Source organism: Carex rostrata, chromosome 31 (assembly GCF_964058835.1).
Source record: "Carex rostrata chromosome 31, lpCarRost1.2, whole genome shotgun sequence".
In the NCBI taxonomy this organism is placed as follows: domain Eukaryota; kingdom Viridiplantae; phylum Streptophyta; class Magnoliopsida; order Poales; family Cyperaceae; genus Carex; species Carex rostrata.
Window position 1 is genome coordinate 3,604,076 of NC_135948.1, and position 144,179 is coordinate 3,748,254.

At 33.6% G+C, this 144,179-nt stretch overlaps 5 protein-coding genes and 4 long non-coding RNA genes across 16 annotated transcripts; 6 read left to right on the top strand and 3 right to left on the bottom strand.

Moving 5' to 3' along the window:
* Positions 1 to 21,353: 21,353 nt before the first annotated feature.
* LOC144547273 (uncharacterized) lies at positions 21,354 to 21,755 on the bottom strand. The gene is made up of 2 exons (XR_013509062.1): positions 21,589 to 21,755; positions 21,354 to 21,505 (listed from the first exon to the last, which is right to left on the bottom strand). It is a non-coding gene; the product is annotated as an uncharacterized LOC144547273 (long non-coding RNA).
* Positions 21,756 to 21,854: 99 nt separating this feature from the next.
* Positions 21,855 to 23,220, bottom strand: LOC144547196 (uncharacterized). The gene is made up of 3 exons (XM_078295782.1): positions 22,188 to 23,220; positions 21,990 to 22,117; positions 21,855 to 21,876 (listed from the first exon to the last, which is right to left on the bottom strand). Exons 1-3 carry the CDS (start codon positions 23,208 to 23,210, stop codon positions 21,855 to 21,857), a joined length of 1,173 nt encoding a protein of 390 aa, XP_078151908.1. The 5' UTR covers positions 23,211 to 23,220.
* A 12,440-nt stretch (positions 23,221 to 35,660) lies between these two features.
* Positions 35,661 to 37,429, top strand: LOC144547667 (uncharacterized). The gene is made up of 3 exons (XR_013509129.1): positions 35,661 to 35,948; positions 36,054 to 36,113; positions 37,157 to 37,429. It is a non-coding gene; the product is annotated as an uncharacterized LOC144547667 (long non-coding RNA).
* An 18,198-nt stretch (positions 37,430 to 55,627) lies between these two features.
* Positions 55,628 to 59,380, top strand: LOC144547449 (P-loop containing nucleoside triphosphate hydrolases superfamily protein). Its single transcript, XM_078296101.1, has 11 exons — positions 55,628 to 55,935; positions 56,023 to 56,106; positions 56,191 to 56,358; positions 56,437 to 56,543; positions 56,991 to 57,166; positions 57,250 to 57,411; positions 57,511 to 57,726; positions 57,822 to 57,859; positions 57,948 to 58,078; positions 58,154 to 59,057; positions 59,134 to 59,380. The coding sequence occupies exons 1-11, from the start codon at positions 55,686 to 55,688 to the stop codon at positions 59,244 to 59,246; spliced, it is 2,349 nt and encodes a 782-aa protein (XP_078152227.1). The 5' UTR covers positions 55,628 to 55,685; the 3' UTR covers positions 59,247 to 59,380.
* A 2,153-nt stretch (positions 59,381 to 61,533) lies between these two features.
* LOC144547313 (purin-rich alpha 1) lies at positions 61,534 to 65,167 on the top strand. The gene is made up of 5 exons (XM_078295926.1): positions 61,534 to 62,204; positions 62,519 to 62,566; positions 63,412 to 63,558; positions 64,296 to 64,538; positions 64,659 to 65,167. The coding sequence occupies exons 1-5, from the start codon at positions 61,920 to 61,922 to the stop codon at positions 64,809 to 64,811; spliced, it is 876 nt and encodes a 291-aa protein (XP_078152052.1). The 5' UTR covers positions 61,534 to 61,919; the 3' UTR covers positions 64,812 to 65,167.
* Positions 65,168 to 81,279: 16,112 nt separating this feature from the next.
* LOC144547551 (uncharacterized) lies at positions 81,280 to 84,069 on the top strand. 2 transcript variants are annotated; one of them, XR_013509100.1, is made up of 3 exons: positions 81,281 to 82,991; positions 83,267 to 83,720; positions 83,846 to 84,069. XR_013509100.1 is itself a non-coding variant. In XM_078296229.1 (2 exons), the coding sequence occupies exons 1-2, from the start codon at positions 82,952 to 82,954 to the stop codon at positions 83,656 to 83,658; spliced, it is 432 nt and encodes a 143-aa protein (XP_078152355.1). In that variant the 5' UTR covers positions 81,280 to 82,951; the 3' UTR covers positions 83,659 to 84,069. The 2 variants fall into 2 exon arrangements, 1 of the variants encoding a protein (XP_078152355.1); XM_078296229.1 differs by having other exon boundaries at positions 81,280 to 82,991; positions 83,267 to 84,069.
* Positions 84,070 to 98,440: 14,371 nt separating this feature from the next.
* On the bottom strand, positions 98,441 to 107,483 carry LOC144547314 (structural maintenance of chromosomes protein 1-like). 2 transcript variants are annotated; one of them, XM_078295928.1, is made up of 20 exons: positions 106,737 to 107,483; positions 106,398 to 106,634; positions 106,067 to 106,300; positions 105,723 to 105,964; positions 105,129 to 105,399; positions 104,781 to 105,035; positions 104,179 to 104,307; positions 103,551 to 103,656; positions 103,359 to 103,466; positions 103,112 to 103,251; positions 102,853 to 102,942; positions 102,553 to 102,761; positions 102,280 to 102,449; positions 101,947 to 102,056; positions 101,454 to 101,821; positions 101,104 to 101,355; positions 100,149 to 100,382; positions 100,003 to 100,061; positions 99,761 to 99,873; positions 98,441 to 98,500 (listed from the first exon to the last, which is right to left on the bottom strand). In XM_078295928.1, exons 1-18 carry the CDS (start codon positions 107,181 to 107,183, stop codon positions 100,016 to 100,018), a joined length of 3,648 nt encoding a protein of 1,215 aa, XP_078152054.1. In that variant the 5' UTR covers positions 107,184 to 107,483; the 3' UTR covers positions 98,441 to 98,500; positions 99,761 to 99,873; positions 100,003 to 100,015. The 2 variants fall into 2 exon arrangements, with proteins under 2 accessions (XP_078152054.1, XP_078152053.1); XM_078295927.1 differs by lacking the exon at positions 99,761 to 99,873 and having other exon boundaries at positions 98,441 to 98,509; positions 99,898 to 100,061.
* Positions 107,484 to 108,033: 550 nt separating this feature from the next.
* LOC144547614 (uncharacterized) lies at positions 108,034 to 109,406 on the top strand. 2 transcript variants are annotated; one of them, XR_013509117.1, is made up of 2 exons: positions 108,034 to 108,710; positions 109,140 to 109,406. It is a non-coding gene; the product is annotated as an uncharacterized LOC144547614 (long non-coding RNA). The 2 variants fall into 2 exon arrangements; XR_013509118.1 differs by having other exon boundaries at positions 109,143 to 109,406.
* Positions 109,407 to 115,685: 6,279 nt separating this feature from the next.
* On the top strand, positions 115,686 to 119,767 carry LOC144547157 (uncharacterized). 5 transcript variants are annotated; one of them, XR_013509022.1, is made up of 7 exons: positions 115,686 to 115,983; positions 116,694 to 116,871; positions 117,304 to 117,602; positions 117,694 to 117,762; positions 117,923 to 118,000; positions 118,318 to 119,267; positions 119,346 to 119,767. It is a non-coding gene; the product is annotated as an uncharacterized LOC144547157 (long non-coding RNA). The 5 variants fall into 5 exon arrangements; XR_013509019.1 differs by having other exon boundaries at positions 117,304 to 117,405; positions 117,495 to 117,602; positions 118,318 to 119,767; XR_013509020.1 differs by having other exon boundaries at positions 117,923 to 118,010; positions 118,318 to 119,767.
* The last annotated feature ends 24,412 nt before the right edge of the window (positions 119,768 to 144,179 follow it).

Genomic DNA, 144,179 nt, shown 5'->3' on the forward strand with positions numbered 1-144,179 from the left:
GCACCAGTTCTCTTACAAACTTGATTCCAAGAGGTGGAGATCTCTTCAAATCTAAATGGGGCCTCAATTCATCCAAAATCTACAGATGTTTATTTTGTCATTTTCTTATAGGAACTGAACAACAAATATCGATCAATCATATGGAAGTTGACCTATTTTTCTATCATTTTCCAACTTTTAGCAGATATTCTTGGGTGCCAAAGGCGCAGAAAGGAGCAAAAGACAAACTATGCGTCAATGTTATTTAATATAAATATTAAAAATAAAAATAAAAACCAAACTAGCTAGAGAATATGTTTCTTTAAGATTTTATTCCAAAAGAATAGTATATATTTAGCTATGACGTGGAAATTTAATTTTTCCCGAATCTGGCCAATATATTGGGCCCATGATATTTATTTTTAATTTAGAATAAGGGTACCATGCTACCTATATCACAGTGACTTACCATACTACTTCCTAAAATAATATTAAATACACTTGAATAAATTCAAATTGTTGAAATTAATTTACTTTACGAGTGATACATTTACATACAAAGATTATATATTTTTAAATTTAATTTAGTATATATAAAGACAAGCTATTAAAAATGAAGATTTATAAGTTAATTTTAATACATTAATATTTTATTATATTTGAACCGCTTGACTTTATATTAATGAATGCAAAAAAAAATATAAATTTTAACATTACTCGTAAAGTAGAATTATTTAAATAGTTTAAGTTTATCATTTGAAATTTATTTAATATATTTAAAAAAAAAATAACACAACTTGTTATTATACTAGTGGTAGCGCGCTAACTTATTTCTTTAATTATACAATATGATACTCTACTTCGAAAGTTATGAAGTAATTTGTGGAGAACAAATTCAACCGTCCAACTCAGAATCAATCAATTTTACCTTTTGAGGCGATATATATTCTAGTCTTTTATATTTTGAATAAAAGATGTATTCAAGCGGTTTGTGAAGCGAAAAATAAATCATTCACTCTTTCGGGCAGACAATAAGATAAGAGTGATTATAATATTAATGGTTAAATTAAAGACATGGCAAGAAAATCAGTTTTGATCTATCAATAAGACAATGCTCTTTTCAAAAGTCGCAAGTTCAAATCTTAAAAAAAAAAAAAAATCCATATTTAATATTCTTATGAAGAATATTTTATAAATATTAAATAGTTGGGAATTTTAAATCTTTATTCTTAATATTAATCTTTGCTAAAATGGAAGAAGAAGACAAGATAGATACTACTAATATCGATCAGGCATGTTGTTGAAAAACATATATAATTATAATTATGAATATATAAAATTTTATATGATTCAATAATTTACTACATAATAATATTATTAGATGAGGGATCTACTTATAACATTTGTAAGTTACAACATCTTACAACAATTTGGTTTTACAATTTTATAAGTTCAAACAGTTGATCCAAACCGTTCAACATGATCTATATATTAAAATGTGCTTAGAGATCAAATTTTATATTTTTTACTATTTATTAATACAAAACTGCTATTTTTTTGACAATTCTGGACCACTGAAAACAACAATTTTGTAAAGATACTTAATAAATAGTAAATGGATTAAAAAAAATGATCTCCAAGCAAATTTTAATATAGAGATCATATTGAATGGTTTGAATCGACTATTTGGATTTTGAAAATTATAAAACCAGATTATTGTAAGATGTTATAACTTACAAATGTTATAAGTGGCACCCTCTTCATATTACTATTGCTATAAGATAATTTATATTCAAAGCATTAATTTATAATAATTTCATGAAATGCCACTTTTTTTGAAGGTCAGTCAGCAAGGTTGACGATGAAATATATTGATAAAAACGTTGTTTACAAAATTTTCCTGTCAATCGCTCTCCCTTGTGGGAGAGCCGTCCTGGCCCTATCCTCCTTACCCTAACTAGCTCCTATTGCCACTACTAGTTTGTAAAATTTACTCACCGCGAAGTCCCTACTCCTTTCACCACTATTGTTGTGCCCATAAAGTAATATCCAATGTTGTCTCATTTATCAATTAGTACACCAGTTTTCTCTTACCCGAGAACAATCTTCTATTCCTTTCTCTCCATAAGGCCCAGACCGCTGCCCCGACTCTATCCCAACTATTCGCCGCCCATGGAGATAGGTTTGCTCTACCCTGGTTTCAAGCTTGAATGATATCTGTCGTCGTTGACAATAATATATTGTGGCTGTTAGGCATTCATGGTACTTGAGGCAGCGAAATTTCAAAAATTTTGACAAGAAAGTACCAAAAGAGATCATCATGTGCGACTAAAATCAAACCAAAATCAAATTTCCAAATCAATAAACATCATACCTTTAGTTTCTTGTCTTCAAACAAGAAAGGAAGGTCCTTGAGATGTAGGGTTGAAGATCCTTCATCTCTTGATCGATGCTAATGGTGGTTGATGCCTTGCAGTGCCTTGCACCAAGTTGAGACTTCAAGGTAGAAGCCCTTCACGGTATCCACCAAGAAATTAATTAGAAATCAAATATTCCTCTTGCTAGAGAGTACTAATTTGATTGCTCCTTAATCTCTATCCTCCAAGAGAACTTGATCTTGATTCTAGGGTTTGTGGATTCTCAACACATGAGAGAAATCAAAATGGGAGAGAGACAAAGTTTCGGCTCTCTAAGAAAGAAGAGTAATGAAAAGTGATGATTCTCTAGGCAATAGGGGCTTTTTTATATAGCCTACTTATTGTCTAGAAGAGCCCCATTGACCTAAACATGTTTTCCACATTCTGCCATGTTCTCCACTGACTTTCATATTTAGTTATGGGCCAAAATTAGCCAATTTTGGCCCAACAACGCACTGCGCGATACCATATGCGACATGGGCATACCGTATGTGCCAAGATCCTCATTTTCACTAAGACAAGCCAGCGTCGGTATGAAACTTGATATTAGCTATCTTAGATAAGCAACCCCTTGCTAATCACATTTTATTTGACTCTTCATTTACTTAAACATCTTAAGTTTAAATAAACTATTCCCCAAGGCCCAAAACTGTTATGGATTATCCTTGTCAAGTAAACCTCTCTCTATTTGGTTCGACATGACCGTCATGCCCCACATCTCCTAAAGCTAAAATGTGATGCCTACTGAGTAGGTCCCATCAACTAACGATCGATAGTTTGATCTGGATAGAGAAGGAAGGAAATTAGACTTAATTTTTTCAGACTCGTTATTTAGTTTAAGGTAGTCGTGTGATTCATACTGTTAGTTTGTAATAATCTAGAAGTCAATAATACGATAAATTATCATAAAGCTTTGTTCATGAATTGAATGTTTATTTATATATCATTTTGTTGCCTTGAGTATTATTGAATTTATGGATCATTTCGAGTTCATGACTGAAATTGTGAAACTCTATAATATAAATGATATATACTCTTAAAAAGTCACTGACTAAGGTAATTAGCAGGGACACTAATTACCGCGATAAGGTTAGTATGTGGATTAAAAGATGGTTAAGTTTTACAAACCACCTGACACGAGATGTCATTTTAATCACATAGATACATGTTCTAGGAACATGGTATTTGACAAACCCCGAATGAAACATTAAATAGAATTGTGTTCGTGTCATTTATGTTTTCATTCAGTGTCAGGTTCTACAGTATGAGGTATTTATCGTTCTCACTGAGAAATATGTATGTGTCATTGTTATCTAACGCTGTCCGTAAAAAGCAGTCATAACGGTAGCTTTTCCATATGTATAGCTTAGCTGAGGAAGTGATAGTTTACCAAGAATACTATTTGTCCCTCGTATTTTATACGAGCTATAGCATCACTGGGCCCCTTGATAGAGTAAGATTATCTGCTAGCGGTATAATTACAAGAGTAATTATATTTGATAATCTGCTCAAGATCAAGAAAAGATTCAGTTAGCAACGATGACACACATCTACCTTGAAACTAATCTAATAGCTATGAGACAGAAGAACAGACACAAGTAAATAGTTTACTGGATCGTGATATTGTACAGTACAGCATCATCTGTGTAATTGGATGGTCATGATGTATACTGCCAGATACCGCTCATGATTATAGAAGTTAAAACAGTTTTAACTCTATTTACCAACATAACACAGATCCTATTGGGTCACACCATATAGGAGTTAATCGGAGAATCTTATTGTGATTGATTATAAATTGGTTATGATCAATAGTAAGATGGTTATAATTAATTATACGTGTTATAATTAAATTATAAATCTCATATAAGATGACAAACAAAAACAACGGTTAATTTATAAACGTACACGGTACGTTGTATAAAAGTTACTGAAACAACAACCACAAGAAATATAATTGTTCAGAATAATTATACGAATATTATTAGTATTCGGGCCGAGGGCATTCGGATTTTTTCAGATTCGTCCTTATCCGCATGACATGTCATCGATCCTATCCAGATGACACGTCATCAATCTTATCCACATAACACCTCACCCCCTAGGTGGCATGCCTTGTCATAGGGGTATTTTGGTCTTTTCACATCATTTTAGAGGCTATAAATAGAGGGGTGCATGAAGAGATTAAAATAATAATTCACTTGTATCGTTTCGTGTCGAAACGAATCGGTATTTTCTCTCTTTCTCGGTTTCTCTCCCAAATAGTGTTTCGGTTGAGAAAAGAAAGTTATACGTAGTTGACGTATAATCTTGCGGGTTGTTGTGAAGTATATTTACGGGATCGATGAATAGTGTTTTTCCAAATTTCGCGGTATTTCAGTTTTCCTCAATGATGAAACTGAGTAATCGAAAATTCGCGTTTACAGGTTTTCGTCCTTTTCTCCATGAATAGTGTTTTTGCAGAATTCCACAGTTTATAATATTTCTGGCAAAAGAAATAAACCGCTCTCCGGTTAGTCCTGGTGGATAACCGATAGAGGCATCAGGCGTCTGATGCTCCGAGGAGAATCATTCCCGTGATGTAGCTCTACTCGCTCGGTCTGCATTCCAACTAAGATTTGGAAACAAGGTATAAATATGTTATATTAATCTATTTAATTGGTAAGTAGATTAAAGTTTTAGAAATCAATCATGGAGTAGATATGTAAAAAGGATTAAATTGGGTTTTGATGCCAAAGGAATACTGAAGGTGGACCGCCTTGGAAAGTTTCCTGACATACCCCGTTTAATCCTGAGCTTAAGTTGGCTGTAGAAATTTTTGTTCTACGGTCATTTCGCAGCTTAAGCCTAAACGGGTTTTGGTTATCCCGAAACCCAACACATACACCCATACCTATCATGACTCTCATAGAATTTATGCAAACAATAAATATAAAACATATCATATATGCTTTGTGAGTTTGTATGGCTCTTGCAAAAACATTTTTCGCAATCGATGCTCCTTCCATCATCTCCATGGCTGAAGTCTCCTTTTGAGCAACTCAATTACTAAGGCCCACCCAAAATCTACTTAGAACTATTCTAATAGAAATTGAAATTACATTTAAAATTTCCAACTCTAAATGTAATAGACATGCAAGCTTTGAATGAATTACATGAGAAGCAAGTTAACATCCTTGCTTATTTAATTAATCAAATTAATTAATATCATAGGGCACCAAAGGCTGCGTTACAAGCATTCATTACATCACACAAGGCATTGAAATTATGAGCCACACAAACCCACTCTTCGCTGCAAAACAAAATTAGCTTTTGTGCAATAATTGCACACATGCATCAATACTTTATGCACTATATTAATCAACAAATTCCCAACATTATAATTATAGAGAAAAATTATCTGACAGTTCGTAAAACTCTTTTTACAACATATAGTATTTTGTTTTAGAATTTATGCCGCATACGACATAGACCTTTATGCCGCATACGGTGTTGTACATAAATCAAGATCGCACAGAAATTCTAATTTTCGCATGCCGCACGCAAATTAGAGTCGCACAAAAATCCTAATTTGTTTATGTTGCACGCCACATGGCTGAGGCTGCGCGCCATATACCTGAGGTCGCCCGCCAAATGACAGAGGTCGCACGCTACATGGCCGAGACCGCACGCCACATCAGAATTACCCAAAAATCCTAAATTTCTTTTGAACCATAATATTAGGATTCAATTGACTAATATACATTTGAAAATTTGGCCAAAATCAGTCACACATAGACCTTAGGCTCTGATACCACTGTTGGACATTCATGGTACTTGGGGCAGCGAAATTTCAAAAATTTTGACAAGAAAATACCAAAAGAGATCATCATTTGTGACTAAAATCAAATTTACAAATCAATAAACATCATACCTTTAGTTTCTTGTCTCCAAATAAGAAATGAAGGTCCTTGAGATGTAGGGTTGAAGATCATTCACCTCTTGATCAATGCTAATGGTGGTTGATGCCTTGTAGTGCCCTGCACCAAGTTGAGACTTTAAGGTAGAAGCCCTCCATGGTATCCACTAAGAAATTAATTTGATATCAAATATTCCTCTTGCTAGAAAGTACTAACTTGTTTGTTCCTTAATCCCTATCCTCCAAGAGAACTTGATCTTGATTCTAGGGTTTGTGGATTCTCAACACATGAGAGAGATCAAAATGGAAGAGAGACAAAGTTCCTTAATCCCTATTTATTATGATTTATGAAAGATGGCCAAAAATGAATAGGAAAATAAAAGAAAATTTAGTTCATTTTTGGCCATCTTTCATAAATCATAATAAATAGTAAAAGAATTCCAAAAATAGTATTCTACAATTTTATTAGATAACCAATTTATTGAGCTATTTAAATCGAAGTTTGAAGGTTATACGATAAGTTTTTGATGCTGTAGCACATAATGACCTTATGCTATCCATAGCACCCAAGCCTTGCTCTAGATAATATTATAAATTTTGATATTTTTTTAATAAATATCTCATTCGATTTGTATCTATATCCAAAAAATAAAAGCGAATATAGATATGATTTTACTAATATCTGCTCCATATCTGATCCGTTTTTGTCTCTAGGTGCATCTCTACAGCCGAAATTTTTAAAAATAGCATTTTCTAAAAAAAACAATTATTTATGTACAATTCCAAATCTATCACGGTTGCATCTAGGGGATGTGACCCCATTTACTGAGGGCCGCATCCCCTAAATAAGGCCCCAGAAAGGAGTCCTCATCCTCTAGATGCAACCCCATTACTTTTTATTTTCAAACTTCAGAATTTGAAAGATAATTAAAGGATACGAATTGCTATTTTAAGATATTATAAATTAAATAGATTATTTTATTTTATCATTATTTTTCACCGAAGATCTTAGAAGTTTAATCACAGATAGCCTTAATTTAATTTTTATTACAAAGAAGTCCAATTAGATATATATTATATTATTTTATGGTTATTTTTCACCGAAGACCCTAGAGGTTTAATTTAGGGCTATTAGCAATTAAACTCTAGTGAAAAGCAATCACAAAATAAAATAAAATAATATATATGTTATTGGACTTCTTTGTAATAAAAATAAATTTAGGGATATCAACAAATAAACTTTTAGGGTCTTCGGTGAAAAATAATAACAAAATAAAATAAAATAATATATATGTTATTGGACTTCTTTATAATAAAAAATAATTTAGGGCTATTGGAGAATAAACTTTTAGGATCTTCGGTGAAAAATAACTATAAAATAAAATAATATATATGTTATTGGACTTCTTTGTAATAAAAATAAATTTAGGGATATCGGCCAATAAACTTCTAGGGTCTTTGGTGAAAAATATGTTGGGTTTTCGATGGTTCAAACCCATTGATTTAGCTTAAGGTGCAGAAAGAGTAAAACAAATATTTTTTACATCTACCTTAAGCTACAGATTAAATGAATCAAGAAGATCCATTTAATCCTATTTACAGATCTACTCCATAATTGATTTTCTAAAGCTTTAAATCTATTTACCAATTAAATAGATTAATATAACAATTTATACCTTGTTTCCAAATCACAGTTGGAATGCAGACCGAGCAAGAAGAGCTACACCAGGGAAGGAATCGACTCGGAGTATCACACGTGTGATACCTCTATCGGTTATCCACCAGGACTAACCGGAGAGCGGTTTATTTCTTCTGCCAGAAATACCGTAAATCGCGGAATTCTGCAGACACACTATTCACCAAAAAAGGGACAGATTAAATATATTTAAGACTCCAAGTCATTCCGTTTCACTTAAAAAGCAAAACAAGAAATACCGCAGAGTTTGCAAAAATATATTTTTCTGAATCTCGTAATAACCGAAATCAGGGAAGAGAGGAAAAACCGATTAACGAAGTAATCAGATTAACACGTGAATTAGTAAGTTTTCTCTCTACCCTCACCCCTTTATTTATAGTGTTTTGAGGAGGTTCGCAAAAGACCGAAATACCCCTCAAAACAAATCTATTTACCAAAAACCCTTGACACCTCATCCTTTAATATGTGAAAAGACCAAAATACCCCTTCCACACCCTTCCACACCCTTCCACACTCTTCTCCATGCTTCTACACCCTAAGGTGTCATGCAAGGTGGCATAGGTGTGAAATGACCATTTTGCCCTTGGCCCATTAAGGCATGAATAGTAAAAGGCTTTGATTTTGGGCTTTGATTTGGGCTTTTAATTTTAATTAAGGCTTCGATTATTTTGGGCTTTTAAACCCATAATTCAAATCCATAATTAACAAATTAAAATCCAAATCAAATATATATAATTGTCATATACAATTATATTTCTTTTCGGTTGTTGTTCGGTAACTTTTATACAACGTAACGTGTACGTTTATAAATTAACCGTTGTTTCTGCTTGTCATTCTAAATGACATTTATAATTTAATTATATCACGTATAATTAATTATAACCATCTTAATATTAATTATAATCAATTTATAATTAATCAGTAAGATTCTCCGAGTAGCTCCTATATGGTGTGACCCAATAGGATCTGTGTTATGTTGGTAAACAAAGTTAAAACTGTTTTAACTTCTATAATCATGAGTGGTATCTGGCAACACATCATGACCATCCAATTACACAGATGATGCTGCACTGTACAATATCACGATCCAGTAAACTCTTTACTTGTGTCGGTTCTTCTGTCTCATAGCTATCAGATCAGTTTCAAGGTAGATGTGTGTCATCCTTGCTAACTGAATCTTTTCTTGATCTTGAGTAGATTATCAAATATAATTACTCTTGTAATTATACCGCATGCAGATAATCTAACTCTACCAAGGGGCCCAGTGATGCTATAGCTTGTATAGAGATACGAGGGACAAATAGTATTCTTGGCAGACTATCACTTCCTCAGCTAAGCTATACATATGGAAATGCTACCGTTATGACTGCTTTTTACGGACAGCGGTGGATAACAATCACACATACACATTTCTCAGTGGGAACGATAAATACCTCATACTGTAGAACGTGACACTGAATGAAAACATAAATGACACGAACACAATTCTATTTAATGTCTCATTCGGGGTCTGTCAAATACCATGTTCCTAGAACATGTATCTATGTGATTAAAATGACATCTCGTGTCAAGTGGTTTGTAAAACTTAACCATCTTTTAATCCACATACTAACCTTATAGCGGTAATTAGTGTTCCTGCTAATTACCTTGGTCAATGACCTTTTAAGAGTATATATCATCTATATTATGGAGTTTCACAATTTCAGTCATGAACTCGAAATGATCCATAAATGCAATAATACTCAAGGCAACAAAATGATATAAACATTCAATTCATGAACAAAGCTTTATGATAATTTATTGTATTATTGACTTCTAGATTATTACAAACTAACAAAATAACCATAAAATAGAATAATATATATGTAATTGGACTTCTTTGTAATAAAACATAATTTAGGGCTATCGGCGAAAAAACTTCTAGGGTCTTTAATGAAAAATGATCAAAAAAATAAAATATAATAATATATATGTTATTAGACTTTTTTGTAATAAAAATAAATTTAGGAATATCGACAAATAAATTTCTAAGGTCTTCAGTGAAAAATAATAATAAAATAAAATAAAATATATGTAATTGGAATTTCTTGTAATAAAAAATAATTTAGGACTATCGACGAATAAACTTCTAGGATCTTCGGTAAAATTGATCAAAACATAAAATACAATAATATATATGTTTTAGATTTCTTTGTAATAAAAATAAATTTAGAGATATTGATGAATAAATTTTTAAAGTCTTCAGTGAAAAATAACTATAAAAAAATAATATATATATAATTGAACTTATTTATAATAAAATTTAATTTTCCAAATAAATTTTTAAAATAAATAACAATAAAATAAAATAATCCATTTAATTTATAAGATATGAAAACAACAATAATCATTCCAATTCCGAAGTTTGAAAAAAAAATGGAGTCACATCTAGTGGATGCGGACCCCATTCTAAGACCGCATTCTCTAGATGGGGTCTTCAGTAAATGAGGTCGCATCTTCTAGATGCGGCCGTGGTAGATTTGAAATTGTACAAAAACGATGGCTTTTTTTTTTTTTAAATGTTATTTTTTAAAATTTCGGTCTCTACAGCAAGGAATGCAAGGATTCAAGTAAAATTAATTCTACGTCATAATTAATGATTATGACGGATACCTCTTTAATCTCATTTGATATCCAATAATTAATATCAATCTTCAAAAGGCAAATATATATAGTGTGTTGAGATTAGTGTATTAATTATACCCGTTAAGGGTATACCCTACCCTACCCGCCCGTGCCCGAGCCCGGGTATGGATCGGGTACTTGGGTACGCGGGTACGGACAAAAAACGGACCGGACCGGTTTTTTTGGACAAATACCCGACCATACCCTACCCGACCATACCCATACCCGACCTTATCCGTACCCGACTTTACCCTACCCGGGTACCCGTCTACCCTTAGCCGTACCCGTACCCTTATACCCGACCCAATAATTCAAACCCCAAATTCAAATCCCCCCCCAAATTCAATTTAATTTCTGTTTTTAAAATTCTATTTTTTAATTTCTGTTTTTAAAATTCTGTTTTTATTTCTGTTTTTTAATTTCTGTTTTTTAATTTCTGTTTTTATAGCATAGTAAGGAAAAGATATCCCTTGATAAGTTGGACTCGAGTGTGTAGAAGCAAAGATTTAGGGGGATTGGGTGTACTTGATTTGAAAGTAATGAATGATGCTCTTTTAGCCAAATGGCTTATGAGATTTTTAGATGATAACGTTGTAGGAAATTGGAAGTATATCCTTATTCACAAATATAGTGTTCTAGGTACTTATGGAATACATTCTCCTTTTTGGAAGAATATAATGAAAAGTAAGAATATTATAGATGTTAGTACGGATTGGCAGGTAGGAAATGGGCATTCGATACGTTTCTGGCTGGATAGATGGGCGGGTAACAGTGCTTTGGCTACTGTTTATCCAAATTTGTTTGATATTGCATGTGATAAACAGATTTTGGTTTCACAGGTATTCAGTCCTGCAGGTTTACATATTGACTTTTGTCGACAATTAGTTAGTACATATCATACAGAATGGTGTACTTTATTAACTCAATTTCAGAATTTTCAATTAGGTACCATTAACGACCACATTGTATGGCGGTGGTCTAGTACTGGTAGATTTAGTGTCCATTCCTTGTATACTTGGCTTATATTTGGTGGAATACCTAATTCTACATTCACTAAAATTTGGAAGGCTCATATACCCCTCAAAATTAGAATCTTTCTTTGGTTGGCTAAACAAAATAGAATTCTAACTAGGGATAATCTTAGTAAGAGGGGATGGCAGGGTGACCAATCATGTATTTTCTGTCATGAGCAAGAAACAGTGTCTCATTTGTTTCTAACTTGTTCCATGGTAAGTCAGATATGGTACTGGATAGCTAGATACAATAATTTTGTGTTTACGTGTGTAAGTTTAGATGACTTGTGGGATATAGGTACGTGCATACCTATGAAGGATGATAATTTGGTTATGATGATTATAGGTGCAGTCTTATGGACTGTGGCTCGAGAGAAATAGGTTAATTTTTAAAGGGGGGGTTGCAAAAGGTCCCCACACTCTAGGTACACAAATTATTGCGTGTGTTAAATTTTGGTGTTCCCATCAGAAATATGAGGCTTTAGAGAAACTAATCTATATCTTACCTCCTGATGCAAAGGACCTATTAGGGGGTTTACTTGCTACCCATATGGAGGATACTCAGGCTACAATCCTTATGCTTGGGACAGGAAGCATAATGGAGGATGAGGCTATATATGGAGGGTGAAGATATTGAAGCTGCTATATGTGTTTTTGTTATGTTAGTATCTGTTTTGCATATTTTGCTTTGATGAACTATTTTGAGATTTCTTAGCTTGCAGGGTCTATTATGCGTATGCTGGTCTATTGGTGATATGATGGCTTTTCAGGGGGCTGTTTTGCTTATTTTCTTAGGTATATGAGTGCTATGCAGGCTGTAATAGGTTTTAAGTGTTCTGTTTTTCCTTTTGGCATATTTTGTTTGTTAGTTTAGTTTACCAGTATGCTTATATTGTACTTGGTTGGTACCACTGGTACCAATTAAACTTTGTAATGGTTTCTTGTAATGGTTTCTTGCAATGGAAATCGGTGGCATAGCCCACTTCTTTCAAAAAAAAAAATTTCTGTTTTTAAAATTCTGTTTTTATTTCTGTTTTTATTTCTGTTTTTTAATTTCTATTTTTTAATTTCTGTTTTTTAATTTCTGTTTTTAAAATTCTGTTTTTAAAATTCTGTTTTTATTTCTGTTTTTAAAATTCTGTTTTTAATTTCTGTTTTGTAATTTCTGTTTTTAAAATTCTGTTTTAATTTCTGTTTTTTAATTTCTGTTTTTTTTATTTATATTTATATTTTATTGTTTTAAATTAAAAAAAATAACAAAAACAGAAAAAAAATAACAGGAAAAAAAACAGAAAAAAAAACGAAAACAAAAAAACCAGAAAAAAACAGCAAAAAAAAAAAAAACCGTACCCGCCCTACCCGTACCCGGACAGCCCTACCCATCAAGGGTACACGGGTACGGGTATAGGACGGGTAGGGTATAATTTTTGAAAAAAATATCCGACATACCCGTACCCGTCATACCCGTACCCGAGACGTACCCGTGCCCGGGTATACCCGGGGTATCCGTACCCGCCCAACCATTAATACACTAGTTGAGATACATTCCTTCAGAAAAAAATAATACAAAATTAATTAATACCTGGATCTATATATGATCGCGTGGGGTTAATTACTGCATGTTATCTGGACCTTGTGTCAGAAGTCAGAACGACATAACTCATGAATGGCCACATCTTGGTCAGAAGTCAGAACCCATGAAAGGGCCCATCCATGTTTTGCCACATTGTTTTTTAGTGGTCCTGGAGGACCATGTTTTGCAACTTGTTGTGTGTCGAGTGTACTTTTTAAAATTTTGTTTTTGTAACTGTAGTAGAAATCCAAAAGACAGATTGAGCCTGGATAATAATTTGAGAAAAGTCTGGATCCGATGTCTATCAGAAACATATTTAGGTTCGATGAGCATCGGAACCATCCGACGCGGTTCAAGATTTATACGTGCTTTGTTTTAAGATTTGTGTGCATGAATTTTAAAGCACATCGGACGGCTCCGATATTCATCAGACCCAAATTTGCTCATAATTATTGTCACACCTCAAACCATCGGATTATAGCAATTATCATTAACTTTTTTTTTTTTTTGATTTAAATCTGCCTCGATTTTAACATTATAAATAAAAGGAATCATGTGAAGGTACTTAAGTATGGTTGTACAGAATCTAAATCTTCACGAGTTAATGGTGATTTTTTAAGCCCATGAGGTATGCCCAGTTAAAAAAAAAAAAAAGGCTCAGAGCATCAATACACTTTCCATTTTAGGAAAGTGGACAACGTGCTGGGCCCCACCATGTAGAATTCTGATTTAATTATGGGAACAGATATGTTGAGATTAGTGAGGATGGCTCTGAAAGAAACTCGATCTGCGTATATATATAATATATATGATTGACTTAGCTTTTTATTGATTTATAATTTAATTTTTCTGAGGTCTACACCGAATAAAGACTATTATATATTTGATAGGACCACAAGTGCAATCCATCGTTTCGTTACTTGTTCTAACGCAGTAAAAAGGAGAACATAATAATTTGAAATGGCACATGCACATGCTTACCTTTATTTTACTTTTAAGCAAAACTTGGTAATAGTACGTACCTTGTATGTGAAATTTCTAATATCATATATACATATATATAGAGAGAGGAGGGATCCACTTACACTTTTTTTTTTGACACCGAATTACACTCTACATTTTCAAAATTTTCAAAGTCCAAATAGTCGATTCAAACCGTTCAACATAGGGCTGCACAAAATATTTGTAGTTCGTGATTCGATTCGAGTTTGATTCAAAAAAATTCATAAAAAATTCGATTCGAGTTTGATTCAAAAAAATTCATAAAAAATTCGATTCGAAATAGTTCAAAATTAATTCAAACCAAATTTAAATTGGACCTGGTTCATTCGAAATAGGTTCGCAAACTATCTTAGTTCGAAATTCAAAGTAAGATGAACCGTTGATTTTCACTGATGACTTAGAAATTAAAACATAAGGCCGCCCAGCCATAAGTCATAACTCGTAAGTTGTAACCCTCGCTCTCAGTTCTAAAACCTTAGACGACTCTCACCTCTCACTTTCAATGACTACGATCACTCTTCCTTGTCGTAAAAAAGTTCGTAAAAATTTCGAAATCGAGTTCGTAAAAAAATTGATTCGAAATTAATTCAAACCAAACTCAATTGGGGTAAGTTCGATTCGGTTTGATTCGATTCGTTTGCAGCCCTAGTTCAACATGATAGATATATTAAAATATACTTGCAGATCAAATTTTATATTTTTTGGAAGAGGAGGGTTCAAATGCCTCCATTTTTTTTGTGCCTACATCATGCCTCTATTTTTAAAAACTTAAATAACTCAAAGTTTAAAACTTAAACGTCAAAATAAAACCGTTAGATATGATCTATGTTATTTTCTCTATGTGTCCATAAAAAATTATCACATTTTGATTTTGCTTTTATATGAATCAAGAAGGTGAAAAATCAACGTCTAGAAGGTATCCACATTAGTATACATTTTTACAAATTCAAGATGACAATCAAAACGAAGTTTAAATGCCATAATTTTTTACACGTGCATAGATAAAATGATGTAGTTCATATCCAACTGTTTTATTTTGAATTTTCAGATTTAAATTTTGAGTTATTAAAGTTTTTAAAAATGGAGGCATGATGGAGGCACACAAAATGGAGGCATTTGAACCCTCCTCTTTTTGGAATTTGTTTACTATTTATTAAGTATATTACAAAATTGTTGCTTTCAGACCATTGAATTTTTGTACCTATTTTAATAAATAGTAAAAAAATTCAAAAAAATGTAAAATATTATCTGCAAGCACATTTTAACATATCCATCATGTTGGAAGGTTTGGATCGACTGTTTGGACTTTGAAAATATAGTGTGTAATTCAGTGTTACCGAAAAATAGTGTAATTGGATCCCTCCTCATATATATATAAGCATATACCCTGATATGCTATGCAAGTAGAAGAGCCAATCTCTCTCTTTCTCTCTCTCTATATATATAATTATGTATAGAGTTGGACTACGATACTTTGTGAAGTAAAGCGAATGTTTTAATTACTTCACGTCTATATCTTTATTTTCAAAGTTCAAAATGTCGATCCAAATCATTCAAATTGATCACCATATTAAGTTGTGCTTAGAGACCAAATTTTATAATTTTTAGATATTTTTTAAAATCTTTTTGGAAAATTTTAAAATAACTGTTTTTCAGAAAATTTTTTTTTGCATGTATCGATATTTTTCAACTTCTCATATAAAATAAAACACTACACTAAATTATTCGAATTCTCAATCTCAAATTTCCGTCTTTGTCCCGAATTAACACAAGTTTTGTGGTTTTGAAATCTCGAAGAACTGTCGCTCATCATGTATAGTGGGAATACGTTTTAGTGTATATGTTTTATTCAACTTGTATTTGCTAATAATAAGATGTACACTAAAGCGTATTCCCAGTATATATGTGATGAATGATAGTTCTTCAAGATTTGAAAACCGCAACACTTATTTTAATTAGGACTAAGGTATAAACTTGAGATCCGCAATACTTTTTTTTTAATCTATATTTGTTAATAATAAGATGTACACTAAATCGTATTCCCTGCAGTATTAAAATTGTGTATATCTTTTTTCCGGCTCTCTCTCTAATAGATTTATGTAGAATTTAATTATATGTTTATGTTTATTATGTATTTGTTTTTTTAGTAAAAGTTGGAGGTTTTAAGCCATCCAACTATTTAATACTTTTGTAATACGACAAAGGATTTTTCCCATCTTGATTTTATTATGTATTTGTTAATAATGAATATAGTTATACACTACAACAAAGTAGACACTTTTTGCGAGGGAAAAAAACGCATTTATGACGGCCGTCCGTCGCAAAAAGAAAAAGCTGAACAATGAGAGTAGTCCGTTGCAAAAAGTCACTTTTTTATCCTCGCGAAAAGTGTCTTATTCTTGTTGTGATATTAAACTCTACATAATTCTATACATAGAAAATTATGTTTAATAGATAATTAATCGTCAATAACTACATAGTTTCATTTAACATATGGAGAACTATTTTCAACAGATAAAATAGCTAGGAGGTGAAAAAAGATGAACATAATATGTACTATATGGAATGTACTCTAAAGACAGCGTTTTTTTAAGTGTGCTTAAATTTGTAGGCATCTGCACTCCATTCATATATACCTTCTCAAACCAAGTTTTAACTCAACTTTTGCTAGACTTTCATTCCTACATTATTAATATTAAAGCCTATATATAACACTTATAGTCTATAGTTAGGTCGTAATAGTAATATATATGTTGCAGAATTTTCAATAATGAGAAAATATATACTTTTTCTCGTTCGGTAGCGATCACGTACAAATCCCAAACAAACCACATGCTTTTTGATGCCCCGGAAATGGTTATCCATGTAGATTTGTAAAGAGTTCATCTTTTTGGGCACATTAAAAACAAATTTAAATTTGTTCATGATTTAATCTTTCTGACGCATCAAAATTCATATATATGAATTCTTTAATTTATTTCGTATTGGCGTCGAGATGACCGTTAGACAATATTCGCTCTCCGTACGATAAACAACGTATTTTATTTAATAAATGGTGTGCCCATCCAAACCTGTACTCTAATAATTCATGGTATAGTTACTTGCAACTGGATGCAATCAAACAGCTGCTAAAATACAAGATGATGAACATCGATTAAGAAAAAAGTAACTTTTATATTTTCGACCGTACAAAACCTTTTATCTGATGGATGTGTGCAATATTAGCAAGATCGATCCAATCAGCTTGCACTGTCGGATACACATCTAGTTGCACCATGCCATGTTTCTATTAACTCTCTCTCTCTCTCTCTCTCTCTCTCTTTCTAACTTCTCTCCAAAATACAAATCCATAAAAGGAAGATTTCCTTTGGAGCATCTGAATCCATTTTCTCTGTTGTGAGTCCCACACACACTTTAGAGATAAGGTGTGCAATTATAACACACTCCATCCCTTTCATGTATATCGGACAGACACATACATAAAATATAAAAAAAAAGATGCTCTTGCTGTGCATAGCCTCACAATGGGATGCTATCCGGATGCAATTGTTGTGATATATTTCGGAAAATGACACCGGTGACAATTAAAGGCGTTGCATCTTTATATATTCTTTTGGCATTACGAGAGACATGGGCATTTTGATGAACTTTAAGAGAGAGAGAGAGAAAGAAAGAGGAACCATGGGGCGTATGTACTAGGGAAGAGGGGGCTGTCCGATGGCCATCGGACCACTTTTGTGTCCGATGGCCATCGGACCACTTTTGTGTCCGATGGCCATCGGACCACTTTTGTGTTCGATGGGATCTCTCATTGTCAGATCTGCTTTAGGATTCGTGTATACGGATTTTAAAGCAGACACGAAATTGCGGGCGCGAATCGTAAAGCAGATCCGACGGTGAGAGAACCCATCGAACACAAAAAGTGGTCCGATGGGCGTCGGACGCCCCCCTCACTCATGTACTAGAGAGCAACCAATAAACTAGCTATATATATTATAAATTATTTTCTGTTGGTAAAATTGTGCTGTACTAAAAAATAAGAATATAATTCTGAAATTTCAATCAAATGGAGGCAACAATTAAATTTTACGTACTATGTATGGGCACTAAGAATGTATTTAGGAAATTAATAATGTGTGTATGTCTCTCTATTACTTTATATGAATTTTGAAACAGTAAAGTTCCAGCTGTAATCGGTAATACATATATACATGAGCTATTTGTACTGTTTGATACCTTGTGTGAACGTATTGTACGTACTGGGATATTTTGATGGAATCAATTATTTTTTCTTCTCTGTGAGGAAAAATGTCATCGGTAAAAGTAAGAGTTAAGTTTTTTATATCACCATATTTGATCTATTGTTCTGACTAATTTTCGTATCAAAATTTGCGTTTTAAACAATTAAATAACGTCTATTACATTGAATATCTATATATAGAATGTGGTACTGCTGCGCTTTCATTCTTATTTTTGCAGAAAATTGGCAAAATCAGGGAAGTTACTGACATTTTGAGACTCTGCATGCGACCCTCATCATTGCCAACGCGAGTCGCATCACACTCTGGCGCTACCACTGACGCGGGTCGCATCATTGCCATTGCGAGTCGCATCACATCCTGACGCTACCACAGATGCGAGACGCATCAGATAAACCCTGATGCGGGTCGCATCACTGCTGACGCGGCTCGCATCAGAGTTTCCCAGAGCAGAAGGCGAAGGCCCAATGAAGGCCCAATTAAGGCCCAAAGTAGGAAGGGTCGTATGGGAAGGCTATAAAAGGACAGTCTCTGCCACTAACTGAGGGGGGGAAAACAGATTCAATCTACCTTGTTCTTGGAGTGGAGATCAAGAAAGAGAGCTGAGAAGTGAAGATTGGAAGTTCTTGAGATCTACTTTCTTCTTCAGGTTTTATCATGATTTGTTCGTTCTTTACTTGTTTTACTTCTTTCTTGATCATGATTGAGTAGATCTCTTAGTTTCTAGGGTTAAGATGTAGTCTAAAACTCTGTTTTGTACGTAATGCATGATGTTTGAAATTGTTTGAATGAATCTTGTTGTCTACTGTTGAATGTCTATAGCATTTCTTCTAGTACTTAGGCCTTGATGTTTCTTACAAGTAGATCAAGTATTTGAGGTAGATCTTTGATCAGAGAGGTGAGATCAATAGTAACTGAGAGGTGAAATTTTCATTTATTGAGAGATAGTAGATACCTTTAGCAAACCAGACAAATAACTTAGGTTGAATGCCAGTAAATGAGAGTTTGAGGTTGGAGATCTAAGAAGGTGAAATTGTATTTCCTTACCAAGTTCATTAAGCCAATAAATGAGAGTTGAGGTTCAGGAATATTAGGTACGATCAATAGATCCTTACACAAATCAATAGCTCAGAAACAGACACATGCTGCATCCACTCGAGGACCACGTGAGTCGCGTGTGAGAGCACACGGGTCGCGTCACACGAGTCGCATATGAAAGTATGCGAGTCGCGTGAAGGTCCAGAGAGGCAGAGTTGAGGATGAAATCTGAAACCCTGGAAACTTCTTTTTATAATCAAGTAAAACCAAAGTTTTAATTGTTGTCATTTACTGTTATCAAATTTAGGAAACATAAACAAATCAAATCAACCTTTTCTCACTTCTAGTATCTAACTGAGCAAAGTAAGAGTCCAGAGTTGAACCGTCCATGTGGATCGATACCAGATTATACCATTCGATAAGGATTGTGTACTTGCAATCTAATTCGGGAGCTAAATCAATGTTTAAAAGGTACAGCTTGCTGTATTGAAACTTTGTGTATACGCTTTGCGTTGAACAATTTTCTAACTTTAATATCTACCAAATATTTTTGGTTGAATTTTAAACTTGCAAACTTCTGTACGGAGATCTTTATATACAATTAATCGTCTTGAGAGAAAGATGTGTATATATAGGTGCACATGCGTACACACAACAATACAATTTGCTGTATACATGCATCTCCATTTTTATGTGTGTGCATCGCATAATAATATTTTCATTCTTTCTTTTATTCATTAATTTATTCTATTATTTAAAATAGAGGTACTAAAAAAATAATTTGTACTCACAGAATTATATTATTTTATTTATAGATGGTAGCTAGCCGATTAGATGTCTCCATGAGAAATAGTATTTGATCTTAACGAAGGGCCAAAGGAATAACATTACTTAGCATAACCCATAAAATAATGTAATTTAATTATTAGAGCATTTAAGTGCTAACATGCATAGGTGGCGTTGGAAGAGTTGGTTGGCTTATATAATATAAGCGATGTTGCAATACAAATATGCCATTTTATCTTACAAGAATGAAAAAAAGTTGGATTTTCGTTTTTATATATGCATCAAACTACCACAAAAGAAGTTCAAAAATTTTATGTCCATATATACTTTTGCCATGAAAATATTAATTATAATTACATTTAGGCCAAAAATTATGTATATCCTTCCAAAAAGTTTAAACTGCGCATGTGTCACACTTCTGAGTTCTGAAACTAAAAATATAAAATTTACCATTTCAATGCAAAACCCTCTAGCGCTCTGCTGGACTATCAGACAAAAAGTGTTCTATACCTATGAAATTATCATTCTTCCCCAAAATTGTCCTCTTACATGTGTTCTCTTTTTCTCCCGATATTTTTAAATATACCATTTTATAAAAAATGTTAAACCAAAACACCATTTTCGGCTGGATTTTCCAAATTTCGCATGGCCGCTTCTGAGGGAAGCGGCCACCAGGAGCTGGGCCGCTTCTGAGCGAAGCGGCCAATATATTGGGCCGGATTGAGGCCCAGCGGGGTGGCCGCTTTGGGGGGTAGCGGCCAGGGCCGCTTCCTGGGGTAGAGGGCACCCTGAATACATAAAAAACGCACCGTTCATAGTATCATTCCAGCCGGCGCACCGTTTGCTTTTGTATTTTTTTTACTCTAGTGTTGTCATATACTATGATTTGTTATATCAGGATGCTTATCTTTCTTTTATGTTGTTATTTATTGTATTATTTTGCTTTTATCTTTCATTATTTTTCGTCATAGTAAATCCGAACGTAACGATTTGTAAAACAAACAATAAAACAACAAATAAATCACAAATAAATCAAAACAAACAATAATAGTGCGCCTAAATAGGTGTCTGCATGTTAATACAATAAACGAGTAATGCTTGCCTAAATAGGTGTCTGCATGTTAATACAAATCTAAACTTGACCGTCGGATAAAAATACATTGCTTGCCTCTTTCTCAACCTGAAAATTTAATAACAAAAATGTATTGTTACTCCTATTTCTCAACTTGAAAATTGAATAACAAAAATGTATGAGTTAACTACCTCGTGCATCTCGAGCAGCTCTGTTTTGTTGTTCTTGTGTATCCCGGCGAGTCTGATGTCCTCTCCTTCTATTATGAAGTAAATCAAGCCACATCGGAATCCTATTAACTCTCCTTCGACCCAAGGTAATATTTTTGTCATTTGGAACAAGGATCGGGCCTTCACTTTCCGGCCAATCAGACTGATTGTCATACACATGCCATTCACCCAGCCATGTGTTGATAAGTATTTGTATGTGGTAGTAGTAATGTACAAACCTTCCAGGGTCAATGCCTCGGAGACGACACACTGCCAGAACATGAGAACACGGTATTCTGTTTAATTGCGGCTTCTGGCATGTGCATGTAACCGTGTTCTCATCCATGATTACCACCGTGTATTTATAATTCGCTTTGGTAAACCGGCCAGAAGCGTCTTTCATGTATGCATTAACTTTCTCTTGTGTGGATGTTATCTCAAACTCGTTCCAGTTGCCAAATCCACCGAGCGTCGTCATAGATTGTGACCTCCCGCACCGTTTGTTAATCAACTAGGAAAAATACATTGCTTGAAATTAATAAAAATTACAAAAATAAAATAATTTAATGAAAATAACATACCTCGTGCACACGGCATGAGAACTGTTGACCCTGGCTTGCTTCAAATTGCGCTTTTGCCCTCCTTTGAGCAAACCATTGCTGATATTTGTAAAACGTGTCCTCAATTATTGCTGCTACCGGCAACCTACGAGAAGATCTAAAAACATTATTGAGCGACTCGGACCCGTTCGTCGTCATAATTCCCCAACGGAAACCCCCATCCAACGCCTGGAATATCTTCCATGGTTTAGGACATTCGTTATCATCTTGATCTAGATACTTACCCACACCATCCAACCAATTCAGAGCCCGATCACATACATCTCCCATTGCTTGCATTCCTTGCTCATATCTCCTCATCTTTCTCTTCGCCACACATATCCTGAAGTACTTGATTGCTTCTTCATTGCAATGATTCTTTTTCATATTTTCTGCTATGTGAGTAGCACAAAGACGGTGAACGCACTCATCCTCATCTTCCTCATTCCATCCCAGATCATCCTGTCGAAACACCTTTTTTATGCCCTTACCCCTATCAGTGATGACACACACAAACCTGGAGCGAATTACATTGCGCCTCAACCATTGCATGAACCATGCACAATCTTCAAAATTCTCTGTATCTACCAATGAAAAAGCCAACGGGAGGAGCTGATTTTCTGCATCGTACCCGGTTGCAATCAACATTTTACCTTTGTACCGGCCTGCTAAGAAACAAGCATCAACAGTGATGACAGGTCTCAGGTGTTGGAAAGCCTCTATGCATGGTCCAAATGCCCAAGCCGCCCTATTAAAGTACCTGTAAGGTCCAGGCTCACCAGTTGGATATGAGGTAACATCAAACAATGTACCTGGATTTTTTCGCTTAATTGCCTCCAATAAGGGGACTATAAGTGCATATGACCCCTCCCAACTACCAAATTGGCGGGCAATTGCCAACTCCCTTCCACGCCACAATTTATTGTACGCTGGTACCTGACCGTTGTACGTTTGTGCACAAGCTATTCTAACAGAAGTGATACTTAAATCTACGTCATTTCTCATGTGCGCCGAGATGCAATCGGCAACCATAGCAGCGGTCAACTATGCATGATCTATTCTTGTGGCATCCGCATGACAAACATGTTTTGTTGGGCACTTGGATACTTTCCATTGTGTACCAAAACCAGTGACCCTTGCATTAATGTACCAACCACATCTGGGGTCCTTGCACTTGAACCTAATCCGTTGTTTGTCACTGTGCGTATTCTTAATCTCTTTATTACAAAGAATGTGAAACTTGTAAATTGCAGCTTTTATTTCCTCCTTTGAATCATAGGTTTGTCCTTCTGACAATTCATTTTCAAACTCTGCATGTCTACCAAATAACCCCACATTTGCTTCCTGAAAACCTGACAGGTCATTGAAAGCTGCAATCGGGTGCTCAACCCCCCGACCCATTATCCGAAACCCTTTATCAACCTTGAATTTTTTTGTCTGCCCGAGCACAGGCCTCGTATCTGCTGTGTCACTGTGATCGCTCATGCAATCAGGATCAACATCCCCCCAATTTTCCTCTGCCTCTTGTATTTCCGGATCCACCGTCTCCTCAATTTCCTCCGGATCACAAGGCTGGGCTCGGGATCGATGGGAGTGCTGACTATTAGACGGTCGGTCCCTCTGAACTGGGGCTTGACTACTCTCAGGCATGTCAATCGGCAAAGGGATTCGGGACCGACGGGAGGGCCGACTAGTAGACCGTCGGCCCTCCTGAACTGGGGCATTACTACTTTCAGGCATGTCAATCTGGAAAGGGGGTTGGGACACTGGACTTGAGGAGGTTGAGGCATTAGCCCGAATAGCACCCCGGATTAACCTTGCAAGGGGGTTAGGACGCTGGACTCGGTTAATCTCCACAAAGAGTTCAATTATCTTGTATCCACCCCCAGAAAAACTAATTGTCTGGTTGTACAGTACCTACCAGACTCCATCATTCTGAACAGGAAAAAGTTGGAACCAAGTTTGGCCTGAACCAGTGGGCATGCTAATTTTGCCCTGAATATCAAGGTCATATCGATCCTGATTCAATCCGAGGTTCTGAGAAATAATCGATTTCAGAACCAACAAATCAGTACCCGAGATTACAGGTATCACAGAAACAGGCCCGATACTGTAATAAACCCCATTAGGGCCTGTTAAAATCTCACCACCAGTGTAAATAGATACCATAACAGCCATTTGGTATGAGTATAAGAAAACCTAAATTTAAAAATTAATTAAATTAATTATAAATACTAAATTTTTTTTTAAAAAGAAAGAAAATAAAATACTTACAGCTGAAGCGGCACTAGTGGCATATGATCTCTGTGCGTCAAATGAATCTCTCTCCGTCAAATGTCAAATGAATCTGTCTGTCCTTTTTATGTATTCAAGGTGCCCTCTACCCCAGGAAGCGGCCCTGGCCGCTACCCCCCAAAGCGGCCACCCCGCTGGGCCTCAATCCGGCCCAATATATTGGCCGCTTCGCTCAGAAGCGGCCCAGCTCCTGGTGGCCGCTTCCCTCAGAAGCGGCCATGCGAAATTTGGAAAATCCAGCCGAAAATGGTGTTTTGGTTTAACATTTTTTATAAAATGGTATATTTAAAAATTTCGGCTTTTTCTCCATTTGTTTTCTCCTTGAAGATTATGATCAATTTAAGATGAAAAAAAGAGTGCGATGTAATGAAAACAGTAACAAAAAAAGGAGGTTGCATATTTGCATGAATTAAAGCTAATTTGAATTAGAGTTGTATAATACACCGGGGAGACGGAACAATATATATACATACATATATCATATATGAAAGAAAGTGTGAAAAAATTATTATACGTGAAAGAGAAAAATGAAAGTTCTTTAGACTTGGAAAATGGCAATAGAGGTGAAATTGGTCATGCAAAGATTACTTTCAACTCTTAATTTGATTTTTTTTTTATTTCATGTACAGTAAATACTTTCAACATTGGGTAATTCAAAGTTCTCTTTTGATTTAGGGTAATTTTTATCTTGTTGAAAATTGGAAGGGGGTAAAAGCTTATTATATATAAATATATGTACATTAAGTATATCTGTGAAACTAAATATATTAATCGAAGTTTTAGAATTAGGACAAATATTAATAATACATTTTTTGTAGGATACACATGAAATTCCACCTTGAAATATTTATTTTATAATGAATTGTTTTCCATTGCTTGCAGAGTTATGTTATGCTCGAGAACCAAGTCAATGAAGGAAAACAAGAAAGGAAAACAATCAGGAAAGGGAGGAAGCAATATATATGATAGGAAGGAGAAATAATATATATAATTATACACGTTTTAAGTAAATACATTGTAATTGAATTGAGAGAGAAGATAATATTATGACCAAACATTAAATATTAGTCCTTTGATTATGGGGTAAAGATATGTACAGAATAGTTTTTGCTTCATGCAGAGCCCGTATCATATGCAGTGATGTTTTGGATCTGTTATCCTTGCACTGCATGAAGCAAAAACTACTCTGTCAATATCTTAACCCTAATTATATATGATGTATTTTTGGAGTTTACTAGAAGTGGATGATTAGAGATAGAAAAAATGAGAGATACCATGCGATCACCTTTCCTCGTATAAATGTTATGAAGCAAGATTGGAAGCATTGCAACTTCTTTCCTCCCATTTTGCATAGTGCTATGGAGAGCAATCTTAATTAATTTCTAATACTATCAGTCATATATATGTTTCCGTAAGCATGCGGTGACTTTTGAATGGTAACATTTTTCAATTAATTATTGGTTTAATTTTTAATTTGAATGTGTAGCACAAATTAATTAGTTAGCATGCAGACTATATGTCATTCTTGGACAAAAATGCTTTCACTGATTTTGGCCAATATCAAATTTGGTTGCATTTCTTCAAACAATTTCAGTTTATAAAGGCCAGAAAAGTGCCCCAAATTAATGGCCTGGTAGATACAAGAGCCTCTAGTTGCACATATCGTGCAAATTGTCAACTATAATGTTTATATTTTCCACCTCAGAGAAAGACACTTTAAACTGAAATGAGTGACTCTTGTACTAGAATTGGTTCCGAAAACCTTTATTTTTAGTACTAGTTATAACTAAATATACTCTATAGGACCGAAAGGAAAAACAATTATGTCATAGCATAACCCAAAAACCATTCATGATGTCTTGGCTATACGCTTTTCTTTATCTTTTGGGCCATTCTTTGATTCTAATTATACCACCTTGGGAAACCGGAAGGGTTACAACTATCTACTCATCTCCATTTTGAGAAGTCAATGGAGATGACCATACATCTTTTCTGAGCTTAATTATATTAATTTAGAAAGAGAGAGTCATAAAACATATAATTTATTTGCACCAGCCTTTTCAATTAGTCATTTAGAAAAATACTCTATAAAAATAAATTGAAGCCTATGGAACTCATATTCATCACTTTTAAGATCCAAATGTCCAATGTATTTGTTGGCAATTAAAATATAGCAACAAGAAGAAATTAAGAACCGTTCTTGCAATAGTTGATGCCAAATTCATTAATCAATCAACTAGCTTTTTATTATTATTTTTTTTGTAAAACATCAGATTTAAATCACATATGAAAGACCATTTATTTATGAGGAGGGTTCATATGCCTCCATTTTTTGTGCCTCCATCATGCCTTCATTTTTAAAAACTTAAATAACTCAAAATTTAAATTATAAATGTCAAAATAAAACCGTTGGATGTGATCTATGTTATTTTCTCTATAAGCTCATAAAATATTATCACATTTCAATTTTGTTTTTATGTGAATTAATAAGTTGAAAAATCAACGTCTAGAAATTATCCACATTAGTACATTTTTTTACAATCTCTTGATGACAACCAAAACAAAGTTGAAACATCGTAATATTTTACATATGCATAGATAAAACGATGTAGATCATATATCCAACGGTTTTATTTTGACTGTTAAGTTTCAAATTTTTAATTATTAAAGTTTTTAAAAATGGAGACATGATGGAGGCACCAAAAATGGAGGCATTTGAACCCTCCTCTTTATTTATTACCAAAGTAGTGCTCCAATTAATACTATTTGCTTCTTCTAGCTCGTTGCTAACATCAACATATTTATCATATGAAATAATACAAAGTTAAATAAATGATGGCTGATACTATTTATAAAAGGCATATGCTTGACCTCTAATTTTAATAAAAGAAAATAATGATTGATATTATCGCGTAGCCTTAATTAGCTATCGAAAAAAGGATGATATATTGCCCTTCCTTTAAAAATGGAGGGTACCTACCTAATAATTTTAATTTTGTTAAAAAAAATAGTTTATTTAAATCTGTACAACTTTATATATATAAATCCCCCATCCACTCGTTTAATTTATTAATTAGTCATTAATAATGTCCTTCTCTTCGTATCACCCTATGCATTGACTTCTACTAAGAAGACTCAAGAGGTCGCCGAAGTACAACTAATATGATATCACAAAATTCCTTCTGGATCGATATTATTAAAAAAAAAATATTTGCATTTGGGTCCTAATGTAGTTAATTTAATAGATTTCCAATTTAAGCATGCCTAGCTAGTGCTACTCTCTAATGAGGATTTGATAATGATATTGATATCAGAAAAGTACTATTAAATTGATGATACTAAAATGTTACTAGTTAATTAGTTCATATAGTCTGATCTTCGGTGGGAACAAATTAAAAGTTAATTAACGTCTGCACAGTGCACTAGTATACTGAATTAAAATATATTCCAAACAAAATAAAAACATATATTATATTATACATGTATATATAAAGTTAAAGAAAAAAAGAGGATATAATAGTATTATAGTGAGATAACTTTTTGTGGGGAGAAGACATTTTCTCTTGAGGAGGTTTAAATTATTTCTCTCTCAAGTCCAATCTAATAAACACAAAATATGGGGTGAACGGGAGAGACCTTATCGTGTTCCTCTTTATTCTGTTGGGCCAGCCTAAGATCCTTCCAGCGCTGTCTCCATCTAACATTAAATAATTCAACAAAAGTAAATTTCCTATAGAAAAAAATTAAAGAAAAGGAACACCAAGTCATTTACAAAAAATAGTTTTTATATATCTAGTTACTATAAATTACCACCTCACAACTCTATATAAGGCATTGGGGACCTCCTCTCCTTCTCCATCCTCTCTTCTCTTCAAATAAACTCACTGTTAGCTTTATGCATTCCTTTTCATCAATCTTTCAGATATCATTTCCAATTTTAATGCAAGGTCTAATCTCACACACCGGTAGCTCAACATTTGGACCAGGCAGTATGGTGCAGCCAAGGATGACTTGCCGATCCTTTCAACAAGAGATTTGTGTTTTCTTTGGAGTTTGAATTCAAAAGATTTCTCTTGAGAAAGAGAAATTGGCAAGTTTGTCCTTGGCTACGTCTTGCTTCTTGTTCCTTATGTTGGGCTTGCGGTGATAAAAATGCACATTCATGGGGCACTACTCTTGCATAACCTATATATCCATTGGTGGGTTAATTTCATAATTACTTCTTTTGTAAACTATGGTGGATAAGCAATAAGGTTGAATTTCATTCCTTATTCGGCGTTTATATCTATTGAAAGGTTTTACCATTGATGTCACATCTTTGAGAACTTTTGAATTAAGAGCTTGATTTATAGTTTTCATTTTGTTCTGGGTACGCAATTCATTTGTATCTCATTTAATTAGTAAGCGACATTTGCTATATCTAAGACGTATGGATCATGCATATTGCAATTTGCAGATTTATGTAGAGGGAGAATTAAACTGTCTATATTGAAGGTATGGTCTCTCCATATACTTACTTTTTTTGCAACTTTTCAGACGTCTCAAAAGCTCTTGAGTTTCAAGTTTCGGAGAAACAAATTTTTTCTCAAATGTCAATTTCATTTTATAGAATTCCTTTTTCTTAGACTACTATTTAGCCGAGACAATTCATCATTGCTGTTTATCTTCAGGTAATATATATAGGACATGTAATTTTTGACCGGCCATGTTGTGTGTGGTTTTCTTAGGAGAGACCGTCTTAATTTTATTTATTTGCTGGCATACCTTATTACGCTGTGATCTTTAATTAGTAGTTTAGTACGATCACAAATCTTTCACTATGTACTTAATTGATTTTCTAATCTACACAATTCTGGAAAATTCCAGCAGTTTTATATATGTTAATTGAACCCTACATCACATGTGCTTCGTTTCATTTTACATGTCGCACCCACAAATTCACACAGACACACATTAAGTGAGAGAGAGAGAGAGAGAGAGAGAGAGAGAGAGAGATCCAGGGGAAAGAGAGGGAGGGAGGATGTTGAATTAACTTTATTTGTTTCTGACATTGCCTTACTTTTATTTCAAGACAGAGGGAGCGAGAGAGGGAGAATGAGAGAGGATGTTGAATTAACTTTATTTGTTGCTGACATTGCCTTTTATTTCAAGACAGAGAGAAAGAGAGAGGGAGAATGAGAGAGGATGTTGAATTAACTTTTTTTTTTGCTGCCATTTGTATCTTAAATGTTTGCGCCGTGTGAGAGTCTGAATGAGCAGGTTCCCTGTTATAGATCGGGTTTGCAGAAATAGTTTTTAATTAGTGACCAGTTCATGTTTGAATTTAAATTTTATTATGAGATTTTCTTATAACAGTTCGAGCTCAAGTTCAAAATCAAAATTTTATTATAAAATCTTCTTTTAACAGCTCGAGCTTAAGTTGAAAATAATTTGAGTTAGATAAGTTCGAACCTGACTCAAAATAACTTGATTTCTAATAATTTATATATGTTATTTAATTTAACATATATATATAGACATTAATACATCATATAAGATTCTCACTTTTGTAATATTGTCTTGTTTTTCAAAAAATTTAATATGAACAATAATATATATATTGTGTACATAATGAAAAAATACAATTAAGAAAAGAATGATCATTATTTATTTTATATATTAGTATATTAAGATAACATTAAAACAATTGCAAATTAAAAGAGCCAACAATTGACTTTGTCTAGAGCTGGAGCTCATTTAAAGTTTAAATTAGTTTCAGCTATAAATAGCTCGATTGCGTCTATGGAACAAATAATCAAATCAAACTATCGCTATATTTAGCTCGTTCGAGCTTGATTAATCTGGAATCTTATTATTATAGATGTGTTACAAAACGTATCCATTTTGAATAGAATAAGTTGGCAGTCTCATTAACCTTCTTTCAGAGAGAGAGGGAGGGAGGGAGGGAGGGAAGCAGGGGGTGGGGGTGGTTTACTGGAATTATATTAACATCTTCCACCAGTTTTTTTAAAAGTAATAGGAGAGCTAATACAATTTTAGCCATCTCTTAACAATTGAAAAGATATATAAAATTGTATCACGATTTAACAGTAAACAAACCAGAGAGGTTTCTTCTCCAAAATGTATCATCAGGTACAGAATTTGAAAAAGTTTGGTTGTCCAAACATCAACTGTGTAGCAAGAGAAGCATAGCACCTAATGTTGTTTATGAAAAGGATGGAGATTGACCCCTCTCTTTTTCTCAGAAGGACAAAAATTAAAGACAAAAGACAAAAGCATCATGGATCGATGCTGAAAGGTGCTTAGCTAACACTCGACCTTAGTATGATCTTCTTTGGACAGGTCTTGGCCTTCTTTGTTTTTAGTGCAAGTAGTATCTGACTAATTATAATATTATTTATTATTTAATTTGTACTACTGTTGTATATTTAGATAGATAAATTGATGTTGTGTGTTGTTGATATTTGTTTAATTAATTAAGATGTGTTTTTTATGCTGTATGTTCATAATGAACTTGATGTAATTTTTATTAGCAATTGCTCCAAAACATCAAACTTTTGCTAAATGATTCATATTTATCTGATTGGATAATTATGTATGGTATTGAGATTTTATAAATCAAATGTTAATGAATAGAATTAATCTTGTTACCATCCATATCTAGTAATAATTAATATTTTTATTAAAATTAGGTATTAGTTTTAAAAACAAACAAGCATTCCTTATTTATCCTTGTTCAAATAGACAAACATTACTGAAGAATAGTTCATTTTTACTTTGATTTAATATATAAATTGATATTCTCTGCCAAATGAGAATTGAATCAAACAAAAAAAGAAAAGAAAAGAAAAGAAAAGTAGAAGAGTACGTGGAAGAAAGCATCTTCTCTGTATAAAATCAAATTCCAGTCGGAAAATGGGTAATGCGACCTATAAAGAGCAATAACTTGTGTAACGTGCCCCAACAAAATTATGTATCCTCTTTTTAAATGTTGGTACAATTTTTCTTCAATTTTTTTTTTTTAACATTACTAGAATGACTAATACTTGCCAAATGAGCTAGCTATATCACTTTGGTTCTCCACTGAAATAATGTTGAATGGAATCAACTTCAAATTTTGACATGAGAACATAGTAATAGTTCTCGGTGTCATAGATCTGGACCTTGCGTTTAGAGAAACTTGTTCCACTATTACGAATACAAGTACTTCTGATCAAAAGAATGAAAAGGAAATGTGGAATAGATCTAATCGCATATGTCTTATGATAATGAAGAGGTTCATGAAGAGACATTAAGGGGCGCGATTTCATATTTGATTGTTACCATCAAGGAATTTTTGGATGACATTGAGAAGAAATTCGTTGAAAATGAAAACAAATTTCAGATAAAAATGACCCATGTTGGTACAACCTCCAAAATTAAGGTTTTAAAAAAGAGAAAACAATCAAATAAAATAAGGGATAATAAAGAAGCTGCAGCGTACACTCAAAAGAAACTGGAAAAAGGGCAAGATAATTGTCATGTCGGATGATACCGATTATTTCTTTTGTTGTGGAGTTGGACACAGGAAAGAACATAGTCATAAGTTTATGCCTGGCATGTTTAGAATGGTATGTCTTTTTTTTTGGTTTGTAAGGAGGTTAATTAACTTCTATATCTGGATACAATTAGTAAATAGATTGAAATTGTTCACATAAGTGTATTTTTTTGCAAGGCTACATAAACTATCGAAGCCAAGTGATGATGAAAGACTCATCTTTGTGGGCAATCGTAATAAAATTAATGTGAGAGCTATTGACAATTATATAGATTATTTTTTAGAAAACTAGATTTTTAATTGAATTTATATGAAATATTTATTAACTTATGATAAAATTTATATTTTAAACAAATATGAACTTATGATAAATTGGTTTATGTAATTTTATTTACAAAAATTTGGTTTATTTCAAAATTCAAAACAAGTTAATACTGATTTTCATTTGGATTATAATAATCTATATTTTTTTGATGTCAATAGCTCTTATTTAGAAGCCTTGCATATAGATAAAAAGAAGTATTTGGTAAAATTGACAAATGAGAATTCGGTCACATTATGACACAAGACATTAAGTAATTTTAGACATAGAATTAAACATCTTGTGTCTAATGAAATTCTCAAACTCTTAAATTTTCAGATCTTAATGATTGTGTTAATTGCATAAAAGAAAAGCAAACCAATTTAAGAAAATATGAAGCCAGAAAGTGTTCGAAAGTCTTAGAATTGATACATACAGATATCTGTGGTCCGTTTCCAATGGACACCGTTATTTCATTTCTTTCATAGACGATCATTCAAGATATGACTATGTATATTTATTTAAGGTAAAGGCTCCAGACCTTGACATGTTCAAAAGGTTCAAAGTGAAAGTTGAGTTACAACTTAACATACACATTAAGGTCATTAAATCTGATCATTTAATAAAAAATATGGCAGATTTGATGGATTAGATTAACAATGTCAATCACAATTCGTAGATAAATGCGACTTTCTGCCTCAGTATACATTTTCTATGATATGAAACCTTAAGGAATGCATCATATATCCTAATTAGAATACCTACTAAAGTGACTAACATAAACCCCTTTGAGGTTTGAATCAGGTGAAGGCCTAGTTTGAAACATATATTTGTATGGGGATGTCTAGATGATGAAAGGTCTTATAAGGCCGTATGACATGAAACTAGACAAAAGGAATGTTAGTTGCTATTTTGTTGGGTATGTCGAGTACTAAAGATGTTATAAGTTTTATAATCCTATAGAACATCCAATATTTGAGACAGAAAATGTAATTTTTTTTTAGGATGTTGAGTTTGTGGGGGATGATAAAATAATTGATTTTGAAGAGGAATATGCAAATATTCCATCAGGTATTGCGAGTTTTGTAGATATAGATTCGAGTTTTACTAAAAACACCATTACAGATGAAATCATTATTGAAACTCAAACTCAACAAGATGAAACATCACAAAATGAAAATCTAGAGACAGGTGTAGGCCACTCAGGGCCACACCAAGTTTTGGAAGATGTTGTTGTAGGCCAGATTATTTCAGACAATACTTAAAGCCCTCAAGAAAATGCAAAAGTGCCAATAAAAAAATATAAAGCTCGTCTTGTTGCTAAAGATTTAAGAAACTTTCTATTTGATTTTAATTAATGAATGCAAGCATTAACCGGCTCAAAGGAAGGTTAATGATTATTAAAATTATGTGCACATAAAGTATAGTGATGATTATTATGTTTACATATCATCAATATTGTCAACCCAAAGGAAAGCATATTGATTGATGTTATTTGAATCATCAATACTCTATTTTTTGAAGTCTCTTTAAAGATCATATTGGCATTGGTTACGCATTTTAATTTGGAACTTTAGTAGATGGATATTAAGACAACATTTCTAAAGGATGACATTAACGAAACAATCTATATGTTCCAACTAGAAGACTATGTGTCACGAGACGCAAAGTCTATAGTGTGCAAATTTAAGAAATCCATCTATGAACTAAAGAAAGTGTCTCAACAATGGTATTGCAAAATCATAGTGAGATTATCTCGTTTGGTTTTGAAATAATTTATTGAATGATTTTATATACCTTAAGTTATGTGGGAGTGAGTTTGTATTTCTGGTTTTATATGTGGATATCATATTGCTTGTCAATATCGATATAAATATGTTGCAAGTAACTATGAACTTTCTCATAAATAATTCAGAGATGGAAAATCTTAGTGATGCATCATTTAACCTAGGAATTGAAATACTAAGGGAGAAGATCCAAAAATATTGCAAATTTATCCCAAAGAAATTATATCGATAAGGTTCTCCTTAAGTATGACAAGCAAAACAGTAACCAAAAAACAAATCTCAATAGCGAAAGAAAATAAATCTAGTCTCAACAAGTGCTCCAAGTATTACTCAGTTAATGAAACAATGTTAAAGTAAAGTAAAAGAAAAAAAGTATATAATGGTGAATTGAAAATAGAACATGTAAAAACAAACTCTATATTAGCATATCATTTTACTAAGAGATTGACACTGGCTAAGTTTGAAGAGCATGTTGCTCACATTGGTGTAATTTCTATTGAGAATATTCAGTTTCAGTGGGAGTCTGTTATTTGTAATTTAATATTCTATTTTTCATGTAATCTTGGATATGTAACTTGTGACATGTAACAAGTATTATATATATTATGAAGTTTTGATATTGTAACGCCACAAAATTTATGTAATAAAATTCTATAGACAAATTAAAATTTCATAAGCACAATAGAATAAAACTTAGGAGACTTCTAAATTTCAGACATATAGCTGTTAGTATTTTAATCATTTATCATTCATACTAATTCGGATATAAATGAAATTTAATACCTGAAAACCTAACCTCAAGATCTACAACATTCGTTTAGAAACTTATCCCAAATTATGAACGTAAAATTCTCCATAGATTTCCAAAGTCAGTAAAATTCGTTTAGACCCTTGTCGACTATTTTATTAATTCCTCTTCACTCAAAATTCCTATTAAGGTGAAACTAGTTGTGTTAGAACCGTAACAGAAAAACCTACGACTCTTATGTTTGAACCTTTTCCAAATTCCGAATCTATAATTCCAGTTATTTCAATTTTTGAAGACAAATATTAAAACAAAATTCTGTCATGGACCCAAATCCGAATTTACAATATGTTGGCCTACTAAACCCAAGCCCAAAAATCACAAATCCTCTTCTAAACCTAACCCTACCCTATATAAAACCCCCCTTTCTTTTCCCTTGCCCTAGCCGCCACTCCCTCTTTCTCTCTTTCGGCCGCCGCAATCCCCCGCTCCTTCCTCAACCTCTAGGTTGTCACCCCCTCGGCCACCACTGCAGCCCGGCCCCTTCCCCAAACCGAGACCCCTTCTTCTCTACTCCCAAGTCGTCACAGCAGCCTCCACCTTAGATCCGAGCCCTACCCTCTCCTAGACCTGAAAACTCAAAGGTCCGAATCTCCTGCTAGATCCAAACCGACCAGTTGGCTTCCGCATAGAACTGCCACCTGTACGTTTCGAATATGAATGAGATTTCCACATGAGAATTGAGTGCTCGAAGATACGGATGATTGAGCGCTGGATTCACCTCGATCTGGCCAAAACAGTAACTTCTGTCCGTACTCAAACCAGAAAAACCGAGCTGAACCAGTCAGCCGAGTTCCATAGGGAACTGCACTCTGTACGTCTGGAATTTCAAGGAGCTTTCAAGACGAAAGTTGTAGTGCTCGCAGATACGGATCTGTGAGAGCTGGATTCAGCCCGATCGGAGTCTCCATCCCTGAGAACAGTCCAAAACAGTGACTGTTGTGCCTACCGCTAGCTGCTGATCCGAAAATCCTCATTCTTCTTTCGTTTCGCATTATAGAGAATCCGTAAACTCAAGGTAACTCAAAGATTTAGAACAAATAAATTACATTCGGATTTATTACATTATATTCAAATAAAATAAGTACTTTAGGAAATTAGAAGAAGTATGTTTAAAACCTAGGTTCGACTGTTGAAGAATTTAGAGGTGTGAGAAACGATCAAGGAATCGCTAAGCTAATAGGTGCGGGTTCCTAGGCTTTTTGTAAAATACTTATTTTCTTGATATTTTATTTCATGATGCATACGTGTGAATTGATTGCATGTTGTGAATCGAACCTTCCGTAAATATTTTGGGTTAGGCATCATTGGAAATCATAAATGGATAGGGTATTGTCTTGTTAACCAAAGATTTGCATATGGTTAATTGAACATAGTAGATACCTTGGGATTGTTGCATATCATGAAGTAAATGTGAATTGATGTTGAGTGATTAATTATGAGGTAACGCATCTACGGGTGATGGATGGTCAGTGAATTAATAATAAGATAACGCATCCACAGTTGATGGATGGTCAGTGAATTAACACATCACAAATAAAGTGATGGTCAGTGAATTAAGATAAGATAACGCATCCACAGTTGATGGATGGTCAGTGAATTAACGCATCACAAACAAAGTGGTGGTTAGTGAATTAAGATAAGATAACGTATCCACGGTTGATGGATGGTCAGTGAATTAACGCATCACAAACAAAGTGATGGTCAGTGATAACTACTAGCAGGATAAAAGTGCAAGATAACGCATCCACAGTTGATAGGTGGTCAGTGAATTAACGCATCACAAGCAAAGTGGTGGTCAGTGAATTAAGATAAAATAACGCATCCACGGTTGATGGATGGTTAGTGAACTAACACATCACAAGCAAAGTGGTGGTCAGTGAATTAATGCATCACAAAGCAAAGTGATGGTCAGTGAGTTACTAGTTATGAAAGTGGAAATGGTTTTATATTATGATGTATGGTGCATTTGTGAGCATGATTGCATGAGGATAGTATAGTTGCATTATGATTGTCAAATATGCATACTGGATTAGTATGATGGTTTTTAAATTTATAAATGTTGCATTCATGATAGAATTGCATAGTATGATATATTTTTATTGTTGTTGAATGATTAAAGTAGCTTAGTAAAAGGTTGATTTTACAAATTCCCAGGCTGGAACTAAATCCTGCATTGAGAGAAGGTTCGATCTCTCACCCGTTCCACTTTTATGTGGGTTCCAGGTAATGAAGAAGAAGGGCTCGAGCAAGGTCGCGAGTGAGGTCAAGCGAAAGAATACAAATAGCCACTATTTGTTTTTACTTTTGTACTTGGAAAATTGATACATTGAACATGCATAACAGTAGTTGGTTTACTAGCCATGTCCATTCTGATCATTTCTATGTTATAAACTCGTTTTGATATTCAATTAAGTGGCTTGTTTGATTTTGTTATTGATAATGTATGTGATGCAAATACTCCTTACATAGAAATACGTGGCGGGTTGTCTCGGGGTGTGACAGATATTCTGTTTTTTCTCGTTTATGTTTGAATATTCAGTTAATTTATGAAATTCAGTTTCAAGATTTAAGTGGGAGACCAAATTAGAAATAGGCATGTGAAGATCACAATTGCATGTAATTTCTATGCTACACATCCACATCATGATTCATGTCATTCAGCTTTATTAGTGATGTGATTATTGAGGATTTAGTTGCGAATAAATGCGACGAATACCGCTTTAGTCCTTTGCTGATATAGTTGATGGACCAAATTAGTTTAAAAATATATAAGAAAGACAGTAAAGAAATGTGCGCACATAAGGAAGACAATGCATAATTAAAATGCCATAACATATTGCTCAAGTGGGAGATTGTTGGATTTATTACCAACCTCGTTAGATTTAATGCCAACATTGAGCATATATGTAATCTAATTATGTATTGTTTACTGTCATATATGGTTGTCAATTAAAGTAATCAAACAAGGTAATAGAGAATTAATATATTCATTAGGATATAATCCATAAATGTGTGGAACAATATAGGCAAAGATCAAATCATTGATGGACTGATTTAGAAATTTGAAATTAAGAAAAATATCTTTTCAGAGGTCACAAAACTGTCTTTATGGAGGGTTGTGCAGTTTGCACGGATATTGATGCAGTTGCACAGCTTTTGATGCGTCAGCACGATTTTTGATGCATAACACATTATACCTTTTTCAAATTGGTAGGTAACCATAAATGTTATGATATATAAGGATTAGTCTCCAAGGCACAAGGTAACTAAAAAATGTACAAAAACTGAATATACGTTTTTCTCTTAATAAAAACACAGTTCTGTGTGTCTTCTTTTCTTCTTCCATCATCAAATAATAGAGAAGAGAAATCTATTATAAAATATGGAGATGATTTCTCAAGGGCCACATCTTGCTGTTTTGGAAGACTTATTCCTCGATCCAACGACAAAAGACGAGAAGGACTTCTTGCCATTAAATACTGTCTCGTGCTCACGGAGACGGCTTGCTCTACTATGGCTTTGGTTATTCCATGACAAACGATATGGAATTAGGTATTATGTTCTGCACTTATGATTTATATTTTTGGTCTCTTTGACATAGGACGGTTTTTAGGTTAAGGTGGGGAATTGTTTCTCCTTCTTCGAGGTGTAAGTATTTGACTCCTAGATGAGATGTAATTATTTGATCTCTAGATAAGGTGTGATTGTTTGACCTTTATGATTCCCCAACAAGACATGCAATAAAATCATAAGGATTAATTTAAAAATTTAGGAAGAATTAACAGTCCAAACTTGTTGTCTAAGTGAGAGGATTTTGAGTACTATCATGCACTTACGTATATATATTAGCATAATATAGAGGGCTCAATTAATTAGCTTGTATAATTATAAACATTAATTCTCTTCGTAAATTGTACAAAGAACGACTTTAACATGTAAAAAGTAGAAGATAATGCATAAAATGTATTAATTAAGTCGTCGATATATTTTATGTTGTCCGTAGTCGCGGGTTTATATGGTTCCAAGTTCCAACAATTTTGAAACAACCTCACACAAAACCTACTATTTTGATTGTATAATTGTTTATTATATGCTAGATGCTTAATTTTTTAAATAATCAAGCACTAAGTTGGTATATGCTCTCGAAAAGAGAGAGAAAATAATAATAATAATAATAATAATAATAATAATAATAATAATAATAATAATAATAATAATAATAATAATAATAATAATAATAATAATAATAATAATAATAATAATAATAATAATAATAATAATAATAATAATAATAATAATAATAATAATAATAATAATAATAATAATAATAATAATAATAATAATAATAATAATAATAATAATAATAATAATAATAATAATAATAATAATAATAATAATAATAATAATAATAATAATTTGTCTTTCATATTATCAATTAGATTTTGAAACGTGAACCATGCGTTTTGACGTGGTTGGTCGGTTAAGGTACACACGTATATTGTAATAATGTAAATCGATGCGTATTTGTTTTTAAAATATCTGTTAACAAGTTCAATTTGTACTTCCCTGGTAATATTTGTAGCCTAGAAGGTTAATTAGCGCTATACTGAGACACCGCCGTACTAACTCATAGCATGAACTTGATGTTATATAGAACATCGGCCTACAAAAATTGGGAATTGGAAGGAGATGTATAAAAGAGGAATGAAGCTTAAAATAATAATTAACAAAAGTTGGGAGGATGTGTCCGAATACTTTAGATTTATGGGCCTGGAGGCCTAATTTGAGCTCCTTTGCCTGTCCTAAATACTGCACCTGGCAAAACTAAATATTGCTGGGAGAGCCTACAATAAGATTAAAAAAGTAAAATAGTCTAAAAAAAAAACACTCATTTGAGGACCCAGGGATGTAGACTTTTGCTAAACCCGGAACGGGTAGAACCCGTTTTGCCTGGCCCGTACCCGTTACCCGTGGTACCCGTATCCGTTGCCCGGGTACAAACGGGTAGACGGGTAGACGGGTACGGGTAATAAACGGACCGGAGAACGTGATTTAAAAAATAACCCGTTGTACCCGTACCCGTCTACCCGCCAACCTGTACCCGCCTACCCGTACCCCTATACCCGCCTACCCGCCTACCCGTACCCGTTACCCGTACCCTTTACCCGGTTGCCCGTACCCGTTACCCGTACCCGTTACCCGTACCCGCCAACTTTACCCGTACCCACTTTTGAAATTCAAATTTTGAATTGTACCGCCGGTTCAAGAGGGGCCCGGTCCGGGTCAAATCAAACCCGGCCGGACCCACCCGGGTCACGTCGGGTTTTTTTTTTTTTTTTTTTTTCAAATTTTATTCCCTCTCCAATTTTTTCTTTAAATACACCCCTCTAATCCTCTTCCTCTCCACATTCTAACTCAAATTCTCAAATTCTCAATCCCTCAAACTCAATCTCAAATTCTCATTTTTCATTATTCTCAATTTTTAAATTTATTTTTTAAAAAATATATGGTTGTAATTTAATTCATTTTACCAATACGCAAACGGAATTAGAGGTTCGCTAAACCCGTTACGGAATTACGAAGGTATCAAAATTACAAAGTTCGGCACCTCCCGCAAGATTTTTCCGCGAAATTTAAAGGTTAGATTTATTTTATGTTAGATTAATTTATTTTTGTAGAGTAATTTAAAATTTGATATTAGATTTATTGTTGTAGATAAATGTATAATTTAAATTGAATGTTAGATTTAGTTTATGATAGATTTGTTAGATTTATTTAATTTATGTTAGATTTGTTAGATTTATTGAATGTTACAATTATTTAATTTATGTTAGATTTGTTAGATGTGATTATGTGAACTTGTGAAATAATTAGATTTATTTTGAATATGTTAGATTTTATTTTTGAAATTCGGATTTATTTTTAATAGGTTAAAAAAATATGTTAGATTCATTTTTGTTAGATTCATTTATTTTTGTAGAGTAATTTAAAATTTGATATTAGATTTATTGTTGTAGATAAATGTATAATTTAAATTGAATGTTAGATTTAGTTTATGATAGAGTTGTTAGATTTATTTAATTTATGTTAGATTTGTTAGATTTATTGAATGTTACATTTATTTAATTTATGTTAGATTTGTTAGATGTGATTATGTGAACTTGTGAAATAATTAGATTTATTTTGAATATGTTAGATTTTATTTTTGAAATTCGGATTTATTTTTAATAGGTTAAAAAAATATGTTAGATTCATTTTTGTGAATATGTGAAATATTTTGAATATGTTAGATTTATTTTTGAAAATGATAAATTTATTTTGAATAAGTTATATTTATTTCGAATATGATAGATTTATTATGTGAACTTGTGAAATAATTAGATTTATTTTGAATATGTTAGATTTATTTTTGAATAGGTTAGATTTTATCTTTGTTTTTTCAAATTCTTTTTTTTTTTTCTGTTTTTCCTATTTTTTCTGTTTTTTTCCAGATTTTTTTAATTTTATTTTTTTCTGTTTTTTTTAAATAAAGTTGTATTTGAAATTCATTATATAATTAGGTTAGATATATTTGTTGAATATGTTAAGTAATTGTATTTATTTTTGAATATGTTAGATTTATTTTTCAATAGGTTAGATTTTATCATTGGTTTTTCAAATTCTTTATTTTTCTGTTTTTCCTATTTTTTCTGTTTTTTCCAGATTTTTTTAATTTTATTTTTTTTCTGTTTTTTTAAATAAAGTTGTATTTGAAATTCATTATATAACTAGATTAGATTTATTTGTTGAATATGGTAAGTAATTGTATTTATTTTTTAATATGTTAGATTTATTTTTCAATAGGTTAGATTTTATCTTTGTTTTTTCAAATTCTTTTTTTTTCTGTTTTTCCTATTTTTTCTGTTTTTTCCAGATTTTTTTAATTTTATTTTTTTCTGTTTTTTTTTAAATAAAGTTGTATTTGAAATTCATTATATAACTAGGTTAGATTTATTTGTTGAATATGGTAAGTAACTGTATTTATTTTTGAATATGTTAGATTTATTTTTCAATAGGTTAGATTTTATCTTTGTTTTTTCAAATTCTTTTTTTTTCTGTTTTTCCTATTTTTTCTGTTTTTTCCAGATTTTTTTAATTTTTTTTTTCTGTTTTTTTTAAATAAAGTTGTATTTGAAATTCATTATATAACTAGGTTAGATTTATTTGTTGAATATGTTAAGTAATTGTATTTATTTTTGAATATGTTAGTTTATTTTTAAATAGATTAGATTTTAATCATTTTATTTTTGTTTTTTCAAATTCTTTTTTTCTTCTTCTGTTTTTTCCGGATTTTTTAAGATTTATTTTTTTCTGTTTTTTTTTTAAAGAAGTTGTATTTGAAATTCATTATATAACTAGGTTAGATTTATTTGTTGAATATGGTAAGTAATTGTATTTATTTTTGAATATAGGTTTACATTTTTTAAAAACGAACAATGGTATATGAATCCAAACTACTAGATAGGTATATGAATCCAAACTACTAGATAGGTATATGAATCCAAACTACTAGATAGGTAGTGTCGGTATAATTTTCTAACCTCTTTTAATATTTATGGTTATTTTAAAAATTATAATTTCTAAACATTTCAATTAGTTTTTAAATTATTCATTTTAAAGAACAATTACTAACAAAAAAAAAGTTAGAACTCCGCCTATGTTATTTTACATAGCCGGTCCCAAGCCCGGAATAAAGGAGGAGGGTAACTTTTATTTTTTAATCTATTGTTTTCAAATTATTCATAATTATTTTTAATGTAATAAATTAATTTAAGATATTATTATTTATAATTTATTGTTTTAATTATAATGAGAATTTGAAAATAAAATAAAATGACTTGCTTAAAGAAATAAATAAATAGATTTGTACTTAGCCGTATAAATATACAAATTTTCGTACGAATAATTTTTATATATAAGGTACAAATTTTATTCATTTATAAATTATAAAGACGCGACTTGATAATTTCATGTATATATATACTCTATTTGATATCGAACTATTCATATTATAAAAATCGAATTATAAACACGTAATAATATTTATACGACACTGTAAAAAAAACAGAAAAAAAAATATTAAACAAAACAGGAAAAAAAAACAGAAACAAAGACAGAAAAAATAAAAAAACGGAAATACAAAACTGAAAAAAAAAAAATGAAAAAAAAAAACTGAAAAAAAACAGAAAGAAAAACAGAAAAAAAAACGGAAAGAAAAACAGAAAAAAAAATAAGGAAAAAACAGAAAAAAAAAAAAAAAAAAAATGGGCGGACCGGACCCGTACCCGGATACCCGGACCCGTACCCGCGGTACCCGTACCCGTCAACCCGCAACGGGTACGGGTAATAAACGGACCGGATATACATTTTTGGAAATTTACCCGTCTACCCGTTACGGGTTTTACCCGTACCCGACCTACCCCTTTACCCGTCCTACCCGTTACCCGTAACGGGCAACCCGGAACGGGTCACGGGTTACCCGTTAGCAAATGTCTACAGGGATGACACTTAGCATTAATTACCCGTAGGTAATATGTCAAGTCTATGTATAATATGTCTGTCAAAATACTATGCTTGGTGTGTCTGGCTCAACAAGATGGACCTGAAAGTAATGTTATGTTAACCGTGGACATTTCCTCCATATCTGCGCAAGCCCAGCCCGACCCATCAATATCACGAGAAATATAAGAGGAAAAATTGCCCCACACATGATTGAACTTCAGACGTTCAGTTTACAAGACTGAAATTGCACAATATAGTTATAGGCAGTTTATTGCTTTTTATAAACTAAAAAATTTACATATTCGGAAAATAAGCTTTATATACTATAGATCTGCAAGCTACACTCTAAATCTTGTGTCTGACTTAATCTCATTACTACAAAAAAACATATTTATCATCGTCCATTTACTATCGTATGTGCTTTCGCATAGATGGTATACGTCACTAGTGGCAGCGCTGTAATTACGTTGAACTTTTTACCATCGGTTAGCGTTTAACAAACTGATGACGCTGATGGCCCCCCTCCCTTTGCTATCGGTTTTTTATACCCAACCATTGGTTTTGAGTGACTCTATAACATCGGTTGGGCTATTGCACTAATGGTGTAGATGTAATGTGGTGATTTTTACTATCCATGATGTAGATAAGCCGTCAGCATTAGTTTGATCAATACCAACTGTGTTCCTTGTTGAACGGATGGCGATGTTCTCAAGTGGCAACTATGTAAATACTTGAAAATAAATTGGAGCTATACTTATGATGTATTGTGTCATTAAGTTTGAAGCTATACTATGCAATTATAATGAGATAATTATTTAATAACATACATATATAATACCAACTCAATCATGTCTAATTAAATAATAAGGATTAACGAACGGGCTCCTGAAATTTTTGTGTTATATTTTTTTAACATAAAAAGTTCATAATTAAATTACCAAGATTAAAATATCACTAGCTAAATTAAAAACAATAAATACTCATTGTTATCATAAGTTCATAATTAAGATTAAATTAAATACCAAGGTTAAAGTAGCAAGATTAAAAACAAAAACAGAACTATATAAAAAAGTTAAAATAAAACATATTCAATTAAGGAATGCACCTAGTGGTATTATCATTAATATTACCAAAATAACATCAAAAATAGATCCCAGTATGAACTACAAAATATCCAAAACAACTATACATGCTCAAAACATAAACTAGTATAACTCCAAATTAGTGTTCAGGCAGAAACATTCATATCGATCAAACATCACATTTATAAATAGCCAAAATCTTCGGACATCCAAATTAAACAACATGCATGGTAATCCTTCAGGCATCCAAAACAACATGCCAATAAGTCTGATCAAATATCCAAAACAACCATCTAGTTAGTATAACTCCAAAGTCCTCAGACAACGAATTTTACCTAATCGCTCAAACATCACATTTAAAAATATCCATTCCATTCCCAATGGATATAACCCGAAACATCCAATGCTGGAAACGTCATTCTACAATAGTATTTAGAACAAACGGTGGTTGTAGTAAAGTTCCTAAAATTTCTTAATTTTCTTTTACGAAACATGAGATACTGTACCACTCGTTGTACCATGGTATCAAACCTCCAAAATTGAACCTCAACCATCTCAAAATTTCTTCTGTCCGATGCTTTATCATATCTCGAGCACAAAACTGCAACAAATAATTGATCAATTGATAACTAGATATCTGTACTTTAATCTTTCTTAAAAAAAAAACCACTTTAAACAGCAAATTAAAAATGAAGACAAGCTATGTATTTAGATCTAGCTAGTGGTATTAATTATTTTTTCCAAATTAACATCCAAATTAAATAGATCCAAATTTATTTTACTAATCCCGGTCAATAATACCCACTATCAAATGCTTCAAACAACTGGACTGGAACTATAGTGTTTTGCCTTGATGGTTCATGATAATGATGATGACAAAACTGCAACAAATAATTGACCGATTGACCACTATGTCTTTACTTCAAATTTTCTTAAAAAAAAACCTTTGAACATTACATTAAAAATGAAGAGAAGTTATGTATTTAGAAAAAAATTCTGCACCATTAAAAAACAACGATTTTCAAACCATATTAATAAATAGTAAAAAAAGTTCCACAAAATGTCAAGTTTGGATCGGAAGGATGAATTAATACACTGCAATATAACATCATGGATGTGGCCATGAAGGCACAAGATACTGGATAGCTAAAGCATTAACTCAAGATTAAGGATAACGTATATGTAAGATTGGTAAAATAAGCTTGAGATTGACCTAAGTGAGGCCTACCGTTGTAACGGTCTAGTGACTATTACAACAGAATAAATAAATCTTGTACAAATCCTATGACGCATCAAATAAGTTTCAGCGTCACCGAACGCTAATCCTTCCAGAGGATTTCCATGGTGGGAACCGTTGTAACAGTCATCTACTGTTATCAACAGTGACCATCGTTACACTCCAAACCACTCCAATTGACCTACCATTGTGACAGTTCCCCGTACCGTTACAACAGTTAGCACCACTTACTTCCTTTTTATCAGCTCTCTATAAATAGAAGCTATACCAAGGTTTGGAGTATCACTCTAGCCGTCTCCAACTTCAATATTCCGTATTTACAGATCTAGAGAAAGCCATTGTTGCTTGTGCACTCCAACTTCAATATACACAATCAATATCAAGCTTATTCAATCAATCAACCAACTCTTAGAGTGATCCTGCGTGATTGAATCATTTACTACTTCGAGCCTTGTGCTCACCTTGCAATCCTTGTAGTCCTTGAGACTCGGATTGTCTTGTTAGGGCCGTGTGACTTCCCAGAAGAATTGTAAGGGCTCACCGGTTCTACGTTGTGCTCATTTCTCATTGGGTAAAGAAAGGCGCGTCATCTAGAAAGTCGCAAGCCCCGGAGACATAAGCATTAGTGTCAAACTACTACATAAACAACTCTCGTGTCAAGTGTCTTTAAACTCTATTATTTACTTTACTTACTTTACATTTAGTTTAGGACCAAGTTATTATAGTTTCCGCTAAGAATAACTTATAAACACGTTAGAATATTATTACTTAGACCAAAAATATAAAAATGCCTATTCACCCCCCCCCCCCCCTCTAGGTGTCTTTGGGACCAACAATTTGGACTTTAAATCCGGTGATTTGTAGTCCAATGTACAAAATCTATATACATTGCAATGTATGGTAGCCTTACTCTCTCTTTCTCTCTCTCTATATATATAATTAACTAACAATTAATGATGGACATCGATTTTGAAACAAATAACTAATAATCTAACAGTGACTAATTATAATAACCTTAGTAGAAGTTTTCCGAGCAATAGAAGCTATGCCAAAGAATTAAGCCAGTGGGCTCGATGGCTTCCCCACAAATTTTTTTCAAAAATTTTGGGGGACCATAGCTCCGGATTTCATGCCCATCGTTCAAGACATCCACACAGGGCGGATAAATATCGCGTGTATTAATAAAGCGGCAATAACACTAGTTCCAAAGAAAGCCAACCCAATACATATGATTGACTACATACCGATAAGTGTTATCAATATAGCGGTCAAAATTATTACTAAAATATTGACTAATAGACTGCAACATTTTCTACATTCATTGATTTCGAATAGACAGATGGCCCTTGTCAAAGGCAGGTCAATCATGGAGTCATACCTAGTTGCAAGAGAGTTTCTCAGTTCATGTGCCAAAAAGAAAATACCGTTCATTTTATACAAAGTTGATTTTGAGAAGGCATTTGATACGGTATCCTAGTGTTTTCTCACCAATCTGCTTATTAAGAGAGGTTTCCCTTCCCATATGGACTGCTTGTGTCCTACACATCCTAAAGTCATCCGCATCAACGATTCGGTTCAATGGAAGTCAATCAAACTACTTCCAACACACTAGGGGCCTACAACAAAGTGACCCACTATCTCCGCTTCTCTTCATCATTGTCGCAGACTCACTGAGCTGGCTCATAACCAACTCCATCCCTGTCATGCACGCACTCATCCACATATTGCCTCAGCCGATTTAATATGAGGACTACACAATCATAATAGCAGAGGCCCACCCAACAACACTAAAGGTAATCTCCCTCATCCTGTCTATCTATGAAAACCTAACGAGGCTGCAAATCAACAGGGCCAAAAGCTCCATCGTCCCCATTTCAATCTCCTAAGAACTCGTGCTGGTAATCCAGGCCATCTTGGGCAGCTCCCCTCACAACTACCAATTAAGTACTTGGGCCTCCCGCTGTCAATCCGCAAATCGAGGAAAATCGACTACCTTCTACTCATCGAGTCGGTTCAAGAAAAAGTTTCGTCATGGAAATTGTCACTCCTATCCTTCAACAGAATACTACTTCTCATTAAATCGACCTTATCTGTGATGCCGCTTCACTTTATGCAAGCCTTTCAGATACCCAAATGGGTGATTAAACACATAAACAGAATCAGGCATAACTTTCTTTGGAAAGGCCAGGTACCATGCAAAGCGTTAAATTGCTTGGTTAATTGGGAAAAAAATGCGTGCTTAAGCAGAATGGAGGTCTTAGAATAATTGACCTCCAAATGCAAAATGAAGCTCTCCTCGTCAAATGGATCTGGATCCTCCATACAAACATGTAGAGCAATTGGTCCCACACAGTTCGGTCACTCTACAACACCACGGACGTCGATCAACTATGTTTGATCAGTCACACTTCTTTCTTTCTCAAAGATTTACAAAGGCTCATTCCCTTCTACAAAATTTCAACTCAAACAGACTCTTCTGCGGATACGACCGCTTGGGCATGGGAACCATCAGGTCGATTCTCAACCTCCTCTGCTTACAAAGTTCTACATAACAGGGGCATCATCTGTCCCTTCTCCAACAGATTGTGGAAAATCAAAGCACCACCTAAGGTCCAAGTCTTTATCTGGGTTATGTTACAAAACAAGTTGTTAACTAGAGAGGTTTTGTCCAAAAGGGGCTGTGGAATGATTATGGGATGCACACTCTGCGACCGGTGTTCGCACAGAATATATGCTACAAAGTTTCAGTATAGCAAGCTATACCTTTTAAACCTTTGTTATACTCTGTCAAATCAGATAGCAAGTGTACTATCCTATCGATGAGTATTCTCAGGTATCGATCCACAGGGACGGAAGAAAATGACCAGACTTATCCTAAAATCACTTGAGATTCTAGAAGTGAGAGAAATTGGTTTGGTTTAGTTCTAACAATTCTAATGATTTATGACAAGTTTAAAAAGCAATAAAAGAGAATTAAAGTTGTTTTCAATTGATAAAAATGCGTTTCCAGGGTTCAGATTTCATTTCTGTTCAGCCCCGAGGCATACGGCCCGTACGGATTCCCGTACGGCCCGTAGGGGACCCCGAGTTAATGCTGCAGCTACTGTTTTCTGTGTTGATACTAATGTTTAGGGTTTCTATCGACCAGATCTAGATACCTAACCTCAACTTTCGCATTTTGGCCTAGTACCCGATTACCGGACTCAAATACTTCCCTCTTAGATGCGTTAAACCTCAACTTTCGCATGTTGGCCTAATTTATCTAAGTTACTTGTTGGTTTACTAAAAGTATCCAAGAACTTTCGCCTCAAGGAAAGTTTCACCTTTCGGGTACTCCTTGGTTTAACCCTACTTCATATACTTTATTCGGTTGGATTAAATGTCATAGACTTGGCTCCTAACACTTAGATGTGCGCATTCATCTAACGGGATGACTAATCAATTCAAGCAAGCACAAATAAAGCAATTAAAATACTACTCAACAAGGTAAAAACAAAGCATTCAACACAAAATCCAAGTAGCATGCAAACAAAACCAAACTAGAAACTACATCTTAGCCCTAGAAACAAAGTAAATTAGCTACTCATGTTCATAAGATAACACAAATAACAGCAAATAAAAGAGTTTATGACAAAACAGTGGAAAATCCGAAGATCCGTTGCAAACTCGCGTTTTTTACTTCTCTTCCTCCTCTCCTCCTCTTGTCTTTTTGCTCCCAGAAAGCTTGTCCAAGTTCCAGTAGTGAATCCCCCTTTTTTGGTGAGGAAATATCTCAATTAATGCTCCAGATCGGGCCCCAAAAGGCTTCCTTTTCGGCCTCCTTAAATTATGCTCATTTCAGATTCCAGCTGGATTTTCCGAATTAGCGTCCTACGGGCCGTAGGGGAGCCCGTAGGGCTGTGCTTTGTCTTGGAGACTTTGTGCCTCTGTTGTGGAAACCTTCTGTGGTTGGGTAGATCTTGTACAGCCCGTAGGGAATGTCATACGGGCCGTATGAAAAATTGTCAGATCCAGTTTTTCGCCCTTTTTCCTGCAAAATACCAAACAAAGCATAGCAGTACCACATTTCATCGAAATATAAGTAAAAGTCCACACTTATAGGCTTTAAAACACAGGTTTTAGTGTAAATCAGGGCCGTAATTAAGATATAATATGGAGATATCAACCGGCAAATTATGGAAGATGCTACCCATTTGTTATGGGGATGCCCCTACGTGCAGGCACTCTGGGGAGCGTTATTCATTCTGCTCCAACTCTCTTCCATTCCATCAGCCACATTAGATCATATTCAGTTATGGCTCTCTCGACTGCATCGCGCGATTAGGATATTGCTTGGGTATGGCAAGAACGGAATCGGAGGATTTTCAGCCATACTTCCAAGTCGGCATTAACGCTGGCTCGAGAAACCGCCATTGAGGTCAGACAATGGAGTGTTCATTGCAATGGATAGCATAAGATTGCAAAGTCATTTGCTAAGGACTAATTGAGTTGTATATACTTTTCTTCTTCTTCTTTTGGATTTTTTTGCTTTTTCTGTGGTTATTATCATCATCATCTCTTCAGTATTCGGTGATTAAATACGGCCCGTTGAGGTCATGTAAATACGTTTTTTTATCAATGAAAAATCGTAGGATAGTTTATTGTCACCTTACCCTAAAAAAAATATCCGAAAAGCAACCTTGTTCGATTTAAAATAAATACATTATGGATAAATTAAACGTCAGACTCAAATACTATCAAATAAAAATTAAAATATGATAGTTTATCCGAATTTTATGTCGCACCTATATATGCTGATAGCACATCAAAGCCATCATCACCCGATTATAGTGGCAACTGGTGAGTATATTTTCAAAGAAGCTTAACTCAATTTTTAGATTTTGAATCAGGATTGTTCAATTCGAATTTGTCATTCAGAATCATATTAAAATTTAACTCTCATTTTACCTATGGATACAACTTATTTGAATCAGGCAGGTCCTCTGATGATACTCTCGGATACGAGCACTCACGAAAGGGGAAGCTCCATGGGGGATTCAGACGAGGACGCTTTTCTTGGTTTAGAGGAGCCGGCCCTCTCTAACTATTTGCGTGATAGGGCCGAGTATGGCTATTGATGGTCTCCTCAATGATTCTCCTAATTGCGTTTTCTAGTTCTATGAGTGCTGTGGTTCGAAGTGATGCGTCTTAATTGCTTTAGTTGACTTAGCTGTTATTGGTTGTATTTTGTCTTAGCTGTTTTTATTTTCAGTTTAGTTGTTCTTAGTTTTGTATATTTTGAACTATGCATTTGTACGAACTTGAGCGTTTTGTAATGAAACCGGTGGTATTCCCACTTTTTAAAAAAAAAAAAAAAATTTAAATCCGTCCCTCAGAATATGTGCGCTCCACATTAGAAATAGATTGTCACAGACCAAAAACCCAATTTTTGGTTACTTCTCTAGATCTGAATTCCAATCAAACCGCCGATGGAATTATTCTCTTTAAAACAAAAGGGTACTTTAAACATTAAACAATGAAAAGTTGCTGTGGTGGCACACCTGGCCACATGCTTAAAAACAAAGGAAACAAAAAATTTCAGTTGGAAAAGAGAGTATCCTAAAGCGCATTTTGCCCGCAAGTTAATTTGAGCCACCCTCTTGTGGTCCACATGTATCTCAAATTATTTTTATAATATATTAAATATAAGGATATATTCTTATTATATGGAGCCATGTAAGTGATTGATTAGTATCTCCGAAAGTCACAACACCAAACACATCCTTAGAAAACCGAACTAACTCATGCACCGGAAAACCTAGTGTGGCAATAACAATTCGCAAACCGCTCATTCCATTATTCCTCGTGCACAGATAGCAAATATTCTTTGGGCCATTGGTTATTTAATGATATGCTTGCCTAATGCATGCCTAGTAGTAGTGACTAAATAGAATCTATACATTTTACTAATGCCTCCATATATAATTATCTCCTTAGAAATATTAAGTTGAGCTATATATGTTGTAAGTTGAACAATTATAAATTTTGATATAGCCAAATACTTATGTGTTTATTTTTTTCTAAATGATGCATTAATCAATCTATAATTGTGATACTAAAAATAGTTGTTAGAAGTGAATACATGGTACAAAACATGTGGTACCATGACTAAGTATCCGACCTCCTTACAAATCTATAAACTTACAACAATTCATAATACATTATGCACATTTAGTCTATAAGTAAGGCCGGATTCAGACCTTCAAACTATAAAGATTAAATGTGGATCAATTTTACAATATTCATAACATTTTATTCTTTTTTATATTGAAAATCAAATATAACAATTTAGAAAAAAAAAATAGAAGTCAATTGACTCCCATATATTGTTAGTACCTTTGCGCTTGTCTATAAGCATCCAACCCGCAAAAAACAAAAAGGTATCATACCATGTATTAATTACTTAAAACTCAAGAAATAACGCAATAATACATGAACTAACAAAACTAACACACATCAAAGCAAATTACATCTTCATTAAGTTGGAACCATCATAACATCATCATCACACCTGGCGCCTCCAAATTCAATCATGAGCTGATCTATCTTGCTAGCTTATATATAATAATGTACTTTCTCTTTTCTTTTAAATTGTCTTTTGTCAGTCTATACTCTGACAGTCTGACAGCACTTTGATTTACACATAAATGCTAGCTAGTGAGCTATTATCCTGATTAGTAAGAAGTCGTGGACCAAATTCTTACTCAATGAATATAGATTTGGAATTTTTTTTTCATTTATTTTTTTTCCTTACAAGAATTACTTGGTACAGACTACAATATTTAGATAAAAGAAAAGAAAAAAGGCTTTAAATATTTAGATAATAATTGAAGTAACTAAATCTCATTCTAAATTTTTGTCTCACCCTTACTGCATAACACTTGTCTCCGTGTCACAACAGTTCATAAATTGCTATCAATAATGTAACCAATCTTGCGACATTAAAGTTGCAACAGTAAAATTACCTTTTGTTTTTCTTCTTAATTTGGTTATAAATCTGCACAAAAAAAAAACTCCAAATTAAAATTCGAATTAATATTCTGTTATAATCTGATTTTAAATCTATATGACTGGAAACTATTTGCCACTAGTATTAATTGGGCCGTATAGCAGCGATAGTTATTTATTAACATATATATTAATGAAAAAGAATTCGGGGCCATACGGAACGAGATCCAAAGATTCACACCCACCTTCAATTCAATTCAATCCATGTTACTACCGACCGAGTTCCAAATTTAAGGCACCGGTAAATGAATATATATTTCGCTCCATGCTTCACAGTACTGTCAAGATAATTAAGGTATGTATCAGCTAAACTTACGGAAAGGTGGTGGCTATTAAAATTTTTTAAATATGTATATCGATTTTTTTTAATGTTTTTATATAGTTTAGTTTTTTTATATAGTAATAAATATTTGTTTGGATCTTTTAGTGGTTAGAATTTTACTTTGTGATTGAAAAATATTTGAGTTCAAATTCTAACTATTACACATTGCCTTTTTCATTTCAGTCTCTAGAATTTAAATTTTATAATTCTGTCCTTGCAACCAGGTTCATCATTAAATTATCATTAACTTATTTTCATTGGCAATTAGCAAACTAAAACACCATGAATTTTGTTTTTTTTTTTTTAATTTAGTAGGCGAACGACCTATGAATTAAATTAATTTTAAAAAAAATTGATGGTACGAACTTTGAGCAGAAAGTAGAAGATGCTACAAAAATATACACAGATGAATATTCTGATGGCCTTAATTCAAACAAAACCAAAGTAAAACACCATGAATTCTTATATTTTCTTTACACTAGACGGATTCAAATCTGCTCTTTTTCTTAAGAAAAGGAGCATCCTCCTATTCTTCCATCCGAACCGTTCAAAATTGATCACACGGCTTCAGTTAAATCTGATTTGTTTTAATATATTATATTAATATAAAAGAAAAAAAAAGTAATTGAAGCCGTTTAATCAATTTTCAACGGTTTGAATGAAAAAATAGAAAAGTGCTCATTTTCTTAAGAAAAGAAGCAGATTTGAATCCACACTAGACCATCCTCGTGTGACAATGATAGGTGGCAACAGCATGTTATGAATAATGAAGTTTAAAAAGAGAAATATCAATATCTGTATGAGCATAGAAACATGGATATCATTCTCGAATTAAGCCATATATGCATTAATTGTCATATTTACTAGTTTGCAAAACATAGCTGGAAACTTGGATTGATAGATTTGTTCACGCATGCAGCTTATTAGTTGAGCTATCAAACTTCAAATGGTAGTGTTAGGTGAGGCTGTTCTATAGTGATTTTTTGCTTAACTAGGAGTATGATATGATTGATATCACATCAAAAAGGGACGTCATGATACCATCATATAATATCTCCCATCATATGAACCCCCACTTACTTCAATCATTCTATTTCCGTTGCACTTTCTCTGTGACTTTTTGTGTAAATAGCAGTTGCCACATGGGTCTGCACATTTTCTAAAAGGCAAATGTTTTACGCGTGCACACGTGTATCAGCTCACTAATTGAAATTTTATCTACTATTTTTTTTTTATGATTTAAAATTTGAGATGAGGAATTGAGGATTATAATCCACAAATAACCTAATGGCTAATTTAGATTTTGACTTCAAAACTTTTTTTTTTTACTTTCATAATGTTCATAGTATTTCAAATTATTGCATGTCCATATTATCTTTTAAAAAAAAAAAAAAAAAACTGATAGTGACTATCAGCTACACACATCTGTTACAACAAAATTCAGCAGCACCTGCCTCCTCCTCTAAGAACTATACTACAGAATACAATAAGTTGCAACTTACCAATAAAGAAAATTAAAGAGAAGTTGCATATTCCGAACTCAAAACTCAAAACACAAAAAAAAAAAAAAAACATAATTGCATGTCCATATTATCACTAGATCAGCTTATCTCTTAAAATTGGAGAAAGCTCCACCTAAAATTCATCAACATGCCCTTGACTCGCAGCACATTTTACAACAAAGAAAGTGATACAGAAATCCAGGACCTCCTTTTCTGACTCTCTCTCGCTCTCTCTGTACCCTTTGAACTGATCAACGATCATTTAGATTTCAGAGTGATCTCTCTCGTTCCCATTCAATTCTTCTGGGAGAATGGGATGGTAATTTTTCGTTGGTTTTACTGTCAATTCCAGAGGTACTGCAACTGCAAGTAATTAAAACTGTTCCTGATGCAGAAACTAGAAAGGCACAATTTTGGTCTTGTTTGGTGCATTTCCTTTGGTTGGAGGCCTCTATCTTTTTGCTGTTCTTGACGTAACCTTTTGTCTTCAAGTGCATTGTTTTTCTGTATCATTACTTCTCTCCCTTCTTTAAGATTTTGACGAAGTACTAGCTGGATTGGAGTAGTAGACATGGCTAGACCTAAGAAAGAGATTGTGGAATTAACTTGAAGGCAAGTTTTTGTGTGTGTGTGTGTTTATTTATTTATTTATTTTCTGGCATTGCTACTTAATTAGTATATATAATCATCTCTTCCTCTTAATTTGCTAATTTGTATTTTCGTCATGCATTGATTCCTACTACTTCCTTGTATTCTCTCTTTTTATTTCTTATCCCCTGAATTCTCAGTTGGATTTTTTCCCTTTATGCATTATTGTTTTGGTTGCAGTAAAATATTCTATCACATGAAATTCTTTGACCGTAAATTCAAACAAGTACTTCAGTATTTAATAAATACTAACGTGTCAATTCAAATAAGTACCTTATTCAGATTACAGTCTTCTTCTAATAACATTGTTTTCTCAATTTATGCAGTGCCAGTCAATTCAAACAGAGCAGGTTGGTTGTAACCTGGGGAAGAAATGGATACCAATTTTGAAATTTATACAAGAAATAAATCCATTCAAAGCCTACCTCAGGCTTTACTATCTCTTATTGGGTCAAAAAACAACCTGACTCCTTGTTGGGTAGAATCTGTTTCGGATATAATCAATGATCTGCAATCAGCACAAAAAGTTGGCTATCCAGTCTTAAAGGAAGAAATTCAAGAAAAAAGGGAGATGTTAAGTGGTGTTGATGGAGAAGTAGAGGCATCTGTTTCAAAGATAGAAGGTTCAAATTAGCTCTAATCTTTGTAAGGTGTTAATTCAAACTTCAAGTATCATTTTTACAAAACTTATATTTTATATGTTGTTGTAGATGAGCTTTCTTCACTAAATGCCCAGTTAGATGAACTCATGGTACAGAGGAGAGATGTATTAAATGAATACTTAGATTTGAAAGGTAATAATTAACTCATAGATTTACTGAAAATTATCTGTAGCTTTATGTTTGTAAAATGTACTAAATGGTAGTTTACTTTTGCAGGGAATATTCGGGTGTTTTGCCGCATAAGACCTTTTCTCCCCCAAGAATCTTTTGGATTTCAAAAGTCAATTTTTGATTTGGATTCCAGTAATGTGTTTATGAGAATTGCTGAGACAAAGTGCAAAAAGTACAATTTTGACAAAGTTTTTTCCCCAAGCTCGACTCAAGGTATTAAATTTGTTATCCCAATTTTTTATTAACTATCATATGAATCAGTGATGAAGCTTTTATTTTGGATTATTTCAGAGGAAGTGTTTTCTGAAATTCAACCTGTGATAAAATCTGCACTTGATGGGTATAATGTTTGCATATTTGCATATGGCCAGACTGGAACTGGTAAAACCTATACCATGGTAAGTTTTTCATATGACATAATAACCCACCTTTTCTATTTAAATTCTGAAACTGAATTCAAAGAACTCACTACCATGAAATTCTGCCAATATTCAATTTAAGTCATTTTTTGTATTCAAATATGACACAAAATACCAGAACTTGGTTTTTTTGTTTTTTGAGTAAAGGTTGGAGGTCAAGCCATCCAACTATTTAATACTCTTGTTATTACAACAAATGATTTTCCCCATCCGGGTTTTGAACCCATGACCTGTACTAATTTTCGGTGCCATGCTGTCCAAATCCATGCAGGGTGGTATATATCAAAGTGTAGCCATTTACAATATTGACTGGATTAATTTAAAATCAGAAGAGAAACAGAAAATTGTATAATTTGACTTATAAGCCAACATATTAACATTTCTCTCATCTTTATACTAGAAAGTATAATACACATTCTTTGGCAGGACGGAACACTGCATAACCCTGGAATGGTACCACGTGGAATTAAATCGATGTTTAATCAAGCAGAGGAGAGAAATTGTGAATTCATATTCAATTTTAGCATGCTTGAGATATACATGGGCAACCTAAAAGACCTTTTAGCCCCTGCTAAAAAGTCAAATTTTCAAAAACCACCTAGGTAACTGTTTGTATAAGTTTTAAACTTTAAACAAGGCCAAGCCAAAAAAATAGTTCTTGTAACTCTTTTCCCCTTTATTTCAGTCTATTAATTAAGACAGATTCAGATGGAGACATAGACATAGCGAACCTGGTTGCAATTCAAGTGAACAATTTTGGTCAAGTCAAGAAATTGTACAATATCGGGACCCGCTTAAGGTCAACAGGCTCCACCATGGCCAATTCCACCTCTAGCCGATCTCACTGGTAAAATTAATAGAGAAACCAAAAAACACTGGGAATAATTTCCAGCAACATAGAAAAAAAAAAAAACTTTTGATACTTTTATTTTTGTTGGAAATGCAGCTTGATTAGAATAACACTGACTAGTATTGGTGCAAGAGAAAGAATAAGAGCGAAGAATAAATTATGGATGGTTGATTTGGGGGGCAGTGAACGGTTATTAAAGACACAAGCAAGTGGAAAGAGGCTTGAAGAAGGGAAGGCAATAAATCTTTCCCTTTCTGCCCTTGCTGATGTCATCGATGCACTTCAGACTAAAAAAGCACATGTTCCTTTTAGGTAAAGTCATCCGGTATCCATTAAGAATTCTAAACATTTTATTGAATTTCTTCTGCATTGTTAATAATTAATATATCTTTCTTACCTTCTGACAGGAATAGCAAACTTACACAAGTTCTAAGAGATTCACTGGGTAAACCAATTTGTTTTTTCTGGAAACTTAAAAAATATTCTTCCCCTAAGATCTATCTTGTAGCTAATTTACTTTCAAATCATCACAGGATCAGATTCTAAAACATTGATGCTTGTACATGCCAGCCCAAATGAAGATGACTTATGTGAGACTATCTGTACCTTTGGTTTTGCTATGCGGGTCAGAAGTATTCGGTTTGAGAAAGAAGAAGAACCAATTGTAAGCATGTGAATTTTCTTGAACTTCTAATTTCAGTATGGAAAAAAGAATGCTGATCTCTTAAATATATAACAGGAAGTGAGAGCAAAAAAGGAACAAATAATTGCTGACGTAGAACAGGAGATGAAGCAATTAGAAAAGGAATCACAAGAACTTCAAATGAAGATAAAAGATCTGAATGAGAAACTCCAAGAACTGAAAGGAGTCCAAATTAGTGATGCTGATTCCAATTTCTCCTACACCTGCAGTGAAGGAATTGGGATTTCACAAAATTTTACCAAAACCTCATCAAGAGTGCCTGGATTTATGAAACCAACCGCTTGTAGTCAGAGAAAAATTGAAAGCCACCAAATATCTCTTAATCATAGAAGGAAGAAACCTCCATTACCAACAAATAAGCGACCAGCATCTGTTTATGCAGAGTCAATAATTTATCCAGTAAAGGAATTTACATGCAAGTCAGATTGTGTCTCAGAGTGTAGTATCTCCACATTGGAGTATGAGGTCAAAGAAGTAATTTTCCCCCAAGAAGAGAAATCATCAAGAAATGGCAACTCTATGGAAGAGAAAGGAATTGAAAAATGGTTAAGTGTACAAGTGGCTGAGTCGTCTAGTAATTATAACCAGTGGAATAAAAGGGTGATGCCTATTCCAGTTGAAAGTTGGAACAAAAATAATGTGGATGAGAATAGCAAGGATGTTATTGAAGAACCTAATGAGAAGCAGGATATGGTTTATCAAGCAGATAAAAGTAAACAAGGAATAAATAAAAAGGCGTGTTTTGAGGAAAATGATATGGATATTACATTGCCTGTACCAGTTAATTCCAAGTATTACCAAGAGGAGAATTCTGACAAAGAAAGTGGAACAGATATGAGTGTGACTAAAATATTTCTTGAATACAAGGAAGAAATGCTACCAGGAGAAAGAAAAGATACGGAAGTTGAAATGGAAGAAACTAAATTAGAAAATGAAATAGGTAACATATCTAATGCTTAGTTTGTAGTTCACCTATCAATTAAATGTAATTTTAAATGGTTTTTGCTTTTCTTCAGGTAAATACAAGATTTTACGGCATTTTCAGACAATATGGGGAAGTGCTATACTTGGATCAGGAATCGGGAGTATTGGAATTGGGAATGATTTCTTTACTGCATTAATTTTATAGAAAAAAGTTTGAGGTTTTGTTGATTCTTTTGCTAATTTGGGTAAAAGTTTTCTTCAAAATAACAATTTCATCTAGGTAGAAGGAAGTCCACTATACTATTTGTGTTTTTTGTAAAGTAAATAAAATTTTGGATAATTTTCCCCTATTTAATAACAAAAAGGGTTGAAAATTGTCACTTATTTTGAACCTTTGTTGGTACAACATATAAGATTGCATGTACCAGTACATGCACAAAGAACAGTATTGTAAGGTTGATATTTAATTCTCCTTGAATTAATCATACTGACCTTCTAGAAAGTTTATTCTTTCAATTGTTAAGAGTTGGCATCCTCTTAGAAAGTCTTCCCAAGTTTTAGGTACATAACCACACCCTTTAAAGTGCTCACTGAGACATTAACTGACTTAAATAATCTCCTTCAAGCATGGGTGGAATCCATTCCTAGATGTAAGCCCATGTACCATACCGTCAATTTCAATCAAGCTTGCTCTCGGTACACTTATGAGTTATATGATGTAGTTCTCTTTCTTGATTTTTCTCATTTTTTTTACCTCATCCCACCTACATTCTGAAGCATAAAAGTTAGATTGTTGTATTTAATTTACCGCTATTCTCGGGCTCCAAGTCAATTGAATTCATCGATGCCATCTCTCCAAGTTAAGCATCACCATGGATCCAAGCCGAAGATAAGAGGGAGCCTTGAATTGCCACAAAAGGCAGACAAAGTGCTAAAATATAGTTTTAATTTTGTAATAAAATATCATATGATCAAAGTACCATCTTCCCAATTCAGTTCGACCAATGTGTAAACATGCAGACAAAATGCGCCAAAAATGTAACCTATTTTCTGTCTCTGGTCTGTTTAACATGGCATTGTCTGTTGACCAGAGCCCACTAACGGAGATATCATGGTAGTAATGCTTCTCTGAGTCATTTTATCATCTCCTCGAGGGTTAAATTGATCCGATTTAAATTCGTATGAATATTAAAAGCTCCCTACATTACAGACGTCTGTAGGCCAGATTAGTTCAAATTCTGATCGGACAATCCGGTGTTAAACTCAAACTTAGAGATAAATTTTTGCGACGCAAATATGGACTTCAAAAGATACATTTAAGGAGTTTTATTAATAAAGATTTATTTGTGGATGGGGTTTTTGTCCAACATCATTGGTATGAAGAAAAGAGGACCGCAATAATTGTTATGAAGAAGTTTAGCTTTAACTCTCAAAAGGAGGTTGTAAATAACTTTTTCTTATTAATAAATATTAGTCCTTGCCAACTAACCTTTAAAAAAATTGTTATTAAAATCTCTTTTACATGATGAGACAAGTAGACAATTACCTACCCCAAATAATAATAATAATAATAACAACAACAATAATAATAAATAATAAACAAATAAATAAATAAAAAGGAAATGGCTAGATTCTATTACATTGGAATTTTTGAAAAGACAAATAGGGACAATCCTAAGTTCACAAAGAACTATCGTTGTTTTTTGCATTCACTTTTTAATTCCTTCTTCATTTTCTTTTGATATTGAGGTTTTCTCTAAAAAAAAGTAAAATTTTAGAATTTTTGGTATTCCATTTTACACGTTTTATCTCACTGTGAAAAATAGAATTTTTTAAATGATAATTTTTTAGATTTTCTCAAAATATGAAAATTTTGAACCTGAATTTCACTTAATTAATGATTTATTAAAGTTCAGTACCCAATTAGTTTTTCAATATCATAACTATAATGTGCATAATTTCCTTAATCCGATGCAACTAAACAAGATAGATTATATGAAGACTGATCTCTTTTGTAGTGACAAATGAATTATTCGGGTTCGGTTCGGCGAGGTTAAAAAATTCGTGATTTGGGAATAATTCGGGTATAATTCGGAAATGATTCGGAATTATTCAGACTAGAGATCTCAATTCTGCAAGAGAGAAAAAAGAACCAAAGAAAATGTTCTAGGAAAAATTCGGAAAAATCCGCGAATAATTCGTAAAATTCATAAATAATTCATAACATTTGCGAATTATTTGGGTTTAATTCTATCAAAGTTTAGTCAACCAAATGATTTGACGTTCAGTTCAGCATTACAAAGAAAACAAATTATTCAGATTTAATTCGCGAATAATTCACAAATCTTGTGACTATTTTGTCCACAACTCCAAGCTGAGAGAATCCATCTGCAGTCTTAGTTACACGTAAGCACCACTTGTAGGTGTTACAAAAGATCCAGCACAGTACGCCTAGCTGGCTAGCGGCTTGGCTACCCGCTACCCGCACACATTTGGCAGCCGCTGCGAAGGATTTCGAAAAAGTAGATCCATTACTCTCTCTCTCTCACACACACACGCACACTGTTCTCGGATCGTAACCCTTTCAGCCTTTCAGCAATGCGCACGGGGGGACAGTTAAAGGTAAAAAGGTTAAAAGCAGAAACAAATGTTAATAAAAGACTGGAAATATAGGTAGCTCCTCCCGCGCGAGAAAACCTCGCGTGTTGTTCGCTGTTAACTTTGAAAATTCACCGGAGGACCTAATTTTAATAGGGTCTATTTTTCGTCTCTCCTGGAAAAATTTCCCTCTCGTCGCAGTCAACCCCTCCCAAACCCTAAACCTAACCCTAGTTTGTCACGCTTTCAGATCGATCCTAATTCCATCTTCTCCCCATCGATGGACGGCGGCGGCGGCGGTGGTGGCGCAACTGGAGCAGGTGGTGGGGGTGCAGATGTGGAGTTGGTGTGTAAGACGCTCCAGTTTGAACACAAGTTGTTCTATTTCGATCTCAAAGAGAATCCGAGAGGGAAATACTTGAAGATTTCAGAGAAAACGGCTGCAAACAGGTCGACAATTATTGTACCTTCTGGCGGTGTTGGTTGGTTTTTGGAACTGTTCACTTATTATATTGAGACAGATGAGAGAGAGATTGTCAGCAAGGAGCTCAGGCTTGACTCTAAAGTAGGTTTCTTCTTCCTTTTCTAATTTGGTTTTGTTTTTTTTTTTGTGTGTAAAACCTCGTTTTTGCAAAAGAGCCCTCAAAAAATTCAGAGAACTTTTCGGAGTTCAATGGGATACTTTGCCAAAGGAAAGTTCTTCCTGTGGTTTCATACCCGAAGGAATTAAGAAATCATATGGGTAGAAAGCTGTTCGTATTTGTTTCAATGATTTTTTTTTTCTTCTGCAACTTTTTTAAGCTTTTGGTTCTAGATCTTGATTTCTTGCCAGCTTTGTTAATGGATAATGCCAATTTATTGTTTAATTAATAATATCAGGTGTTTTTCTTTGATGCTGGAGTGAATAAAAGAGGACGCTTTTTAAAGGTATGTTTTTATTTTTTTTTCTATGTGAATTTTAACATTTTGATTCTAATTTTTGTTCTAGCATTTGCCTACTTAAGGTAGTATGGTGGTTTGTTGGTAATTATTGTCGGGTTCATCCCTTTATTAAAATTATAATAATCATTGTTCATGTTCTGAAATTTCTTATGAGATGAGTGATGACGCATCAAGTTGCATAGATTTTAGAGTATCATTGCTGTCATGATAACCTTTTTTTTTCATTAAGAACAATATTGTTTATTTGAAGATCCATATAAGAGTAGTAATTCATGATAGACTCAGTGGAGGTTATTATGGCACTCAATTTGCATATTTGAAGTAAAGAAGGTACGAACGTAATATTGTAGGACCCTTGCAAAGTAGATGAATGTGGTTATCCTTTGGATAATGAGAAATATGCCATGCTTTCTTTAAAACAGTGTTACTGAAGTTATATGGGAATTACCTATATATCTCTTTTCTGCATTTACTACAAAGAAGCAGAAATTATCTGTCTTTACCTGCTACTTACCTTTAACACTGAAAAAGTTAAAAAGTGGCAATTGGAGTATTTATGTTTGCCTAATAAAGGGGTAACAGGAGCCGTTTATTATTCTTTTAGGTGTATATTTGATTTTTCCTATTTGAATATTTAATGTTTTTAATATTTCCCCTTACATTATGTTTGAAGTTTTCTGAGTTTTCTTTTTTCCAACTATAAAAATGTTAATAAGGTTTATTGGAGCTCAAACTTCATAACAAGTCTGGTATATAAACCATGTCATCACATTCACCATACCTGATATATTTATGTTTTTGAGTAGTATATTAATACATTAAACTTATAGGTGTCAGAGGCGTCAGTGAACAGAAACCGTAGTACGATAATAGTCCCAGCTGGTAGCTCAGGTGAAGAGGGATGGGAATTATTCAGAAATTTATTGGCGGAGATCAATGAAGCGGTTACCCCCTCGTTTTACCCTGTGCCTAATCAAGTATTGCTTACAAATCTTCTTTTAGTTGGATCTTTTTTGTCAATTGTATTTTACTCTGCAAACAGCAACCCATTGCACTTGTTCACAGCTAACAACCTACTGTCAAAACAAGGTTAAGTCTAAGCACAAAAATTCTAATTTGCCTTTTGTTTAAATCAACACGATTATAGCACATAATATTATTCTTCTACCTTCCCAACTAAATCTTTATGGATTGATGACAATTAAATGTGGACATGCAACAAGATTTTCTTAGACTTTAAACAGGGATCTGTTACCGAAGGTGTAAATTTGCCATCAATTATTTTAGGGAAGGGATATATAGACAACCACACTTGAAAACTGTAACAACTGACAAAAAACAATTATCAAAATTAAAATTTCAGATATATCTTCTGTCATATAGATAGGTTGTTTATCAAATTTAGTGCATTTGAAATTTATTTAGTTAAAATTGAACCGTTACTTTTTCAAACAGCTTGATGGATGGCCAATCAGGTTGCAATTTTCTTTGGATTTGATGCACAACCTATCTAAAATTTAGAGAAGATTTTGTAACTTCTTTGATTTTGATAATTGATCAGTTATCATGGTTGTCGAACAAGTTTATTGCTATATAACCTATTGCGTTATTTTAATATAGTTGAGTGGTGATAGATGAAAATGCAATAAATGTTGGCGCATTGCTAAAAATAAGGTAATTGTTCTCATTTTGGTGTTTTTACTCTTTAATCCAGCACATTGATGCACCAGAACGGCTAACAGGGCTGTCAGATGATGTGGGAGCGGGGTTCATATCTGGACACGGGGCCCAGCCAGCGTCAGGATCAGAGCTTGGGGTTGACCGGCTTGTTGACCTCGCCCCACAAGATGAGATCGGTGGCATTGGGGGTATGTCAAAGGTGATTCGTGCCGACCAGAAGAGGTTTTTCTTTGACTTGGGAAGCAACAATCGCGGCCATTATTTACGAATCTCAGAGGTACAAAGACCTCTTAACTTTTTAGATTTACAATTCAAGTCCCTACTTTTTCAAGAAATTAAAAATAACTTTTTAAAGAGGATAGCTGCAAAGTTAAAACAAGTATATTTGGAAATGCAGGTAGCTGGAGCAGATCGATCGTCAATAATTCTTCCCCTTTCGGGATTGAAGCAGTTTCATGAGATGGTTGGTCATTTTGTAGAAATAACAAAAGACCGACTTGAGGGAATGACTGGTGCAAATGTGCGCACTGTGGAAACCCCTCAGAGATAATTTATCTGCTTAAAACCCTTATCCAGTGACTTAGTTGTTTGGCTACCTCTTGAAAAATTGAGTGATCTGCTGGTGTGTTGTGCTGTAGAGTTAGTTTGTTTGGTTAATGGTCAGGTTATTTATTTGGTAAGGTTATTGAAAGTAGAGTGGTAATAATGTTGTTTATTTTGTCATGTAACAAATAATGTCGGTGTTTCCCATTTAATTTCCTGGTGGCGTAAATTGGTGGATCTAGGTTTGTCACTTGCAATTTTCATTAATAGGCTGTGTTGGTGGCATTACTAGTTTGTTTCACGGCCCATATTTCTACTTCAAAAAATAAAATAAAAATAATAACAAATCATACTTAGCTTCAATGCTTTTTGTCTTTTTGTTGGTTCTAGTTGAGGCGCGGTTTTGAAATTGGAAAGAGGTGGTGGTTGTTTATAAATGAAAGGCTCGCCATCATATGTTCTATTGATTAATTTTCTACTGATGTACTTGGTAGTACGGAAAAAAAGTCAAAGAACTAGTGGAGAAAAGCGCGATTTTTTTTTTAAACCTTATTTACGGTTTGAATTTTTTTTTGATTTAAAAATTCGGACTGTATATAATATTTACGATTTGGATTATTTTTTTAGCCCAATTTGTACCTCCGGTTAACATATCAAAACCTTCAAAAATCATGAAAATTTACTGACATGCATTCTTGACTTCATAGAATAAGACTGAAGTTTCATATAAAATCTCAAAACAGATCATGAGATGTCGGCTCTCAAAAATTATCCGAACTGTTGAAGAAGTGCTTCTGAGTCCAAATTTGCACATCTGATTAACATATCAAAACACTTTCAAAAATCATGAAAATTTATCGACATGCATTCTTGACTTCATAGAATAAGACTGTGAAGTTCCATACAAAATCTCAAAACAGATCGTGAGATATCGGCTCTAAAAAATTGCCCGAACTGCTGAAGGAGTGCTTCTGAGCCCAAATTTGCACCTCTGATTAACATATCAAAACACCTTCAAAAATCATGAAAATTTATTGACATGCATTCTTGACTTTAGAATAAGACTGTGAAGTTTTATACAAAATCCCAAAACAGATCATAAGATATCGGCTCTCAAAAATTGCTCGAACTGCTGAAGGAGTGCTTCTAAGCCCAAATTTGCACCTCTGATTAACATATCAAAACACCTTCAAAAATCATGAAAATTTACATGCATTCTTGAATTCATAGAATAAGACTGTGAAGTTTCATACAATATCTCAGAAAAGATCGTGAGATAATGAAACATAACAAAACTGAAAACTCAAACATAATAAAATATAACATAGCTAAACTGAACTAACACTCAAACATAATAAAACATAACATAGCTAAACTGAACTAAAACTCAAACATAATAAAATATAACATAGCTAAACTGAACTGAAACTATAAAAAAAAAACTCTCTATCAATGGTAATCCGAATGGCTATATCGGTTGGGTGCTTGACAGGCAGAGTGGAGGCATATAGGCAGGACTCTGCAAGGATATCAATTAGTTTCGCTATATTTTATTATGCTTTGAGTTGAGCTATGTTATATATTGTAATCGTTCTTGCGAAGTATTTATACAACAAAAAAATACTACACTAAAACAAGAAAATTAGGAACAACAATACGACTTGTTCAATATTGGAATGAAATATAATCAGGGTTGAATGTTACATACCTCGACTCTACCTGTCAATAGTAGAATGGAGAGGACGTTGGCCCTGTCACCCACCTTGCATTTCATCATTTTTTAAGGTGTTTTGATATGTTAACCAGAGGTGCAAAGTTGGGCTCAGAAGCACTCCTTCAGCAGTTCGGGCAATTTTTGAGAGCCGATATCTCATGATCTGTTCTGAGATATTGTATGAAACTTCACAATCTTGTTCTATGAAGTCAAGAATGCATGCTGGTAAATTTTCATGATTTTTGAAGGTGTTTTGATATGCTAATAAGAGGTTCAAATTTGGGTTCTGAAGCACTCCTTCAGCAGTTTGGGCAATTTTTGAGAGCCGATATCTCACGATCTGTTTTGAGATTTTGTATGAAACTTCACAATCATATTTTATGAAGTTAAGAATTCATGTAGGTAAATTTTTATGATTTTTAAAGGTGTTTTGATATGTTAATCAGAGGTGCAAATTTGGGCTCAGAAGCACTCCTTCAGTAGTTCGGGCAATTTTTGAGAGCCGATATCTCACAATCTGTTTTGAGATTTTGTATAAAACTTCACAGTCTTATTCTATGAAGTCAAGAATGCATGTCGGTAAATTTTCATGATTTTTGAAGGTGTTTTGATATATTAACCAGAGGTGCCTAGTTGGGCTAAAAAAAAAAATCAAACTGTAAATATTATATACGGTCCGAATTTTTAAATAAAAAAAAGAATTCAAACCGTTAGGAATATTTACGGTTTGAATTTTTAATTGAAACTGTAAATAATCGGTACGGTTTGGGCAAAAATATAATTTTGACAAAAATGTGGTTATTTATAATAAAATATACATAAATTTGGGTATTTTTAAAAAACTCGGTAGATGCTATGTCATTGTATTTCATTCAAAATTAACTGACAACACCTCAAAGAAACTTGCTATAAATATAAATTTTACTTGTGCAAAAATATTTGTAGACCTTAAATAGGGCTTTGTTATAAGTCGGGGTGAAATTGTCAACAATTGATTGAATTAATTGAATTTGGTAATACTTAATAATTTGAAATGTGAAGTACTCGATTATAGTTGTGAAATATAGGAAATAAGTTGAAAAGTGAAGTTAATTTACTGGTATATTTGATGATTTAACTTTTTACTCTTCAATTAACCCAGCATCTTACTGTGCAACGATGAGAGGCCTGGGTTTATATTTGTAATGGGGCTTAGATGGGATTAAGATAATAGCTTAAGAGCAAATCAAGGGGCCAGGTTGACAAAAAAACAGAGAGAATGTGGTTCCTTGTAAATTAAGACTTGTGATTATATGCTTTGTTGAGTATTAACTAATACACTGGGTATAATGTTTTCTCACATAGTGCAGGCATTGCAAAACGCTGCTAGCTGTGTTATTCTGGTTTTGTTCAATAACTAAAAATGCTTCGTAGAAGCTGTACCCTTTAAATAACATTTGAGTTCAGTTCTTATAGCAAAATTAATATATATACTGTTGCCTAAATTATATTTGTTTTTCATAAATTTTTTTTCGGAGATTAGTATTAATCTTTTTATTTTTATTGGCCACCCCACCCAATCTTGTTATTACTATATTTGATGCAATTCAGGCTTGGTATGATCCCAATTATAGCTGATTTTTAGCTTAGATGATTTATCAATATAAATTACTTTATTAATAGCATTAGCTCAGGGTTATTAATTATAAGTACCATTCCAAAGCCAATTGAAGAATATTCAACCATGGCAGAATTGCATCTTGATCAACTACTGGATTCATGCTGCAAACCAATGGGTGAACATGGAATGTATTCATAAAGGTTTTTTTAATCAGGTTAGTATGAATCAGAAAAGATATCATCTTCTCTGCGTGACCTGTTCAAATGAATAAAATATAGCACCTAATATGCATTTCATATAACATTGAAGCAAAATTATCTTGTGTTGAGAACAGTCCAATAATTGAGGACTGCAACAAGATACCAGTCTTGAACAAGGATGTATATATTACAGGTAGGGGTAAAATTGATATCAATTATAGGAATTAAGTTGGGTGCGTTGCAAGGATATCAGAACTTAGGATAGTAGTGAATTGAAGAAAAATTGGCATCAAATTGCTGAATGAATTATTTCTTTGTTTGATATTTGAACTCTTTCAATGCAGCACATTGATGCACCAGTATCAAGATCAGAGTTGGGAGCTCGCTGAATTGTTCACCTGGCCCCACAAGAAAAGATTGGCAACACTGAATATCTGTCAAAGGTGATTCATGCATACCAGAAGAGGTTTTTGTTTGACTTTAGAAGCATCAACAGAGAACATGATATAAGAATTTATAAGGTATAGTTAAATCACCATTCTTTGTTAATATTGCAGAAGGTCCATTATTTAGGAAGAAAAAGTAGAAAGCCTCCCTCAATTTTTAATTTTGTAAAGTGAGCACCTACTATATTGAAGAAGTTCGTCAGAGTTAGACTTGCAAAGGTTCAGATCTTGTCTTCTTCACCTTTTTTGTATATTTTGTTCCAGTAGGGATTTACAAAAAAAAAAATATATATATATATATATAGAGAGAGAGAGAGTTAGGCTGGGGTGCTATGGATAGCATAGTGGCCTCTATGCTACGGCTCAATATTCGAGTTTTCAAAATCCAAACGGTCGATCCGAACCGTTCATCTTATTCTCCATATTAATATCTGCTTGGAGACCAAATTTTATAATTTTATGAATTTTTTTACTATTTATTAAGCCACTTTGAAAATCGCTAATCCAACGGTTTTACTGTTTTGTGCAGCCACCGTTGGATCAACAATTTTGTAAAATACTTAATAAATAGTAAAAAAATTCAGAAAAAATGTAAAATTTGGTCTCCAAGCAGATATTAATATGGAGAATAAGATGAACGGTTCGGATCGACCGTTTGGATTTTGAAAACTCGAATATTGAGCCGTAGCATAGAGGCCTCTATGCTATCCATAGCACCCCAGCCTAACTCTATATATATATATATATATATATATATATATATCAGATAATGTTGTTCTTTATAATGAAAGGCTTGAGATTATACGTCTTCTTCAAACATACAAATAATCTAATATACTTGTTGTAAGGATTGCTCTTGCTCAAGGAGCATAGCCATTGCCAAAAAAATATGCACAAACCTATTTCTAAGTTGTTCTGTTCAGTAACTACCAATGCCTCAAAGCTTCTACATTTTTTTTTTACTCTTCTAACATACAATAAAATATATCGTCTAATTTTTACTTGTCTTTCATTTCATCAATATTTTTTTATTCATCTTCCTTTTTTTACCTTTTTTCAATTAGTAGAACCAATCATGTAATGGCTATCTTAATTGCAATTAAGGCTATGGTATAGGCCAACCATGGCCGGTTTTTGGCTTACATGATCTAAAGAGCATTTATTGTATTAATAGGATTTTCTTCAGCAACATTTGATGACAAAACAATATTCCAAAGACATTAAAAAAGGAAATGTACATACAACAGAGCTTGCCATCAAGAACTTAATCAGACACTGGGTTCATGCTGCAAATCGGTGGGCGAAATTGGAATGTATACACAATGCCTTGTTTTCTCAGGTCAGTTTGAATTACAATAACTGATCTCTCCTTTGTTAATCCAGATCTTCTAGGTTGATGACTTTATGGTATTTATTAAAAAGATAGTAGGGTCTTGTGTATAGTAATACGATGCAGTTACTTTACATAGAGAGGAAACTAAGATTATATAACATGAGATGAGAGTAATTGAATTATATATGGAACAAAGTTCTGGTTCATATTTTACCAGTCGTGCCAGTTATGAAACCTTGATTTTGATTTATGTATAGGAGTAAATTCTCTACGATAGAATCAACATATGTTATTAATGTAATCTATCTTTGACTGTTTTCCTTTTTTTTTTTTTTTTTGCAATCCATCTGATCTATAGGGTACGTAGAGAATATTATTTTCTTTGAATGTTCTTCTTTTTAATTTGAATTTAAAATGCACTTACTTTTTTAACACAGAGAATCTGGATTCCTTGGTACGAACTTCCAGGATACATAGTAGAAGTAACTCTTGGTATAAATTTTCAGAATATTCGGATAGTTAGGAATTAATTAAAATAAATTAAATTGAAATAGAGTTACCCGGATCGTGTACGAAACACTTTCCTTAAGCATATTCCGTCTCATCGTGCAAGATGGAACCGCAACCAAGATGGAACCGCAACCAAGATAATCCGGGGTTGTTGCTCCTTAGGCACGCCATGGAAGCAACTGACGATAACTCCGCAATATCCAGCATAGATCAGAATTTGATTAATTGGAATAAAATATAAATGGAGGATTAATCAAAGGACTTTGTGTGGGAATAAATCAAAGAAACATATTTGGTTTTTTCCTCGGATATCTTTCAACAGAGAAGGATGTACCATTTATAATATTCAAAACATTAGCAACTTATTCATTGATTAATTGTCTTAAGAAGAGATTAATAGAGAGATTAATGAGATACGTGGCTCTTCTATAACGCCTTTTGATTTAATTATTAAATTAAATATTCTTTTATTTTCTAATATCAATCAAGGAGAACATAATTTATTGAATTTAATGTGCTACAGTTATTTCTAAGAAATAAATATGAGATTTATTCAGTTTAGCCCCTCAAGCTAATTAATATTATAAATGGTAATTTTAACAATTTTGAGTTTTTTTCAAATAAAGTTCCAACAATCCCCCACAAAACTCAAAAATTTAAGAATATCAAACGGAAGATTATATAGAAACAAATTGCTGGATATTAATATTGTGCATCGATGAAGTAGTTTAGAAACCTTGAACTTCATCTAGTATTGATAGCTTTAATTTGGAGGAAACAGAGTGAACTATGTCTTGAACTCGTTCCTTTTATCCAAAATTTAACCACCACACACACAACATGGAGCTTCTCGTCGCGGTATGCGCATTAATGGTCTTACGCAAGTCTTGGATTTTTCATGAGAGTCTTAAAGGCTTACCCATGCCTCGCACCGCGGCCGTTACAAACACTCTCATATAGGTGAGTTACCTACCAAGGATATGTGTAGATTCCTATCCTGCGGAAATTACCGCCTCGGTTCTCATTAAGAGCTAAATTGCTCATCATATCATCTACATAGAGCACACTCACCATAGGGATGGGGTTGGAGTCAATGCTCCTTAAAAATGTGCACTCTTTTAGTCAACTTATCGGTTGTTATTACCCATTGAATCTCTTTCAAGGAATTACCTATCAGAGATTGGGTTGCCACCGCAAGATGACCCATTAGGGCTAACACCCATCCCCCTCGATGAAATTTACACAAGGATTTTAATTTTAATCTTTCGTAAACATTTGTATGTCTGCGAATAATCATTCATAATAATTTTTTTTTTCATGTAATACATAAAACAAGATTATTTATATTATTTCAATGACAATTTAAATCCTCACATTTTCTGTTATATATGAAATATATACAATATCAACAGATTTAATTATTTTAGATAGAACATTTAGTCATCATGATAAATTAAACGAGAGCCTTTTCATACTTCCTCATTTCGTTTTTTTTTTCATTAAAACTTACCATTATACCTAATAAAAATAATGACATATATTAAATATTCATTTATATTTTATGTCATAATATTCTCGGGTTATTTAATATTTGTACAAATATTTTGACCCCCACATTTTCAATACACTAAATTTAAAAATTAGTTATCTTGATAAATTCAGTACAATGGAATTCAAGAAATTAAAACTGATCATTAATTATTTGCATGATTTCTTTTTCTTTTTTAATTTAATTTACATTTCATTTCTCTCTCTGAAATGTAGAAGTTTCATCGGTTTTGAACTTGACTCAATTCCATATTTATTTTCTTAGCTCAATTAATTTATCTTTATATACTTTACCGAACCGTGTAATTTATTATGTAAAAGATCATCATCATGCACATGCATGAATAATAGAATATTCACTTCTATATTTTGATAACATATTGTATCAGTTGTAGTAAATTAGTTTTATTTTCTTCTTTGGCTGTTAAGTCAATTTTTTTTTTTTTAATTCGGTCATCAAGTAAATATCTTTGTTTAATTTCCTTTTTATCTATTCAACTTTTTATCGGAATAATTAAGAGAATAGTCAAGATATTTATAAATGATTTATAATTACTAAGGTAATTACAAGAGCATTTAATTTTCAGTTTTCTTGGTTGTAATAATTGATCATATCCATCAATTATAATATATTAGAGTTAATGACCGTGATGCTACGGTCAACATTAATGTTTTCTTATTCATTTTTATTATTTTATTCAATGGAAATGTTTCACCGAAGACTGTAAATATTTATTTGCCGATAGCTTTAAATTTATTTTTATTTCAATTACTAAATATATTAAAGTGACAACACTTTGATATGTACTCAATATATATATTTCACTGTCTTTTTTTTTTCCTCAGAAATTCAGATTCTGAATTTTATTGGTGAAATTCAGAATATTAACTTAATTAGCAAATTAATACTTCATATAAACCGATCATAAACAAATCAAATTTAATTATCAACGGATTTTGTTTAATATGTTTTATTTTTATTTTTGTACTACTAAGTAAAATTTAATAGAGATCTAAACATAAAGATCTGTATCAATTAGCTAGAATCCGAAATTTAATTTCCCATTTATTTATTAGAATCCGATGTTATTATAGATGAATGAAACTGAGAATATAACATATGATTCTATTTATTTATTTATTCTCTGGTTGAGAAAAATTTAATGAAACATGAGGGAGCATTACTAACTTCTGTTAAGGATGAATTGAATAATCACAAGTAATAATCAGATATGGGATTTAATTATTATTTCCATTTGCACACCAAAACAGAGAATTAATTAGATTTTTTTTTTCTTACAAATTCAATTGTAATTCACAAGGATCCAATTTCTTAACTTTTCCAATTACAATTATATTATACTATGATAAAATAATAATCTATTAAATTACCATTCAAACTATAGAATCATGCTTATAATTTAATTTCGTAAATTATAAATGTGTTACCTTTGCACTTTATTAGAAGTCAGTTATTTATTTCCTCATTCAACGGACCAAAATTCATTTGTCTCTTTCTAATGTAATAATGAATTGATCTAATATGATACAATCATATAAACCACATACTGGATTCAATTTCAATCTAAAAATTTGATTGAAGTGGTCAATCTATTATACTCTCATGTTAATAAATTAATGATTTGTATAAACAAATTATCGGACCAACTAAATGCAGAGTACTAAACTAAATAATACTAACAAATCTACACATCCAATTTCAGATTTTCAAATCTGCTTTAAGCACTATCCGAATCCGGAATACGCTTAAGATTGTTGATATAAATTTTCAGAATATTCGGATAGTTAGGAATTAATTAAAATAAATCAAATTGAAATAGAGTTACCCAGATCATGTACAAAACACTTTCCTTAAGCGTATTCCGTCTCATCGTGCAAGATGGAACCACAACCAAGATAATCCGGGGTTGTTGCTCCTTAGACACGCCATGGAAGCAACTGACGATAACTCCGCAATATCTAGCATAGATCAGAATTTGATTAATTGGAATAAAATATAAATGGAGGATTAATCAAAGGACTTTGTGTGGGAGTAAATCAAAGAAACATATTTGGTTTTTTCCTCGGATATCTTTCAACAGAGAAGGATGTACCATTTATAATATTCAAAACATTAGCAACTTATTCATTGATTAATTGTCTTAAGAAGAGATTAATAGAGAGATTAATGAGATACGTGGCTCTTCTATAACGCCTTTTGATTTAATTATTAAATTAAATATTCTTTTATTTTCTAATATCAATCAAGGAGAACATAATTCATTGAATTTAATGTGCTACAGTTATTTCTAAGAAATAAATATGAGATTTATTCAGTTTAGCCCCTCAAGCTAATTAATATTATAAATGGTAATTTTAACAATTTTGAGTTTTTTCAAATAAAGTTCCAACAGTAACTAGAATGATAGATGCACCTAAAGATTACCTGAGTTTCATTTCTGCTTGTACATTATGGTGCTCAAGTGCCCAAGAGATCATCTATCATTGCCCTTATAAAAGCAGGACTAGTATCTTGCATAAGAAATGCTCTCTTCCTCTTCTCCTACAGACCTTTAGAGAATCCACAAAATCACCTTACATAATGATAGCCACATTGTTTACAAAATCACCTTATACAGTATTTCCGATAAGAAGCCATACAATATACCCCCATTGTTTTTTGGATCTCGGTAAAATGTGGATAGCCACAACTTATAAAGGCTGGTTAGTGACGACTAAGACTAACTTCGAAACAACAAGTGAAAGCAAAATTAACCTCGTGAATCCACTCACCAATTTGCAGATAGCATTGCTAACTTGATTCTCTTTTGAATTACATCCATGGGGCGATGATGCTTTCACTTATTTGTGTTGTGTCCTTGTTGTATCACCTTACTCAACAGCTGATCAAGGCAACTGTTTAGTTTATGCTACAGTGGGGAAATTAGGAGCACTACACACTTGTAAGATTGGAGATGACAAATGGGAAGGGATGCTACACCCTTCCTTGTACATTGACGATTTCACAACATACAAAGGATTATTATATACCGTTGACTTCCATGGTTCCCTTACTTTCAGGAATATGTATCCCCGTAAGAATTGGAATTGTCTCATAGATACTAATATTGATGCTTCATGGTCAGATACTATTTGTGGGTTATCCTGGAAAGAGATTAAAAGTCTCCATGGTCAGATACTATTTGTGGGTTATAATGGCGTGAGGTGCCTCAACTCTAGCTTATATCCAGGTATTGAGGAAAATTGCATTTATTTTGCCCATGATAATGGCAGATGTAGAATGATCAGTCATGGGAATATTGGTGTATATTTCATGGAAGATAAAAGAATAGAATACTTTTCAGAGAACATTAGCAAGACCTCTTCTCAAGAACCGGCAATTTGGTTTTCACCAAATTGGTAGAAAAAGAAGATTGTTTTCTTACACCTGACAGCCTATGTCAAGTTTTTTGAAAAACAGAGAAATATTTTTCTTACTGCTTAGCTAGAATATGTTTGTATTTTACTGCTTAGCTATTCATATTTTTGCCACTTGATCAAGCCATATTCAAATAAATTGAATAATATTCTTAATAGCTGAATTCTAAAGATATTAACGATAATGGTAGCAATAAAGGGAGCATCCAATATCATTTAACTCTCTTATGATTTCTTTCTCAGGGATTATAGACCCTGTAGCTACAAGCCATGTTAACAATATAAGATTTTTTTTGCGTAAATTTAAATTTGGGTGGCAGTTTGATTATTTCCCGCTATTGACATCAATCATTGAACGATCATTAAGATTTTACGAACAGAGAGTCTTGATCATATAGCTTAAAACCAACCAATATCAATTTCAGAGATCATATATAGAAAATTATACTTTAGTTTGCCTCAACTTTTACAATATTTTAATTTGTTGGACAGAAAAGTAAGCATGATATTGAAATATGAAAGATGGAAGAATTAAACGTCAATTAAAACTTTTATTTTTTATTTTTTACTTTTTTTAAGCCAATTAATCATCCATGAAGTTCCAAAAATTTGGTACAAATATGTGACTCGTCAAATAGATCAATATTTTGATTTTTAGCTTCGCTGTTTAGAACAACGTAAGCATTATTTCGTCCTAATTACACAATAGTAGGATAATAAAGAGCACGCATATTTGATCATTTGCTCTTGGGCTTTACTTTTTTTCCTTTTGGGCCTAGGGGCCAGGCCCAAAATTAAACTAATGGGTCTCACCAACTCCAAAAAAATAGATATTTGATAATTCGCTCTTTCTCAATTTCCCTCTGTTCCCGCGCTATAAACCAAACTAAAATCCCAAAAAAACCTCAACCGAAAGAGTTCAACAATCAGATAAAAGAAATGGATCCGCCATTGGTAAACCTCAACTCTCTCTTTCTTTCATCCTCTGCACAATTTTATTAATAATGACATCGTTTAGTAGGGTAACGGGTATAATACTGAGGAAGAAATTTGAGAATGAACCCTATCTCTCTTATCGGATGATAAAAAAACAGCTCCGGCCCGCTTCAAATTGTTCCATGCCAGGAAGGAATTTGAGAATGTTTTTAGAACGAAGAGGAGGCTGATTGCAAACGAACATAGAGTACACCTTTCGATTTATTCAACCTTTTTATTTTGGAAAACATTTATATTCAATTTTTGCTTTTAACCCTTCAACTTATTAGCAATTGCAAGATAGTTGTCAAATTGAAAGCAACTACTAATTACAAAATAAATGCATTCATGAAAGAATAGTAATTGCAAAATTTTACTTTTTACAGAATAGCAATTGTCAAATTTCTCATATGAGATTGCATTTGAAAGCTTTCAGATTTTCAAAGGATTCGATATTTTTTAAATAGAAATGAAATTGTCAACAAGTACTTTGTAATTGCATTTGCCAGCCATTGGAAATGCTCTACAATTTTTTTTAAGTTGCGACAAATTATCCAGATGCAAGAGGCTCTTAGAGATTTTTTTGTTAAAAACCATCACTACATAACTAAAAATTCGGAAACTAACTTGATTACAATTTTTTTTTTACAAAAACCATCACCACCGAAGATGATTATGAATTTTGAAAACCGGTAATTATTCTTGGAATTGAGTGCTACACAATGGTCACACATATAGATCGGTTCTAATTTAAAAGCATACTGAAGACCATCTTCGGTTTTTCTTATTTGTTAAACTGAACTTGATGTTCTGTTTTTTTTTTGCTTTTTACCAAACCGAAGAAAATATTCGGTTTCATACTTCTACAAACCAAAAATCATTTTCGGTTTCATTTGAACTCATTTTTTAAATCAAACTTGAAGACTTTTTTTGATTAATATTTAAAATTTTGGTACTTCTCAGCAAATCGAGTATGGTGTCTGGTTTCTAATTCTCTCAAACCGATGATGGTTTTCGATTTTTAGTTCCACAAACCGAACATGAAGACCGGCTTTTCATATCCTGAATTTTTGTGTGTCATCATAAGAAAAAAAAGAGGTCAAAATGGGTTGAATTCAATACTGATCATGGAGTTCGGTTTCAAAATTCAAAAAAGTTTTTATCTGAACTCCAGGCTATCTAGATATGGTTTATTGAGAATCACATACAGTGGATGAAGTAAAATACTGTCGTTTCGGGGCAGTTTTGGTGACATTTGTCAGGAATGTGAATAAGCTCAAAGATTTGAAAAATAAAATCGAATAGAAAATGTTCGTATTTTTAGATTCGTAAAATTCATCATGGATCGTCGGAAAAATAAATTATAATGATCAGAGAAAAAATAAAAAAGAGTGGGTGAAAGGAATCTTTCCGTTTTTGGCTTGAAGACAAAAGTAGTTAAGAGTTAAAATTATGCAAATTTAGAATTTTAATGTTTTCAGACAGAGGTTTACATGCTTGCGAGTCGCATTGTAAAATGTTATAAACATAGCTTTAAATGTTTTAATATTAGCACTGAAAAATGAAAGTTAGACAATATTAAAAGTTTTTCTGTTAAACTACTTGAGGGATGCGCTCGGGTATGATAGCTTGGGGTATCAGAACATTTCTCTATTAAAAAATAAAAGTTCAAGCCATAAATCAGAATCAAGAATCTTTTGTCTCAATTATTAGCCTAAAGGGAAGTTCAATATATGGTTTAGCTCAAAATTTATCTTTATTGTGTTATGGTAAACATTATTTGTTACACATTCTTTCTCGACCCCAAATGTTTTTTCTTCAATTACTTTTCTCTTTTATTATGCCTAATGTGCATTAATATTGTTATCGTCAATCAATTTCCTCCATTATCTTATAACTTTCTAATCATTTTAGCATTATAAATTGAAATGAATACAAACAATTTACGTTTAAGATTAACTTTCAATTGTTATTTTATTATTATTGGTAACCGAACCACTAAAAATATAATTAAATGAAAATATTTTCAGATTTGAATAAAAAAAGAGCAGGTGATTCTTTTTATATTGCAGATAGGACGGTTAGAAAATGTAAATTAGATCACTATAAACAATTTTGATTCTGTTGCCACTGATAAGGTGTGAGTCTCTAAGAGTTAGTCTTTCCGTACATATATATAATACAAAAAAAATACACTTTATAATTTACATGGCACTGATATCTTAATGAAAATTAAAAGATAAGGATTTCTTTGGTCACAAATTATCACAAATTTTTTAAATATTAAAAAATAAAGGTTCAAGCCATAAATCAGAATCAAGAATATTTTCATTAAGTGTTGTTTAAATGTTTGATCCTGTCAGAAATAAATGCAATTCGTCAGAAATAAATAATAAATAATGTATTATTTTTATACAATTCGTCAGAAATAATTCATAATATATTATCAAAATAGTAATACGAAAGCAATGTTTTAGCCAATTGTTCCATATATGTTTCTTAAATCACCTCAAAATATAATTAATTATAATCTGTTAAATTTTTATTGAATGATAAAACTCATGAGGAATCAAATCCCATCATTTTCTATTGACATAATATGTATACGCATGAATCCTGAATATATATATAAATGTGTTAAATTCTAATTAATTTTGCTTGTACATGACAAAACATTTTGTCCAATGATCTAGCACGGTTTTTAATGCATGGAACCATGTATATATATCAAGAGTGAACTATATAAGAATTTTAAAGTGAAAAAATGACGAATTTATTATAAACGAGAGATATAATAGCAGCAACCTTGTTATTTTATTAGTGACAATTGTAATTTTTTTTATAATATTACCATTTTGACCTTAGCACAATTCCCATTAAACTACCAAAAGAAAATGTCTAATTAACCAAATCAGACTATACCTATATTATATATACCATGCGTCTTTAATTAAATCAAATAACAATTGTATATAATCACTCATAATCCAAGTCATCTTGCTACCAAGAATTAGTTTACTAAAGCACTCTCATAATTTATCCTATCAGTCTCCCTATTAATTTACACATCACCCACCAATAAAAATCTCTCCATTTCTACCATTCGACAAAGAGAATATCCAGACCTAATACATGTTTGATTTTTTTTTTTTAAATAAAGCTAATACAAAATCATTTAATAGAACAAGCATTACGCGAGTGAAAGTTACAAAAATAGACTCCACTGAGACACTACCTCGGTGGAGGGATGAATAGTGTAAAAATGTTGTATGCAAAAGCACACATAATTCTCCCCTTCACCAAAACTGTTATATTCTGAAATTTTAAAACATGATTAATTAGCTAAACTAAATTTTTATTTAAGTAAATGGTGCATCGAATGATATTCGAGTAATTAAAACAAAACTAAAATTTTGGAAATAAATGATCATAGGATAAAAATATTTCTAACTCAAGATTTAAAGATAAAATTTTAGAACTTATAAAACTAAAATAAAATTTGGACTATTCGAGAAATTTGAGAAATCAAATAATTGAAAATGAATTCATTACTCGTGAATTATTACAACATGATAAATTGATAAAATTAGATTTATTAGTAACGAAAATAATCGAGTCGTGAGGTCAATACATATCAAAATAAGTTTTGTCTACAAATATATATACACACATATATACAAATCTGTGACATGCTAGAATTGAAATAAATTATTCAAATAATATAGATATTTAGATAGGGATTTCATACGTTAAAATTTTAATTACAAAGTATTAGAAATAAGTAATTTTATAAAATTAAGTAAATTGATGAAAAATAATAATAATAATAAAAGTTTGTTAATAAGAATCTAATAAGGTTACAATTAAAATTATAAAATTTCTGATGAACATTCAAAATTTAATTCGAGGCGTTAGATTCAAAATGAATAAATGGGTGCGAGGGGATTCTAATGTTACATAATTTAAATACAAATTTTTTGTGACATAATTATAATTATGAAATTCTAATAATAATAACGTTATAAAAAAGTGTAGATGAAATTCATAAGAACTTACGATAAATTTATAAAATAATAATAATAATAATAATAATAATTAATTAATTAAAACGAACAATCAAAATCTTTGTACTAATATCAAATACCAACTTTCGTTGATTTGATTTATTTGTGTATAGTCCATTCTACTGCCAAATCAGATACCTTGATCTTTGAAGAAATATCAATCGTTTATATATGCGATTCGCACAAGTTATTGGTCCGGTGCAAAATTCGATTCTACCAAAATCCAATTGGAATTGAGAAACCCTACAACCCAAACTCTTAATCAAATTGAATTCCAGAATTATTTAGACCATTGATTTATCCTAGCACGAATCCTGAAACAATCTCATCCTTTGGTCTTTGAAAACATTTGAAATTGAAGAGTTAACTCCATTTAATGGAATTTTCGGGTCCACAAGCAAACCGTCCATTTCTCTTCTTTCTTCCACTGACAGCGGGCCCCTCCCCCATTTCTTCCTCTCCTCTTCTCCCGTTCACGCAAGACAAGGGTTCGCCCCCTCTCCTCTCTTCTGTCGCTGCAGCGACGAGCCCACAAACCCCCGCTCTGCCTGACTCCCGGACCCCACCCCGTGCTCTCCCTCCGTTTCTTTCCCTTCCAGGAGAAGGATCTCGATTTCAATCTCCCCCGTTCCCCCTCTTCTGCGCCGTACGCACGCCCACGCCTCCTCCTTGACTTCGCTGCCCCTGGCGACGAAAGTCGCGGCTAGTCCACGTGGGTTAGCTACCCACTCTCTGAACCCTCCTCTCCTGCCTATTTACGGTTATAAATAACCCTCTCTATCTCTTTTGTTTGGTTTTTCTGCTATTGTTGGTTGTTTGCTCTCATGTGTTGAGGATTTTTTATTTTTCCTCCTCTTTTTCTGTTTTCTCTGATTAAAGTGCTAATTACCCGAAACTTTGAGTAACTCGGTGCATTATTACCTCTTGGCTGTGATTCGGTGTTTGCTGATTTTTCGTTGCTTGTCAGATTTAAGAAGCCGTGAGGCGAGACGTGATTTTCTTGGTACCGGTTTTCGTGTTGGCTGCCTTCCTTATGATCTTCCTCTTTCCTCTCTCTCGTGCTCTTTCCTCTCTCTCGTGTAAATGTAAACCCCTCTCTCGAATTTTTCGTGCTTGATCGAATTAATTAGCTATCTAGTCGGGTTGTTGATTTTTTTCCCGACTCCATCAAATTGATGTGCCTTGTGTGACTTATATCGTTCGATTTATTTCGAGAAACCGTAGCACTTGAATTGATTAATTACCGAGTTTGGGTTGTTGATTTTCCCGATTCGGTCGAATTGATGTCGCCTTATACCCACCTGTTGTAGTGTTGTGTGATGCTATGTTGACTTGTAGTGCCTAAGTACTCCTCTGTTTTGATACTGGTAAATGCAAAATTGAAGATAGAGGGGTTGTGGCAAATTTTAATAATATTGAGGGGTGTATATTGTGGAATTGTATAAATTAATTAAGTAGAGGGGCCTCTATGTAAAATATGAAAATTTTGAGTATGAATTCGGCCTAATTGAGTGAAATAATGGAATTGTACCTTTGATTGTTTAACTGGATAAATAAAATGAAATTAGTCTTTGGTAATTATCTCTAGGCAGTAGTGCCGTAGCCTTGTGTAGTCAGTAGTCTGGATTGAAATTGTTGAATAGTCTCAAGGAACGAAATCGAATTAAGGAGTTAAAGTAAATTAATTTAGAGATTAGGAAAATGATGAATTATTGATAAAAAGACAACATTAGTTAAGCATGCTATGAATAAAATAAAACTTAATAGCAAATGTAATGTTGAACATATAATTTCTATTAATCGATATAATTAGTATATCTTGTTTTTATAAGTATAATACAATTTAGGGTAAATTTCGCTGGAGGTCACTCAACTTTGCTCTTTGTCACGAATTGGTTACTCAACTTTGATTTGTCCCTTGAAAGTCACTGAATTTCATATTTGTTCCAATTTAGTCATTCCGTTACTTTTTCCATCCAAAAACTTAACAGATCTGACGTGGACATCCAACTCATCATTTTGACTTATTTGGGTACAATTTGGAGATACCATTCTATTACCATATTTTTCCTTGCTTTTTCTTTCCCTCTTCTTCTTCTCTCTCCCAGATTCTTCATCTTCAATTTGCTTCCAGACTCTTCTCTTTCTTCGTTACTCTATTAGAATTGATAATTTATTTCCTCTTCTTTTACTTTTATTTCTTATCTTATTCCCTCCGCACTCTTCTTTCCTACCTCTTGTTCCATATTCTTCCTTCTTATGATTCGAAAATTATTTTCTCTTAAACCCTAATTTCATCCTCATGTGAAGAATTTAACAATGAAGCATCGAAAGAGCTCCCATGTGTGGCCTATTTATGGTACAAAGACTAATTTATTATATTCTTTTTCTTTTTTTTCTAATGACCAGTTGAACCACTTTTTTTTTTTTTTAAATTTGGTGAACGCAAATGAAGGAGCACAAAACTTAGTCAAAAATTGAACCAAAGCCATTATTAATTTGTTTTAAGCACATTTGATTATTCTGTATTTTCACTATTATTACGAGATTGATTTTCTTTGAGCTATCAGTAACACCAAACTATGAAAAAAATTCTGCTTATGCTCTAATAAATTTTGCATATGTCTTTTGTAGGTCCAAGTGAGCAGAATTTATTTACATGTGAAGTGCATCATGGAGGGATTATTTATACAGATCATAGAACAATTAGATACACCGGAGGTAATAAGGCTTACTTCGACTACTTGGACCCTGATGAAATATCTCTAATTGAATTAGCTACAATGGTAGAAAAATTAGGATATTCTAAGGAGACTCCTATTTGGTGTAGAGCACAGGGTGAGAAGAATATTAACCCAAAGTTATTAGGGTCTGATCAAGAATTAATGACAATGGTTAATCAAATGAAAAAGAAGAAGAGGGTGCTAGAGTGTATGTTAGACCACAATGAAAATAATGGGCTTAGTGCAATTCAGGATGAGACTTTACATGGTAGAAATGAAGTGGTGTCACTGATCCCACCGTAGAAGTACAAACTCAATCGACACAACAAGCACAAGCTTCTACAACAAAAATTTATAAATTACCAGTAATTATATTTCAATTTCATTTTATTTCACTATTATCTTTATATTAGTATTCTATTTCTTAGAGGTGAATCTTCAAATTACAAACAATATCCAACTGATTGTTTTTTTATTTGTTAATTTGAAGGTGAGAAGGAAAAGAGGCATAGAGACAGAGAACTAACTTTGATGTAGAAACATAATAGGTCTTTTGTGTATTTTGATAGATAGAAACATAGAGCTATCTTTTTTGTATACCACCGAAAATACTCTATTTTGATATATGTTGGTGGTGGTAGTCTTTTATGAATATTTTATGATTTTTAGAAATGTAATGTTATTATTGCATGATTTTATATGGTTCAAGTTTAATTTGATTACCCTTTATATTGGAAAAATTATCCTTGCTTCTCATGTGATGGAAAATACTTGTAGGGGCATTTTAGTCTTTTGTGCATATATATGTAATGTGCATATTTATATGATGAGATCGAAATTTATTTATGCAAAGTTCTTTGATATATGCTATTGTTCATTGTTAGAAAATTGGAAATTCAAATAATATATTCACAATAATTTAGATATAAATTTAGATCATATAAATTAGACCACATCTTCTCACTGTTCTCCATTTGAACTTTTTAATTAATTTAATGTAATCTAAATCCACGTATTTCTTACTTACTGGTTTGTGTACCAGTATATAATGGGTAGGGCACACTAATGGACAGGGTCTAAATTGTAAAAACTTTTTTTATATCTAGTACCATGTCCGATAGGTGGGTGAAACATTGATAATAGAAAGATGTATATTTTCAAATTGTAATAGAAAGAAGAAGAGGGAAATATCTTTGCTGGGAGTAGGGGTGTCAATGGGTACGGTACGGGTCGGGTGGAGACATTTTCATACCCATACCCATTAAAATTGATCTTATCCATACCCTACCCATACCCATTAAAAATTGATCTTACCCTACCCTACCCTTACCCGTTAATATTATCGGGTAACGAAACGGTAGCGGGTGAATAACAGATAATACTAGTATAATAATTAGTTTTATTATATTTTACAAATTAAACATCAAAAACTCATTCATTTTAACACATATATAATTGCATTTCTAATAAAAAATAAAATAAATGTGCAATCAATTCCAACTAAATTATTTTTTATAAAGAATAAAAATTCAAAAACATGAATATACATTTAAGTGGGTTAGAAATTGAATTAAATATACATTTAAATGAGTTGGAAATTGAATTGAATATATATTTGGATTTTATAATTACCCTATAGGGTAACGGGTACGAAATAGTCATTACCCATACCCTTACCCATTTATTTAACGAAAAAAAATTCTTACCCATACCCATACCCAATAAACTAACGAAAAACAAATCTTACCCATATCCGCCTTATCGAATACGATACGGGTCGGGTAAACGGCTAAAAAGGTACCATTGACACCCCTAGCTGGGAGAGAAAGAAGAAGAGGGAAAGAAAAAGAAAGGAAAAATATGGTACTAGAATGGTATCTCCAAATTGTACCCAAATAAGTCAAAATGATGAGTTGGATGTCCACGTCAGATCTGTTAAGTTTTTGGATGGAAAAAGTGACGGAATGACTAAATTTGAACAAATATGAAATTCAGTGGCTTTCAAGGGACAAATTAAAGTTGAGTGACCAATTCGTGACAAAGAGCAAAGTTGAGTGACCTCCAGCGAAATTTATCCTACAATTTATCTTATATGCTTACCTAATATACGTTATTTGGATATGCTAATGTATTGTCACACCCCAAATCCACGGGGGTCTGACAGCCTGCCGCGTGTATAAATCAAGCGTCACATATACACGCAAGGCAGTGGATCTTTTATATGCATTGCCAATATCCTCATTTGCTGCGTCCGGGTAATAAACCTGAAAATAATCGGGAGGGTGGGGGTGAGAATAAATTCTCAGTGCGAATTTGCCACAGTTGAATTATTGGACTTGCAATCAGACTCTATATTCAACAATGAAACCCAAACAATAACAATGCAAACAGATATATGTATAATCATAAATAATAGTATACCAATGCTCGACAACAGTTAATCAACTTGAAACACAGTTCACGGAATTTCCAAGATGAATCTCAAACACAACATATATTTTGGCTTAACTCGATTCCTAACTCAGTTCAGTAGGGCTTGTAGCAATTACAGATGTTCTTTCGAGCTGAACCTTTATCAAACCCACATCTGTAGGGTTACTGACACCTACAGATGGCCAACCGCTGGACCCTTTATCTGACACCCATCTGCAATCGCTTGGCTTAACAGTTTATTAAGGTCTGGTTTGAATCATATAAAGAAAATCCTCTTTGGAATCATTTCCACTGTTCGTAATATTCAATTGACCGTTCAAATGCATTAACACTCAGGAGAATGCCACAGAGCCATAGACGTTACACAAGTCACCCACGACCTCAAATCACATATCATAACATATCACATATCATCACATAATCACCCTCCCTCGTCCCAACCGGTACTGGGAATATCGAGGGCCGTTCACCTAAGGCCATTTAGGATCCTGGGAATCCAAGTCAGCATACAGCCCGACTTGGCAAATTCATTGGATCCAAGTGCTTAACTTCGTAAATCCATTCACATACATTCACATACACAGCTCGTGGTGACTTTCAATCAAAATCAGATCACAATAGATCAACATAACCTATAACCATACCAGCATGCAAATCATTCAATTCAGATCAATTCGAGTTTAATTTAATTGGGCTATGCAAATGCTCTACGCAATTCAGTGATGCAATCAATGATATTCAACATGACAAACGAAAACACAGTTTAATTCCTGAAAATAAAGTATCAAACAAGTCCAAGAATCCCGCACCTGATTATGACGAGCGTACCGCTTAATTTAAGGATCAGACGTCTCGAATCACCTCGCGATATCTTGCTCGACCGAGGCTACACCTATATTATACGTATACTTAATTTAAATCATTGTTCGACAATTTATCTGCGTACTTGAGTGATATTATTTTCTTTATACTTTCCTTATCATAATCTTATTTAAAAGCTAAATCAAATTTCAGTTTCTTTTACATTCTAGCATTGGACCCAAGTATGCACAAATATATATATATATATATATATATATATATCATGTCGTTAATCAAACCAATTCAAAGGCAAAGTTATTTAAACTATTTCATTTTAATTCAAGTATAGCCCAACAATAAAGTCATGGCCATCATTCCATATAAATTCACATCTTTTTCATATTGGTCCTCAATCAATATAAATTTCCCACAATGGCGTCTGCTTTGCAATTATACCGCTTTACTCTAAACATTTGCAATTCGATCCTAGTAATTTTTAAAATCATCACATCTACTTACTTTAATTAAAGGACCAAATTTTAGCAAAGGTTTAAGCCTCTAATTAACAATTCACAATTTACTCCAATTCCATTATTTTAATTCTCAAAGCCGAAATCCAATTCTATTTACACATACACATCATGTCATATTCATTTCAATATTTTAGCCCCTTTAATTCATACAAATCACTATGGTCATACATTTTACAATTCCGACCCTTAATAAAAAATCATTTGCAACATAGCCCCTTATACTTAATTTATTCGAGCAATTCGATCGAGTCGGGAAAATCAACAACCCGTCCTTCGATAATTAGTCAATTCAAGTGCTACGACATTAATCGATTCATCAAAACACAAATCAAGAATTTTAGAAATTAACCGAAAAAGAAAAGGTCGAAACAAGGGATCGGTTCCGAGGGTTTTGTCTCGCCTTGCGGCCATCTCACTCGAGCACAAGCGAGCACCATAGCAACACCAAGCCATCACCATCACGGCACCAAGCCAACACCGGGGCAGCACCCCGCCTAAACCCTAGTTTCTAGGGTTTCACGGGAGAGGAGGGGAGGCGGGAAAAGAGGAGGAGGGGCAGGGGCTTCGGGCGGGTCTGGTGGGTCAGACCGAGAAGGAAAGAGAGGAGAGAGTGGGGGCGGCGGCTGCTGGCCGTGGCAGCGGCGGAAGGGGAGGGGCGGGGCCCTGTTTTCGGTGTAGAAGAGAGGGGAGGGGCGGGTTTGGGGCTGTCACGGCAGAGAGGAAGAGAGGAGAGCAAGGGGAGCGGTTTCGGTGGGTTCGCCGGCGACGGGAGAGGGGAGGGCGGAGCCCCCTGGGGTTGGCGCTGAAGAGAGGAAGGGGCGGACAGGGGGGGGGTTTCTGTTTCTGTCACGTAGAGGGAGGGAGAGGAGAGAAAGAGAGAAGGGAGAGGGGGATTAAATGGACTGCTTTAAGATTCGTGCAGGGTTGTAATCCAAAGGCCAAAACAATTCAAAGTATAATATAATTCATGAATTTGAATTTTAAAGGTTAGGATGATCTACCTATTTGTGTTAAATCGAATCGAACGGTTCAGAAAATTCTGATTTTTAATATATGGTCTCAATTGGTTATTTTACGACATTCTATGTTACAAAAATTAGAATCAAGTCTCGTAAAATTTATCATATATTCGTTACAATATTTCAGGTGTTAAATTCTAAATTTCAGATTCGAATAAATCGATTCCCTTTATATAAATCATGCTTTTATTTGGAATTTAATTTATTTATTTATTTACACGAATCTAATTAAATCAATTTCTTCTTTTACGAAAATTAAAAGGAATTGTAACAGATTTTCTAAGTTTCTAATTTACCGAATAATTATAATTTTATTCCTAGTGCTATATTTTATTTTATTTCTAAATCTCTAAATTTTATTATACATAATTTCATACATTATTTATATTACAAAATTTTAGTTTCGTTTTAGTCGGTCAGAAAATTTCTGAACGATCGTTATGTTAATTAAACTTTTTATTTAAGCAAATTGATCGATTTATCAATTTAATCAAGTTTTAAAATTTCGGAATGTAACATGTATATTCTAAGAACATATAAACACAAATAGTATGTAGTCTAACGTATGTATATAATATAGTTCTTCACTAAATTAAATAGATCAGACTTCATAAATTATTACTAATCATTTTCTAAACTTAGATGCAAATAAGTAATATATTGAAAAAATATAAAACACCAAACACATAAATAAAATAAAAATCTAATAACAAGTTTCACTTTTAAAACATTTAAACATTTTTTGAAACTTATACGAAAAATTTGTTGCTAATTAATAAGAACATTAATTAGCAACGAAAAATATTATTTTTATACTTAGATTCGAAACAACGAACTTAACGTAAAATTAGAGTAGTAATAAAATAACGAATTGTGCGACTTAGAATTAAATAATTAGAAAACACGTAAAATAGGAAAACATTTCATTTTTAAATTTTTGTAAACAAACTATCGTATCTAAATTATAAAATAACTAAAATATATTAAACCAAATATTAATTTAGTAATAATTACACAATTTACCCATTTTACTAAAATAGTAGCATTAGAAATTTTTAATAATAAATTAACTTTCGAAACTGCAATCGATCGATTAAAATAATTATAGCTAATTTAAAATAAATCAAAGTAGATAAGAAATTAGGATATATTAATTAAGTAGGACACGTTTAAAATTACCGTAACTCGCGAATAATTATTTTTGCGAATATTTCGATATTAGAATTTTTACAAGCAATTTATCTTCAAATTAAATTATTAAAAATACAAATTTTATTAAAATAAAATTATATTTATTTAGACCAAAGCAAATGATCAATATCTGACGAAATTATAAATTTTGATTAATGCTAAGCTCGACGGCATGAAAGTAAATAATTAATATCTGACTAACCGATTCAGTCAGATTGATTGAATCAATAATTTTTATAAAATCAAAATAATCGAGAATTTGACTTACACATTAATTGGGGCGAGGGTAAGAATAATTTAGAGTAGGCTTTAATTAGTGTAAATTACATAATTTCATATCAGCAGATTTCGTACGAGTCTGATTCGTGGACTGATCCGGCTGACACGTAGTTCGGAGCATACACGGATAGAGTGGAAAAAACGTGCCGTGCCGTGACTAACACGTCGTGACTTTGGTCTCGTGCCGTGACCAAGTGAATAGTGACCTATGCCGTGACCAAAATGTCAAGGGGTGGTCACGGCATACGAGTCACGCCGTGACTATTCACGTACCGTGTCCAAACGTAACTAATCACGTTTAACTATTTTTCATAATTTAAGTTAGTTTCTTCAAGATTCACCATTTGATTAAGACTTAACGGTCCTAATTACACGTGACTCGCGTGCCGTGCTCGGATTTTTCGCGTGTCGTGACCAAAATGTCAAGGGGTGGTCACGGCACGCGACACGTGAGTCACGGCATAGAACAGTAACACGTTCTGTGCCGTTATGTGACGGAGCTAGCCCCGCCATGCCATTTTCCCACACTATACATGGATCCCACTGATTTTGCTGAGGGTTAGCCGCCGCGTCTTCAACCATTCAGGTGTGAGATATATGAATTAATTCATAGAAGCAAATAGAAGAAGAACTAAAGGCAATAAGAATGCAAAAACAATGTTCCATTTTTTTTTTTTTTTTTTTTTTGCAAAATTGAAGAGTTTTCTTCACAGCAATTTCGAATTACAAAATAAAATGAAGTAGAAAGAGAATCACAGAGGGAAGATTCTAGATCCCCAAGAGTCCTTTGGTAATACGCTGTTTAGAAGGATTCTAAATCCTCACGGAGGGGAAGGATCTATTGGTGCGATTTTTCTCACGTAACTTTTATTTTGTTTCCTTTTATTAGTTATTTTATTAATTAATATTAATTGAGCTCTGAGAGAAAAGTGAAAGGATAAAATCGGTATTTAAAGAAAAAAAAATTTTCAGCTCTCAAAATTTAAAATGATACTCTTAGTGTAACACTCCCCTTTAATTTAAAAGTTATTAAGCCAAAATTAGTTCTTTTCAGAAAACAAAAATAGAAACCTGTGCAGTGATTGCTCTTGATGGATACTTGCATACTAAGGCAAAAATATCAACATCTTAATAAAAGAAGTCTTATTCCAAATTAGACTGAGCGTTACTTAGCCAGTGATAACAGCAACATTTCTCATTTTTCCAACTAATTCAACATCTTAGACCACGCATCGAATTAAAAATAGACCACGCATACTAATTCAACATCGTTTGTGGAACCTGACAATTTTGTTTGGGTTTGCGGAAAAAATTAAGTAAATACACACGCACGCACATGAAAGCACACCATTCATGTTAGACGGCTTCCAGTCAGCTCTTTCCAAAATCTCAAAAAGTGCATGTGCTATAGGAGGTTCTCATCAATGGAAAACCAGTCCTCTGGAAAATTGAAGTATTATTTACTTCCACAACAGTAATACAACTATGATGATGATAATCTCTCCATGTATTCACAACAACAACAATTAATAATAGACTTTGCTTACCACTATCAGCTGGTGCTAAAACATTTTTTTTTCCACATCAATGACAAGCATATTCGGCTAAAAGACAATTCATCAACAATCCCTTCGACGTGCATACCAGTAATATGCATGTTTGCAGATATGCTGAAGTCTATACCGCACTCATGTTTGTCTGCTACCAGGAAATTAATTCCTAACCTGACATACAAATAAGGCATCGACACAATAGAGCAATCAGAACTAAAAAAATCCCTGCTTATTTTTGGTGTTAGTATATTTCATTGAGAAATTTAGATATATATCCATCATAACTTGTTCAATTAGATATTTCCCCATCTAAATTGAAAAATTAGTTATTTCCCCATCTTAACTTCACAAATTTATAAATATGCCCATGTCTGAATATTATAACTTAAAATTATAATTTAATATTAAACAAAAGTTAAATGTACTAATTTGCCCCTTCTTCAATACTGTGCATTAATATTTCTCCCTCTTTTGCCGCCACTCTTTATCTTCCTCCCCTTTCAGGCCATCTTTCCCTTCATGTGATCATGTCCCTTTCCCAATACTTCTCCCTGCTGCCCAATTCTCTCTCTTCCACCAAGTTTTTTCTCTTCCTTCCAACTCTTTAGACTGTCACAATCCCAGACTGATTTTAGATAATTGAATTTGAGTTTGAAAACTCAACACTCAAATAAGAGAACTATACAGCGTCCCATTTGAAACTTCACATTACGATCAGCATTCCTCTGAAATGTGGATTCACAAAAAATTAAAATTATTTGAATAAATTATAGGAAACAAAAAATTACCCCAGAAACGAAAACAATAATGTGTCTTGAGGAAATGCAACCCAACGATAACTTCATGGGTCAAATCAACTATTAAAATTCATGAAGCATACTTAGAATAAAAAAGATAAAGCAAGAGTTAGTTTTTAGTATTTTCTTACAATTGTCATTTCAAATTTTCACCTTGTAAAATTGACACTACTTGTGTCTGATTAATGGAACTTGGAGGCTTGACCTCCATTTTGGAATGCATACAATTATTACTCAGCAAGTTTGGGAATTACAATTAAATTTAATAAATTGCAAGGAACTGAAAAGAAATTGGGGGATAGCTGTGAAGGCCAAAGCCACCTTCCTTCCATCAACTCAAGGAAAGCATGGCCTCAAATGCAGTTGCTCTAATTCTATGTCTTTGTTAAAATTAGACAACGAGACAGAATATTTACAAACCGGTCCTTCATAAATGTTGAGTAGTGTGCCGACATGCCCGGACCACCAGCTACTATCATAGAAAGCCTCTACAACATCATTCACGCAAAACGTATCAACACTGGTATGGCCGCAGCACGGCCTAACATGTTGTGTATCGACAATCTCTTTGTACAAGCTCAGTGAGAAGGGAAATGGGAATGCTGGACTAGGTAGTTGTTCTTCCAAATTATCTTGTCAACTACGGCTGGAGACTAGGCAGCTACAGTTTCGGAGTCATCGTCTTTGAATCGAGCTACTTCTATTCTCAAGGATTCCTTGTAAACGGACACTGGCATTCCCTGGGAAACCAAAGGAACCATTTTGTTTATCTGTTTGTTAATTAATTTTATCAATCCTTGTTAACTCTAGATGAGACGATGAAATCAAAGTGAAAGGAAAATAAGAAGAGAGGAGAAGAAAAAGGAAGCAGGAGAGTGGGCGGGACCCAGCAGCCAGAGAGCTACTGAATTATCCCAAATTACTCTAGCTAGGCCAGAGTATTGAAGAAGGGGTAAAATAGTACATTTAACTTTTGTTTAATATTAAATTGTATTTTTAAGTTATAATATTCAAGTATGGGTATATTAATAAATTTGTGAAGTTAAGATGGGGAAATAACTAATTTTTCAATTTAGATGGGGAAATATCTAATTGACCAAGTTTTGATGGGTATATATCTGAATTTCTCTATTTCATTACCCTGCAGGGTTGCTTCCAACTTTGGGTTACCAATAGTGGTAACAAATATTTCAACACAGAATATGAAAATACTAAAAGATAGATGTTTTTGCTTTTTCACAGATTTGACCGACTGCAAAATTGACAAACGGCAAAAATGAAAAATTGGCACATATGAGAAAAAAGATAAATGTTTTTGCCTTTTCTACTAACAAAGCATGTCTATAATTGTACCATTCTTCAACTACAACGAGCTGTTTTTGTCAAAAAAATTTTTGATAAAAATGCTGTTTTGGATAGAAGCTCACATAAGCAATATGTCAAACTTTGGAAAATATTTGGGTCCTTCAATTTAGTTCTAATCAGTTATGGATTTCAAATGATGTAATGTTCGGATTTAGAGTGAGATTGCATCTATTGTGCTTCGCATTTATAATTACTGGAACTGAAAAATAGCACATCAGATGTTCGATAGAATGCCAAATAGTAATGATCATATAACAGCAACAGGAGAGGGGTGGCCCGGAACTTACCTGGCTGAGAAAAGATCCACCATTGATGGAGACCATCAAGAGGGAGGCAAAGCATCAGAGTTTCTCGTTTGCTTCTGGGAGGAAAAACGAAAGATGAGAACGGTCGGAGTGGAGAAGAGGGAACGGCGAGGTCACCAGCCGAAGTCGCGCCGCCGCCGCCGCCGCCGATCGTGAGAAAAAGGAGGCAGGTGTAAGGTGGAAGAGTAGAGGCGGAGAAGCGGAGAGGTGGGGAGGCCTAGAGGTGCGGAGGCGGGGAGACCACAGACGAAGCGAGGAAGGAGGCGCAGAATGACTACTTTACCCTTTCGATAAAATGTTCCGTTAATTTTAACGGAGAACATTTGATGGTAAGAAATTATCTGAACCGTCTGATCAATAACAAATAAACGGTCCAAAATAAAACGTTTTCACAGAAGCATTTGCCGAATTTTTTATTAATATCCAAATTTAATATTCAATTTCAAAAAATATCCGGATCAGCGGTATTTTTCGAAATCTACCCTTTCCGGAAAAAAAATTTCCGGAAATTGCCTCCGTTTCCGGAAATATTTTTTCCAGACACAGTTTATTTCCGGAAAAAAAATTTCCGGAAACAGACTTCGCCTACAAAACCCCACCACCCTTTACAGGATTCCCATCCCCATCACTCACCATCCGAATTTTTCACCGTTTTTTAAAGGTAATTTTTTTTTCTAATTTAATTTATTTAATTTTTTTATTTTAAATGGTTTTAAATAATGTCCAAATAATTTCGATGCCAAATAATTTAGAAAATACCAAAATAGTGTAGAATAATTTAGAAAATACCGAAATGGTGTAGATTAATTTAGAAAAATACCGAAATAGTGTAGAATAATTTAGAAAATACCAAAATAGTGTAGAATAATTTAGAAAATACTGAAATAGTCTAGAATTGTTTAGAAATTACCGAAATTGTGTAGAATAATTTAGAAAAATACCAAAATAGTGTAGAATAAATTAGAAAATTCCAAATGGTGTAGAATAATTTAAAAAAAAAATACCAAAATAGTCTAGAATTGTTTAGAAATTACCGAAATGGTGTAAAATAATTTAGAAAATATCAAAATAGTCTAGAATTGTTTAGAAATTACCGAAATAGTGTAGAATAATTTAGAAAATACCAAAATAGTCTAGAATAAATTAGAAAATACCAAATGGTGTAGAAAATTACCTTAGTAATATAGAACATTGTTCGATTAATTTAAATTTTTTTTAGGAATCTCTTTTCCTTTCGGGTCCCTTTCGGAGCTCTGATTGTCTGATCGATCGGATCTGCGATTCAGGTTTTTATATTTGTATTTTTTTAATTTTAATTTAAAAGATAATTAATTAGTTCATTTTAATGGTTTAGAATATTGTTTGATTAATTTAGAAAATACCAAAATGATGTACAATAATTTAGAAAATACCAAAATGGTGTAGAATAATTTAGAGAATTCCTAAATGGTGTAGAATAATTTAGAAAATTTCAAATGGTGTAGAATAATTTTAAAAAAAATACCAAAATAGTCTAGAATAATTTAGAAAATACCAAAATGATATAGAATAATTTGGGAAAATTTAAGGTGATTTACAATATTGTTTGAATTTTGTAGTATGGCAGACCCAGTACTTAAGCATAGATTTAGCCCCCTGTTGTGGATAGTTCACGGTAATCACAGAATATCTGAGGCGTCTAAGGAGGTAAACATTTACTTATTTCGTTTAGAATAATTTAAAAAGTAATCAAATAAATATTGTAATTAATTTTTTTCTTATTTTAGAGTAAAGAGATTTTAACCGTGAGACATTATCGGCACAAATGCGAGTATAATGAGAGGTACGCACCGTTTTTAATTCGAATGAGCTTATATCAGCTCGCGACATTGCCCGATATCGCCCTCGATGCGGCCCTCATTCATGGACTTGTCGAGCGGTGGCGTCCGGAAACGCACATTTTTCATCTTCAATTCGGAGAGATGACAAGTATTAACTAATTTAAATATATTTTTTTTTTTATTCCTTACTGACAAGTCAAATATATTACAGTTTCTCTGGAGGATGTGAGTTGTCTCTGGGGTTTGCCTATTACGGGGGAGCCGGTAATGGGATTTACAAACTCAGCGAGTTTTCAAGGCCGACTGTATGAGTTGCTGGGGGTGAAAGATAATGAAGTGAAGGGGTTCATGAAGAAGAGGGGAAATGATACGTACGACATGCTTATCGCCAAAAAAGCTGTCCGTGAGCGCTTCAAAACATTACCAACAGATGCGAACGACGAACAATTGAAATGGTTAGTATTTTTTTATTAACAACCCTATTCGTATTTGATATTTTCAATAATGTACTCAAATTTTAAAATTGACGGTTAGGTATGTCCGTGGATTTCTCCTCGACGTGCTAGGGAATACAATGTTTCCTGACAGTAGCGGGGACGGAATACCGCTGTGGTATCTCGGCATGATTGAAAACTTGGACGAGCCGAGAAAGTACAACTGGGGCGGAGCTGTTCTCGCTTATTTATATAGAAATCTATGCCTCGCATCCAGTCCTTCATGCAAAAGCATGCATGGTCCCACCATGCTTCTGCAACACTGGTCGTGGACCCGATTTCAAATTCACCGGCCGTTACCGAGATCTCAACCGAATTGGGGCGCAGAAATAGAAGATACATGCCCATCATTTGCTGACATGTGGAACTCATATATTGCTATCTTTAGAGCCGTTTTCGACTCATAAAATACACCTTTAGCCAATGGATTATCTGTCATTTTTTTTGAGCTGCCGAAAAAATCGACATCTGCAGGCCGAAAACCGGATATGTCATTGAAACTGTCAACCGGATGTGTCATATTTTCCCGACCAGTAATCGGGTACTGTGATTGACGGGACTGTGGTTGTGACTGATTGGGCTGTCCGATATCATCATCGGAACCCGACGACTCACCCGAGAGCATCTCATCTCCACTCGCCAAACTATCAGAATCAATTGCATCCACAGGTACATGCGAATAATCGCGTACATGTCTGCGGACCGCACTGGAACTGGGTCGGGATCTCATTGGTATATCCACAGAGTGCCGACCGGTACTAGGTCGGGATCTAACTGGTATTGGGTCTTGATCCACATGATTTTGACTGCTATTGGGTCGGGATATAACTGGTTGATCCACAGAGTTGCTACCGATACTGGGTCCGGGTCTCATTCTTACATCCACAGAGTACCGACCGGTGCTAGGTCGGGATCTAACTGGTATTGGGTCGGGTTCCACAGGATTCTGACTGGTACTGGGTCGGGATCGAGGTTCAAGAATCTGACTGGTACAGTTCGGTTCCAATTCTACATATAACTCCATAATCTGGAACCTTTGTGAAAAAGACGACACAATTCCTAAAATCATTTTGAATGATTGTTGGTCCATTACCGGTACTAATTGATAGTCACGTTGTCCATCGGTGGACATTTTAAACCTGGCTTGAATTTTCAGATTTGCTTGACTAGCATTGTACCCAACAAATTTATAAATCTCGTTCTGAAGATAATCAAAATTGTGGTTCACGGTTAGCGGTAATGAGTATTTAGCTCGGGTACTGTAATAGACCCCGTCATCATTATATTGGATTTCCCCTCCATTATAAATTTTCGCACAAATAGTTGTCATTTTTAATTTCGATTGGTCTGGCAATTTCAAAAATAACAACATATAATTAATTAAAAATTGTGTTGCCATTGGTAAAAATATTCTAGACAATTTTCAATAATTATTCTACATTATTTTGGAATTTCATAAATTAATAGGGCAACATTCTAAACTATATTGGAATTTTTTAAATTATTATAAACCATTTTGGAAGGTTGTAAACAATTATAAATTTTCTGGACAATATTATAAAAAATAAAAATATATTTTGGAATGAAGTAATTAATTATAAATTAAATTAAAAATAACATAAAGAAAATAAAATTACCTCAATCGAAAACCGGTCAATCTGACTGTCAGAGCTCCGTAAGGAATCCGAAAAGCAAAAAGTTCCTAAAAAAATTCTAAATCATTTCAGAATTAATCAAAATTATTTCAGAATTAATAAAATTATTTTAGAATTAATAAAACTTTTAAAATTATTCTGCACCATTTTTTATTTTTTTCAATTAATATGACAATATTCAGAATTTAAATAATTTCAAATTAAATAGTTACATATTTAAATAATTACAAATTAAATACTTCTAAATTTAAATTATAAATAAAATAAATTAAAATTATAAATAAATTTAATTTAATTTAAAATATAAATTAATTATAAATTAATTAAATTTAAATTATAAATAAATTAAAACTTACTGTGAGAGAGCAGGTGCTGTGAAAGCAACGACACTCCGCGGATTTTATAAACTAATTCAATGCATTTCCGGAAAAAAAATTTCCGGAAATTCCATCTATATCCGGAAAAAAAATTTCCGGATTTAGCCGGTTTCCGAAAAAATTTTCTCCGGAAATATAGGCTGTTTCCGGAAATAGAGGTTGTTTCCGAAAAAAAAAATTCCGGAAAGGGTACATTTCGAAAAAGGATGCTGATCCTGGTATTTTTTGAAATTGAATATTAAATTTGGATATTAATAAAATATTCGGAATCATTTGCCTCTTTTTAAATATGATTTTATTTTATGAGCGAATGTGTATTCTAAAACAATTTTAAATTTACAAACTAAGTAGGATTAAAAAAAATAGTTAAAAACAAAATATAATAAGACATTGCATAACCTAACCTGAGATTAATTTGAACGAGTAAAAAGCAAGTCTAAGCAATCATGCCAAATACCAAATCTAAGAAGAGAACCAAGGATAGGCAACTTTCCAGTTGTAAGTTCATGTTGATAGAAGAAGACTCTCGGAACTCCATACCTGTTCGGCACGCAGGGTTTGAAAGGAACAGATGGGATTTTGAATTAATTCTCAACTTTTTTTCTCAAGCCCGTTCGGAGGCCCTGTTTTTCCTCAGCTGTTTTCCACCTTTTTTCCCAAAAAGTTCCTACTCCTGTGTAAATTTATGGGAAAAATAAAATGAGCTCCGACTGAATAATTTTTTTTTCCATTCTTCTCTCTCCTCTCCTCTCTTCTCTATCCACGTGGAAATGTCTCCTCCCTCATCTCTCTTCACTAAACTTCACAATGAGCATTATTAAAGAAGTATATATATATAGAGACTTTTCTTTGCTCACTATGTATTGTGGGACTAATTATTTGTTCAGATCCGGACCTAGTGTTTTTTTTTTTAGGTGTCACTTATTAACACTTAGATCTCATGTGTAATGGGTCCCCCATTTCTAAAGCAATTAATGGTGTACATCAACCAAGACTAGTCAATAAAATTGATACACATGTTAGGTAGATTATGCAACTTCTTTTATTTTATTTTAGACCACCAATTACAGTAAATCAAGAGATAAGTGACGTTGACAATAAATTTATTTGATAATTGACAAATTGGTTAGGTAATTATTAAATTATTATTATTAATTATTATTATTAATTATTATTATTATAATTTAGATACGCTGTGTATTCTATTTTAGACCACCAATTATTAATTATTATTTTTGGATTATTTTGTTTGTACCATTCTAGTAACATTTTTTATTAGAAATGGTCCAACTTTTTAATATTATTATTTAATTAATTTTATTTAATTTCATTAATATAATTTTTTTTTTAAAATATGTTTATCAAATGTTACAATTTATAACCCATTAAAATATTAAATTTACAGTATATTATTGGTCTAAATAAATAAATGGTGGCATGACATTTTTTTTTCATTGTAATTTTATATTTAATTACTTTTTATATTAAGCTAACTTTAACATAATTGATTAAAATCAATACATAACATAACATAACGCTATACTATTCACAAAAAATAATTAAATAAAAAATCATTTATAACTAAACTAAACTAAAACAATCAAATAAATATACATATTTTAAAATAAATAAAGATTTCCCACAATTAATCCCATGATACAAACAAACACTCATTTTTTCATATTCTCATAATTAATCTCGTGCATTCCGTATCTGTGGGTTCCTACTTTTTCAAAAGTGAATTCTCATTCCCATTCCCATTCCCATTCCGTAATCCCGTGACATCCGAACACGCCCTAATAGTTGAAACTATAGTACCAAAAACTAAAGAAACTAATTACAACATTAAAGCAGCACTAGCACTAGGGATTAGTCAGATTGTTTACACACAAAACACTCCCAAGTACACATTCTCTATACTTCCATAATAGTTGAAACTATAGTGCCAAAAACTAAAGATACTAATTACAACATTAAAGCAGCACTAGCAGTAGGGAATAGTCAGATTGTTTACACACAAAACACTCCCAAGTACACATCATTCTCTATACTTCATGAGGTCAAATGTTAACGTTTTTGAGCAGCTGCACAATTTACCAAACATCAGCTTCAAAACATAAGATAAATAGAAAAGGCAAAAGAAAATGAAAGCGAGAAAGTAGTTTATGTACTTTATATCAGCATCCCTGTAGACACCAACCAGGGCCTCAGCTTTGTCATAGAAAGTGTCTTTGAGAGAGATGACAATACTTTGGAAGGCAGGACCGATGTCCATGGTTTCTGGATCTGATCCTCTGGCCCAATCACATGACTTTGACCTTATAAACCTAGCCACCTTGGCCACATTTAAATTATCCAAAGCAGCATCCACTTCATCCAATATAAAGAATGGGGATGGCCGGAAGCTGTGGCAAAATGCAGGTAACTCAATAAGAAATGAAACGGACAACAGAAGGACGTTGAAGCATATATGTTTAAAAAATATATACGCTACATCTTACAGGTAATTGCATAAAGCCCCTTTATATGTGATATTTGCAAACAAATAATCACAACCAGAAGGAGAGAGAACAGATCTTTCAGGTTATAACGACAACAAACTTATTCGATAATCAAGGAAACTAGTACAGTGCTTATAAAAAATAAACAATACCAGGTAACTTCTCTATGGTTCTATGGTTCAGATGGGCTGTATCAAATATGGTATGATCTATTACCCAATTGATCATCCATGGACCAATTTGATAGCTTTACAATTTAGCTCTACTGGCGTTTGATTGGTGACCACAAAACATTCTTAGACTGCACTACATTTGAAACACAATCTATAACATCTAGAATTTTAGTATTACAGTCAGACAATTTTTTTCTGTCAGTTTTGTCTTGGTTGTCAAGTGCCAACATATCCATTCTCTGTTATTTCTATACAGTCTAACCTAATCATTTTTCGGTCAGAATGAATCCCAATACATGTGTACAAAAATAATAAGACCATTGAATTTGTTCAAGAAACAAAGAACTAAAAAAAAGAGAAAATATTCAGTAAAACACTTTTAAATGTGATTTAAAAAAAAAAACATCATGGCAGTGTCGTAAATATTAGTATATATGCCGCTAGTCGATTACCTGTGGATGGAGAAGAGTAAAGCCAAAGCAGCAACAGTCTTCTCACCACCAGACAACTGGTCCATATCACGGAAACGCTTAGTAGGAGGCATGGCCGTGTACTTGATGCCGTACAAGTAAGGCTCATCCTCATTTTCTAAATTCAAATATGCTGTCCCCCCAAGTGGATGTGTGTTGCTCTTTGTCAATTGCTTGTATATTCTGTCTATGTTTTCTGATATGTGCTTGAAGGCCTCATTAAACAGCACATACCTAATACAGATGCATGCAGCAACAAGGCCTCATCTTTAGTAGTAGGAAAATTATAAAAGAAAATATTATAAGTGAAAAATTCAAGGATATGTTCTTACCGTTGCTGCCTGATGGAGTTGAAATTGTCACTGATATCCTTCTCTTCCTTAAGAGCCTCTTCATACTTCTTGCTGACCTCTTTCTCCTTCTCAAGCAAAACCTGATATTGGTCCAGTGCTTTGAGGTTGGGAGCAGTGCGGTTGATCTCAGCCACTAGTGATTCCATCTTTTGCTTAAATTCAGAGTCAACCTTATCACGTCCGGTTACCTGCAGTTGTGCCTCACTCAGCCCACTGTAGTCCAAAACCATGGTTGTGGTCCCATCAATGTCCATCGCATCTTCAGTTGTTGGGAGCTCCAGTTGCTCCATCTTACACTTCTCGTGTATATCCTGCTTTTGGTGATTTAATTGTTCCAAAGTGGCGTCCTGTCATTACCCCCATGCCAACCTTTTTGTTAGCATGTAGTCTTCAGTAATAAATGGTTTGCAATGCTTAAACTTAATTCACTTCTTCTATCATGTGCCCTAATTATAAAGAAGAAATAAATTACCTTAGATTTAACTTGCCGCTGCAGTTGTGCAAGAGTTGCATTGATACATGCTTCTTTCTTTCTTAGTTCCTCAAGCTCTTTATCATACTCATCAGATTGGACTTTCCACTCTACAATTACAATGATAATAAGTATATAAATTAAAACACGAACAAGAGCAAGCATTTGGGCTAACAATTTTGGAGAATTAGATAAATTAAACTTAAATTCACAAGTTAATTTCTCTTTCATTTTCAACAGTTTCCCACGTTGCTTTTACAAAGGCTGCAAGAACGCTAGGTCTACACGATTAGTCTTTTGCAGTACTTGCATATATATAGAGAGAGAGATTACCATCAGCCTCCATTTTGAGATTGTCCATCTCTTCTGAAATATTCTTAGCTTGCTCCTTGGCAATCTTTTCCATTTTTATAAGACCCTCCAACTCTCTTTCTAACGAATCGCGAGATGCAGAAAACTTCGCTATTGGAGATTCCATATCTCTCCTCTCTTCATATTCAAGTCTGTAATTCCGAAATCAGTACTGAAATTAATGATAAGACCATTTATGTATTGAATTATCTTGTTTTCAAAACTAGTCTTTTACTCATCAGAAAAATGACATACTGATATTTCAATTTGGACATATGGTTTTGAAGACTCAGCTTCCTCTCCTGCAACTCGTGAGCAGCCTTGAGTTGATTCTCTTCATATTCACGAATATTGTTCACCCCCACTGACTCGCTGAAATCTCTGTATATCCTGTCCACTATCTCAGTTATCCTTTTCTCAAGCACCCTTGCTTCCTCCTTCTTCTTGGAAATAAGTTTCTCTAGCTACAGAATCAAAAAATACAACTTAAGCACATAAAAGCAAGTGCGGTTAAGGGCTTCATATACAAAACAAATCTAAAGCAATTAAAAGTACCTTATGGCGCTCAGGCTCAAGACGAGAAATCTCCTTCTCAATGTTAATCTCCTTAGCTTTTAGCCTTTCTAGTTTGTCTTGAACATTTTTCTGCAACATATACCCTTTTATTATTAGCAATATTCTTTCTGGAAAACAGCAGCCAGTAGAAATACTTAAGAGAAGATATCAGCCTGAATTGTTTATTTATTGCTCCACATGTGCCAGAATAATGTAGCCTGGTTGATACGAAAACTATACAGAAATATGATGCAGATACCTGCTCAACATTTTGGTAGTGAATTTTCTTCTCTAATCCAGTGATCTTTTCTGAAAGATTAAGTTCTTCCCTCTGTAGATCCCTAGGAGACTTTAGTTTAGACAGTTCTGCTTCATACTCAGCCTTTTTGTTCTTCACAGCTGAACATTTGTCACACAATAAGAAAAAAACAACATTTATTAGAATAAAACACTAGCATGACATGTGAGCGACACTAACCAGAGGTATTGACATGAAGGATACAAACCTTCGATTTTGCCATCATCCCACTTATTTGATCTTGCCTCCATTCCACCACTTATTCCACCAGTCATTGTGCCGGCTTTCGTTAGTAGTATACCGTCAACAGTCACAACTAGACATGGAAATTTTCACAATTACAAGGATAGATTTTAAAGATCCATCACAAAATTATAATTAGTTGAAAGCAGAAACTTACCCTTGTGCCTCTCACCACTCCAGCTTAGTTCTTTAGCTTCATCAAGGCCATCACAAACAAGTGTATTTCCAACAGCATACAAGACAGCCTTCTCCAATGATCGGTCATATGTAAGCAATAGTTAAGTCAACAAAGAATTCATGCAGTTAAGAACCGCATGGACTTAACTGGGCTAGAATGGCTGCTTTGTTTGACCAAAACTTCATTCCAAAGTTAGAACTACCCATTTGTTCTTTTTTTTGCCATCAAACTTCATTGAAAATATATAATTACCCAGATGGCCATTTTAATTTTGACCCAAAAAGCTCCACTGCACTTGACTAATTCTTATTGCCCAATTAGATAAAAATAATACACTGAGATCACATACACTGCTAGATTTCATTAATTAATTAAAAATATCAAAATCAGACTAAGTTCCTTGCTGGCTGTACTTTTTTACTTAAGGTACTATATACCTAAATCTAACTTTTTTCCCTTCAGTAATACAAACTGTTAGTGGGCAATTCGCCTGCTAACCTTCAGAAAAGAAAATCAGACTACGTTCTAAAATGAAGAATATCTAGGAAGTTGTAGAAATTAAAAATGCCCATGGGATTTTAAATGTCAGAGAAATATAAAGTGAAGGATATTGTATAATATCGAAGACAAGACGAGCAGTTCTGCCAAGAGAACGCAGCCTTTCCATCACAGGTTTCACACAAATACACTGGAAAGGTATGAATGTCATGGGAGGCTTCCTCTGCTCTTTCAAATACTGCATCAGATGCACCCACATTAGCACTAGGCTGCTACTGTTTAAATGTTCAAACCAATAGACAAATTCTGATAGTTCTGCCATTGCTAGTGGGTCAAACTACAACAAACAATCACAGACACTAATGAACAACAAACAGTATGGTACTGTTTTGCCCCCTGTAGCTCTTTTTTTTGTGTCAACAAGTTAGCTCCAGCAGATAATATGTTAGGTCCCAATTAATCTTCTCTAATTAAGCATGATTGACCCTCTATCTGAGTCAATTGAACATTGCCTAAATATGTTCTCGACTATAAAGAAACCTTGACCTGCACATACCATCTATAAAAGCAAGTACCAGGCCCTACCAGAACTATAACACAAGTAAAGAGCCAACCTTTAATTTCTTCAGGTATCTTTGGCAGAAAGAAACAGACAACACGTATACCCAAATTACTACAAGTTTGTGCACAAATAGAAAAAAGAGTTGGCACCTTAATGCATTCTTTGCCAGTGTTCTCATCTTCAACTACAATAGCATCCATAAATTTACCCATAGAAACAGTGACAGCAAGGTTGTACTTCTTTTGTGAGGGCCTACAAAGTTCGGTCATTCTACCATGCACACCTGGGAACAGTTGTTTCAGACTTTTTACTGTCTCAGCAAGATGACTATCTCTCTGACTCTCATGCTTGTCTGCCCTTAGTTCCCGCAGCTCTGCCTCTTTTTCCTTCACTTGACGCATCAGCTTGTCATACTTTGTCCTGAAATCAGATATATTTGAATAAACAATGGCAACAAAACTAAATTCCAAGTCAGAAGATGCAATGAGATAATGAACATGCTTAGTAGATTTGCGTTCGTCAGCAATCCTCATGATATTCCTTTTGTGATCATCGAGTTCTTTCTGAAGGTTGGAGATATTGTTTTTTATTTTCTTAAGTTTAGCTTGCAAATCAGCCTCATGAGAAGAGATCTCCACCTTCTGATCCCGCAGCTGTTCCATATTCTCATTCATGTTCTTGAGAGACTCTTCATCAGCATGCAACTGTCTGTCATAAACCTCCTTCTCATCTTTCAACTTGGCTGTTTTCATCCCTGCCTCTTCCTTGCTGGCACAAGCATGCAAAAAGGAAGCTTCAAATTAGACACAAGCATCCAACCAATACCATTCAGCATTTTTTTTAATAAGACATTTTGCAAACTCAACCAACAAATTTTCTGTTATTTGAGAATAACACCAATGGTGAGTCCACAACCTCAATAGAGCACTAAATCATCTAAAAGTTTGGTGTTGTGTGCGGATATCAGATGAAGTCGAGTTTTAGTTGCAAGTATCAGAAACATTGGGTATTATCAGCAAGTATCACAAAATGTCAGGAGCATTTGCCAAAAAAAAAAAAAGGGCCCTTAAGAAGCTTGAGTTGAATTTTACATTCGATGGTACTCCGTGAGCTGATCATCAACTAATTCAAGTTTGCCAATACTACTATTGTGGCCCTGATCATTAAGCTTTTCAATTGATCTTCTCACATCTTCAAGGTCATCACGCAACTTCTTCACTTCTCTTTCATGCTTCGTCTTTTCTTCTTTCTTTTTCTCAAGATCTTTAGTGCAGCTCTTCATTTTTGATTGGATGCGTGATATCTGCTCCTTTAGCTTAAGAAGATCAGGTTGCTGAAATAGAAAAGGCAATGTCAAAACTGTCTTAGTACCTAGTTTTAGCCAACATCGTCAGAAACCATATATGAGAAAAGGTATTGAGCAAAAGAACTATACCTTTTTATCAAGTTCAAGTTTCTTCTTGGCCATAGTCTTTTCAGATGAAAGAATTTTTTTCAGGTACACACTTTGCTCTTTCTTCTTGGCTTCTATTTGATGCTCACAATCCTTGTGCTCTTCTTTAACCTTCTCAAGACCTTCTCGCTCTTCTGCAAGTTCGGCATCTATTTCTTCTATTTTTCTCTCTAAGATGTACAGTCGCCATAGAGCGTGCTTAGTCTTCACAACTTTCTGCAGATTCAAAAGTAAAACACAACAGCCAGACATCACTTGCAGAATAATCACATAATAAAATAGTAAGATGATAAAAATAAGGTCAATGTGATACCAGCTCTTCTTGCAAATCGAGATGCTTCTCAGCCCCCTCTTTCTGAGCCTTCTTTTGTTTCCGCTCTGCTACAACATTCCTCTTTTCAGAATAAACAAGTGCAGATTTCGCCTGAGCTACTGAAACTTGTTCACTACAATCATCATAGTCTCTTTTAAGCTCGTCAGAGCCTGATATCTGCTCAATCAACACAGTCAATTCCTTGGGGTTCTTAGAGGCAATTGATTCCACATCCCCCTGTCAAAAATCCAATTTATTTTTCATTTGCCATTATCTATGAAGTGATTCATTCAGGAAAAGACTGAATACAGTAGACATGAGGGAGCCATAGTAGGATACCTGGAAGACAAGGAAGTTGCGAGCCTTGACGAGGATACCAATAGACTTGAGCTTAGCATTGTATTCATCCCAAGTGCAAATTCTGTTGTCAAGTCGATACTCGCTTCCACCCTGCCCAGTGATGGTGTGGGTGAACTGGATTTCATTCTTTGACCCGTTATCATGCTGGTGGTATATAAGCCGCACAAATGCCGACCTCCCTCTCTGCTCCTTCTCCTTGTCATCAAAGGCATAAATCAAATCCTTCAACCGGGCCCCACGCAGATGACCAGACCGGACCCCAAGCACAAAGCTGATGACATCCATCAAGTTTGACTTTCCAGCTCCGTTCGGCCCAATTATAGCTGTGAAATCGCAAAACGGCCCGATTGTCTGAAACCCTTTGTAGGATTTGAAATTCTCCACCTCCAGCCGATGGATCTTTCCTTGACAAACCACTGACGACATGGCTTCCAACGAGAAATCACTGTTTGTTTTCCAGTCGTACTCCAACCCCTAGAGGTTTAGGGTTTTGCAATTCCAGCGAAATGCTAGGGCTAAGCCGCTTGGTGTTCTGAAACACAGTCCAAATTAGGGTTAGAAGGTTGGAAATTTTTGCGTTTTGAAGGAAAAACTAGGATCAGAACCTTGAAGTAACCAAAGTGGATTCCTCAACCGGAGGGAATTATTATTTGGCTACGGAAATTTGAAAAATAAAGGAGGGAAAAGAAGAGATTTGGGGGGAGGGAATGGGGAATTTACCTCATACGGGTGGAATTCGTATCCTCTGAGATATCTCAAACTTTGCGTGACTTTATGGAATATCCCAACCGTTTAAATACGCCCTACACGAATCTCAAAGCACAAATAATACTGACCCCTACATCACCCCCGAATAGGTACCGGACACGTCGGTCACGCAAAAGTTGAGATATCTCAGAGGATACGCACTCGCGCTTTTCTGGGGTCCCCTAAAGTAACTCAATCTTTGGGTTTTGGATCGAGACCGTTCGATTCGAATCCGTCGCTCGAAATTGTTTCGCGATTTGAAATCATCTCTCTGGATGTGTGCGTCTATTTCGGATAGATTATCACGGATTCGAATCGGACGGTCCCGATTTAAAACCAAAGATTGGGTTACTGGATCTGAACTCCGCTATCCTATCCCCGACCCTGGCCCGAATGAATCCGTATCCTCTGAGATATCTCATATTTTGCGTGACTTAATCCTTACCGTTCGTATAATCCAACGGACCAGAATCGTTAATAGCGCTGCCCAAATCTGACCGACTTCTCTTTTTCTTCTCCGTCAGCCAAACCCTTCTTCTCCTTCTTGCGTGCTCATCCCACCGTCCGCCCCCTTTTTCTCTCTCTCGTTGCTCGTCTCCCTCGATTCACTTCTTCCCCTCCCAGATCTCCTCCCACCCTGATTCTCTCCTTCTCTTGCAGAAAAGGCAAAAACCCTAATCGCCTCCACCGGTCCCCTCTGACCGCTCCCATCAGGCGATTTGGCGGAGTTTGTCCTGGCGCGCCGCTGATCGAGCTGCCGCTAAGATTACTAGTCATGTTCATGTACTCGCTGAACTGGCGAAAAATGGTATAGTTTTCTCTATTGCATAATTATGCCAAATCTGTCATAGGCTGTTGAAGTGTTGATAAACTTGTAAATTAAGGTATGACTAGCAGTTTGCATGAGTTGTTGTAGCTATTGTTTTAAGATATAAAGTTTGATTCAAGAATTTTTGTTTCTTTATAACTGTGATGGTTTTCAATTTAAAGGAAAAAAAAAAACAATAGACAACATTATACTGTTAGGTGAAGGAGCAAGAATTCCCAATGGCCGTGAAGAAAACTCTAAAAAAAGCAAAGTAGAAAAAGCTTCAAAAGTGTAGGGCGGTCGCTAGGGCTGTTTTCTCAGGGCCTCTCATCAGTTCCTGGCGTGTGATTCTTCGAGCCAACGGCCATGTCTTCCACTCACTGGGTACCTTTTTTTCGGTATGCGTTGCCAATACTTTCATTCCTCAAAGAAGGCACATACATCTTTCTAACTTGGGTGGAACCTTTTATCTTACTTTCTAGCAAGGAACAGGCATTAGACCAATTAAGAACTGGGAGAAAAAGCGAGTCATTTTCTCTTGCTGCCTTATTTGATTTGAGCTCTTCATGAAGCCAGAAAGTTTTTTTTTACTATATATATATATACTTCGACAAATACAACATTATAAGTTGATAAAATCACCTGGTCCATGGATACAGCTTTCTGCAAGGTTTCTTTAACATTATTTTCTAGTTTGTTAAACTAAATTTATAGCACGATGAACATTTAATGGTACGGTATTATATTACAGAAATAAGCTCGCAGTATATGCATTTTTCAGAGTTTATCTTTTGTCAATCTCACAAATTTTCTATGCTTTTGCAAAGGAGGTTGTGAACATGATTGTGGAGGCTGGAGTAGTGCCTGCACTGGTAAAGCATTTGGGAGAGCCAAGTCCTCTGACAATGGAAGGCAGTGGGGACAGAGGCATAATAGATAACAAATCTTATGTTGTAAACGAATGTACAAATACTTGTGTTGTACTAATTTCAGTTTCGTTGTATGTGTTGTATCAGTAACTTTTTTTAGACATCAATGTTTAAATGTACATATGCTTGTGTTGTAAATAAATGTTATTTTGTTGTACACATTCTTGTTGTATAATGTGTTGTAAACGAATGTAATTGTGTATTAATGTACATATGTTTGTGTATCAATTTGAAGAGCATTTATGCTACAAGGAAACTTCATGTTTACCTCTTATATTTTCACAATAAATGTAATGGATAACTCATTACATAATATTAGTGTTATTGATCACTAGTTCAATATATTATATGCTCTAATCTACATTATCACTAATTTAGATGTAATGGTTCTTAAATCAGTCTTTGTTCAACCATCCATTGTTTATTATTATTTTCAATATATTCCTTTTGTTTTCTCCACTGTTTTAGTGAATTTTCATGGATTTTAGTTTATTTGTTGTGTTCAAGCCGTAGAGAAACCTTCACTTAGGCTGTGCTCCAGAAGCCTGTCGCACAGAGGAAGGAAGGGGAACGCGCTCGTGTTACTCCGTCTACACCCCAAATCGGGGGTACGAATTTCGCAGCTTTGTACGCTTGATTTCCCCCTGCCACAGTGCCGTCTCCCCTCCTCTCCTCTCCTCTCCTCTCGGATCTCCTCGTTTCTGGAGCGAGTAAACAAGGCGGGCAGCCGCGGTCTGAGCGCGTCTCCCCTCCCTTCCCTTTAATGAGCGTTACCCTCCACATTCTAGAGCACAGTCTTATGCTCTGTATCATGTTTATGATTTTATATATTTTGATTTATCTTCTGTTTTGGTAGCCTCTACCAAACTTTTCAAAAAAAAATAAAAAATTTGATTTATCTTCAATTTTTATGCCCCAGGTTTGGCTAGAATTGACTTTTTTTTTGGTTTTCAACAAACCGAAATTGATTCATTCAAATTATTCTATGAATCCAAAAATGGAAATTTTTATATGGGCATGCAGCATGCTTATCTATTTATGATTTATATATCCTATAAGTTCCATTTATGAGGGGCACTTTTGGAGGCATCAGTATTAACCCATCAAATTTTGTTTATCTTTCTAACTAACATGCCTCCTCTGGATTTGGTAAGAAAAAGTGAGCCAGAGATTTAATAATGGAAAATCGAAAAAACTGACCGGTAGTTCGGTTGGCTAGGTAGGTACTAACTGCATGGGTTGCATCACAGTATAGACGTGGCTGGTACGATGTTGGAATTAGAGACTTAAGGTGGAAAAACAGTAAATCTGTCATTCATTCTGGTACATGAATGCCTATAGTAATAGAGTGGTGGGTGATGAACATGAGAATTAATATTGGAGATTATAGATTGAACATCCACATAAATACTATTTTATAACACTTTCTCTTGAATGTTCATCTTTCATTATACAATGTTAATATGATACTTCATAATCGATATTAACATGATAATTCAGGATCATGTACTGCCTCATTAAAAACCTTATCAAGAAAAATTCATTAAGATAAAAACCCGGTTAAGAAAAAAAGAGTACAGTGCATATAATGTTGTGTATTTTAGTTATAGGATTGTTGGTCAATTTAATATATTTTTTCACTTCTAAATTTATAAAACCTTAGTACACAATAATAGGTCAGTTGCAAGCATACAATCTATTATTGTAGTAGTTTAGGTATCCATCCAAAGACAACGAGAAATATTACTTTTTACTAAATTAATTTGACTATACATTTTTTAAGTTTTAACTGAACCAGATAAATTAATTTGACTATATATTTTCATTCAGTTTTTAGTTTTAACTGAACCGACAAGGACTATACATTTTTTAAGCCCACAAAGGGAAGTCCAATTCAAAGAGTAAAAACAGGTCCGATTCTCAAAAGACGCTGAGCACATCTTCCTTAGGTGTACATCCTCGGCTAGTGTTATAATGACGCGCAGGGCACGGGGGTATATCTGGGGACGGGCACGGGTAGGCACCGGCATGGGCACAACGGATATACGGGTACCACGGGCCGGGTATCACGGGTTGTTTTTTCGAAAACCCTGCCTTGCCCGTCTTATACCTGTGTCCGTGGTACCCCCGGGGGGCAGGGCGGTTCGGGTAGGGGCGGTCCGGTCCGGATTTTTTTTTTCTGTTTTTTTTACGGTGTTGTACGAATATTATTACGTGTTTATAAATTATAATTCGACTTTTAAAATCTAAATAGTTCAATATCAAATAGTGTATATAAATAAATAAAATTTGTAACTTATATATAAAAATTATTCGTGCGTAAAATTTGTATATTTATTTGGCTAAGTACAAATCTATTTATTTATTTCTTTACATGTGTTTATAATTTATTTATATCTCGAAATTTTTACTTTACATTTTAAATTGATAATATATTTTCTAAACGTTCATTTTAAATTGATAATATATTTTTTAAACGTTCATTTATTTTTAATAGATTAAATAAAATATAAATAAAAAATATATTAAAACAATATAAACGGGTGGGGGGAAATTTGAATTTTTTTTGAAATTTTGAATATAAACGGGTACGTGTACAGGTACAGGTACAAGGATACAAGGGCACGTGTTAGTTTGTAATAATCTAGAAATTCATAATACGATAAATTATCATAAAGCATGTTCTACGTCGTTATCACCTGATACGAGAGATCGTAAATAGAGGTGATGTAAAGATATGTAGAGTTGACACAGTCAGCAACACAGCCACTTACAAAACCTCTTTCTCAAGCCAAACACCAGCTGCATACAGCTTCTATGGGTCTGAGACACATAGGAGATTGGCTATGAGTTTTTCTTTAGATCTACGAGATTTTAGAATACTAGAGATTTGTATAAGTAGGGCCTACGATGATTGGCTCCTAGCTTAAGTGGGAGATTGTTAGTTTGTAATTATCTAGAAGTCAATAATACGATAAATTATCATAAAGTTTTGTTCATGAATTGAATGTTGATTTATATATCATTTTGTTGCCTTGAGTATTATTGAAATTATGGATTATTTCGAGTTCATGACTGAAATTGTGAAACTCCATAATATAGATAATATATACTCTTAAAAGTCACTGACCAAGGTAATTAGCAGGAACACTAATTACCGCGATAAGGTTAGTATGTGGATTAAAAGATGGTTAAGTTTTATAAACCACCTGACACGAGATGTCATTTTAATCACATAGATACATGTTCTAGGAACATGGTATTTGACAGACCCCGAATGAAACATTAAATAGAATTGTGTTCGTGTCATTTATGTTTTCATTCAGTGTCAAGTTCTACAGTATGAGGTATTTATCGTTCCTACTAAGAAATATGTATGTGTGAGTGTTATCTAACGCTGTCCGTAAAAAGCAGTCATAACGGTAGCATTTCCATATGTATAGCTTAGCTGAGGAAGTGATAGTTTGCCAAGAATACTATTTGTCCCTTGTATCTCTATACGAGCTATAACATCACTGGGCCCATTGGTAGAGTTAGATTATCTGCATGCGGTATAATTACAAGAGTAATTATATTTGATAATCTACTCAAGATCAAGAAAAGATACAGTTAGCAAGGATGACACACATCTACCTTGAAACTGATCTGATAGCTATGAGACAGAAGAACAGACACAAGTAAATTGTTTACTGGATCGTGATATTGTACAGTACATCATCATCTGTGTAATTGGATGGTCATAGTGTATACTGCCAGATGCCTCCTATGATTATAGAAGTTAAAACAGTTTTAATTCTATTTACCAACATAACACAGATCCTATTGGGTCACACCATATAGGAGCTATTCGGAGAATCTTACTGATTAATTATAAATTGATTGTAATTAATATTAAGATGGTTATAATTAATTATACGTGTTATAATTAAATTATATTTGTCATGTTAAAAATGACAAAGCAAAAACTAATGGTTATAATTAGTTATACTTCGTATAATTAATTATAATTAATTGTACGTCATTTAGAATGACAAACAGAAACACAGGTTTGTTTATAAACGTGTTTGACATGTTGTATAAAAATTACCAAACGAAAACCATAAACGAATATAATTGTACATGACAATTATACATATTTGATTTGGATATTTACTATTCATAATTGGTTTGGGTTAATGGGTTTAGAATCCATTAAACTAATCTAACCAATATGAAGTTGTAAAATCAAATTTGAATGCCAAAATGGCATTTTGGTAATTTTGGCAACTTCGGGGGTATTTCGGTCTTTTGCGAACCTCCTCAAATGCCTATAAATAGAGGGATATAGGTGAAAGAGAAAACTCACTAATTCACGTGTTAATCCGATTACTTCGTTAATTGGAATTTCTCTCTTTCTCTGTTAAAGGTTTTTCGATCGGTGAATAGTGTTTTATCGAATTTTTGCGGTATTTCAGATTTGGTTTATTAGTGAATGTGATTAAAAGGAAAATTTCGGTGAATAGTATTTTTACAGAATTCAGCGGTTTATAGTATTTCTTGCAAAAGAAATAAACCGTTCTCTGGTTAGTTCTAGTGGATAACTAATAGAGGTATCACACGTGTGATACTCCGAGTCGATTCCTTCCCTGGTGAGGCTCTACTCGCTCGGTCTGCATTCCAACTGTAATTTGGAAATAAGATATAAACATGTTATATTAGTCTATTTAATTGATAAATAGATTTAATGTTTTAGAAATCAATTATGGAGTAGATCTGTAAATAGGATTAAACGGATCTTCTTGATTCATTTAATCCGTAACTTAAGGTAGACGTAAAAGTTTTGTTTACTCTTTCCGCACCTTAAGCATATAAATGGTTTTGAACAGTCAAAACCCCAACATAATTAATCAATGGGTTTGAACAGTCAAAACCCAACACACTGTACGTTGTATAAATTACCGAAACAACAATCGCAAAAAAATATATATAATTGTTCAGAATAATTATACGAATATTATTTGTATTCGGGCCGAGAACATTCGAGTCTTTTCAGATTCGTCCTTATCCGCATGACATGTCATCGATCCTATCCAGATGACACGTCATCGATCCTATCCACATGACATGTCATCATCCTTATCCATCCAATGGCATATCTTGTTAATAGGCCGAACTTGGAGGGCATTTTGGTCTTTTGGCAACCGACCCTAAACCCTATAAATAGGGGTGGAGGGGTAGAGAGAAAAACCACTAATTCACTTGTATCGTTTCATGCAGAATCGAATCGGTATTTTCTCTCTTTCTCGGTTTCTCTCCGAAATAGTGTTTCGGTTGAGAAAAGAAAGTTATACGTAGTTGACATATAATCTTGCGGGTTGTTGTGAAGTATATTTACGAGATCGATGAATAGTGTTTTACCGAATTTCACGGTATGTCAGTTTTGCTTATTGATGAAACTGAGTAACCAAAAATTCGTGTTTACGGGTTTTCATCTTTTTCCCCATGAATAGTGTTTTTGCAGAATTCCGCGGTTTACGGTATTTCTGGCAAAAGAAATAAACCGCTCTCCGGTTAGTCCTGGTGGATAACCGATAGAGGCACCATACGTTTGGTGCTCCGAGGAGAATCATTCCCGTGATGTAGCTCTACTCGCCCGGTCTGCATTCCAACTGTGATTTGGAAACAAGGTATAAATATGCTATATTAATCTATTTAATTGGTAAGTAGATTAAAGTTTTAGAAATCAATCATGGAGTAGATCTGTAAAATGATTAAATTGGGTTTTGATGCCAAAGGAATACTGAAGGTGGACCGCCTTATAAAGTTTCCTGACATACCCCGTTTAATCCTGAGCTTAAGTTGGTCGTAGAAATTTTTGTTCTATGGTCATCCCGCAGCTTAAGCCTAAACGGGTTTTGGTTACCCCGAAACCCAACAGCACGGGCACGGGTACACGGGTTCACGGGCACGGGTACAGATAAACGAGTATTACGGTCCAGGTATGCCCGAGTATTTTACCAAAAAATCGGATCTGGCCCGTTTAATGCCCTTATCCATGTACCCGTTTACCCATCCTATACCCGGGCTCGGGCACGGGTACCTCGGGCATAGGGCACGGGCGGACCGAGCACGGGCTGCCCGCCTCAGATTTTGTTAATACACTATCCTCTACTACTAATAGCACGTTAAATTTTTTAGCATCCAATCACCTATCTGTCCAGAGAGAATCTGAGTCATTCATTCAAAATATCTCAGCCCCTCATCAAAAAAAATATTTAGCCATTAATCAATAATTTCGATTTTATGCATCTGATTCATGTTTTCAAATATACAGGAGACCAAATTTAGTTATGCACGTACCCGCTACATGAAACAACACATGAAAATTGCTTCATTTAAACAAACAGAAGAACGCATTTTTTCTTTCTGACACGCATCGCCTTTTCTCCTTCCCGACGCAACGACGCGTTTTTGAAAGAAGAAAAAACCACCACCGTCGCTACGATCGCTAAAAGAAGAAAAAACCCTAAATTCGCACCTCTTCGTCGCACCGCTTCTACAACTCACGCGGCCGGCATATCTCTTCTCAGCTCACGATTTTGCAGTTAACTCGATCTCCACCGCTGACTCCCGTAAGCACCCTTCTTTGTTCCCTTTCTCTCTCTCTCTCTCTAGCTTTTGTCGTGCGAAGAGAAGATCGAGATCCATCCACAAGCAACAACAGGAATTTGGGGGCACGGCAAGCCTCCTAGGTTCTCAGATGGTAAATTTACTTTCCCTTTAAAATGATATTTTTTGCTCGAATTGATGGTTCGGTTTGGAAATTTTAGCTGAAATGTTAAGCGATTTCTTCTTAAACATGAGTACATGACAGAAACCCAATTTGTAACCTAGCTAGCATGCAAATCCTGTATTAGCTTGAATTTGAGTTCATATATGTTAGCAAAAAAAAAAATTGAGCTTTCTAGAAAGATGACCAAATTTGTCAATCACGTTCATTGGAAAAAAAAAGTTAAGGAGGTTTGGTGTAAGTTTTAAATACCAACACCAATAACAGTTATCTCAGCTTGTTTACATACATTAATTTTGTTATATACCGGTACTGGCTTTGTTAATTATTTTGATGTTTAAAAGTAATAATGTGATCTGTCTTTGTTAATTATTTTGTTTGATCCTTTGATAAAAAATCAGAAATAGACAAGCTGATCTAAAGAAATATTTTGATATGAATAAAGCAATTTTTTTTTTTTTTTGTGACAACTTCTATAGCATCACAAAGATTATTATTTTTGTGGTGCTTGAAAGGAATTGCATGATAAAATCAAATTGTTTTGTTTGCTTTAACTTTGGATGTATCTATTGTTGTTTTGCAAAATATACTGTTTATATTGCTAATAGTGTTTTCGAAACTCTGTCAATGCCTCAATGGCATAAAATTTTTTTTCTGGATTTTCCATGGTTATGCTTTATCAGATAAGATACCAGTCAATGCCAAGTTGATCGAGAAGCGAAGCCTGGACAGATAGGTTTACTGGCTTGCACTTGGATGATGAGGTTGATTGAGAAGCTAACTCGGAGGAGATGTAAGTGAGGCCGACCTCCACTTTGGTACCTGTCGACTCGCACCAAGGATTACTCAGAGCATTTCCTGGTAATATTACAATCTCTGATTTCCTTTCTTTATGCCTTGTGATGTCATGTGGGCTGAACCCCTCTCTGATCTGTATTCGTTTGCATGATCGATGTTTGTGCTCGATGAGTTGTTGTCGATTTCTTGTGTGAGGCGAAACAAATTTCTGATTTGTTTCCTCTTGTTGCTTGAAACCCTCTTTCTTTGAATTGATTGAATGTTTTGTGCCTTCTTGAATGATTGAACTGCTTCACCCTTTTGTTAATTACAGTGCCTTTGTGATCTATGACCTATATTGTGAATTGTGTTAAACAAAATCTATCGCTGTTATCATACCATCCAGTATTCAGTAACAACTTAATTATGCATTTCTTTCTTCTATTCAGCTCTTTTCTCTTTTTCAATCTGTGTTCAGAAATTATGGTTATAATTTGGGTTAATCGTGTTTAACAGCAAGTTAATCGGCTAGAGATTACACCTAACAAGCAGTTTTTAGCGGCCGCCGGGAATCTCCATATCCGTCTTTTTGATGTCAACTCCAATAGCCCGCAACCCGTATGGCACCATTTGTTTTCTTTTATCACACTTCATCTATGCTTAAGTCTATTTATATTTCTGACGAATAATTTGAGCATCAATTGCAGGTGGTAAGTTATGATTTTCACACAAATAATGGCTGTTGGATTTCAATGCGACAGCAATTGGATGTATTCTGGCTCTGGAGATGGTTTTGTCAAAATCTAGGACTTAAGGTAACCAGCTCTTACTGTATTTTTACCAGTATCTTTTTCAGTATAGAGGAAATTTTGATTTGTTTTTTGTAATGTCATTTTATTTTATTAGGACTAGAACCTGTCAGCGTGAATATGAAAGTCGGGCAGTGTGAATACTGTGGTTCTACATTTGAATCAGGTTAATATGTAAAATATAATCTTCTTTACATATTGTATCATTTTTTAGATTGATTTGTCTGCAAGCTACGGACATTTTTTGTTCTTTGGTTATTGTAGAATGACTTATTTCATCGTGCCGAGTCTATTTGTTTATGCAATTATAAATATTAATATTGCAGAAGGAATTAATATCTGGGGATCAAAATGGAAATATACGAGTCTGAAATTTAGCCGCAAACTCGTGTAGCTGTGAGTTGGTGAGTACATGTATGTTTATGATATTTTATTCTTATTCTCATAAAAAGAAAACATGATATTTAATCTCAGTTGGAATTCACTATCTACCTTGCGACTACTGTTAAAATATAGCATGTTGACGGCTTTAAATTGGAGCAAACTCTGATCGATACAGTATTAATATTCTATTTTGAATTTGTTAAATCAAGTTCACTTTTTTTTTCTGTTGCTTTTGAAGCCCATAGGCTATAGTCAATCTCAGTTGGGGATTTGAGAAATTAGAACTCGCAATTCGGTGCTTTTTTAACTACAAAATTTATTTTTAATTATTATGCAGGACATCAGTGTTGGGTCTGGGATTGTACTTTCTCAGTTGATGGTGCTTATTTGATCACAGGTAAGTTTCTCCACAAAGTACGGGTTGAATAAACGGTTAAAAGAGTATCATGACACCCCTATTACAGCCCATGCCTGTTATTCCATTGGACTGTCAATTAGGCTCAATATGTCCTGCATTTACTCCTGATCATCAAAATGGATACATTCGTTTTCCTTTACTGTGACACCAACATTAATTAAGAGTCTTTCTGATAATAAAAGTTAACATAAGAAAAGTTGCAATAATATCAATAATAGTGTACATCTCTATAATTTATAAGAATAATAAATTATTTTCCAAGTTAAGTAAAATTATAAATGTGTTATTAATTGAATTTGTATGATTCTAAAAGACTTGTGAGCATTTGCACCAACCATTTATTGAATTCTAATAAAATTTACAACTATCAGAGGAGCACGACTGCCATATATGTTGGTAAATTACTCTCATTTCTTAGATATATTTTAACTTTGCTGAAGGATTGGTTTTTGCAATAAAAAATTATGCTGCCAGTAAAACTTGTATTGTTCACAAAGTCAAATAGTATGAATAACTATTATGTGAACTTCCTCTATTAGATAGATATTATTTGCTTCTAGAGTCCAGTTCTTGGCTAGATGTTTCATTATATTGTAGCAAATGGAATAAAAATATATATATACTTAATCAGACTAACAATAATGGAGGGTTCCAATGCCACAAATTTAATAGTCACCAACTCATTTTTTTTTTTTTTATTTCAAATTTGAAAATCCAATTGTCTAGTTCAAACTATGTGATAACTTTGTGTTAGCAGTGCTTGGTAGATTATCTTTGTTATTTTCTGTGTACTTGGTTATTTGTTAGCCGTGCTTGGTAGACAGGTGTCTTCTTCTCGACACGCCTTTCCTCTCCTTCGTACTGACAAGGTCTCTCTTACAACCTCCTCTGTCTTTGTTTTGTGAAACATTGAATGCTGCATCTACACAGCCATAATTGTTGTCCAGGTTGTACTTTCAAACCCGTTTCAAGCATGTACGGCAATACCTTCTAAAATAAAAGCATCAATCCGATTAAGAATAGCAGCAAGCTTTGGAGTCATATCAAAGGTCTTGTCAGAAAACAAGCAAAGCTAGCGGATTGAGACCAAAGGAAGTGAGCCGCGGAAAAAAATTGAAGCTTTGTCTTGCTTCACTTCAAGACCGAGAAAATAAGACACAAGTCCCCAATCGGTCAACTCAAATTCCCGCGGCGAATGAGCGCTCCGGATGTAGCTTCCTTTAGTATGGATAAATTTATAAACATGTGAAATACATTTGTTATAGTCTACTTGTCAATTTGGTGATTTTATGATTATAAATGTAGTCTAAATTGATTAGAAATATAAACCGATATACACAAGCTACAATAATTAGTTATATGTTTGACAGTTTTTGTATATTTTTTATTTTGCAGGATTAAATTTAAACACTTGAGCTAGATATAAGTTTAAGTGCTTATCTATTAGTTTTGATAATTTAATAATCATAAACGTGACCTTAATTGATTAAAAATATCAATCATCACACAAATGACATCATGAATATATTTTAGCATAATTTTATACATAATATTTCATGTATTTATCTGATTTAGCATAAATACATTTATGCATATACAGAAGATATTACTTATGTACATGGGTGGTTTCAGGAATTTTGAGTTTTAGTAGTTATCTATCGGTTCCGATCAACTTTGCCTTCCCCTTGAAATATTTTGTGTCTCCCTCTGGATGTTTGATTTGTAATTCAAATTAAATTTAGTTGATACGTGCTAGCCCTCGAGGTGGCTGAACGCGTCTCTCGGACTGGGCTCGTGCTTAGAAGTAAGGTATTCGGACTCTGACCTACGATACCTTGTGTGTAAAATTGTGAACCCCTTTCAGGCCCAGATTTGGGCCTTATATAGGTCGGAGTTCGGTTGTCGCGTAGTGCACCAACCTGGGGGGTCTGACAATCTTGTCTAGCAGGACAGACAATACGGAGTTTGCTGCAGAGATCATTTTATATGGATGATCTCGAGCTGGGCTGGGTCATCTCGAGTCGGGCTGGGCTGACTCGAGACTTAAGGCTCGCATAGTCCTAAGCATTTTTATGTTTGGTTTACAGCATTTGGAGGCCTTGTTCTAGGCCCAAGGCTTAGCGCCCTATCATTAGTGTTAAAATAAAAATAACTTTTTTAAATTATGATTGGTAATTAAAATTATAAGTTAGAGCATCAGAAATTACAAGTCAGTACATTGAAAAGTATAAGTCAAAGCATTGTTTTTTTTTTTTTTAATCAAGTAACCCAATTAGTTAATGAGTTTAAATCCAATTAACTATTTAAAGTCGATTCGATATACTGGTAATAAAACAGTGAGCATTTACTTTGTTCAATATACTGGTAATCGCTACCTGATAATTGATTCATAGAAACATAGAGCACAATTCCTCAACCTACGCAAGCACAATTAGTTCCATTATGGTAAGTTCTATCTTAGAAATTAACAGAGCACAATTCCTCAACCTAGGCTGCTGTATGAATCAATTGAATCACTATATATAATAGTAAAATTATATTTACATATGGAGGAGAGTTAAAATGCATCCTCCCTTTTGTGCTCTTAACGTGCACCCTCCTCTCATATCTTCATTTTCAAAGTTTAAATAATTGATTCGAATCTTCCAACGTGTTCTTCATATTAAAATGTGCTTGGAGACCAAATTTTATATTTTTTTAAATTTTTTTACTATTTTTTCAGAATTTTTAAAAATCATCACTTTGCTGAATTTTTTTTTTATTGTTTAGTTTAATAAAAAATTCTGAAAAAATAGTAAAAAAGTTTCAACAAATGTAAAATTTGGTATCCAAGTACATTTTAATATGAAGAACGCGTTGAAAGGTTCGAATCGACTATTTGAACTTTGAAAATGAAGATATGAGGAGAGAGTGCACATTAGGAGCACAAAAAAGAGGGTGCATTTTAACGCTCCTCTTATATATGCACGTAATTCCTTATAAGTTGTTTCATCAATCATCATGATATTATTAATTACCACACATTTGCAACATAAACTGTCTTGTTTCTTCTTATGTATGTTATAGTAACAGGCTTAATTTTGTAGGGATTTCATGTGTATGCCTATGTGGTGATAATTTAAATTTTTTTCTATCACCACTTGGCTCAATACACAAAGGACGTTATTTATATGACAATAGCAAACAAGAAACTTCTTAATAGTTTCATTAAGCACCTAATGTGTACTAAATAAAAATAAATAAATTTATTCATTTCTTATACAAGAAGAGATAATAATTTATACCTAAAGAGATTGTCAAATCTCTTAATTAGAGGGAAGTTGATTTCCCTTCTAGATCTCTTGAAAATAACCTCTTTGATTGAAGCGCCTCTCCACCTCTTGGTTCACCTTGAATCTAAACAACAAATTAGCACACCTCTTAGATAGATGGATGTGAAGTTTAGAGCTTAGATCCAACCACCTAGCAAGAAGAGATGAGAGATGAGAGCCTCCCTTCAAAGTTTCGGCCAAAGGGAAAGGAAAAACGTGGCTGCTCAAAGGGGCTGATTTTGGCAAATGTTATAGGCAGGAAATTAGCTTATTTTTCTCCCAAATGAGCCCCCTTAAATAGGCAAGGGTTAGGGCAACCCTTTGTGTAAGGTTTGAATAAATTACACAAATGCCACTAGCCTTGTTTAGCCATCTCATGCTCTCTTTAATCTCATCTTATGGTTGGTTTAATAAATTAATTTATGAACAAATAATATTATTCATATTATTCTATTATACAATATTTATATTATTATTAGAGTAAAGCTAGCGTGTGACATGCTCACCAAAAAAGTTTGGTGAGCATAACTCCAAAAGTATATCGGATCGACGTCAAATGCCAAATCCAAACCGTTGAAATCCATGTACTTCATGAGTGATGCATATATATGCAAAATTTTGAAAGTTTCGAGTTTATTTGCTACACGGTCAAGTGGTCAAAGAAATAATAAAAATTGAATATATAAAATAACTTATAATAAAATGTTCATTTCTTTGACCACTTGACCGTGTAGCAAATAAACTCGAAACTTTCAAAATTTTGCATGTATATTCATCACTCATGAAGTACATGGATTTCAACGGTTTGGATTTAACATTTGACGTCAATCCGATATACTTTTGGAGTTATGCTCACCAAACTTTCTTGGTGAGCATGTCACACGCTAGCTTTACTCTTATTATTATAATGTATTCAAACATTATACCAAATAATATTTGCATAACTTTAAATTTATTTATGGTCTAAGCATGTCATATTATGACATTTTATTTTAGCATTTCATCACATGTATTTTATCTTATACATCATTATGAAATGTAAAATACTTGTTGTTTCTCTTCAGTTGGTGTGACCGTATAGAGGATCTATGTCATCTTGGCAATAATATAAATCTTTATATTATTGACTATAACAGGTTCTATCATTACATTATAGTTATCCAAACGACATAGTAATCATTTACTCAATCCACTAATTTTGTGTCTATCCTTGTCACATGATATTATGAATAATATGCAAAATAGGATCGTGTCATTTTTGCATTATATTCATTTTCTTGGTTCTCAAGTGAATTATAATTATAACTACATTAGTTATATTGCATGCGATATAATTCCACTTTACCAAGGGGCCCAATAATATCATAACTCAAATTGAGCGACAATGATAATATTAACATATAGATTTCTCCCGCACAAGTTGTACACAACGAACTACTATTTCATTCCTATCATAAGATAGTATTTAAATAACAATCACATTATATACTTCTCATGTGAAAAACCTACACATCTCATATCTAAGATTCTAAAGACACAATGAAAACATTAATGATACAAAACACAATCCATATAATGTTCCATTCATTTAGGTCATGTTCAATATATAAAATACACATTTTTATATATTCATGTAATTAAATGATAATCCTTTATCAACATGACAATATTTCTCGGTAATTAATGTTCCTTCTTAATTACCACGATCATGAACTTATTTAGTGATTAAATGTTTCTCATCTTAGGAGTTCTATGATTCAAGACCAAGAGCATCTTCTTGAATACTTTCAAAGATATAACATATAAATCTCAAGGAACAAGAATAATAATATTCGTAATAAAATCATGAACAACACATAAATTATTATTAAAAGATAACTTTTAAAACACACATCCTTCAAATTTATCATCTTTGAATAATTGAATGAAGAAACTGATTATTTATTAAGAATAAATATCGAACAAAAGGCCTCCTGAATAAGAGAACACCATAAATCAAGTAAATCCTTCATGAGCTCATTTTTTCGTTTTGATGTAATTTTTTTGTACAAATTTCAGTACAGATGATAAAATGGAGCAAGACTGACATTGCTAATGTGCCTGGAGAGATAGCCTTGCTGGCAGGCTTCGGCTTGTGGGCCACCACCTTTCCTTGCATAAGATGTAAGATGTTTGAGCTCTTTTATTACACACACCATCTCTACATCGCATTTTCTTCTTCTATATGCTTCATGTAGGCATCAGTTTTTTTTTTGGAAGATTCTCCCAGGTTCTGAAAAAAATGATTGGTACTGATAAGCCAAAATTGTATCTATTTAAACCTAGGGTTAGATATGTAAATTAAGCCAAGTTTTGGTTAAATTAGTTTAAATTAGGTTTAATTAGGTTAGAAATGTCCAAAAGTTCAAGTTACTGCCCTAGTTATGTTTGTTCTACAGGTAATCAAGTTTATGGAGCTTAACGACTCAAAACAGGTGAGTTAGCACGAAGAAATGAGCTTCTGCCAACATTTATTGCGGCCCGGAATGGAGTTATTGCGGCCCGCAACCAAACAAGTCAGAGCCCCTTTTATTCCAGCAAAGTTATTGCGGCCCGCAATAAAGTTATTGCGGTCCGCAATACACTGTAGCAGTCAGCCAAAAATTGAGTCTGAACTTAAAACGGCCATAACTTTTGACTCGTAACTTCGATTTAAGATTGCGACCACTTTTTGGAAAGCTAACGAGAAGATCTACAACCTGAGAATATAAAAGGAATGTATTGCGGCCCGCAAGGACTTTTATTGCGGCCCGCAAGGACCTGTTCAGAATTTTTCTGCGCAGTCTGTTAACTGCTACAGTACATTGCGGCCCGCAATGGAGGTTATTGCGGCCCGCAATAAACAGTTCCAGAAGCGATTTTTGCTATTTATTGGTTGTTTTTATTTCTGGAAGGATAACTGTTTTAGGGACGAATTTTAGACATTAGAAAAAGAGAAAAGCACAGGAGAATAAGGAGAAAAAGGAGAGACAAAAGAAGGGAGAAGAAGATAGCGAATTCTTCGAGCGGTTACATTGATTTCTTTCTCTTAGAACTCTTTTACTTGTTATTTCTCTTGTGTGCTGCAGCCATGATTGGCTAAGGCTATTTCTAGGGTTGATTAGGGTTAGAACTTGAAACTTATGTCATGGATTAGTTGATTTTATATTATATTTACTTGTTCCTTGGTATGATCTTTTCTTTATATTACTTGTTTGTGATGACTTAAGAGAAATTGCATGAAACCCTAGGATTCGGTATTTACAATTGAGAAATTGAATATTTAGTCCTGACCATAAAGAAAAGAGTATTTGATAGGCTAAGTACCGAGAGGAGACGCTCATCTTATACGGGCTTAACCCGATAGGTTAGAAAATTGTACCAAGTACCGAGAGGTGACGAATAACTTTCTATACCAATTGGGATAGTTAAAGACTTAATAACTTTGGGTTAGTGTAACCAAGTACCGAGATGTGACATTTATACTAATTTAAAGACGGTATTAACATAGAAATATCACTTTATACCGATAACATTAGACTGTGCCTTCATATTTATAAGAACAACCTTAATAAATCAATTAATCGTGACATTAGTGGATAGGAACCCTAAGAGACCCTAATTTCTCATTCTTGTTTAAAACCACATTTAGACCTAGAATTTAGTTAATTCAATTTGATCAGCAACAAACCAAACCATCATAGAAAACAAACAAATTCCTTTATTTCTTTTTACTAAATTAAATTAGTTAGGTTAGGTTTAATATTCCGAATTGTCCATGTGGAGACGATCCCTAAATACTACTTGACAAGGTTGTACACTTGCAACCGAATTGAGGGTAAATTAGGATTTATTACTTGTGTAGTAGTAAAAATCACATCAAGTTTTTGGCGCCGTTGCCGGGGACAACGGTGAATATTATTTCTGACCTAAGTAATTTAGTTAGTAATTGTTTAATTCCCTTTTGCTTTCTTTCTCTCTCATTTTTTTTTTTTTAGGTTGAAATCTGCAGACGGATACAAGTTGGTGGATGACATGGCTCTCAACCAAAGCCAATGGCACAACCCTAGGGAGACACCGATCATCATGCAGCGGGGAATGAAGGAGGTAAATTCGAACCCAAACTTGGCTGCAGAAATCGCCGCTTTAAATCGAAAAATTGATCAACTGAGCGTAAATGCGGTAAACAATTTCTTTCCTCTTCCTTGTTCAATTTGTGGTGGTACCGACCATCTAGCAATTAATTGTGGTGTAGGTAATTGGGGTAGTTTTGAGGAAGTTAATGCAATTAACCAAGGTAATTTTACACCAAATAACAATCCTTACTCCAATACTTATAACCCCGGTTGGCGAAATCATCCAAACTTTGCGTGGAGACAAAATGACCAAAATACCCAATGTAACTCAAACTTTAATAGACCAAATCAAGGTTATGGTAACCAAGGGTATAGTTCTAATGCACAACCAAAATCCAATCTTGAATTGATGATGGAAGCATTCATGACAAGTCAAAACCAAAAGTTTGATGAATTAACCAAAAAGGTAGACATGTTGGCAACCCAAAATAAAATGCTTGAAAACCAAGTTGCACAACAAGCTACACAATTCTCCCGCCAACTAGGCACCCTTCCACCAAAACCTGATAACAATCCCAGGGATGTCAAGGCAGTTAGGCACGTGCTTCGCAGCGGTATGCAATATGAGGATCCACCCATGCCAACGGATGACTATGTGCAGCCGCAAGGTGAAGAGACACGAAGCAATGATGAGCACATCTCCACACATGAGGATTCCGCCTCAAAGGAAGCTACACCAATTGTACCAAGCGACCCTGCCAAGCAAGCAAAACCATCTCAAGATGAGCCGCCAAAGGTAAGTGCACAGGTACCTCTCTACATTCCTCCTCACAAATTTGCACCTTTTCCTGGTAGGCTTAAGAATGAGAAAACCGACAAGGCACGAGAATCCAACAAGATCAACCCATCTTGGTACTCGAAGAAAAAATACATTAATTTGATAAGAAATTACAAGAAAATGAGAAAGAAGAAGAAGGTCAAGCCCCGACCCAAAACCAAGCGCTTCTTGGGAGGCAACCCAAGTCCTTCTCGTTCCTTCCCTCTACTTGAACCGCCATCTCTCCGCCTCTATGACGGTTCTTCACACAACTTAATCTTTCATATTTCTTTCTATTTACTTTTTAGTTTTAGATTAAAGCATTGGGGACAATGCTTAATTTAAGCTTGGAGGTATGAGAAGAAACTGTATCTTGCATGCATGTTTATTTTTTCAGTTTTTTTTCGAAAAATTTTAGGATTTATAACCTTGTTTTTTACTTGACCATGAATAGGATTTGTGATTTTGAACTTAAATGCTTGAAATTGCAAATTTGTCAAGATGTTTTACGAGGTTATGAAAAATAGAGTCTTGCATAATTGGACTTAATTGTTTGAAAATGCATAAAGTATAAAATCATGTTTAATTTTTTTTTTTTTAAAGTTGGCAAAAATAAAACCCTTGAAATTTTAACGAGTTTTTAGTAATACCCTTGGAATAATTTGAAATAACCACATAATTTGGCGAAAAACTTTGTGGAAATAAGGTTTAAGAAATTGGAAATTTAGGGATTTAAATTTTTTTTTTTTTGAAAATGCAACTTGTTTGTGAAAAACGAATTTAGAAAGATCGGGATATCCATATGCATGAATTAATGCCTAAGGATGTGTGTATTCATGATATTTTGCAAAAATATTGAAAAATAGTCAAGTTGAAAATTTTTAGAAAAGAAAGACTTCGTTTGCTTATGTTACGGCGACATGACGTACTTATAGCAATGAGTCATAGACACTTTGCTCCGCTAGTTTGCCCGATAAAGTGACCGGGTTTGCACTAACCATGTAGGTTCGTGTCATGGAAGGGTTGAACCAAGAGCATGCGAATGCACTTTTGAATTAAAACGGTTGGGTATGGATTAGCTACCTATAACTAGCCGGTTTTGTTCTAAGGATAAAGATTTATAGTGTCAACAAAAGAAAAATAAAATTTTGCATATATCAACACACGAAGTCCGCGATTTTCTAACCTAAGTTTAATTTAAGCTTGAGGGATTTTTAAAAAAAAGAATTTTCGCAAATAGGAATGCATTTTTTGTAACAAATTTAGATACCCGAAGTTTACAAATTCTAAATCTTTAGGGAAATAAAAGTTAGAGTAATTGAATTGTGGGGTGAAGCATGATTAGCCAAGGGTCGCACTTTAAATTTGTACAAAATTTACGTTGAGATTTTTAAATTTTGGCAAGATCATACAAATTTTTCGATTGAAAAACATACTTGATATAGGGTTAAATTAGAGATCAAATTACAGTTCCAAGTTTAGATGTTGCTTGAGGGCAAGCAATGTTCAAGCTTGGGGGAATTCAAAAACTTGATGTGATTTTTACTACTACACAAGTAATAAATCCTAATTTACCCTCAATTCGGTTGCAAGTGTACAACCTTGTCAAGTAGTATTTAGGGATCGTCTCCACAGGGACAATTCGGAATATTAAACCTAACCTAACTAATTTAATTTAGTAAAAAGAAATAAAGGAATTTGTTTGTTTTCTATGATGGTTTGGTTTGTTGCTGATCAAATTGAATTAACTAAATTCTAGGTCTAAATGTGGTTTTAAACAAGAACGAGAAATTAGGGTCTCTTAGGGTTCCTATCCACTAATGTCACGATTAATTGATTTATTAAGGTTGTTCTTATAAATATGAAGGCACAGTCTAATGTTATCGGTATAAAGTGATATTTCTATGTTAATACCGTCTTTAAATTAGTATAAATGTCACCTCTCGGTACTTGGTTACACTAACCCAAAGTTATTAAGTCTTTAACTGTCCCAATTGGTATAGAAAGTTATTCGTCACCTCTCGGTACTTGGTACAATTTTCTAACCTATCGGGTTAAGCCCGTATAAGATGAGCGTCTCCTCTCGGTACTTAGCCTATCAAATACTCTTTTCTTTATGGTCAGGACTAAATATTCAATTTCTCAATTGTAAATACCGAATCCTAGGGTTTCATGCAATTTCGCTTAAGTCATCACAAACAAGTAATATAAAGAAAAGATCATACCAAGGAACAAGTAAATATAATATAAAATCAACTAATCCATGACATAAGTTTCAAGTTCTAACCCTAATCAACCCTAGAAATAGCCTTAGCCAATCATGGCTGCAGCACACAAGAGAAATAACAAGTAAAAGAGTTCTAAGAGAAAGAAATCAATGTAACCGCTCGAAGAATTCGCTATCTTCTTCTCCCTTCTTTTGTCTCTCCTTTTTCTCCTTATTCTCCTGTGCTTTTCTCTCTTTCTAATGTCTAAAATTCGTCCCTAAAACAGTTATCCTTCCAGAAATAAAAACAACCAATAAATAGCAAAAATCGCTTCTGGAACTGTTTATTGCGGGCCGCAATAACCTCCATTGCGGGCCGCAATGTACTGTAGCAGTTAACAGACTGCGCAGAAAATTCTGAACAGGTCCTTGCGGGCCGCAATAAAAGTCCTTGCGGGCCGCAATACATTCCTTTTATATTCTCAGGTTGTAGATCTTCTCGTTAGTTTTCCAAAAAGTGGTCGCAATCCTAAATCGGAGTTACGAGTCAAAAGTTATGGCCGTTTTAAGTTCAGACTCAATTTTTGGCTGACTGCTACAGTGTATTGCGGACCGCAATAACTTTATTGCGGGCCGCAATAACTTTGCTGGAATAAAAGGGGCTCTGACTTGTTTGGTTGCGGGCCGCAATAACTCCATTCCGGGCCGCAATAAATGTTGGCAGAAGCTCATTTCTTCGTGCTAACTCACCTGTTTTGAGTCGTTAAGCTCCATAAACTTGATTACCTGTAGAACAAACATAACTAGGGCAGTAACTTGAACTTTTGGACATTTCTAACCTAATTAAACCTAATTTAAACTAATTTAACCAAAACTTGGCTTAATTTACATATCTAACCCTAGGTTTAAATAGATACAATTTTGGCTTATCAGGTACAGGTTCTGGAAATTCAGAAGAAGCCGTCACAAGTGAACCTGGACCAATCTATCAAAGAAGCCATCACCATCTCTTAATATGTTGTAGTAGTGCTATTAAGATATTTTTATACATCATTTTACAGGTAAATCCACTAGTCTATCGATTTCGAGGTCTACAGAGATGTTGCCGAATGAAAATCTTGGTGGACATGATCTCATATATCCACAAACCTCCTTATAACAATTGGCCTTTCGAGATGCATGATATTCAAATTATGCTCCCAAGCTTCTTTTTATTAAGAGGAACTTACAGAAAAGTGTCATGTATGCCGTGGCTACCGTAATTGCATATGCTTCCTCAGAAAGAAGACTTATTTGGTATGTGACTATTCCTTGTGAATAGAAATTGCTAAATGCAATCAGGATTTATATCTTTAAATATTGGAATGTTCGATTGCTCAAAACTTTCCATTGCAGTTATCAGCCCCACTTCTCATTGTTGAGCATAAATGCACACTAACACAGGACCTTAAAAACAAGAAACAAAATGTCTGGAAACTATTATAGAGTTACTGTTGGCTATGCTTTGATATGGTTGTTGTTAACTATTATTGGGAGTTCCAGCTCTTTATATTCTTTTCTTTCAACTTTAGCCTTTGAGAAGAGAGATGTGTTCAAATTGTGTTCTCTCTCAATTCTTATTTTATGTAGGAATTTTACACAAGGTCATTGAGAAGACGATACTTTTGTTAGCTGGATCATGAAGAAGATATTTTTAATGTAGGAATTTTGCATGAGACTGTGATTAAGTGTGAGGGTTGTGCATATTTGAATATTTTGAGGGTTGTTAAGTTCTATGTTATTGTGATGAAGGATTCAAAATATGTTTTAAATATTTTAAATGAGTTTAGTAATAAAGTTTTTTTTGTTTAAAAAAAACCAATTTTTTTTTTTTATTGTGTTAAATTTTATCTATGGTTAACAACAAGCAATGACAGAATTAATTTTCATTTTCTCATGTTTTCTTAAGTTCATGCATCTTTAGGTTATCACAGAACCTCTATACCAGTAAATGCATGTTACTGGTATAAAAGGGCAAACTAGTCCATTTCAAGAAAAAAATGTATAATTTATAGATATTTTCATGAATTTCTACGCCACTGCTATCGTATGTGAGTGGTCATTAGTTGTATCGATATTAAACTTGATATCTCTCTCATTGATTTTTGCATTTTCTAGGTTAGAGTATGCTGTAATGTACAGCTTATACTGCAATTGCAGAGTTCGGGATTTAAAATTTAGGGATGTTTTTATTCATGGTGGATTTTGAAAAATGTAACTTGATAAGAGTTTATGCTATTGATTGGTACAAAGTGTTTGTCAATTTATTTTACATGTTGAGATTTCAATTCTTACATTATAGGTCTGTGTTAAGAACATGATAAAACCGATAAATGTTTGTGTGTACTATGAATTTATTTTATTATCAATTTTTGCTTTAATCTTAATCTGTTAGTAAAATGTTTCTCTCATTTGATTTTAATCAATATTCGGTACCAATTAAAGCAGTGGTATGTACCACTAATTAATATTGAAGCTTGGTTTTGAATGGCTTATACAAACAACAAATTAAATCCACCAATATAGTAATATTCAAGCTAGGTTTTGTTTGTCATTTGTACCAGTTGGTACAGTTGTACCACTAGTATTCAAGTAAAGCCAAATCAATCTGCAAGCTCGGTTTTACAAACAACAAATTAATCTCTTAATTGTAGCATACATGCAAAGTGTAAAAAAAAGAAAAACCTAAATTTCGCCTTGGCCACAGCTAAGATTTTAAAAGTAGAATATGTCCCAACCCCCTCATAAGCACATAATACAATTTTCTATATTTCACTTAAGATATTATTGTGATTTTTTTAGGTCAATTAGCAAAGTATCTTACTAACAGCTATATTTATAAAGAAAAAAAATATTTACAACCTAAACCTAAATCATAGTTACTTTAATATCCCTCACAATATAAAAAAGATAAATCAGGTGCTTGGAACTCTTGTTCAGGGTCCCTTAGCAGCCGAATTTTTTATTAATAGAAATAAAATAAAATAAATATTTAAAAAGAACATTACATTAATTTTTTTGTCAAAATTAGGTAGATCGGGTTGTAACAACCCGTCCCACCGGACGGATCCAAATGCCCTGTCCCGGTTAATCATCTTACGCTAACCTATCACGGAAAAAAAAAAAAAATTCTGGACGGGTTTACTGGTCCTGTCCCGCTGCCGGCAAAAAAAAAAAAAAAAAAAAATATGGACGAGTCCTCTTAACCCGTCCCCCACTCTTTTTTTACTTCTCCCTTCTTCCGCAGCGGCTTCTGGCTTGCTTCTGCTTCTCTTCGCTCCGCTCCTTAGGCAGCAGATCGGCGCTGGGACGGATTAACGCAACCCGTCCGGATTTTTTTAAAATTTTCCACCGCACCATCTCTGTCATCTCAAACCGTCTCTGTCATTGATTATTTCAGGTTTGTTTTAAATATAATCAAATGAAATTAGTATAGAAATGTGTTAATTTCTAATTTGATTTGTTATCAAACTATTGATTGATTATAGTAATTAGTATAGAAATGCATTTTAAAAGAATTAATTAGGAGTGTTCAAACGGTTCGGTTTTGGATCAAACCGAATTAGTTCGGTTATTTCGGTTTATTGGATCGGTTCGGTTATTTCAGTTTATTAGATCAATTCGGTTGGTTTTTCAAAATCAAATTATAACTTGGGTTCGGTTCGGTTTGAAAAAAATTTAAAACCGAAATTAAATCGAACAAACCGAAATAAAACTTTGGTTCGGTTTGGTTGCAATGCTAATTCGGGTCGGTTCGGTTCTATTTTTAAAACTGAATGATAACTTTGGTTTGCCAAGTTCGGTTCGGTTTCAAGAATATAATGCATGCAGAATGTCATTAATTTTTATTAGTGGTTAGTAATTTTAGTAATTTATTTAATAATATTCTTAATTTTTATTAGTGGTTTGCCAAGTTCGGTTCGGTTTCAAGAATATCATGCATGCAGAATGTCATTAATTTTTATTAGTGGTTAGTAATTTTAGTAATTTATTTAATAATATTCTTAATTTTTATTAGTGGTTTGCCAAGTTCGGTTTGGTTTGGTTCAGTTCTATTCTTAATTTAGTAATTTATTTAATAATATTAGCGGTTAGTAAATTTAGATTGTTATTAATTTTTTTTAAAATATCATGCATGCATGCAGAATGTCAAGCAGTCGTGATCAGGGTGGCCCTTCACATGCTGCAGCTGCACATGATGATTTTGGTTTTGAATCGGCATGGTCAGCAAATAATTTTAGCAAATTATTATGGATGCCGCATGACCAACATAAGGTCTCACGAATCCATGATGATGTAAGTTACTCCATGAATCATATAATTTTGTGTTTTTATAGAATGATATAACTATTTGAATTACAATATTTTACTTTAATTAAATTGTATAACATTGACAGGATTACAGAGATGTAGGAGTGGACCCTCGAGGTATCTGGACTGGGATTAAGTACAACGACCTTTGCAAACCATTCTTGCTTAGACTCGGTTTGTATCAGGTTTCTCAAATGACTCACATAAAAATTGATCCAGCACTCCTCGCTGGTCTCATGGAGCGATGGAGACCAGAGACCCACAGTTTTCATCTTCCCGTGGGAGAGATGACAATTACTCTGCAGGATGTTTCTTGTCTCTGGGCGCTGCCGATCGTAGGGTTACCGGTGACAGGTCCTTCAGACCGTACTTGGTCTATCTTAGTGGATCAACTTCTTGGAAATGGGACCGCAAGTGCGGTGCTTAAAAAGAAAAAGAGATCGGGGCCAAACGAAACGCAAGAGGTTCGAACAATTTCTGGGTATGCTATAAGTTTGAAGGAGTTGCGTATTCGATTTGCTGCAATGCCAAATACGAACCAGGGTGAGCCGACAGAGGAGCAGATACGCCAGTACACAAGGGCGTATGTACTCGATTTGTTCGGGTCTATGTTTTTTGCTGATTCGTCGGGAGATTCGGTTCCGGCAATGCATTTGCAATTTCTAAAAGATCTTGATTCCCCGGAACAGTACAACTGGGGTGGGGCTGTTCTAGCTTATCTCTACAGAAGGTATCATCCCGGACATCCCCTTCTGAATCATCTTCATTATCCCAGTCAGCGTCATCCTCACATGAGTCAGCGTCCTCTTCATCATCACTTTGCGGCACATCATCAAAATCAGTATTAGGATCAGCTGCCTCCGGTGGATCGATCCATGGGCTATTCTGATTACTGTATTCTGTCTGAACAGACGGTGACAACTCGTTCATATTGGGATAAGGATGTAGATAAAGGTCTCGCCTCGGTGTTTGTTGTGTCGGATAGGGTTCGAAGAAACTAGGATCCGCATAGTTATCACTATGTTGGGTCTGTTGAGGGTCTTGCCTCGGTGTTTGTTGTGTCTGATAGGGTTCGAAGAAATTGGGACCCGCATAGTTATCACTATGTTGGGTCTGTCGAGGTTCTGGATTTTGTTCTGGTACCATACTATTAACAAATAACTGCGGTTGTATTTCACCGATGATTGGAACCAACTCAATGTATAAATCAAGAAAAGTATACTGGGTTTGGGCACGCATACTTTGGATATAAATACCTCTCCAACTCTGATCGCACACGATTTCAATTTTCTCATAATAACGTCGGGTTGTTGTACCAACATTAACCCGTGCATGTGCTTTTAGGTTATACTCATTCTCGGAATATCCAAGTTGGCAATAAATTTCACCTTTCACATCATACCAACCGTGTTCATCAGTCACACTCAATGAAAATTGAGGACTAATACTATACTCTACTCCTTTACGACCCTGTCGTATTTCGCCACCAAAATAAATCCTCAACATCAACATGATTAATTATTTTTATAAATTAACCTGCACAATAATAAATAAATCACATATTATTATTATTATAATAATAATAACTAATATTAATTAAATTACTTTACAAAAATTACTAAATGACATAGCAGAAAATAATAAATCATTTAATTGAACAAATATAAAGTTCAATAATTACGTAAAAACAAATTAAGTTTGATAACATTTTAGTGATACCATTACAAAATTTACCTATTGAAATATATTCGTAACTAATATTAATTAAATAAAAATTACATAACCTACACAATGATGAATAAATTACATATTATTATTATTACATTAATAAAAACTAATATTAATTAAATTATTTTATAAAAATTATTGAATGATATAGCATAAAATATAATTGAGTTACCTGTTTGAAATTTGATTTTGCAATTACCAACAATTACTTCTTTCTGTGTGAGTGTGATGAGCTTCTGTCTCTGTCTGAACGTCTTATGCTATCTGACTGAAAATGAGCGAGCTTTCTGTGTGGAGGAAGCTGGAAATGTTAATAAGAGAACGGGACGGGTTTAACAAAACCATCCGGGTATTAAATTTTTTTTTTTAAACCCGCAACAGGTTAAAGCAGACTGTCCACATTTTTTTTTTTTTTAAAACCCGGGACGGGTTGTGTAGTCCCGTCCGGTCTTTTTTTTTTTTTTTTTTACGCAGCGGGACGAGGCTCTTAAACCCGTCCAGGATTTTTCCGTGATGTGGGTTAAGGCGTAATTAACCGGGACGGGGTATTTGAATCCGGCCGGTGGAACGGGTTGTTACAACCCGATCTACCTAGTTTTGACAAAAAAATTAAAGTAACGTTCTTTTTAAATATTTATTTTATTTTATTTCTATTAATAAAAAATTCGGCCCTTAGCATGGATCTCTTTCACTGCTAAACTTTTCGTACTGTTACTGTAGCTTCCTTGATTTATCAGAAAAAAATGGTCTGATGGGCATCGGAAGCTAACAAGTTTTAAAAGGTGACACTTGTAAAAAACATTCTCTGAGATATTTTTGGGTGACTTTTTGAAAAATCAAAACCGTTAAAAGACGTTTTGCACAAATCTCAAAGCTCAAAAACATTGGGCCCCGCGCTATCCCCGAGTAGGCACCGGACACGTAGGTCTCGAAAAATATGAGATATCTCAGGGGATGCGCACTCAAAACTCACTCACAAATCACAATGAATTCGACCCGAGTGCGTATCCTCTGAGATATCTCATATTTTGCGTGACCGACGTGTCCGATGCCTATTTGAGGTGACGTAGGGGGCCAGTATTATTTGAGATTCTTGCAGAATGTATTGCAACGGTTGAGATTTTCTAAAAAGTCACGCAAAATATGAGATATCTCAAAGGATGTAAATTCGACCTGGCCCGAATAGAAATAAATCTGTTGTGATTCTAAAGGAATCGCAGGACCTGTGATTCCAAATCTAACCTTTCATTTTTTGAAATACACAAATTTCAATAATACTTATTTTTTATGCACAAATATCTAAATAGATAAATGAATGAATTTGGAATAACAGAATCCTGCAATCACTTTAAAATCACAGCAGATTTTATTTCCGGCACGAATAGGCAAGCTCCAGCTGCACGCACCCCATATATTTGTAAACACCGAATTCGAATTCGAATTAATTCGAAAAACAAAACAAAACCCTCTGACACAACACAACACACTCTCTCGGCCAAAATGAAAGACCATCTCTCGGTTCTCCCCGACGAGTTGGTGATCACCATACTCTCTCTACTGCCGACTTTAATGGCCGCTCGCACCTCCGTTCTCTCCCGCCGCTTCCGCCACTTGTGGAAGGCCTCCCCTTCGGCGGATCTCTACTTGGGCGGATCGTTGAAGAAGTCATCAATTGCCATGGCCAAAAGCGTTCTCCTAATGAGTCATCTCCTCCACCTGGACCTTGAGTTATACAATTATTTCAAAGGTGATCAATCGTTCATCTCTTCTTTGCCATGGCCTAAAGGTCTTCGTCACCTCACAATCCATGGCAAAGGCTACTTTTGGTTTTTTGGATCAATTCTCCTCTCTATCTTCTCCTCTTGTATCTCTCTCGAGTCGCTTTCAATTCACCTTAATCCACCTCTAAATTCTTTTACATTTCCTTCCCTAATTGCTTTCACTCGCTTGAAAAGCCTTTCTATCAATTTGGGTAACCACAATTTAACTACAGTCAAAAGGCTTCTCTCTGAATTGTCTTGTTTGGAACATTTATTACTTCATATCTTCTCTTCCTCAAGGGGGATTGTTTACCTCTCCTCCCTAACCATAAAAAAACTGGAGCTGCTTCTTCTTGATGGATCTAATCCTCAAGAAGAACCTTTTTCTCTCCGGCTATCCATGCCTTCATTGGATTTCCTTTCTTTGACAAATCATGAAGTTGACGATGAATATGCAAACGTAAACATACCATTCATTTATGGAGATGGAGATGGAGATGGAGATGGAGATGGACCCTTGATAAAAAAAGCTGTTGTTACCCTTGGTGACCTTCGTCAGAAAGACATCACTGCTGTTGCTCAGCTACTCAATTTTATCTCAAATGTAGAACACCTCACCCTTTATTTGAAGGAACATAGATGGGAGGAGTATCCATTTCCTGTATTGATGGAACTAGGCAAAAAGCCGCCAACTTTTCCTAATTTGAAGCACCTGGATATGAGCTTATGCTTTTACGAGTCCAACTTTGAAGCCGTGGTCACGATGCTCCATCATTCTACTGCATTGGAATCACTCAAACTTCATCATAAGGTGCGTACGTACGTACGTGCATATATAACTTTTAATTTCCTTTTGTGAAATCCGGAACCATATCTAAATAGAGGAGCAGCTAGAGTCTTGGATGGAAATGGAACTTTGAAAAAAAACTAAAGTGTCATAGAAATTCTTATAATAATCTCTTATAATTAATTACATCATATACACATGACTACTTGCAAGACACAAGGTTGTAATAGGTGTTACACAAAAAAAAAGGCTAAAAAAATTTAGAGCAACAATATCATTTATTCCGTTTTCTGATAAATGTTGGAAACCATGGAGAAAATAATATATGAAGATGCAGGGTGACACAAGGAGTCAAGGCCAGAGTAATTATTAGCCATTGGATTATATAAAATTGAGTTGAATGTTTTGTTTTTTGCATCTTCTTTTTATATATTTTTCATTATATTGCTACTGCTCAAATATTTGTTTGTATTTTTTGCTTAGACTCGTGAAATTTTGGATCTTTGGGGAAAAAAACTGCCACGTAATGGAGATAAAAAAAAAAATGCTTGGAGATCAAAGCTGCCACGTAACCGGGATGGTAATTATCAATATGCTTGTTTTGAAAATCTTCACTTAGGAGAGAATAGAAAAGAATTCAAGAAGCTCCTAAACAAAAAATGTACGCCTAAGAGGCAGCTGGTAGGTAGGTAGCTAGAGTCTAGAGATGAGATGCAAATCATTGGTTTTGTTCATTTTAGCTTCAAAATGGGATATGTTATGGTTTATGATATGAATGTCAACTTAGGATCAAATAGTAGCTAGGGACAAAGCATGGTTTCATTAGTTAATGTGTTTTTTTTTGTTAGAAGAAAAATGCTTGCTCCTGTTTGATGAAATGTCAGTCTTTTATTTTGGTTTCTTTTATAATAAAGAGGTGAAAAGTCGGTGCAATGAAATTGTTGAATTCTCAAGTCTCTTGATCTTAGTACAGAACAAACTATTAATTTTGTACTGTTCAGAGCAAGCTTGAACATTTGATTCAGATAAGTATCTATCTCATACATTTTTCGAGAAAAAAATAGTTATTATGAGAAGTTCAGATATGGTAGGTTATACTAAAGTTTAAAGGTGCCCATTAAATAATATAAAATATATTGTTGTCTAGTCATTTAATAGCAGTATTTAGTTAGTTGATTGTAAGATGAGAAAATAGTTATCTTTTTAATGAGGGTAGACATAATTTTTATTTTTATTTTAAAATAGATACATGCAATAAGACAATTTTCTATTGTGCAATATACAACTAAATATGTTGAAAAGGTTCAACTTCGAACTACTCACAAATAACTAGGTTATATCCGCCGGCAGACCCACGTAGAGATTGGGGTAGGCAAGTGGCTATTTTTTAATTTGAATTTTTTTTATTTTGATCCAATAATTCAATGTGTCTATTATATCAGATGATGATGTATTGTCTCACCCTGGTCCAAGTTAGTTCAATTCTTGAACCGATACTTTTTTAGTTTTGGTCAATTTTGCGTATTTCATTTTTTCTCGGATCAACAATACTTTATTTCGTAAATAGAATGAAAGAGAACAAGAGAACAACAAATGTCTGACGGTGGAACCTATTATTACAATTCTAAAGAGATGGGTTGGCTGAACTTTTTGTGTCTTTTATTATTCATTAAATTTGTTATCTAAGCCTTGACTTTGACTTGCTAATTGGCTAAGAACAATTCCACTTTGAATTGTGCCAAATAAATTTTTAATTAACTTAGGAAAAATATTTTAATGCTATGTCAATCAATTTTATGACTATAACAGATTTTATAATAAATATAGTTATAGCAATTGAGTTTATAAAATAGGCTGTAAAGTTTGAAGATAAATTTCAATAAAACATCAAAAGGTTTAAAAAAAAAAAGACCTTTGGTAATATGAATTCGATTTGGGGCAGGAGAACTCTCTTACAATGGAAAGCAAAAAAAAAAAGCTCTCTTACAATATTCACAGGTTCTATTCTACGACTTTCTACATATCATGACGTGTTGGTAGAGCGTTGGACAATTGATGACTAATTGATTATTTGTAGGATGTAAATGGAACTGATTTTATTGATTTTGTTTGCATCTGTATGTGTATAATTATTGATAAATTTAATTGTAATTTGAAAAGAATATGTATTTGTATGTGTTAATTATAAATACAAATACTTTATATAACTTAAAAAAATGTGGATATTCGAGTTATTTATCTTTGCACAATGAGCGAAAATTAAGGGAACATACGACATTGTATACAAGTAGAAAATCGTAGAATAAGGCAGTACGTGCAACAAAACTTCGAAATAACCTCAATATTGATGATGCTATTTTGGACTTAATTGACGGCTGAGATTAACAGAACTGTAGAACAGCGTCTTAAAATGTTTGTAACCTCATATCCGGTTCCATAGTTATAACTTATAAGAGTGAGTCAATGGTACTATGCGTATCACATATTGGTTTATAATAAGTATTAATATTTTCATTTTTAAAATTCTAGTAGTCAATCTAAACCATTTAATATAATTTTTATATAAATATATACTTGCAGACTAAATTTTTTATTTTTATTTTTTTAAATAAGTAAAAAATCACTTGATCTGAAAATTCTAGACTATCTAAAACAGTAATTCTCTACTTATCTTCAAAAATAGTAAAAGAATTCTAAAAGATATAAAATTTCATCTACAAGTACATATTTATATGGGAATTATGTTGAACGGTTTGGATCGGCATTTAGAATTTTGAAAAATAAAATATTAATCTGTATTACAGACCAATCCATGATATGCATAGTACCATATATAGACTCCTCATAATTATAATTCTTTTGGAAAACCAAAATAAATCCTGGAAGAGTGATTATTCCATTTTATTTTTCTTATTGTTGAACAAGTCTCCTTATCCCATGTATAACGCATGGCAATGCCATGTTCACATTGCTCACGAAAGAGTATTAAAAAAAAGGAAAAAAAAAAAACCTTCTTTCTCCATCCTTAATAAAAAGAAAGAAAGAATCAAATGACCCAAAAACTACAAAATCTTTCAGGTACAAATTTTGTATTGTCCCTAAGTTGTACCCCAAAATATACGATGGTGCATCATTTAAGCCTGTTTGAAGATAAATAATCAAAGATAACTAGCAATAAATGAAAATCTGGAAATTTACCAATTATATATACTTCTATTTAGAAATGGTTAAGGAATGTAATATTAAGAAACGCTTAGTGACTCTTAGACCTTGTAATCTATAAACCTATATTATTGTTTGAAATATTCAAATAATTCTCTTTCTTTTTAAATTTTAAAAAGGGCCAAAATGTGAAAGGACATAGATAATGACAGCTTCTCGTGTCATAACAATTATCTAGCTCTCTTTCCTTTCTGAAGTCAAATTGATATATGATTTATGAATAATTATAACAAACCTCCCACTCTCATCCCCCCATTTTCCCCGCACTCTCTCTCTTCCTTAACTGCCATATATCCCCCCACTAATTATAAGAAACCCCCCACTCCTATCCCCGCATTAATTATGCCTTCCTCTAATATCAATTCCTGCATTAATTATTCCTTTAAAAACAATCTCTGCATTAATTATACTGTTATCTAAAAACAATTTCCGTTAATAATGCTTATCTGTTAATTAATGTTCAAAAAAATATTTATCATTATTTCTGAGAAATATTTATCCTTGTAACATAGAGTATTTATCCATGTAAGATAGAATATTTATCATTACGCATGAGAGTATTTATCATTGATGTTTTACTGAAAGTTGCAAGTATGCATGAGAAATATTTATCCATGTAACATAAAGTATTTATCCATATAATGTAAAGTATTTACACATGTAACATAAAATATTTATCATTATGTCTCAGAGTATTTATCATTGGGTGAGGGGATTGTTTATTTAATGGTCTCCAGTTGTGCGGGGACGATTCAAAAAAAAAAAAAATTTTGTGCGGGGACAATTAATGGATTGATTTATTCTTTCATAAATAGAGATCATTGCATAGGGTTTAATACCTGACAAATTCAAGTTAAATACTTCGATGCTTCAAGTTAAATACTAACAGTTTTTTAAACGCTCATTAATGATTGAGTGGTCCCCCCATGTTTAATGGTCCCCAGTTGTGCGGGGATGATTCAAAAAAAAAGAAAATTTTGTGCGGGGACAATTAATGAATTGATTTATTCTTTCATAAATAGAGATCATTGCATAGGGATTAATACTTTGAAAATTGAGGATAAATACTTTGATGCTTCAAGTTAAATACTAACAGTTTTTGCGGAGTATTAATTATTGAGCGGTCCCCCCCATGATATTTTTGGCAGTTTGTGCGGGATTTTTTGCGGGGATAGACCTGCGGGGATTGTTATTAGGGTCCATGATTTATTGCTGTCTATAGTCAAAAGGTTCTTGTTTTAGGACCACCACGCCGAATTTTTTTTATAAACTATAAATAATTAAATGAATTTTAAGATATCAATATGATTACTTTTTAAAAAAAAAATCATAAGTACCGAACGGTCCGTTCGGTCTCAACTTTTTTTTTTTCCCTAGCCAGTTCGATCTGACAATCGAGGCTCGTTTGAACACGGCACCATCTGGCTCAGCAGAAAAATACCAGTTATTTAGCGTAGACGAGGAAACGATATGGCACATGATGCTTGAATATGCCACTCCGGTACTGAATTTTAAACTTCTTGATTTAGTGGTTGAGTCAGTACCAGTTGTTAGTCAGAGCAATTATGACCCATATCCGGGTAGTGTACCTGGAAGTAGCAGAGACACAACAGTGTCTGATTCACCCATATATTGTGATAACCCACCCAAAATACCGATAGTGGATGATTTGGTAACTCGTTTTGACGACCTGAATAATAATACTAGCTCAGACACAAACTCTGACCTTGGTGGCTCAGCTATTGAGGAAGATGATATGCCTGAAATGGAGGATCAAATTAGAATACATCTGAAGCAGTAGCAAATTATACCATAACTTGTGAACTATAGGCATTGTCTTCAGCAGCTCAAAAAATGAATATTTCCAATTCGATTTCATTATCTGTGAGAATTTTTTAGTTAGAGAGAAAGGAATGTTTCTGACAAGGAATGTTTCTCACAAGGAATAGTTGTATTGTAATTATGGTACTTTTAATTGGAATGGGTGACTTGCGGCTCTCTTTTGTACACCAGAGAAATTGTTTTTTTCTTTTTTCTTTTTCTTTTTTAATTTATTTATTTAAATCCCTTAGGCAACAGAGAGAAATTGTCCTAAAATCATTTTAATATGGTACAGAATTGTGATTATGGCGCGTCAATTTTAATATTTTTCTAAAATTACTTCCAGAGAAATAAATGGAGTATCTTAAAAGTTTAATTATTGGAATTACAACGATAATTTTTTTATTTACCCAAAAATAATTTTTAAATTCGGATCAATAACTCATATTCAATATATATATTAGGAACACATCAAGAAATATTTAAATTTTTTTACAGCAACAAAAAATCCTACCTGAAAAATGTTGATCCGGCCATTCGGGTCATTTGTCGTAATCTTTCTAGTAAATTCAATTCTATAGTACTCCATTTATTTTTCAAGAAATATAAAAATATTTCTAATATTTTAATAGAAAAATATATAACAAAAATGAGAACATCTTCTATTTAATTAAAATAAAAAAAAATCAGAAATCCTATTTTCGCTCGATAATTCAGTGGTTTCGCTCTGAATTACTGTTGGATAATTAAACTGTAAGGTTAGATTTGGAATTTTTTAGAAAACATAGTTATTTTCTTAAATATTGATTTTTTTTAAGGTTATTAATAAAAATTTCGGTACAAGTTGCATATCTCTAATCTCTAACTTTATACTAACCATGTAGATGTGCTGATCCGCCAACGGCTGTGATTAAAAGATGAAATTTCGGATTGAATATCAACCCTTCGATCAAATAATATATCCTTTTTTATTATATGCATTCTTTTTATGTTTGTTTTCGTGTAGAAGTTTGATTTTTTTTTTAAACACGCACTCGTTATACATACTCGTCACATGTAGATGTTATAAGTTTTTTTTTTTTTTTTCTGACAACTTGGTCTCTTTTGACTGTTAGATATTTGATTTTCTGATTGACTTTGATTTATTTACATTTCTACATTGTCGCTTTGACACATAGCTGATCAACATCTCTTCCCTTGTTTTATTTTTTCAAGCATAATTATAGCATAATTGGTAATTATTTTTTTGTATATTGTTTATGTAGCACTAAATCAAAAGGCAAGTATATCATTTTTTTTTTTTTACCATATACGTATCGTATGATATCATTTAACGGTAAGTTCGTCATTTGATATTTGTGCAATAAATTTCTAAAACATAGTTTTTTTTTTCTTTCTTTTCTTATCACACAGAAGTACAGAACATGAATAACAAAATCGTATTAATTTACTAGAAAATATAATAAAGAAGGACTTGGAATTTATAGATCATGACGTAAAATAATTTTATATTTGTATTGAACTATTGATTGATACTTGATTGGTCATGTCTTCATTTCTATATTTTTTATATTATTTTTTAAATATATATTTTTTGGTTTGCAAATAAATAATTGAATATTTCGAATATTTCCTTTTTTTCCTATTTATTTGTCATTTAATGATCTCATTTAAGTAAACATAAT

Coding starts and splice junctions, on each gene's coding strand:
- LOC144547196 (XM_078295782.1), bottom strand. CDS start 23,210: ATGAGAAATGACGTAGATTTAAGTATCACTTCTGTTAGAATAGCTTGT. Junction 22,118..22,187: donor TCTCATGCCGTGTGCACGAG/GTATGTTATTTT, acceptor TATTTTTCCTAG/TTGATTAACAAACGGTGCGG. Junction 21,877..21,989: donor ATGAAAGACGCTTCTGGCCG/GTTTACCAAAGC, acceptor ATGTTCTGGCAG/TGTGTCGTCTCCGAGGCATT.
- LOC144547449 (XM_078296101.1), top strand. CDS start 55,686: ATGGATACCAATTTTGAAATTTATACAAGAAATAAATCCATTCAAAGC. Junction 56,359..56,436: donor TTCCCCAAGCTCGACTCAAG/GTATTAAATTTG, acceptor GGATTATTTCAG/AGGAAGTGTTTTCTGAAATT. Junction 58,079..58,153: donor AGAAAGAAGAAGAACCAATT/GTAAGCATGTGA, acceptor AATATATAACAG/GAAGTGAGAGCAAAAAAGGA.
- LOC144547313 (XM_078295926.1), top strand. CDS start 61,920: ATGGACGGCGGCGGCGGCGGTGGTGGCGCAACTGGAGCAGGTGGTGGG. Junction 62,567..63,411: donor AAAGAGGACGCTTTTTAAAG/GTATGTTTTTAT, acceptor TTAAACTTATAG/GTGTCAGAGGCGTCAGTGAA. Junction 63,559..64,295: donor TTTACCCTGTGCCTAATCAA/GTATTGCTTACA, acceptor TCTTTAATCCAG/CACATTGATGCACCAGAACG.
- LOC144547551 (XM_078296229.1), top strand. CDS start 82,952: ATGAAGCATCGAAAGAGCTCCCATGTGTGGCCTATTTATG. Junction 82,992..83,266: donor CCATGTGTGGCCTATTTATG/GTACAAAGACTA, acceptor TGTCTTTTGTAG/GTCCAAGTGAGCAGAATTTA.
- LOC144547314 (XM_078295928.1), bottom strand. CDS start 107,183: ATGTCGTCAGTGGTTTGTCAAGGAAAGATCCATCGGCTGGAGGTGGAG. Junction 102,943..103,111: donor ACTACCAAAATGTTGAGCAG/GTATCTGCATCA, acceptor TATATGTTGCAG/AAAAATGTTCAAGACAAACT. Junction 102,762..102,852: donor TTGAGCCTGAGCGCCATAAG/GTACTTTTAATT, acceptor TTGATTCTGTAG/CTAGAGAAACTTATTTCCAA.